General features: G+C 45.6%; 4 protein-coding genes across 5 annotated transcripts in view; 1 reads left to right on the top strand and 3 right to left on the bottom strand.

Annotated features, from left to right (window-relative positions):
• Positions 1–12943: 12943 nt before the first annotated feature.
• PASD1 (PAS domain containing repressor 1) lies at positions 12944–37993 on the top strand (the record flags this gene model as incomplete). Its single annotated transcript, XM_084269016.1, has 20 exons — positions 12944–12975; positions 14120–14274; positions 15041–15132; positions 16948–17037; positions 17959–18079; positions 19060–19173; positions 19831–19949; positions 20752–20834; positions 24524–24630; positions 27432–27579; positions 29563–29644; positions 31482–31605; positions 32345–32454; positions 32878–32964; positions 33254–33412; positions 33922–34125; positions 34927–35126; positions 35872–35964; positions 36435–36642; positions 37823–37993. The coding sequence occupies 20 exons, from the start codon at positions 12944–12946 to the stop codon at positions 37991–37993; spliced, it is 2499 nt and encodes an 832-aa protein (XP_084125142.1).
• Positions 37994–49485: 11492 nt separating this feature from the next.
• Positions 49486–83236, bottom strand: TBC1D8B (TBC1 domain family member 8B; the record flags this gene model as incomplete). 2 transcript variants are annotated; one of them, XM_084269059.1, is made up of 21 exons in its annotated part: positions 49486–49956; positions 50306–50403; positions 50714–50770; positions 51639–51722; positions 52030–52095; positions 52874–53114; positions 53319–53387; positions 54487–54585; positions 56706–56835; positions 58312–58597; positions 59297–59414; positions 59831–60045; positions 61430–61580; positions 63566–63715; positions 65054–65221; positions 66775–66982; positions 68343–68583; positions 69514–69739; positions 70388–70506; positions 74205–74315; positions 83107–83236. In XM_084269059.1, 21 exons carry the CDS (start codon positions 83234–83236, stop codon positions 49546–49548), a joined length of 3378 nt encoding a protein of 1125 aa, XP_084125185.1. In that variant the 3' UTR covers positions 49486–49545. The 2 variants fall into 2 exon arrangements, with proteins under 2 accessions (XP_084125185.1, XP_084125186.1); XM_084269060.1 differs by having other exon boundaries at positions 50306–50406.
• A 6800-nt stretch (positions 83237–90036) lies between these two features.
• On the bottom strand, positions 90037–117426 carry RNF128 (ring finger protein 128; the record flags this gene model as incomplete). The annotated part of the gene is made up of 7 exons (XM_084268997.1): positions 90037–90289; positions 91691–91856; positions 92683–92779; positions 95240–95322; positions 95864–95935; positions 104070–104317; positions 116985–117426. 7 exons carry the CDS (start codon positions 117424–117426, stop codon positions 90171–90173), a joined length of 1227 nt encoding a protein of 408 aa, XP_084125123.1. The 3' UTR covers positions 90037–90170.
• Positions 117427–134634: 17208 nt separating this feature from the next.
• Positions 134635–144179, bottom strand: part of RADX (RPA1 related single stranded DNA binding protein, X-linked) — a gene marked incomplete at both ends in the record, with an annotated part of 24351 nt that continues 14806 nt past the window's right edge. The window contains 4 exons of the mRNA XM_084269333.1: positions 134635–134780; positions 135643–135825; positions 136995–137288; positions 141287–141366. Of these exons, the coding sequence (XP_084125459.1) occupies positions 134635–134780; positions 135643–135825; positions 136995–137288; positions 141287–141366 (703 nt within the window). The remainder of the gene's footprint in view (positions 134781–135642; positions 135826–136994; positions 137289–141286; positions 141367–144179) is intronic.

Consider the following 144179-nt stretch of genomic DNA (forward strand, 5'->3'; position numbering starts at 1 on the left):
GTGCTAACTCAAATCTCTTTTACATGAACGTTATCTGGGAGGGACACGCTGTTTCCAGTCTTAAATAGATAAATGTATCCCCAGATGAATTTTATCTGGGGATTAAGAAAACCCCAAACCAACCTCCAAGAAAAACCCCAGAGCAAAGTGGACATTCAGTCGTGCTGAGTCATATTTTGTTTTTATGGCTGATTATCCAGCCAGTCATGCAAGTAGACTGCAAGGGGGGGCAGTGGAGAAAGATGTGTGTGAATATCTTATCTACGACAGAATGAGGCCTCGGGTCTTTGTGCATAATATGTGTAACAATAATGACCTAGTATGAAAGTGTTCCAGTGACTGACATATTTGCAGTCTAAAAAAGATAACAAAGTAATAAGAGAGAGGAGAGATCTGTGGATGTTTATCTTCTCTTTTCTTCCTTCTGAAGGGAAGTTTTGCTTTCTGATTATATTTCTAGTGTGCATCGGCGGTGCCGCACGGAGTGATGAATGTGATTGCAGTTAATTGTTTAAATATTCTTTTATTCCTGAAGCTTTCAAAACAAATAACCATTTTTGAGGAGCTGGTCGAGACGTGATGTGGGCAAGATAGTGCAAAAGAGAATATTGGATGTGAAGTTAGAAGTGCCTCAGAGGAGAGGAAGAGAAAGAGAAGTGTGGAGGGGAGTTGTTTTAAATAAGGAAAGCAAGCCGGTGACGTTAGTGACCGTACCAGTAATGTAAGTGGCAGCGATTCTTCTTGAAACAAACGTCTGAAAGCTTCAATGGTTCAAGTCCATCCTTAGCATAACCATGATGGAATTACACGTGGAGCAACATCTTTTCTGGTGCGTGTTTTCTAGTGTCCCTTAATACAAATACTACAAATGAGCATGACTTTGTCCACAGTGCATTTCCTGACATTATGTATCATCTGTTGTCATCATAATAAGACATCTGTGGAGAAGGTCTGGTAGCCACAGGAAACATTTTGCATCACAGTGTCTAACTGGTGCCGTTATGAGCTATTCTCACCTCAAAGAGCTGTTCTTCAGGGCAGTGGAAATGCGTATTTGATGTTTGAGACCCTTTGCAACCGTGTTACGTATTTGTAATGCAGGAAGTAAAATACTGGATGGAAAAGTGCCACTTGAAGACAACTGCGAGTGATTTGGGAACCTCTGAGTAACGAGTTGAGTTTTCTCACAGTGGTGCTGAAGCCCAGCCCTTAATCGTACACCCGAGAGAAGTGGGCTCAGACCTTACGAAAGGTGTTTACTTACTCAGCTGTAAGGCCCAGGCCAAGAACTAACTTGATCGGATTAGCCAAGTTTGAATAGGAGCAGCAGCAAATAGAGTCAAAGGAGTGTGAACAATGCTGCTGTGCTCTCTGCTAGAAAAATATCTGCCAGCTGCCGTTGTGGAGTATAATCCTGCGAGATGCTGACGCCTCCGGTTCCTGTTGCCTGAGGGAGCTGGGCCAGGGTGCTTCAGGCATGTGGCTCCCATTACTCACCTCAGTCAAACTACGTGGGGTTGTTTTTTCTCTGAAATCCTTCTTTTCCCTGTTATATAAAGGCTGATTCTTTCCTGCCTCCCCTTTCTTGAAAGGCTCTTGGCGCTTACAGGGACGGGCTGCACTGCTGGTTATTCTCAGCTGCAAGATTACAGAGGTGGCAGCAGTAAGGTCAGTGGGGCATGAACACGGCTCAGCTGGAGAGCAGATGTGAGCAGATCGTTTAAGGAAAGCAGCTGAAATTCCCGGAGCCAAATGAGGATAAGACAAATTTTGAAATGTAAGGGCTTTGTTTAAATTCCTTTTGACTTATGTGCACGTTATACCTGGAATGCTCCAGAATTAAACACACTGAGAGGGCAAAGAAGTTCCTTATGCTTGAACTCGGGCGCGTGAAGCCAGTGATGTAAAATGAGGTCAGTTAGCTCGGCTGCAGTGAGTCCTTTGATATTCATTTAATGGATAAGTAGATAAAACTCTAAGTAAGCTTGCATGGGAGACTTTGAATTTTGACTGCTAAAGCTCTCTACCGTTTTCTCACAGGCCTTTTACATAGACTGGATAGTAGGAAGCATTTCTTTACCTTACAGGGTGGTCAAACACTGGAACAGGCTTCCTAGAGGGGTGGTCAATGCCCCAAGCCTGTCAGCGTTTAGAGGCAGTGGCACAATGCCCTTAACAGCATCTTTTAACTTCTGGTGAGCTGTGAAGTGGTCATGCAATTGGACTAGATGATCATTACAGGTTGCCTCCAACTGAAAGTCTGGTCTGGTCTCTGCTCTCCTCTGTATGTCAGTTTACCTGTTCAGACAGCTGGTGCTGTTCCACTTCTGCAAAACCACTGCAGGTCTCCCCAACCTGTTTTCTCATTTCTTCTGTCTCTGAACCAGAGGAGAGAGGTGGGTCGGCTCTGGGAAGTCCATCATTTTGGCAGTCTTTGGGTTTGAGATTTGGGCTGAAGTCAAGAAGTTGAAGTCTGGATGAGGAGCTGAATTCTCCTCTGGTATAGGCAGGCTTTCAATTTGGCTTGGACCTATCTCTAATCCTTTTGTCGTAGTATTTCCTTTTTTTTTGTGAATAGCTTCCTTATGTATTAAGTTCCAGAAATTCCAGGCTGGTGATACACATGGGAAGCAGATTGCAACAGAGAGCAGATTAAATTACTCAGGTCTAGGATTACTGAGGCAGAATGGTTTTTTCTTCACATTGTTTGAAAAGGGAGAAGAATCTTCTTTATTTTATGTTTATAGGAAGAGGTTTGAGATCAAATGACTCAGAGCTGCCCTTTCGTTGGCCAGTCAGCGATCATTTGAGGACAAAAATAACAAACTTGGGTTTATTTGCCCCTCCTTCATTTGAAAATCAGTTCTTACCAGTGCTGTGTATTTAAGGGAGTTCTAAGACTGTAGTCTTAGATGCTTCAGGAAGCTTATTTTAGGAGGGAAGACTTGACTGAATGCCAATAGACAGAGCTAATCATCAGGACATCTGGATTCACTTCTTAACTCTGCTCCGTGACCTTGGGTCAATGATTTAGGTCGAGCTTTTCCAAAATGTGCATTATTTGTCAGTCCTTATGCTGGGTTTCAGTATTACTGAAAAATCAGGCTGTAACTGCATTTACTGTTTCAAACTCAGCTTCCCAAATCTAGGGCACTTGTAAAAAGAGACCAAAGTAAAATGTGTGTCCCTGTTTCATCCGCTGTACAAGAAAGATGGGTAACTGTGTTTCTGGAGTGTGCTGAGGCTTCCTGATGTAGCAACATTAGAGGAGAAGGAGGATGGCAGAAAGCTGCTTGCAAAGCATCAGAAGAGTAGACATTGTTCAGCAGAAATCAAAGGACGCTGAACAAGAACCAGACTTCCAAGACCTCCCACTTTACCAGTGAAAGGGCTCCCCAGATCGTGCAGAGGACCAAGCAGGCCTAAGGAAGTGCAGAAATGACAGAGCCAAGGCTAGCTGTCTATTGACAGACTGTACAGCATCCAGTCCGTCCTCCTGCCTTCTCCAGTGTTTCCCAGCCAGCAATGGAGCAGCTGAGTTGTCCTTTCTTGGTAGGGGGATCCAGGGATGTAGTGCAGGGCACGGGCAGGGCAGTGCAGGTGTAGGTGTAGCAAGCCTTGTGCTTCCAGGAGGCACTTCTGGTCTGTGTCACACACAGTCTGCACGTGCCAGAGAGGGCAGACCTACTGGGCACGTGTGGATCAACTGCACTAAACAGCTTGCTGTTTTGCAGAGGAGTGCTGGTACTATCAAGCTCCCCTCATTGAACAGGCTGGGGGTCAGCAGGCTCTTCTTGCTTCTGCGGGGGATTGTGCTGTGCGTCGCTTTTGCAGATGCTGACTCCTGACTCCAAGATCAACTGTGGTTGCTATCAGGCTTTGAAGTGAGCTCATATATAGTTGTAGGGCATTGGCCAGGGAGGTACTGTGTGTAGACAGAAGATGTTTAATTTTGAAAGAAAATCCTCCAGTCCACAGATAGCTCCCACCATCTGCTGGTCCAGCCACCTGTGAGCAGATGGACTTTGCAGCCAAGTCATACACAGACAAGTCTTTCTCCTCACTGGGGCAGAGACCCATGTAAAGTTGGCCCTGGAACCACTTAGGACTTCGCCTGACCCAGTTGAAGACCCCTGCTTTTACTGTGCAAGGCAAGCAGCCCTCAGGCCTTATACATTTAGTTTTGCATTGAGTTGGATCTCCAGCACAAGCAAACACAAAACACAAGTGCTCATCTCATCTGTACCGTCCTCAAGCATCCGAAATGCATTTTATATACAAGACTGAGAAATGCAAAGAAGAAACGAAGCAAAAAATGGAGGAGAAAAAGAGAACAGCTAAGGACATGAATGCTGTTATTGCCTCTTTCAGGGAACCGGTAGTTGCTGGGGGTGTTCGCTTGCTGAGACAAGGAGAGGAAAAGGTATTTAGTTTAATGAGGTGATTTTCTTTGTTGTCTAACGATTACATTTATTCCATGCACAGGAAGACCATAATGCATAAAAGTAAGTCGTTTAATGACACACAAACTTTATGTTCCTGTCTGCTTTGGATGAATTTCACTGGTAGTAAATAGAAGAGGAATTACAAGAGGGTTTTCAGGATAGCCCATCCAACAAGACAGTTTGGACCTGTTTGTCCAAGTATCTACATAGTCACCCCCCAAAAAAAAATCCAAAACCAAAAAAGGACCTAATGACCTCAATGCCATAAATACGCCAGCTATGTCCTCTTGGTGAGAGGACAGCACGACACCTCCCAGGGAGAAGCTCCAGTTGATGATCCCTAAAACTGGAGCACATGGCATTAGGGTGCCCAGCACCCACTTTGTGCCAGTTATGCAGTAGGTGCCAGAGCTGATGCTGTCAAGTTAGCAGAGAGAGTTGGTTTCCTTGAAAAATGCTCCTAGCAGTTCTGCTCTGATGTTACTGAAACTATTCTGAATGAAACCCTGAAATTAGCCAGAATTCCAGCAGCATGTTTATGATCAGATGATGTCCATCTCATTTAACCTGCAGAATCAATAGCTTTAGGGGTGTTTTTAGCTTCTTGAGCCACTCTCTTCATTGCTGAAATTTATTAGGTTAACCCTCCTACAGCCCCCCATCCTCATGAGCATGATAGGAGGTGGTCTGAGGCATGAGAGAGGGAGCTCTGCTCACCTTCCCTTTGCACGCACCCAGTAGGAACAGTTCCTGAACTCCCAGCATCAGGAGGTGAGAGGGGCTGGAGCCATCCCGAATGTCGCTGCTGCTTTCCTTGGTAGGAATTGCTCTCAATATGTATTTTTGCAGATTGTTCTGAAGAGAAATGTGTGTTTATATATAAGTGCGTCTGTGCACTCACCCACACATACATGCATTTGCACCATCAGGATCAGCCATAAGCAGCAGCAGAGCTTTAAAAGCATTTGCATTTGCTGGAAATTTTGGAGAACATTCTGTTCAAAAGACTTCTGACTGTTAGGTTGCAATACTGCTGCCTTCTCTTTAGCTTGGGGCGCCTTTCCTGGAGGTAGTGCCCTGAAAACACTCACTTTGCTTCTGCTGTAGGATTAAGTGTGGACAACTGCCTTTGGTCCCATCCTCCCTGAGGGAAAGTTATGGTGCTATTGGAGAATTATTTGGCTCTATGTCTGACTCAGATGCGTTAAAGAATTGTTTATAGGTTAGATATCATCAGTTCATACTACACCAAACATTTATAGGTTAGATATCATCAGTTCATACTACAACAAACATTTACCTTTCCTGTAGTGTCTGAACTGCTACAGATGAACACGGGTATTTATCCAAGACTGCAGAAGTGTTATTTGCCAATGCATTTTTAGCCTACCCTGCTTGTGCCACTTGGAGTATAGTTTTATACTACTTGGGGCTGTGAATCAGCAGTTCTGCTTTTTGCTGTGTCTCAAGAAGGGGCTATTAGACAAATTGATAGAATTAATTACATGGATACCCTTCTTCTTACAGAAACCCTGGGGAGGTTTTAAATAATACTCTACAATGTTGTATCTTTACCCTGCAAGGTTCGGTAATTTGCTGGAACAGAACAAACTTGGCCAGCTATTTTCTCCAGGATCTAACAGAAATCCTAGAGAACAAAATGTTCCAGTAATCATCTTTTCTTTTCAAGTGTCTGTTAGTTTTATTCCTTTTCCACCTCCCTTTTGTCAGAAAACAGCATATCCTGGTTAAAAAAACCACCAAAACCCACAAAACCCCCACCACACCACCATTGTTCCACCCTGTATCTTTCATTTCATTTCTGTGCTGAATCAGAGTGTTCTGATACAGCCTTTTTTATGGTGTAATTGTTTTGTATAATCCATTTTCTTTGGGCACCTCTTAGCTTCTGTCTGAAGCTGTTACTGCTATAATGAATGTAGTCATAAATCTGTCACAGGTAACAAGCTAAATTTAGAGCTCAATAAAGCCAGGGAGAGTACGCTGTAGATAAGTGAACGCATTGAGATGCAGGAGTTACAATGGTGGCACAAAAAGTCCACTTCTGACAGACTGACAAAAGAGGACAGAGTATTTGGATCTCTCACCGCTTCACCACCGTGTTCCAGGAAACAAAGGTGCTGCGTGATAATATAGGTACAGTCCCAGTGTGTCACCCTGCCCTGACACCCCCGAAGAGTGAAGTTGTGCTTTAGATACCAGAGATGAGCTGTACTGGACTGGTTCCATCAGCTGTCCCACGGTGGATATGTAGGGCAGTGTTTTGGTGAAGGATGGAGCCACACAGCCCCACCATTGAACAGAACCAAAGGGGATTCCAGTTCCTCCAGAGAGGGAGAGGGTTCAGAACTGGAATTAGGAGCTATCAGGCTGGACAGGACCCAGTGCTCCTGGACCTGACACTTACCGGATCTCCACCAGCGTGATTCCTAAGGCATTATGTCCCTAAATAGAATCCAGCAGCCATGCTTGCTGCAGCCCTGGGCAAGACAGGGGGTCCCACAGTTAAATGGCTGATTGATTGCCAGTGCTGAGATAGTGATAACTTTTCTGTCTTTGAGAAGAGGAAATTGAAGAAGACAGAGAAGAAAAAGCAATGGGAAGATGAAGCTAAATGACAAAAGACACAACAAGATGGGGACAAACTACATTCAAGAAAGATCCAATTCTCTGCATTGCAAACCAAAGGATGTTGAGTGACGGGAATAAGTGAAGGGAGAGCAGGAAGGAGTGATAAGCAACAGAAAGCAAGGAAAGGAGGGGGTAAAATGGAAGCAGACAAGAGTTAAGCAACCAAGCCAAACGATGCAGAGATGCATCTGCTTTGCCACCTCTGGTTTAGCCTTGGCATTTCCAGGCCGTGCTTTCACACGGAGCCATGGTGCAGCAGCAGCAGCAGGCAGTGCCGTGCGGGGCACTCTGGCAGAGGGTAGTGCCACAGCTGTACCAGAGCACCCACTGTTGCTATTGCAGTCCCAAAGGTGGGTGCGTTTTCACTGAGTCTACAGACCTTCACTGCAGGGTGCTGAGTGAGCCACTGCCATGGCTTTCCTCCATGCTGTGTGACAGGTGAATGCCCAGGTAGCTGGGCAGCGGGTGGCACAGGGCAGGTGTCAGGGCCTCGGTGCTCCGGTGTGGGAACGGAGGTGGTGATGGCTCCCGTGCTAAGCAGCCGTAAAGGCTCAGTGGCACTGTTTGGTTTTTCAAATGCCATTTACCTTTAGCGTCTGATAATTGAATCAGGAGTGCTTTACTGCAAAGGTTAAATTCTGGCTTTTAAAAGCTAAATCAGCTGTTTAGCTGTCAACCACAGTCGTGCCCTCCTGTTGCCTCGAGAAGAATGAAGCATCGGCATATTGACATATGAATCGTATTGCTGGAGGATGCATTAACTCTCTTATTTATGGCTGCGTTGTGCCACAGAGCGCCCCATCTTGTAATTGAGGGCTCTCTGCTGAATTCGTGGGATGTGAAATCGGTGGGAATTATGAGTGCAACCCATTTCCATAATTGAAGTATTTCCTACAGTATAGATTTGAAGACTCCCTAACTGCCGTGCGCTGCTCAAATGCACAGGTTTATGATAAATACAAGCACAACAAAGTTTTCATGCATAGAATATTTTTAATTAGGCCAGCTGATATCGTTGGGAAAGGCAATCAAATTATCTGGGTTCAGGAACCCTTTTTAGGTGACTGATGAAAGCTTTATTTGCTGCTGATCATGAAGAAATCTGCAGCATTATGCTCACAGAGTGATCTTTGCCTTGCCATCAGTGACATAACCAAATAATTAAAATTAAAGCTGTAAGGAAGCACTCACAGGAACTGTTGGCTTCAGGGGAACATTCTTACTAATGTGATGTTCCATTGAGAGTTATCCTAAGGTAATGTTAATATTTTGATTATTTGCAGCCAGCCAATAAATAAAGTTTGTGGTTTTAGATAGCTCCTGAAGTCAGGCAGTGCTGCAAAACAAAGATTTTTTTTTTTTTATTCCCTTTCCCATTCTCTCTTCAGTAACAAATGTGCCAGGATATTGCAGATAGCATGAAATAGTGCTTTAACTATTAGCTCTGTGTCTGAGAAGTCCATTTGTCTTGTTAAGCCTGTCGTACTGCATTACCCTTTCTGTAACCCTGGAAACAACTTCAAATACTGTGATATTTGAAAAGTCTAAAATATAACTTGCCCTTAAAATGCTGAGAGTGTTTTTTAAGACTCCTTGTAGAAGGTAAAAATAATATTTTCCCTTTACAAGGGGCGTGAAGCAATGATGGATGTGCATCTCTGTGAGGAAGCCGATGCTCACCTGTTGTAGGTGGGGTAAAAAAGGCAGCACCGGTAAGCATGCTCTCTCTTCACCTGCCCACAGAGTTCAGGAATCCTCTCCGAGTGTAGCGGGAGAGGATTTTCAGGAGGCAATAAATAAATTTTGATCCCTCTGGTTAATACAGTTAAGGTCAAAGAGATTCTATCTGGAGCTGTTTGAAATACTCTTAACATGCAGACATACTGCTGTCTGTGGTGCTAAGTGCCTTATCTTGCTGAGGACTGTATACAACCCTTATGAAACTATTCTTAAGTATTCTGGTTACTATATTTAGCCCTGGCTCATAACAAGACAAAAAGCACTTAGCTAAATGTAGTGCTGAAGTGCTTAATCCGGTTAAGAATATTTTGTCCTTAGGTGTCTTCTACTAAGACTTTTTGTAGATCAGCATCCTGCTGCATCATGCAAAAAGCTGCTCTGTGTGTTTGGGCCTGTGAATTCCTTCATGGCCGTTTATTCTGTCAGAACCTCAAAGCCTGGTGTTGATTGAGGGATTCAAGCTGTCTGGGAGGGCAACCATGCGTGCAAGACAGAAAGTCCGTCGGGCTTGGCGTTAGACAACCTACGGGCAAGGCAGAGGGAAGGTTTCTGCCTAAAGCTTTGCACTCGAAGCTCGGGCAGAGCCCTTCTCTTTGGCTGAATTTTTGCATGCTTAAAGCCCATATAGATAAAAAGTTTCCTGAGAAATTGGGACAGACATTTGTGTAGTCACAAGCATCTTTATAATTTAACCCGTTGCTTTAAAAAGAGTTTTCATTATACCTGTGTATCTCTGAAATTATTGCAAGTACCTCAGATGCCTCTTCTAGAGGATTCTGGTAAAACAGCACTGACCGGTGAGGAGCACTGTGAGTCTGAGAGCTCAGTGGGGTGAAAGTAAGACCATGGGCTCCTTTCGAACCAGAATAAAAGCTTCTAACTTGACCAGTGTACAATGACGGTGAGAGCAGGAGCACAGCGGATACACTGTGGTGAAACTTGTTGGGCAGGTGTTTTCTTCGGCCACAGCTTCTGTGGAAGTTCATAGAGGCATAGAACGGTCTGGGTTGGAAGGGACCCCAAGGATCACAGAGTTCCAACCCCCTGCTACAGGCAGGGCCACCAACCTCCAGGCCTGGCCTTGAACACCTCCAGGGATGGGGCATCCACCACCTTTCTGGGCAGCTTGTTCCAGCACCTCACCACTCTCTCTGTAAAAAACCTGTCCCTAATATCTAATCTAAACCTTCACTAAGTACATGTTCCAGACTGAAAATAATCTCTTCACCCCAACTGCATCTTGTACCAATTCACTTAATGCTGAAGCACACTTGGTATTTTATATGTTTCTCTTGTGCTGTGTCATTTTCCATGCTACTGTTTACTCAAGCTACTGGACTGACATAGTTTCATTTAGCTGAAGTGAGCAGGTGTGTGGCCCATTGTCTCACATTATTCATGTAAACCTCCTCTCACTGCATCAGTGGTCAGAATCTGCGTTCCTCGTGGTGTTTAGCAGGACCCCCACAGTGTCAGCCCCTACCCCATCCCAACTGTCCTTTCCCGTGTGGGCCCCTGATGTGTGTCTCTTGCAGTGGTCCTTCAGTTCCCTTCTTGTGCTTCCTTCCCTTTGAGGTGTTTTCACTAGTTGAAGAAATTAATCAGCTCTTGTGAGTCTTTAATATGCTCAGAAACATGGGGGCTCACCATGGTTACAGATATGTAATCCCTAGTAGTGGCAGTGAGGCTTTTTTGAGGTGTCTTGAGCTGCTCTTGGAACTAAGGGTGACAGGAGAAACAGGCGTGAACCTGGGCTCAAAGTGGAGAAGCCACTTCAAGGGCAGTAAAAGCCTCTTAAATTTGGAAGCCCGGCACTTGGCTGTTGCTGAAGACGTTGCTGTCAGCCATGGGCAGTCTGGTTGTGCCTGTGTCCTTCCCAAGGATGAGGCTCATCTGAAGTCAAACAAGTTTCAACAGTGGCAGTTTCAGATGGGTGAGCACTGTGGTGTGTGTATAGTCAGGAGTTCAGGGTCTTCTGTGGTAATCATTTAACTCACAAAGAGGAGACACGTGTGTCCCATCAGTAGCAGATCTTAAGGGGGGGCCTTAAATCCATCCACAGGTGGGTGGCTGTGGCTTGCACTGACTTTAGCTGATCATATTCATCCCAAAGGAGGATTTTGACTGCAAGATGGGATAGATGGATCATACTTGCTGGCTTTCACAGCATGTGTGCCAGGCAAACTGTCATACTTTGAAAGGACTCCAACTGATCCTCAGTGACCCCCAGCTAGTAAGGCCATTCCTTCACACTGCTGGGCCACATGGCTTTTTGGACATGAGAGGTCAAGCTGGCCATCCCAGGCTTCTTCTGTGGCAGCAGGTGGTGCACACAGAACCAGGAGCCCCAGAACGTGGTCCGGCTCCCGTTCCTGGAGGCTTTGCTGAGCTTTTCACCAGTTACACTCAAGCACGTTTCTCATTTACAGTGGTAGACTTTTTCAGCTCGAAGTGAGTGCTGCTCTCTAGGCTGTCCTGCCTACTGGCTGTGTTTTAACTGGGTTTGTTTCTCCTTCCAGGATTATTTTTTCTCCGTCTCTATTTACATGGTGATAAGAAGTGCTAATCCCACTCCGTCAGTCTGGACTGATGAATCTGAGGAATAGAACAGGTAATTTCTAATTTGGCTCATAGCTTTCAGTGACTCAGGCAGTGAGAGCCACTCCCTCCCCATGGAATGCATTCTGTTTCCTACATCATACCGATTTTTCTGCCCAGGTCATCTGCAGGGAGGGAGATCCTTGTCCTGGAGCAGGAGAGGAAGGGTAAATTTCTGTAACTTGTACTGGGGACAACATCTTTGACTTCTGTCATCTGGGAGTGGTGTTGTTATGTGTTGCTTTTATAGCCACCAACTTGTTTGAGCTTGGAGTAATCTCAAAGCAGGGGAAAACATTTGGATGTACCCACTGGAAAATGCCCCTTGGGTTCTGGGCAGGGTAGGAGGGTTTTGCCAGTGAAAGTGCTTGCTAGAGACAGAGGAAAATCAGTGCTAATGCTCGGGCTGGGTGGGATTTCCTCTTTGGAGGTGCCTGAGGAGGGGGAAACCCAGCGGACCTGACAGGGGTGACATGGTGTGGTGTGATGGCAGCTGGTTTGCCTGCATCTGCCTAGCTCCCTATGCCTCAGGCTTAGCCCACCCAAGTCACAGGAAGCAAGTCTCCAGTGAAGAAGTTATCCTTGTGTTGAATTTTCCAACATTTCATGGGGCTTGAGAGTACTGTGTCCTTACTGGGAGCTGTGGCCAACTGCAGGAACAGCTAAGATAAAGGCAGCAGCCCACAATGGCTGTTCCAGTGCATGAACATGTAGAACTTTGGGAACCCAGGTCATATCCCCTTCTTCTCACTGCTTAGTGCCAGGGGAGGGAGTTTTAACTTGCAGTCCTGACTGTGAATCTTGGTGGTAGGATACAGCTCAGAGGATGTGGTGGGAGTCCACCAGCTTAAGCAGCAGTCATTGGCTGCAGGATACTTTGGGTGAACCTGTCTATCATATCACCTCTTAGATGTCCTGATAGTACCCTGCTGTTGCCTAACACTAATCCTTTGGGGGATTAGCACAGTTTCCTTCTTCCTCCTATGCCCTTCCACTGGGAAAGAAATCTCAGGTGCTTTTCAAGCGTTGCAGTGCTGTAAATCAACCAGCAGCCTCTTTAATTTCCCAAAACAGGACCAGACCTAGTGCTGCCTGGTGCAGACATCGGAGTCAGATTGTCTCCTGTGCAGATTTGCTGAGGAGATGCTGATTCCCATACAGACTTCAGTGCTTCAGCAGGATTCCCCAGCCCGTGGTAGAGGGGAGTGCAAAGGCAGGCTGGGGGGCTGCTGGCTCTTCGTTCTTTCCCTCCGAAGTCACATTCCTTCTAGCTGTATGTTTGGGTGTATAGCAATGGTTTCACTTCTCAAGCCTCAGTAGCTGACAGAACAAGCAAGAAACTGGATTACAAAAGTGGAGTTTGGGAAAAAGAAGCTTGAAACATCCAGGAGGTCATAAAGGACAAAGCAGTAAGCTCCCTATTCCGATATCCTCCGATATCCAACACCAAGTCTCAGTGAGTCCCTCTGTCTTTTCCTTCTAGGGCCCTGTGTTGTGTAAACGAACTGATGGATGAAGATGAGAAGGACAGGGCAAAGAGGTATGAGGGGATACACAGAGCACAGAGAGTGGAAGCTTTCCAGGGAGCGAATTGTAACTGCTGTGTTGTCCAGTGCTTGAAAAGGTCAGGAGTCCTGGCCTGTGATTTTAGTGGCACTGTGCAGTGCTACCCACCTGGGCCAGAGCTGCCCGTGAAACTGGGCAACTAGTCCTGCTTTAGCATAGCTATGAGAGAGCTTCAGAGAAGCATTTGGCTCAGTTCTAATGAGTCAACACACAAGAGTGCCAAAACAGACATGGCTGCAAATGTAAATGCTGGATCAGAGAACCTCCAAGTGCCAACCTGAATATGAATGGAAATGCTTTCTGCATACCACACTCGGTCTGGATCTCAGGCAGCATGTAGCATCATGAATACCCTTGTAAAGAAAATTAATTACTACTGGAAGAGGTTGTATGAAAATAGGGTTATCTCCGATAGGAGATTGGAAAGAACATTTTGGAAGAAGCTTTCTCCTTAATTGTTTTTAAGAGAAGGGAAATCCCTAATAAAACATTCATAAATTGTATTAATGCATGCTGGGAACCAGTCTGTGGTTTCCACAGTGCTGTGGTTTAACCCAGCAGGCTTCTAAAACAACTACCTGGCCATTCACTCGCTCCCTCCACTACCAGTGGGATGGGGCAAAGAATTGGGCAAAAAGAAGTAAAACTCATGGATTGACATAAGGACAGCTTAATATGGCAGAGAAAGAAGACAACGATGATGATGATGATGATATACAAGTGATATGCAGCACAATTGCTTATACCTGCATGACATCATGCTGTATGGAATATCCCTTTGGTCAGCTGAGGCAGCTGTCCTGGCCATATCCACTCCCAGTTCCTTGTGCACCACCAGCTACTCACTGGTGGAGTGTGGTGAGGAGCTGAAAAGTCCTTGACTTGTTTAAACATTGCTGAGCAGCAACCAAAGCATCTGTGTGCAGTGTTCTGCTGCAAGGCTCCAAGCACCAGCAAGGCACTTACCCGAGCCTAATTATAAACAAATGAGCAGTCCTAGCAGGGTTTAGAAACTTGTATTTAGAAGTGTTCTGCTGGGGTGGGACCATTTACCTCTCCCTGGGTTGAGCTGTAGGTCCTTCATGTTACTTAGTGGCGTTTTTGCTTCTGTCACCCAGGGCATCACGCAACAAATCCGAAAAGAAGAGGAGAGACCAGTTCAATGTCCTCATTAAAGAGCTTTGCACAATGCTGCAGGGCCACGGCTACCCTCTCAAGATGGACAAGTCCACAATACTGCAGAGGACCATCGACTTCTTACAGAAACAGAAAGGTATTGGAGGGTCTGGCCTGCTCCTTTTGAAGGCACTGGCTCTGCGTCTGCCCAGCAGCCAGGTTCTGCTCAGCAGATGAAAACTCTTTTTTTCCCAGGGCATCTAAGCCCTTAGGACATGGACCTAAGTGAGGGGCAGAGTAAGGCACAGCAGCTGGGCTCAAAGAATGGGCTAGGTTTGAATACAGTGCTGAGCAGTTAAACACGGGTGTGCTTGTAGAGGTGACGAGCTGTGTCCTTCTTTGTGTGGTGACATCGCTCTGTTTCACTTGCTGGCCTCTGTGTCCCCTGGCTCACTTTGCATGCCCTCAAACAGAGCAGGAGGGACGAAGAGCTGAAGAGCAGCACGCAGTACGACAGCCAGGAGAAAGGGGTTTCTGTCTCTCCTGTTTTAGGTCTCCTGGGCTGGGAGATGGCTGGGTGCAGCCTGTCCTGCTGCCCTAAGCAGGACCTTCCTGAAACGGTTCCACAGTCACTGATACCCTCTGCTCACAGTGACTCTCAGCTACTCTGAAATTAGCCCATTGACCTTAATTTTTGAAGGATTTCTTCAGACCACCCAAAATGTTTCTCCTTCCTTTTCTTGATTTTGTATCATGATGGCATGGAAAATGACTGTTGCATACAAGAAGTCTTTGTGCAGAGAATGATCTGAGGATGATTTCTCTGAAAGCCTCTTAAAAGGAATCTAGTGTTACTTGAAAATGAAAGAGAAAAAACCCCAGTAGCATGAGTCATGTTGCTTTTTTGATGTTTTCTCTTTAAGAAATCACAGCACAGACAGAAGCCTGTGAGATTAGACAAGACTGGAAGCCTTCATTTCTTAGCAACGAGGAGTTCACCCAGTTGATGTTAGAGGTAAGAAGAAATTAAAGCTGCATAGATTAGTGAGAAGTAATCAGTTCAGCAGAGTAGTTCAGAGAGATAAAGTTCCTTTTCACCTGTAGGTCCCGGTGTTGATGTTAATGATTCCTACGCTGCTGGTAGGCGTAATGCAAACCTGATGGAAACCAAGGTTGTGCTGAATGCTCTGCAGACACAGAATTTAAAATATGATTGCTTCTCTTCAAAGATAAACAGCTTCTCATTTAGGAATGAAGACCAATTCGGCCCAGATTTGGCCTGGCAAGAGAGGAAGAAGAGAATTGCCCTTCTCAGAAGTGCCACTAGAGCTGGCGTTTTCAGCAAAAACTTGAAAGGACTTGAAAAAAGCGTAGCAGCTCTCTTCCTCCCACATCCCATTAGCCAGGCAGCGTTTGCTGTGCTGCCTGTGCTGCTGCAGGCTGTGCGCAGCTGTACGTGCGCTGTGAACGCTCTGGATTGCCTTGACGTGCGTTCAGGAGAGCGGCTGTGGGAGTCTCACCCCTAAAATGCTAAGCTGATCTAGAAACACCCCACGAGCCTACATTTTTCCTTTCTTAAGGATGTGACTTTAGGTTTGTGCTGCGAGGATGTCTCCTACCCTGCGTGGGCAGCTGTTGCTCTTTGCCCCACCAAAATAAGGGTGTATGCTGGGCTGAGCTGGGAGGTGCTGCACTGTCTTAGTTATTCCTTTTCATCAGGATGTCATGACTCACCTCCCTGGAAAAGTCTGTTCATTCTTTCTGGGAATTTCTCTCACCAAACAAGCTGGTTTGTTCCAGCTGAATCAAAACAAAGTCCCCCCCTTAGAGGTGGCCGGGGAGAGAGAGCCCTTTAATAACTTTTGGCTTGCTGGAGTAGGTTAGACTGTTGACCAGGTTACTCCAAATCAGTGGTGTTTTTCCAGAGAGGGCTTATTTTCAGCCAAGGCAGAGAACAACAGTGAGGTTGGGGAGATGGCAAACGCTGCATCTTTGGCTAAAGTGCAGAGCAGACTAACAGTGTCTTTAGAAGAGTTGGGTTTGTGCACGGTGCTGCCCAGAGATTAAACCTCCCAGATCTCGGTAAGCGTTAGAGAAGAGCAGGGACAGACACTGGGTCAACGATAGAAGATGTTGTGAGGAATAGAGAAAACCACAGACAGTGACTTAAAAGGGAGAGAGAACTTGGACTCAGGACAGAAACCACTGTGAATAACAAAGGGGAAACAAACCAAACTTAAAAATTGTTGTGCCATTAGCCTAATGAATGAGTGCTTTAAGCAAAATAAATAAGGCTTTAGATCTTGTCTATATTGTCCATAAACTGCTAAAAATACAGCATTGTGTAATTTTTCTATCTCTGCTCCATCCGTCCATCCATCCATCCATCCATCCATCCATCCATCCATCCATCCATCCATCCATCCGCGGTGCTGGGTTTGCTGTGATGATGATATCTAACATTGCCTTATGCACCAGCTTGGTTAATTATTGTGTAATGCAGAACACATAATGAAGTGACTGAAGTCACTCAGATTGTGTGGGTGTAGAAATTCTAACCATCGCTGTCTTGCTTCATGTTAAATAAATGCTCACTGGGTGAAAAATACAAGTCAATTTAATATTAATGAGCAAATATGAATATAAGAGGAATGTTGAATTAGCATTAGTAATTTTTATTTTTCCACATTAAACTATCATTTCTGTAATTGATTTATGTTAGGTTTAGGCTGTTAGACGGATCCCCAAAGACTAAATTAGCCTATTATATTTTAAATTGTTCCCTGGAATAATTCTTTTTCCCCTCTTTTTCCTTGCCTTCTATCCTTAGGCACTAGATGGCTTTCTCATTGCTCTTACCACTGATGGGATTATAATTTATGTGTCTGATAGTGTTTCGTCTCTGCTCGGACACTTACCGGTAAGTTCTGACAACACAGTGTGGTGAAGAATCATTCTCCTGCCTTCACGCAGCTCTGTCCATCACTGCAGGGCTGGGGGTTGGTTTTGGTCAACCAAAGAGCCAGCTGACTGTGGGTGGGGGGTAAACCAACAAACTCTTAGGGAGTTTCTCAAGCTCCTGTGAATGACAAATTCTCTGTCAGGGTTATCTTAAACCCCCCCCCAAACCTAAGCAGAATGTCCCTGTAGCTCACCACTTGGCCTGGGTGGTGTGTGTTGCACCAGGTATATGGAAAACCGTATGCCTGTGAAACCTCTGTGTGCTTCTCAGGTAATTCAAAGAGTATTTCAGGACTGAATTCGTGCTCTTTTAATGTTAAACCCATGGTCTTTAGTAACAGGTATGTGGCGGCAGAGTTTTCTGAGGCACCAATCGTGCTCTATGAAGGCAAATTTGAGCACACAATTAACCTGGCCAAATGTCCTGATGTGCAAAGAAACAGATATGTGCTGACGTTTTGGTTGAACCCCTTTAGTCAGGATGTGTGGGTTTATCAGCACTGCAACACTTGCAGGTCCAGCTGATTTTACCAGATGTTCAGCCTAGAAGACAAATGGAGGATGTGAGGAGGAGCTCTCCCACTTCTGTCTCGTGCTTCCAAAGGGAAATGGTTCAGATTTTCGTTCTGAGATGATACTTGTTGCCATGTTGAATTCCTGTGGTGTCGGGGTTTCTTCTCCAGAGCAACCTCTGGGAGCCACTCAGCCTTTTGCAAAATAAATAGCAACCCCTGAATAAAATAACCTAAGGGTTATATTCTGCCCTCAATCCATCTGTAGATTGACTGGGCCTCCTTGTCTTAAGCATCCGTGCTAGATGTGGGCGTGTGGTTGTGTCAGGCTATACCACTGAACATGACAAAGCATTCTTTTGTATCAGTCAGATTTGGTGGACCAAAATATATTAAACTTTCTGCCTGAGCGGGAGCAGAGCGAGGTGTACAAGCTGCTTTCTCCACATGTGCTCATGACAGATCCTGTTGCAGCTGATTTTCTAAACGGTAAGCTCTGCTCTTGTGTGTCGGTCAGGGAAGCTTGCCAAAGGCAAACAGCTCCCAGGGGAGCCTGCACAGGGCTCTCCAGCTATTTAATTCTCCTGCCTGCCACTTCTGTTTTGCTGCAGTTAGTATTTCTGGGGTTTAATTCTGTATATTGTCTAACGTTCCTACATGCTCCCTGTCCTTAGGAAGCTTGCATGTCTCAGGGCACATGAGAAACCCTACGTGTGATATAAGCAACAGCCTTCCTGTCTGAACAGTCCATCTGGATATCTATTGCTGTCCCACCCTAAAAACGTCCCTTTCTCCCAGAAAATGTCCCCAGCACCAGAACAGGCAGCAGCATCTTCCTAATGTCCCCCTTTCACTAGCCCTGTGGTGGGAGCCCCCTTTCCCAGTGGGTTGGCTGTGACTGGGCAGTGCTGGCTTCCCCTCTGTCCTGCCCCGCAAGCATCAGTGGGAAGGGGCAGCCCTCATGCTGCTGCTCTGCGCTGGCATTGCTTTCCCTGCAGCTGGAGACCTCATGGTCTAATCCACAGAGTTCAGACCTCGGGCAGAAGACTGAATAAGAGCTTGGCAGGATGCCCTCCACCGTTAATGGAAAGGCTTAGGGTGACTCCAGTGCCCTTTGGATCTGGGTCGTACTGAGCAGTACTGCGATATCACTTGAGAGCTTTGCCTGAAGCCGCACTCGCGTGAAGTCAGAGGAGGATACTCCTGACCGATATTGCTCCGCGGCCAATAGTGGAGTGGCTGTAAAGCCCTGGGGGAAAGGGTGAGGATGCACTTCCTCAACCAGGTGATCGTTGCTCCTAGTAGTTACACATTTACTTATGGGTACCAAGAGCATCGCAGCAGGGTGTGCTCAGATAACACAGCAGCAGGGTTGGGATGAACACCCAGGCAGACTCAATGTGTGGTGCCTGCTGAAGTGCAGAGTTCTGGTAACACTGGTATGTCTCCCTCTCTGTCTTCCATTTCAGCGGAAAAACAAATAGAGTTCTGCTGCCATTTAGCAAGAGGCAGCTTAGATCCAAATGAACCCCTGATGTATGAATATGTGAAATTTGTAGTGGATTTTAAATATTTTACTCATGGTAAGTTGCTGCTCCAGTACTTTACCCCCCTCCCCTCTCTTGTTTAAATTGTGTGTTGATCTGTAGCTTCCTAAAGGCCTTGTTTCAGCTGAAAATGCACCATAATGAGCAGGGATGAAATGACCTTTGGCTACGTTGGAGATAATTTTCATATAAAAGTGGTGAGGAGGCTGTTGGTCAGGAGGGTGCACTCTTCTGCACACTGTGCTTAGAGAAGTGATACCAGACTGATCCTACCTCCGTCTGACCCACTGCCACTTACTTGTAAAGCAGCCTGCTTATTCAAACAGCCAGTAAAATATGCTATTCTGTTTCACTTGGGGCAATCCAATGACACCCTTCAAAGATTCAGTAGTTTGAGAAACCCGTAAAATCTTGAATCTCACGAATGTTGAGCTGGAGAAAGGCTGACACTGAGACCATAGCTGCATGCTTCTTATGAAGCTTCCCTGCAAGCCAGGGGTAGGTGGTTACAGCCGTGTTACTTGGAGCCTGAAGAGTCATGCTTTAAATAACATCAGCGTGTATCAGTGTGGCATCGCCTCCTGGGTAGGAGGAGTTTGTTGCTTGGGTTTCATCAGTCATTGTACCTGTCTTAACATGAAAAGAAAGCTCTCCTTCCTCTTCATCTTAAATAAATTGTCTGGTTGTGTCTAGTGCCTACACCCTCCTGTAATGGCTTTGAGTCAGCTATCGCACGAGCTTTCAGGTCAGCCACAGAGGAGCAGATTTGCCTCGTAGCAACTGTTCGTCTCGTCACACCGCAGTTCTTAAAGGTGAGAGCTCTGTGAGGGCGTCCTCCCTTTCACACAGGGGTGGGCTGGTGCTGAGCAGCTGAGCTGCTGCTGGTACCCGGAGCCGTGCGCTTGGCCGCTGCCAGGGGAGCTGCGTTGCAGGTGTGTTGTGCTGAGGGCTGGCAAATGAGAGAGGCTGTCGCTGTGTTTGTGAGCAGGAGGCAACGTGAAGTATGTGTTTTGGGAGGTCGAGATACAAAGCAGGAGGTGCTTTGGGGGAAGAGGGTGGTCTCTGTTGATGGGGTGTCTGGGAGCGGTTGGCCCACGAAGCACCGAACAAGCCCTAAACTGCTTGGTGCAAGAAGGCCACCCGCATCTTGAAGCGCTGTGAACACCGTGTTTCAGGGGCTCTTCCTGCTGCTCTGTAAGTGTCCTGTGGCGCGGTGCAGTGACGACAGAGATAACGACCTTAAGCACTTCTTGCTCAAGAGAGCATTAGCCAGCCCGGTTCGAGGCTGGGCCTGCTGCTGTCATCCATCTTCAGTTACCAGTATTTACAAAAAGCTGGGGAATTTTGCTTACAGACTGCAAGATGAGGCCCTCGGACTATTTATCTTAGCTCTGAAATTCAGCCCAGGGTACATTACTCAGCCACTTTTCATCAGTTTATGCATCCATAAGACAAGGTTTATACATTCCTTATTGGAAAATAAGTCAAGTGCTTTAAAAGCACTGTGTTTTCCTAGGGTTTGTTAGACTAAGAAGATGCATCCTTGGTCTTGATAGAGGGCTGCTTCTGTCATCTCACGGAATTAAACATCTGAATGTGCCAACTGTTTTGCAGGAGCTCTGCAACGTTGAAGAGCCATGTGAAGAATTTACATCGAGGCATAGTTTGGAATGGAAGTTTTTATTCTTGGACCACAGGTGAGAGATTTGGTTTTAGTCACTGAAGAATAAACTCACCACAGTTTAAAAATAGAAAACTTTGTGTAGCTGTTGCCTGAGATGCAAAGTAGAAGAGCTCTCACGAAATGCGACTGAGTAAGGATAATACTCTGAACTTACTCATTAGGCATCCTTAAATGATGTGGTCTTTTCTTACCTGCCTAAAATATGGTAACCTTATAAAGTGGTGAGAAAATGCCCAGAAAATTGTCAGACTTCACCAAGGTGTTAGGTCGTTAAAACTGAGCAGTGCAGGTCCTGTTCCCTGTCTTGGATTAGCTCCTCTGTTTTCCAGCTACAGCTTCCAGGAATCTTTCTAAATCTCTTTCAGTGTCAATAAACTTTTTTATTTTCACCTTGGGGAATGATGGATTTTATAAAAATAAATAAAAAGCAGTGGATTAGATGATTTAATAGCAGATAAGTTTTTGACAGTACCATATGGTGGGCTAGGATTCAGCTTGGTGAATGCAACAGACTGGAACCACTTTATTAAGCTGATTAATATAGGATACATCTTCTTCAAAAGAAGCTGGGGGGGGATGTTCCCTCTTTTACTGCTTTGTATTTGACGTGTATGCATAAGCACCTTGCAAAATCCTACCCTTTCCATTATCCCTCCCTTTGTAAGCTGTGCAAAGGTAGTCATTACTAGAAATAGTAATAATAAATAGGGCTGCAGGGAAAAAGGGTATCTGGGAGGAAAAGAACCCTAAATATCACCTGCACATTTAGGACAGGAAAGAGAGAGAGTGAATACAAAGGAATAATAACTTGGGTGTTGGAACTAGATGATCTGTAAAGTCCCTTCCAACCCAAACCATGCTGTGATCCAATGATAGGGTAAACAAGGCGTATACCTCACACATTGTACCTTGAAGCATGAAGGAACTGAGCTGGTGACAGCCCTATGGTTAATGCTGTGTGGTTCAGGACAGTCAGCTTATTATTCAGGTTGTCAAGATCTTGCTGGAGTGACTTTGTTAGGCTTTAATTGGCCTGTCCGATAATGCACATTTTCAGAATCAGGTGATTAATGTTAAATTCATAAAAGAGCCCTAAACCCCTTATTTCACTGAGCTGGTTTTCCAAAGGGCTGAGTCCCAGCAGCTCCTGTGAATAAGGCGAGCAGGAGCTGCTTTGAAACCTATCAAAGAGTCTTTTGATGAATCTGGGTTATGACTCAGAGAGGAATCTCTCTGTGCTGGGTGCTCACAGCCACTCTGCTCCCTGATATTCCTGGCGAGCAAACCGTTGTTACTGAGGGTAAATTAAGCTGATGCAGATGCTGAGGCAGAGTTTGTGACAGCTCCAGATGTGAGTGGCGAGCCCAGACCCCAGAAGGAGCAGGGAGATCGTGTAGGCAGTCTCATTAAATCACCAATTCAGACGTCGCCCCAGTGCAGCCCACAGGACTCTGGTCTCTGGTTGCTTCTTGCTTACTTGTGTCAGGTCACAGCACCTGGCGCTGAGGTGTGCCATGGATAGGGGAAGAGGCAGGAGCTGGAGGAAGCACTTCAGAGATCTGGATAAACATTAGAGAGCCAGGAAAAATTTGTATTCTGGGTCTACACATAAATCCGTGTAGAAGCAGCAAGCCTGTCAACTTTGATGATCCTCTATTTCTCTTCTGTGATATGGTCCTCTCCTTATTTTCCCTTCATTTATTAGAAAACTGCTCTCAAAAGGCTCTCTTGCAGACTCTGTTTCCATTTGCACAGCGACTTGCAGGCCTAAAGGCTGGAACTTAAGCTAACGAGACACGTTCATGTTGTTCCACGAGCAAGGCAGCTCCTTGTCAGATGGCAGACGAGGAGCATTTTGTGGTTGCTTTCTCACTTCAAGAATTCTGGTGAAAGTCGGGAAAGCATAATGCTTTCCTGATCAGCTTAAATGTTTATCATCTGATGTGCATCTGAAAGACATTATTGTCTTGAATATAAGCATGTCTTTAACGATAGGAGAGTCACTGGCACGTGCTGCCAAGGACGGACTCTTTAATAAATACTCATATTATCATCATTAGCAGAAATCTGGGTCACACGAGGGAGAGGAACACAGTGCTCTGTGAGAAGTTGTGTGGATAGATAAGGCTGTATTGTGGCAGAGACTGCTGTGTACTAAACGCACTCTGTTTCAAGAGCTTTGCCATCGGAGAGGGTGGACTGGCTCTTCCAGCCAACCGTGTATGCTGGGCCTGGGGAGCTCCTGCTAAGACCTTCCTCTTCTGGAGCTGCTGGAGAGCAGGTCCCTGGCTGTTCTTCGTTTCCCCTCACAGTTGTGGGAAGAGAGAGAGAATAGACCCACCTGGGCTCTCTTTAGTGGGATAGTCCGTGCTTACCATGTCTCTGAAGAGTACAAATGGTGAGCTGGGTCTCTCAGGCAGGACAAAGAACTTCCCATGTTAATATCAAGAAGACTTGGGATCAATCCATGCAAACCTGAGTGTATTTACACTTAAATCATGTTTTACTCATATTCTTAGTCGCTTTATGGCATTTGCCTCCCTTACGAGGGACACCAAGGGAAAGGCAGCAGGAGAAGCACATTGGATAGGCAGTGACACCTTCAGCCTGCCCCTCTTTTGAAAGGTTAACCATTTCACTAACCCACAGCCACCTTGCTCCAGAGGAACGTGCTAAACTTGGCCAGTGAGCCTCACACTGTCAGCAGGACCAGCAGCCAAAACAAATAGGTGGAGCCATGTTAGCCCAAGTCCTGCCTCAGTGGTGCGAGCAGGGGCGGGAGGCAGAGGCCTGTGTGCTGATATGGGGATTAGAGGCAGAAAGGGTGCTTTTCTCCTCACATTTCAGGGTTGTTTCACAGTCACAGGCTCTGCTGAGGCTGCACACAAACTCAGGCTTGTTAGGACACCTGACTAAAAAAAAAATAAATTAAGAAATCTCATATTTTGCCGAGTAAATGGAAAATCTGTGATTGATGGGAGAATGTCAAGTAAGCCGCTGTGGTGTGCCCACCTAAGCACTTCCTTGATTCCTTCTCTACCTGTCACAGAAATAACAGTCATAGCCAGGATGACAGAAATAACCGAATAACAGAAATAACACCAGCCCTGTGCCTATTCTTATCTTTACGACTGGCACAGAAATGTTTCCTTCGGCTTATAATTTCCCAAGCTTTTCCATGGGAACAATTACTTTTCCTTTTACCCAAGCTGGTCCTGACACACATTGCAGCTTCCCACTTAGTCTTTCTTCTACAGTTACTACCCAGATGACATTTACATCCAACCTACTGGATAATTTTACTCGAGCTCCAAGTGATTACGCACACGAACAGCCGTAGCGTTTCTCAAGCTGCGTGTCTCACGAGCGTGCTTAATGAATTGAGTCACTCGCATACGTACATGCCTTTCTCTACACCCACATAATGAATAGGCTAGGAAACAGTAAACACACACCTTTTCATTTTCCCAATTTTTACCTCTCCCTTGCTGTTGTGGTTTGGTGTTTTTTTTTTCTTTTCTTTCTTTTTTTTTCCTCTTTTATATGGAAATACATTGCTGTGCATATGAAAATCCATTCCTGATTTCCCTGCCAAGTGAACATGCGTGATGGTTTTTGTTCCTAGTATTGCAGCAGATCTGCTACCAGGATGTCAAAGTGTCAGGTTCTGTGCTCACTGCCTGCCCTTTGCTTCCCTTCTAGGGCTCCGCCTATTATAGGATATTTACCCTTTGAGGTTCTGGGAACGTCAGGGTATGATTACTACCATGCAGATGACCTGGAGCTTCTTGCTAGGTGCCATGAACACTGTAAGTTTCTCTCCCTCTGCAGCATGCCTGTCTCTGATCTCATTTGTCACTCATGCAAAAACTTTTACTGTTGTTGCAAAAGGTGTCTTTATCTGGGGCACGAGGGAATTCCCTCTTCCCGTGACAGACTGTCGCAGCCAATGCTTACCTGGGAGGCTGAATCCACGCCGAATCCCCTCAGATAAGGAATTCTCTGTGCAGGTTTCCCACACTGGCAGATAATTTGTTTGAGCACAGGTTGTCTGAGAGTGAACTGAGATTAATCGGTGGGAAGGCAGAACTTTGCATCCTCTGTCCCCAGTTTGCGAGGGCAGCCCCAAACCCCAGTAGTTTTGTCAAGTGTGACAGTTCCTGGGATCTTGCTGTTCCCCTGAGCTCCAGAGTCAACTCAGCACACCAGCATGCCTTCTGAAAGCAGCGTTTGGGCTGCCTGCCTGTGCAATTGGATGTTGTGATCATCACTTACTGTTAGTAAAACCCTCCGGGAGATTCAGGGTCTTCTTTTAAATAGAAAAGTACAGATTCCTCATGGGTGAAGACGTCTTGGTTTTGGTTGACCTGGAAGTAAAGCAGCGAAGTCCAGTTTGGGCTGAAGTGTGAACACCAGAGCATGTCCATGAAGTTCATCTTTGCGCAAGGTGAAATGCTGTGTGACCTGCAGGAGCCTGGGAGGAGACAGGGCAGAATGTACACTTCACCCCAGCATTGCAGCAGTGCCCAGACCATGAAGCACCATGTCCTGCTGAAGGCTGGAGCTGACCTGAGGAAGAGCAAAAGGTGGCAGCAGACTCAGACTACTCTGCATTGGGGTGCTTTGCCTGCCAGACGAGCATGTGGGATGTTCTATCCCCAAGACTGTTTCTCCATTTTTGTTACCTGTGCTTCAGACTGAGGTACTGAGCTGGAATTAGGTCTGTCCTCCAGCACTGCCAAGCGCTGTGATGGAGAGTAACGGCACACTTTGTAAGATGCGTCTGGGTAATCAGGTATTTTGCCAAGAAATATTACTTGAGGGTTTCCTGTTGGGCAAACTCTGTTTGTCTCTCTGCTGTCTCCATTTAAAAGGAGAGTGTTTTGTCAAAAGGAAACGAGGACACCCCAGAGAGTGGAGAAAGTGGGATTCTGTAATTACTCTGAGATGCAGAGCAGCGTGATGCAGGGATGCCAAGAAACTCCACAGCCCGCCAGCTCGCTGGAGCTAGACTAGCTGCTGTGTCTCTACATTGCAAAGCACCCCCATCTTCACCACGTACCCTCTGCCACTTACACGTGTAAGATGCTAAAGGAACTCATAGCAAGTTGAGAAAATGACTTCTCTGAACGTCAAGATTTCCTGTTCCACTTTCCTGCCAGCTTTTGTGCCCTGTCGAGGCAAAGTGCTGGTGGGAAACCTGCGGCAGAGGAGGGTGCCCGGCCGAACGCGCAGAGGAAGCTGTGAGGGGGCTGGATGCAAACTGCATCGAGTGCAGCCAGCGTGTAGATGGGAATGTTGAAGGGGTATTTTAATTGCTGTCAGGTACAGAGCTTTTTAGTGTTGTTTGCTTAAAAGGCCATTCAGACAGAAGTGAGCTACTTAACCAGATGATGTCCTTTCTGTAACGTGTGGGTGCAGTTTGACGCAGACGCTCTGTATGTTGAGAGCAGGGTCAAATCATTCAGCAGAGAATCTATTTAGTCATTTATATCCTACACAGAGATGTCCTGTGGGGGACAGGTACTGCGTGATGCTGAGAGCTGCAACCCCCCTGTTGCTAGCCATGGATCTCCTCTTATTCATTATAAGAGTTATTTGCACAACACACCTGAAGGAAAGGATCTTTTAATCTTACCATGCAGGGGACAAAGTAAGATGCTGGTGAAGTGACTTATAGAAGTTGCTTCAGCAAGTCTCTGCCAGGACTAGGAGCTGAGTGATCCCCAGCACAGCATGTTAGCCAGCAGTCCTTCACTAAGTGCTTTGTCTAAAGCCCACCACTGTTAATGGGATTGCTACCATAGTCCTGATATTTAACAAAGTAGAGGTGTGCAGGTGAGTAAAAAAAAATACTTGGGTTAGTGTGGCTTGGTAAGTTCCTCTTCATCTGGCTGACCGCTCTACACAGGCATCTTGTCTCCTGTGAAGTGAAATGGGTTTGCTTAAACCACGCTCATGTTTTACTTATTAATTATGGGTATTTTAAGTGAGCGTGCTTCATTTTTTTATTCTCAGCAGTCTGGGAACAATTAATGTGGTTATTTAATGTAGTTCTCCTCATTATTTTCCAGTTGTATTACATCACTTGAGATTTTTCTGGACATACGGTGATAATATGTACCAGGTCTGGTGTGTCTAGTTGATCTCTCAGAAGAAAACTCTCAGTTAAACTGCTAAAACTCCACTAACACGTTGGTTTGTGCTGTTACTAGGATCTGACTTCAGAACACCCCCAGCCTTTGAAATGCATTGTCCTGTACTGGTGAAAGGCCAATGCTTTGTTTAACTAAAGTTATTTATGCCTATTTCAAAAGAACCCGCAAATGAGTAATCAGAATGTAGCTATCTATATAGTTACACCAATTATTAGTTACAAGAACAATTGCAAAATAGCAAACTGCAGTCTTGAGACTCAGTGGCAGAAAAGAAACTGATAATAAAACATCAGTACATGGTTGTCCATCGTCTGTCGTGTTATAATAAAGCCTGCAGGAGCTGTTTTGGTGCAGCAGCAGAGGCGAGTGGGGCCGAGTGGTTTGTCTCATCGCCTCTGCACCGTGACATTTCTGCTTGAAAGAAATTGTTTCCTTCTTTTATTGTTTAACAGTGATGCAGTTTGGAAAAGGAAAGTCCTGTTACTACCGTTTCCTGACCAAAGGCCAGCAGTGGATATGGCTGCAGACACACTACTACATCACCTACCACCAGTGGAATTCCAAGCCCGAGTTCATCGTTTGCACTCACCTGGTCGTTAGGTAGGAGCAGGCACCCAGCCCTTCACAACCTATGTCCCGTGCCGTCACCCAGTAGTTTTTCCTAGTTCTCTTGTGCGTTAGCCAAATATTTGCTGTGCAGACTGACGCACTCAGATGGTTTGTAATTCCATAAAACGATTATGACAAGGAAGATGGGGAAAAACATAATGTGTTTTCATTACTCTCTGGTTGTTGGGTTGGTTTTTTTCTTGCAACCGGTCCAAAATCCTGGAAACCACCGTTGGCCAAAGTCTGTCGGTGTGTTACGTTCCCCTCGTATCCCTGGCGATGACGCAGCCAGCTGAAGAATCAAAGCCCGTAAGAATCAGAGGGCTTTATGGGCATGAATGGGTTCACACATCTCCTACAAAACCTGTCGATGGGAGCTTTAAATGTTTATGACTTGAAGTTCGTTGCTGTTGTGCTTGCCTGATTCCTCACCCGAAATTCAGCCCAGGATCCCCCTCTAGTGGGAAGCTGCTTGTGATGGGTTGCGAGGCGGTTGTGCCTTGTGATTCACACCTTCTGGAGGCGAATCTGCCCGACTGCCTCCGCTGCCTCCAGAAAGGTGGGGTCAAGGGTGAGAAGATGTTTACCGAAGGGCTTGTAAAAAAAGTGACACACTGGTTTGCTCTGCTGACTTGAGTAAACTTGCTGCTCACTGCGTCTTCGCTGTCAGGAAGCAATTTGTGTGTTGCTCCCCCTTTTCAACACTGGTGAGATGGGTTTCTTCCCTACATTCTGAAGCACAGACTGAGAACACCTTACATTGCTAAACAGGTGTGATTGGAGCTGTGTGTGTGTGTGATACAAACTGCATGTCAGTTGTTGTCATAAGCAAATGTTAGAGAGAGAGCGATTGCTTCTGAGTTGTGCTGCTTCCGCCGTCCTTTAGGGAACTTGGCTTCACTTTAAGCTCTGAATTCATTGAGCTTTGTGAATTTGTTTCTTCTTCATGCTCTTAAGCCTAGTGATGTAGTCCTAAATAGATTCTGAATTTCAGTTCTGTCTCACATAGTGAAATGCACGAGTTAAAATGTGATTTCAGGAAAATTCATTGCTTACAATTACATAAGTTCATTTCAGCAACTTCTCCCGCCTCTCACAAAGGTGATGGCCCATTCATATTTCAGCACCCTAAATTCTGGCACCTTTCAGTGCCCACAATCCACAAGTGCTCAGAGAATCTTTAAAATATCTTCTCCAATTTATCCCAACAGTGAATCGTATGGCAGTGTTAATACTTTAAAAGTAGTAAGGAAAGCAAATAGACACTTTCAGAGGCAGATTCCTGTGGATCCTCACACCTCGTGGTGCACCTGGACAGCTGTCAGTTTGTATTCAGAGCTCCCACAGGAATGAGGGATGCTAATTCCAACGTAGCACGCTGCACAGCACTGTGTGCACCCTCATAAAAATGGGACCTGGCCTCCTCTTCCCCAGGGCACTGGCTTAGGTCTCACTGAGCTACCATACAGCATGCGAAAGATGGATTCTTGAGCATAAGCAGGTTAGAGAGTGAATGTCCATTTGCTGTGGCAGTTTACATGCAGAGAAGCTATAGGATCATTTCTCCTCCTGATTATGAAAAAATGGGAATCTCCTTTATTAGGAAAACTGTACTGAGGACAAAGACACCCATTTTCAGTAACCACATGCACTCTGTTTTTAGATTAGGTTAGCTTGAAGGCATCCAGGCCCAAACTTTGTGCTTGGAATGATTAGTGTAGTTAATCATACAGGGTCTGCAGTCCTGAGAGCAGTGGGACAGGGACACTGCCCTGTTGTTTCTGATCTGCAGACATTCAGGGTGTGTACTCATTCACAGATTGCCAGGCTGCACGGTGGTGTCCCTCTAAGCACCTTGTGTGTGAGAGAGTGCACTGTGCAAAGCCTGTAACTCAGCACGAACACTCTGGACGGCAGGACAGTTCCAGTATCCAGACTGAAAAGCTGGATTTTAATTATTATCATTTTTTTTAGTTATGCAGAAGTTCGAGCTGAAAGAAGGCGAGATCTTGGCCTTGAAGAGTCATCAATTGAACTGGCATCCTCTTCTCTAAAGGTACCATGTCCCTTTACAGTTGAATGAGTAGGTGTTTAAGCCAATTTGAGTAATCTTTTACCAATCTTAGGAAATTCTCTCTTCTTTCTTCCCATCTCCTTCCAAGCCTTTAGTTGGAGTATAGCTCCAGCAGACCCTGAGGAGCTTCCTACTGCATCAAGGGTCAGGCATACGATGGCACACTGAGCAGTTGCACTGCTGCTGTCGTGTTGTTCGTCGTCTTTCTGAGCCCTTTACCCAAATGATAGGTTAAACCCCCTCAGCTCAGAAGCAGAGCTGGAGCTGGAGGCCAGATTGCTGCACCTGTCACCCCTCGAAAGGCTCAGAGCACTGAGCGCAGGGCATTGCCACACCGTGCCTGGTTTGTTAGTGCCAGCTCACCGCTGGCACTCAGATGAAGGTTGGAAGTGAGGGAAAAATACCTATTCCAGATTTCAGCTGTTTACACCGTTGGGCAGGATCACATCAAGTGTAGGACTGTGGCCAGAACAGTAATTTCCCTGGCTTGAATCAGTCTGGCTTCCCAACACATCTGCCCAATTTACAAAGTCATTACTTTTGAGCTCTTCCTCTCAGTAGTTTATAAATAAGACCGGTAATCAACTTCATTTCAGGTGGATTGTTGGGTACTTATCATTCCGTTAGCCCCATTGCTCCTCAGACATTATTTTATAGAAGCTGTTTATGGGATGTAAAGGGGAAGCTATCCCAGGGCCATTTTGCGTTTGAGCAAGGACTATATCGCAACCAGCAGCTCCCCTGTCACCACAGGTACCCTGCTGTGCCTTCCTCCCCTTTCCACATGATAGGTGAGAGATTCTTCTGCAGACTTAAGCTGCATCTGTTGGTGTGAGGTAGCTGGAGGAGAGGCAGAGTGACCACTCTGGTTGTTTGATCCTTCTGGAGGGGAGAGAAGTGGGGAGCTCCCTGGGAGGCAGGGGGAGGATCACAGCCAACGTGGTCACCAAGTCCTGCAGGTGAAGCAGTCTGTTTGCCCTAAACCATCTGCCAGATGGCATCTGTTGCTGTGGTGTAACAGCTCCAAGGCCGTTAATATTCACCAGCTTAGGCTCTGCTGCTGTGCTGCCGGGTCCCTGCCTAGAACAGGCTGCTGAGAGCACCGCTCCCCGGGGACTGACGAGCGGGGTCACAGCTCAGCAGCACCCCATGCCTGTCCCCCACAGGACCCATGTGCTGCAGGTTCTCCTAGGGCTGCAGCCCCTGTCCCTGTGCCACTGCACCGTATCTCTTCCCAGCCCTCTCTCTCCATCTCTGCAATGAGTAAAGCCATTCCCCAGCCAGCCCTGCTGCCACCTTCATTCGTTACCTCTGCCACCGCTCCCCACTCTGCCACGGCCACCAAACTGTGACACCCCTGAAGAAATCAGGCAGAAGGAAGCTAATTATAAAAGCATAATTCCTTTTGCACACAAGTCTGTGGGCGGGAAGGTGCCAGATGCCAGAGCCTGGGCACGGGCAGCAATCCCCATGGCGTTTCCCGATGCGTGCTGCGTGTCCCCCACCGCTGCTCGCTGCCAGCAGAGGGGTGGCCCAGGACAGAAGTGGGTGGCACTGCCTGGGGTGCGGTACTGTCGGTGGTGTCTGCGTAGCGATGCCCGAAGGCTTTAGGGGAGCTGAAGGGGCAAACCCAGTACTGCACCGGGGTGTGGTGGTGCGGGGCCGGCCCTCTCCCCACGCTGCCTGTCACTGTTCCCTGCAACAAGGCGGTCAGGGCGGTGGGTGGGGGTCCTTTCCAGCGTTGGGAGGTGGGTGGGGGCCCCCTCCTGCGCCGTCCTCTCCTGCTGACCATCTCCCCGCCGGTGCTTCGCTCCCGCAGAGCCACAGCAGCTACCTGGATGTGGGGCAGTGCGGCAGCAGCCAGGACGCCAGCCGGGAGGCCCTGTCGCTGTCCTCCCACAGCTCCCGCCGCTCCTCACACACCGCCCTCTCCGACTCCGCCTGTAGGTGCCGGCGAGGACGGGGGGCGGGTAGGGGCGGGCATGGGGGAGCGGGCTGCAGGGGGGAGCGGGCTGCGGGGGGGAGCGGGCTGTAGGGGGGGGAGCGGGCTGCAGGGGGGAGCGGGCTGCAGGGCAGGGCACCCCGAGCACTTGGGCAGTCAGGGCGGGAGGGGGAGCTCACGACCAGGGATGTAGGGCAGCAGCGGAGCCGCACCTCCGGGCCGGCGGCATCCCCGCGGCTTGCCACCGGTAGAGCGCTGTGGTCTTTTCCCGGGGCTCAGGGGACAGCGGCGTGATTCGTTAAGATGAAGTAATTGGATTAAGCCCCGAACCTCGCTGACAAAAGTTCCGGCCCGAGGCAGTTCGGTCCCCGATGCTGACCCCTGCAGAAGTGCAGAAGGAGCTTCATCCCAGCTCCCACGCGTGTCCCATCCCCACCCCGGGGCCAGCAGTGACTTGACCAGAGTGCCTGTACGGGGCTGTGGGTGGGAGCCATCCCTGGGCTTTTCTTGAGGTACTTCCCGGGGTAGAGGGGGAGAGCTCATCTGGAGCTGCCTGTGGAGCGGAGCCTGAGATGGGGCGTTAGCATCAGGAGGGAACCCACGAGTCAGGCTGGGAGGACCACGGATGGACAGTCTGGGAACCCAGTTTGACCACATTTGGGTGGCTGCTCATCTGCATTTGCGGAGTTCAGACCCCAGGCACGGGTCTTCCCTGTCACAGTAAGCCCTCTCCTTTCCAGCCACATCGTCCATGCGGCACACGGACACCAGCACACCCACCCGGCCCTCAGTGCCAGGCGGGCAGGTGGAGAAGGCAGCCCTGCGGCTGGCGTCAGCTGGAAGCACTCAGGTGGGTGGTCCCTTTCTGTTGCCCTAAAGACAGGAGCTTGACAAACCTCAGTACGCCCTCAGAGACCCTGAATCCCCAGCTCTGTGTGCTGGGCCTGAGCACGGGATTTCCCGGGGGTTTGGGGCACTGCTGGTCAGCAGAGCTGGTGGAGAGCTGCCGTCCAGGCCAAACGCCTTCTCACACCATGAGAAGGTTTGTACACACAAAAGAGTCTTTATCCAAAAAAGGATGCTGACAGCAAGGATTTTCAATTAGCAGGGGCCATGCAGGAGTTTAAATTCTCCTTTCAGACCCACCCTTAGATCTCCACATGGCGCTGTCTGATTCCTTGCACTTGTTCATCACTGGTACCAGCTGATACCCACACCAGCTCTGCACTAGAGGTGCTATGGACCTGCAGTAAGACAAAGTTTTCATTTCTAGGCCATAGCAACTCCTCAAGCCCCTGGTGAACACCTCCCTCAGCATCCTGTGGCCCAGCCGGTAGTCCCCTCTCAGCACGCTGTGATGGTATGTGGTTTATTTTTGTTAAATGTACGGGCCAGCCTCGGTGGCTGTTTCATGGCTCTTAACTCCTCACTGGCTGGTCCCTGCATAGGAGGGGGACAAGGTTTCAGTGCCCTTTCTGTTGCTGTTGCTAAGATTTACTTTGTTTAAATACACAATTGCTGGGGTTTGTCAGCATCATACCTCCTCTGGCAAAAACTGAAAAGCAGCCACTTTTCTGAAGCCAATGTCCCTGTGAATGGGGGCAGCAGGATGGGTCCTACCCCCTGATCTTGTTCTTTCTTGTCTGCAGCCAGTGTACCACTTTCCGACCCAGCTGGGGATGATGCATCAGCTGAAAGAGCAGCTGGAGGAGAGGACTCGCATACTGCAAGCTGACATCAAGACTCAGCAAGAAGAGCTCCATGTCATCAAGGAGCAGCTCCAGTTAGTGCAGGACTCTAACCTGCAGGTACACGCTGCCCCCAGGGTTCCCAAACCTTTAAGCACACAGATCAGTAACAAAACTGTCAGTGGCAAAAGCATTTAGAAATGGGTGCTGGATGAATTGGTTGTCCGGTCTCACACACAGGAGTAGTGTCTCCTGGGACGTGAGTGGCATCAGTACCTGCTTAAGTACTGAATCAGTAGTTTTCAAGATTCAGAAACAAGTAATCCCAAGCTAATCCAAAGTCTCCCCTGCACACAGACCTTGGTGGTTCGGTGGCTGGTTAACACTGCTGGGTCCCCAGTGCCACTTCAAAACTCAATGGGCATCATGGGTCTGTCATGGCTCTGAATAAATACCCGGGCACAAGCTAACGTTTGATTTTCCGTTATTCATGGGCCACTTTGCCCTTGGATTTAAAGCCCAGTGTTCTGCATGTTGACAGAGACAGCCTGGCAGCTGGAGGTGGTATCTCCCAGGCAGTACAACCACCACAGGAGCTACGACAACTCATGTGTCTCTCTCATTTCAAGATGCTGATGCAGCAGCCCATCCCCGTCGTCTTTAACAACGTGCAGCATCCGAGCCCCAGGAGGCCACCAGCACCGGGGACACCCAGGCAGACCACAGCCAAGAAGTCACAACAGCAAGGCCTTCTGGGGACGAAGCACTACGGTGGCACCCACCTGCCATCACCGCGCCCATTCCTCAGGGACCCCTGTGGCACAGCTGCCCAGGTCACTGGCTGCTTTGTTGTCCCCATTGCCTCCTTCCTGGCTCTTTCCTGATGCTCTTTCCCCCTGGTCCTGCCATCTCCTCTGTGCTGGTCTTAAACCCTCACTGGCATTACAAAAATTGTGTTGACAGTTGTGAGTGTAGAAATAAAGGTCAGATAGTCTAAAAGCACCAAAATTTGGGGACCTCTGGAGCTGTCCTGGTGACTGGAGAGGAACTGAGTGGGAGGCTTGGGCCCACTTCTGTTTGTGATTACAACATGATGCTCGTTCGTCGTCAGGGAGAGCTGTGACCTTGTAACGTGGGGAAGTAGGCATATTTTTAAAAAATTAGGTTTCTTCTGCCCGAGAAATCTTGGAGGGCAGCTTGGAAAAACAAGTTTGTCATCGCTAGACTGAAATCCACTGTATACATGGTCACATGGGAAAGAATTGAGGTGTCAGAAAGCAAAAAAGACCAAAAGTAACTGCTTTGAAGGAAGGATGAGCTGCTTCCCTTGGGGACTTCAAATTTCCACTCCTTCTCCCCTCTTAAGCTGGTCCGTTCTCCCTCAAGCCTTGCATGCTCTGATTTCTCAAGACACCCTCTGCTCCTGCAGCTGGGATCCCAGCACCTGCCACGCAGGAGTAATAAATGGGAACAGCTTGATGGTCCTGAGCAGATCTACTGCTCCTACAGCTGGGTTTGGGGACAGTGTCCTTCTGTTCCTTCTCCTTGTCCCATCTGCACACTGGAAGCAGTTATTTTCGCCTTCTATCAGGGAGCTTAAAAACCTGACATGGGAATCTCTGTCTTCATTCCAGGTGCAGCAGCAGCAGCATCTAATGCGAGGGAACCAAGCCCAGCAAACATGTCTACCAGGGCAGACGAGCATCTCAGTGCCCCTCTACAACAACCCCATGGTGTTTTCCCAAACACATCCCATCACAGTGGCTGCACAGGTGCCAGCTGACAGCAGTGAAAGGCAACCGCAGTCAGACTACAGCCAGGACAGGAGCCTCAGGTAGGAAGGCAGCGCTGCTGCGACCGCCCCGGTGCCGGGACAGAAAATCGCAGTTCCTGGGCAGCAGGCAGGGCAGGCATGTCTGGGCTTGGGGGAGAGGTGGTGGTCTCTGAGTGCCTAGGGATGTTCCCCCCTGAAGACACCTGGGTTAGTGGTGAGCCCTGTGGGATGCAAGCAGGTACCCTCAGGGGCCTGAAACCTTCTCCGTATTTCCATAAATTGTCCATGTAGCTCAATGATCTTGGGACACCTGTGGCTGTCAGAGGGAATGAACAGGAAGAGGTAGCAGGGACAGCCTTTCCCAAACCTGTGTCTGTTTGCTCTGTAGCTCCAGTGTCTTTTCCTCCAGCCAGGACAAGTGCCACAGCAAAGCTGTTTTTCTTTTATGCTGGAAATGTTGTCTAAAACACACATAAGTGCCCCAAACTATTCAACTGCCTTTCAGGGAGGTATCTGCAGACCTTGCCTCCAGGACCCAGCCATTTCACAGTATTGTGTAAGAAAACAAGACAAACCCCAGAGCTCTCACCAGCTGTAGAACCTATTTCTTATGTGAAAGATTTAGCAAGTTTCAGCTCACCTCTGCAAGCACATTAGACAAAGTGGTGTTAAGCACCCTGCTCCATTAGCTTTCTGGTTTGCATGCTTTTGGGGAGGATTTTCAGGGATTTGTTTCTAGAGACTGACAGTCAGGAACTTGGACCTCTCCCTCCCCTGACCGTCCTCTGTTTTAATCCCACCACAGGATGCTGTTGGATCAGTCAATCCAAGCCATGATGCCTGCAGCCAACGGCAGTAGCCAGTCCACGCAGAGCAGTGCCAGCAGGCAGCAAGGAAAGTGAGTCTCTGCTGGCCCTTGTTTTCATGCAGTGTTTTAGCAGGGCACTTTGTGGCACTGAAAATTACTTTGAAAAACTCATATGTGATCACACAAACGCAAAAAGTCCAGGTCTTAAAAGAAACAAAAGCTCAGCTGGTTAGGAGAAAAAGTAATTAAAATATTATTTAATTACAGAGAACTTTATGATGACTAAAATGCTTTGAAAAAGTATCTTTTAACCATTTTCTGGCTTTTGCAAAGCTTAAGATGCCTTAAGTCATGGAGCAGATGGACAGCCTTAAAAAGCCCCTCAGTTTTCTGCAGTTCCAGTCCATGCTTGATTGGGAAAGGGGAAACTGGGGCCTGTTTTCACCAGTCTGTGTGGTTTGACAAACCCTGCTCCAGTCTGGTTCCTGCAGGTCCCGGGTTCCCCTGGGCTGCTGGTGGCTCTGGGTTTGGGTTCTCACCTTACTTTGCTCCTGTCGCAGGTTCGTTGCAGAGCAGCAGGTCTTGCCTCCCCCAATTCAGATGCAACCAATTACCTGCAGTGCTGTCCGACCTCCAGCCCCGTCGCCTGTTTTCTCCCCGTCGCTGATGATCCCACACACCAGCTTCACATCCCACCAGGCAAACACGCCGGTTCACCTCCACCAGTGGCCACAGCAGCAGGTTCAGCAGCACCGTCTCTACCTTCAGGTAATGGAGCTGGAACAGGTTTGTGACGACGCACAGGGGTGGTGTTGAGGTTGGGTTGGGTTTTGAGACAAAACAGGGTTTACTTGACTAATCAAACCTGGCCAGGTGCATGTAGACATACCCAGGTGCACAGCCTCACCAGGCTGGCTCTGCACCCGGTCAGGGACATATTTTCCAAACAACTCAGTTATCGATGTCTGGGAGAAATACCCAGTCCTTCAAACACTGGAGCTCTGACAGGAATCTCCCTGTCGGTGTGGAACACGGTAAGGGACAAGCCCTTTGGAAAACGTGCCTCCTGCTGTTAGGTCTTGGCATTGCAAGGGCTCCTATCAGCTGCCATCACTGCTTTCTTTTAATAACACGACTCTCTGGAGAAGGTGATCTTGGTTTTTCAAAGCACAGCTTTGTCAGTGCACACCAAACCAATGCTGCTGCTGAGGAGAGGGGTGGTTGCAACTGATAATTAATTAGTAAAACACTCTGCAAGACTTGCCTGGTTACAGTCCTCCAGGCAAAGACCAGGAGGAGGAGTTTCAGCTGAAAGGAGCCATGCAGCAGGACTGGACTTAAGAGTAAGAAATGACAGTGCATTGTCAGCAGGTGTGAATGTGAGCCGTCCAGCTTAGGCACAGGCTGCACTGAGATGCTGAGGACTAGTAATATGGACAGCAGAACGATGATGCTGGGGAGATAAATAGCTCCAAGGCAACAGAAAACCAGGCTTTGGTGCCACGGTACCTTTAATGGCTGGGGGTGTGTGTGTGGGAACTAGCAAGTCCAGGTCTTTGGGGTACAAGTGTTGGGATGGTCCATGGACATGGTTGCTCTACCACCTCCTCATCAGTTTCCTGAAGATCCTTCCCATGGAAGATGGAAGTTGCAGATTTTGCCTTGTTTCCAAGCAGCTTTTGAAGGTCTCCATTGCTGCTGGGCTCTCCGTGGGATTAGTAGGACAGACAGTCCTGCTTCCCCTCCCTATGCTCCAGGCGGTTTCGGTCGTACTGAGAGCACCAGCATCCCAAGCTGCTTGTCCACCACCTGTACCCTCCCTGGATGGGTAGAGCTGCCCCTTAGCACTTGGTACTCCACTCCTGCGTGCAAGCCTCAGCTTCAGCCCTGCAGCAGAGAGGTGGGCGATAGGGCAGGTCTGACTTGTCAGGTTTGTGTCTCCTGACAGATGCAAGGTCCTGAGCCGGTGCCTGGGGGTCCAACGCAGCGCGTTTTCCAGCCACCCCACACCCCACAGCAGAACCCCCTGAGCTACTTCCTCCACCCGCAGCAGCAGAGCCGCCACGCTCAGGGCCAGGCCTGCAACCTGCCGGACCTGCCCGAGATGCAGCTGCCGTGAACGCCGCGTCCGGGAGGCTGGGACCACCTTGGCTGTAGCCGCTCGGCGCCCCGCGCGCGCAGAGGGGAAGACGACGCCGTCAGAGCACGGGGATGGGTGAGGTCAGGCCCGTGGGAAAGGTGGTGACGGAGGGACGGTCCCCGCCGGGGGCAGATGGCTCCGGGGGCACCTCGTCGGTTGGGATTTCCAGGCAGCCGGTCCGTGAGGCTGCTCCGGCAGCTGTTCGCGCCCTTGCCGAGCACCGCGGTACAACTGGGAGGCGCCGGCTTCCCGGCTGCGGGGAGGTTGTTGGTCAGGTCGCCGTGAAGATGGCTTTGCGGCGGAGAAACCCTTTTCCATTCAGGACTTCGATGCTGAAAGTCACTGTGAATTCAAGCCCGGCGCTTGGAGCACACACGCAGACTGTAGGGATCCGCGGGACGCCGCCGGGTCAGCCTGTACATAACTCCTGTCGCTGTCGTAGATCCCTTGTGGATTTATTTTTGGTTTGCCCCTTTTTTCTATACCTCAGCCCTGCAATGTATTTTTGTTCGTTTTCCAGGAGATTGGATAATGCTGCTAATTGACATAACACCACTTTTGCCTGAATTTCTTACTGTCGGTATACCAGCTCACCTCGCAGCTAGTGAGATACTTGTCCTGTTTTAGTTTGGTTAACGAGTGCAGAGAAATTTATATGGTTTTTACTCCCTGTAGCCAAATATTTTTCAGGTTACAGACAGAGAATCCTTACTCCTTCCTTCTTTCTTTTACTTCTGTTGGTTGTTTCGTTTCAAGTGCTGTAGTTGTGTGTGTTTCTGGACATCAGAACAGAGGAGCAAGCTCAGAGCAGCGTTACGACCGCAAACGTTGTGGTTTTGCCAGGTCACGTTTCAGTTTGGCGAACCCGAACCGCGGGCTCCCGGCGGCGCGGGCGCGGTCACGCGCCCGCAGGGTCAGCAATAAAGCGTATTTTTGTAAAGCGTCGCTTTTTACCTACATGTTTATATTTATGAATTGAAAAACAAACAGACAGAAAAGGTTTATTCCTCAGTGGGTGTATAGTTCAGTGTCCCTACTGTTCGTGTCTTTCCAAAGGAAAAATCCAAGTGTCCGGTTGTTGAGGAGTTAGTAGCTGGTTGCTGACTTTGGGCGCTGTTAGAGCCCGATCCGAGGCGGGGGTAAGGCCGGTCCTACAAGCTCTGCAAGAAAGCGGTTAGGCAGCACCAGGTCCAGCACCCAGCAGTTGGAGCTGGTTTAAGGAAGCTGGTTTAACCTTAAGGGGTAAGGAAGGCTTAGTTGGTAACTGCTGTTAAGCCCAAGCAAAGCAAAGGCTCTTTCTTTGCCCTCCCCCCTTTTTTTTTTACTTTTAGCACTTGCTTTTTCTCCTGTGCAAGCTGCTTTTTGGCTCTTCACACGGCTGCTGTGGCTGGATGCTGGTGCTGAGCTGGCAATGCCCAGCTGCCCTGAGTTTGGAGGAAGGGGGGCACCGGGAAAGTCAACGTGCAGAACAGATGGGGATGGCCAAGGGTACTCTCTCTCTAGCTGGAGAGGTTTCATGCCATAGCCACAGCCACAGCTGGAGCTCGCTCAGGTCCCTCAAAGGCCACGCACACGCAGATGGACGTGTTAGCTTTGGGGCCAGACACAGGGCAGAGGATCCTGATGAAAGGGGGTTGGGGCAGCCTCACTTTCTCAGCCAGCTCAGGAAGGAGACAGGAGCATGTCAGCTCTGCCCCAGACATGGTTTTGGGTGCTTCCCAGCAGCTCGTCTGGTGACTCACCACCTGCCCCAGCTGTGCCCCATTGCACAAGGGGCTGTTTCCCAGCCGCTGAGTCGCCCTGGGCAAAGGAGCAGGGTCTGGATGTGCTGCCCGTGGTGGGGCTGGTGCCCAGCACCAGGCTGTTTCAGTGGGGACAGGGGTGGACATGCAGCCAAAAGCAAAGGCCAATGTGGAGACTTTGCAGTAGGAAATAATTCTTAATTTTTATCTTCTTCTTTTTAAAGCACTATTTGTTTTGGGGGACTCCCCTCCCTAGTCCAAGACCAAGGGTTGCTTGTGGGGCTGGGGCAGGAGGGGTTGTATTTTTATAGGGATTGTTTGGGTGGTGCCCTCTCTGCCCCCCCAAGATTTGACACTAGCAGGGATCCAAACACACACTTGAATGTTGGGGTTCCTGGGCTGTACGGAACTGGTGGCCCAGTGCAGCTGGGAGCAGGGAAGGGACGTGCATTTCCCTGTCCTGCCATGAAACCCACATCTCCCCAACACACTGCCATGGCTGTCCTGCAGTGTCCCAGCAAGCCCAGGCGTGGCAGGTGTCAATCAGATGTATCTTGGAGGTGGGGGTTGGGGTCAGGGGCCTGGGAGGGGGGGTCATTGGGAGTTTTTAACAGGACTTGGTAGGGAGTCAGCCAAGGCAGTGTAGGTTCCTGGCATGGCTGTGGCTTTGAAAGCAAGGCCAACACAAGAGGGTTGGGGGGGAGGGTTTTAGGGGGTTATGGGGGCGGTGGGTGTGCCGGATGGGGCTGTACCGTGGGGACAGCCCTTCTGATGGCAGCACTGGGCTGCGCAGACAGTGAGGGCAGGGGACGGACAGACAGACACCGCTACCCCTGCTCGCAGCCTCTCAGCGAGGAGCGCAGGAGGTGTGCGAGGATGTTTACATGTTAGACTGGCCTTGCTAAAACAGAGACCTAAACAGCACTTTATCATGTGCCCCCCTCCCCTTTTATTCCCAGCATCCAGCCCAGGCACCGGCCTGGCTGCTGGGCGGCAGCACGGATCCCAGCGCTGCCCCACAGGCAGAGCCGTGTTTCCCAGACCTGCTCCAAAGGATGAAATCCCACGGTCCCTGCTGGGGCTGGGGCCGGGCTGGGGGAAGGCTGAGCCACGGCCGTGGGATTTTTGCCTTACATTGTCCCTCTCAAAAATAGATATGGATAAATAAATCTCTTTATTCAGGTTGATTTGTATTTGTTTACCTCGGTGTTAGCTACGACCTGTGTTTTTGGGACCCATTTGGAATTGAGAGCTGCTGGTGGGGTTGGGTCACACCAACTTAGGAGAAAACACACGCGTGACTTGGTGGCTTGTTGGTGACAAGCAGAGGGTAGGACCGGGACTGACTGTGCCATGTCAGTGTCAGCCCGTTAGCCGTGAACGTTCTGGGGCTTTCTAGTACACAAGCACCTGTATACCCTCTCTCTCTCTCTCTAGATATACAGAGCTCTGTATTTTTAACATACATCTATGCGTGTGTACTTGTATATCTCTGTATAAATGTGTACCTATAGGCCACACAATTCCAGACCTCTGAAAACACAGGCAGCTTTAATGAATAAAGTCTTGCACTTTTAGCGTGTTTGTACATATAAGCTACAGCCTGGTGGGTGTCATCAGGCTGATCTGACAGACACAGTGAAAAGTTACTGTACATATTGTATATACTCTGTGTAAAAAAAAAAAAAAGGAAAATAAGAAAAAAAAAGAAAAACGCTTAGAATTGAGTATAAATCTTGGTTTATTTTATATGCTGTTGAATATAGAGACATTTATAAATGTTACTATTCTTAAAAGTATTTTGTAATGGGAAAGAGGAAGCGTCTTATGAAGATGAAGTAAAGATATTACTATTCTTGTCCTGAATCTATGTCCCTGCACAGCTCCATTGTGGGGGGGCTGTGCATTTGACAAGCTTTAAACAGAGTGTACATAGTATTTTAAAGAAAAAAAAGAAGAAAAAAGAAAAAAGAATTAAAATACTACTTGTAAGACCTCCCACCGAGTGTGTGCTGGTGTTATTCCCTGGGTGGTGTGGGTACACTGGGGGTCAGACCCTCCTTGCTCCCCAGGAGCTGCAGCCGTCGCGCACACGCGTAGGATGAAGGGGATGGGGGTTGAGACAGAGCGTTACAGATGTTGCCAGGAGCCTCCCCAGCCTCAGCCTGTGCTCCACTACTGCTGCTCCATGTGGGTGCAGATGCGGCCGCAGAGCGCGATGCTGACCCATCAGAAGGCACTCCAGGGTCTTGGGATGGTCTCTGAAGGGGTCAGGACCACAGGTTATCTTTTCCTCCCTCTTTCTGGCTGTGGTCAGTCATGATGAGAGGAACAGGGAGGGGCACAGACCATAAACACCTGGCTATGTGGCTGGTGTCACTGCCCCCACTTTGGGTTCTTTGACACTGCTGCCTACGCAGCGCCGGCTTTACCGGCCACCGATGGGAGACGTCGCGCTCAACGGGGACAAGGGTCTTTGCCCAGGAGCTTGCACAGCTTATTGACAGAGCTTTAACCTAAGCTCAAAAGGGGAGGGGGATGGCATCAACCTTGCCTAGAACAGGCTGTGGGACGTGCCCAGGTTGGAGGGGCCGGGCAGGGTCATCACCCTGGTGCTCAGGGGCATCCTGGGCACACTGCAGCACATTGGAAGTCTAAGGGTGGCCCCCAGGGGCTCCTGAAGCAGAGGGAACCAACAGGGAGCCACTGGGAACATACTTGAAAGGAACTCCAGCTAGTAAGTCAGCCTCACTGGGGGCCGGCTGACGTGCCCCTGGGCAAATACACATCGTGTGGGGAACAGCCAGGAGGAGCTGGGGGTGTGTGGGTGCCTGCAGGGCTATGATCTTAAGGGCATTAGACATGGGGGGCTGAATGGAGTGTCAGGACAGAAGGATACAGGCTCTTTAAGAAGGACAGGCAGGGCAGGCGAGGTGGGGAGTGTTGCCCTCTATGTCAATGACCAGCTGGAGTGTATGGAGCTCCACCTGGGCATGGCTGAGGAGCTGACTGAGAGCCTGAGGTTAGAATCAGAGGGAGTGCCAAGGACATCATGGGGGGGAGGTCTGCTACAGGCCACCTGACCAGGGAGACTGAGACGATGAGGCACCCTATAGACCGATAGGAACAGCCTCATGTTCACAAGCCTTGGTCCTTATGGGGGGCTTCAATCACCCGGATATCTGTTGGAGGGATAACACAGCTGGGCACAAGCAATCCAAGAGGTTCCTGGATGGAATGTGTTAATGATAACAACCTCCTCCAGGCGATAAAAGCTGGGGGGGGGGTGCCATGCTATGCCTTGTTCTCACCAACAAGGAGAGGCTGGTAGGGCACATGAAGCTCAAGGGCAACCTTGGCTGCAGTGACCACAAAATGCTGGAGGGCCAAATCCTCAGGGCAGCAAGGCAGGTGCACAGCAAGCTCACTAGCCTGGACTTCAGGAGAGTGGGCTTTGACCTCTTCAGGAAACTGCAGGGTGGGGTACAATGGGACAAAATCCAAGACAACTGGTTAGTATTCAAGGGTCACCTCCTCCAAGCCCAGAGGTGGGGGGGGATGGGTGACCTGGTTACCTAGGATATGCAGCAGGCTGAGGTACCCAAGAACTAATTTTGCCTCAGTTTTCACTGGCAAGAGCTGTAATCACCAAAGGCACTTGGAGTATGAGGAACTGCCTGTCAGGTCAGGTTCGAGCCCACCTAAGGACCCTCAAGGTGCTCAAGTCCATGGGACCTGATGAGGTGCATCCACGTGCCCCAGAGGAACTGGCAAATGACGTGGCCAAGCTACTCCCCATCATATCTGAGAGGTCTTACCAGTCCAGTGACTGGAAAAGGGGAAACATAACTCCCATTTTTAAAAAGGGAAAAGGAAGACCCAAGGAACTTCAGGCCAGTCATTCTCACCTCTGTGCCTGGCAAGACCATGGAGCAGGTCCTCCTGGAGACGGTGCTTGGGCCCAAGGGGAGTAAGGAGCTGTTTGGTGAAGGCAACATGGTTTCACTAAGGACAATTCAGGCCTGAAAAGTCTGGTGGCCTTCTATGATGGAGTAACAGACCTTGTGGACAAGGGAAGGATGACAGACATCATTTGCCAGGATTTGTGCAAGGCATCTGCCACTGTCCAGCACGTCAGTCTTGCCTCTAAATTGGCAAGACGTGGTTTAGCCAGAGGGACCACTCTGTAGGAACTGGCTGGATGGGCGCACTCAGAGTTGTGGTATATGACTTAATGCCCACGTGGAGGTCTGGAACAAGTGGTGCTCCTCGGGGTTAGTCCTGGGACTGGCCTTGGTCAGCATCTTTCTTTGTCGGTGACTTGGCCAGTGGGACTGAGTGCAGCCTCAGCAGGTTTGCTGAAGGTACCAAGCTGTGTGGGGAGGTTGACACCCTGAAGGGAGAGGATGCCATCCAGAGGGAACTTCAGCTGGATAGATGGATCTATGGGCACTACAGTAAGAAGTTCAACAAGGCCAACTGCAAGGTCCTGCAAATGGATGAGCACAAGCCCAAGCACAGCTACAGGCTGGGCAAAGAATGGATTGAGAGCAGCTCTGAGGGGAATCATACAGTCACAGGGGTTGGAAAGGAGCTCAAGAGATCATCAGGTCCAACCGCCCACCACAACCCCCACCCCCACCACCCTCACCCCCCGCACTACCCCCACCACCCCCACCCCAACCCCCACCAACCCCAACCCCCCACCACCCCCAGCACCTCACCAACCACCACCCCCCCCACCACCCTCCACCCCCCCCCCCACCCCCACCACCCTCACCCCCCCACCCACCCCACCACCCCCACCACAACCCCCACCACCACCCGCACCACTCCCACCACCAAGACCCCCACCACCACCACCACTCTCACAGCCCCCACCACCCACACCACCCCCCCCCACCACCACCCCCACCCCCCCACCACTACCCCACCATCCCACCCCCACCACCCCCACCCCCAGCACCTCACCCACCACCACCACCACCAGCCCCACCCACACCCCCAACCCCCCACCACCCCCACCACCCTCACCCCCCCAACCACTCCCACAACCACCACCCCCCCACCCTGTTCATCAGGAAGTGCAATGACAGGGTAAGGAGCAATGGCTTCGAGCTGAAAGAGGGCAGGGTTAGATTAGACTTTAGGAAGAAATCCTTCCCTGGGAGGGTGGTGAGGCCCTGGCACAGGCTGCCCAGAGAAGCTGTGGCTGCCCTGGGATCTCTGGCAGTGTTCAAGGCCAGGCTGGATGGGGCTTGGGGCACCCTGGGCTAGTGGGGGGTGTCCCTGCCTGTGGCAGGGAGGTGGAATTAGGTGATCTTTGAGGTCCCTTCCAACCCAAACCCATCTATGGTTCTATGACTCTATGATTTCCAGGACCAGAGCCCGAAGCAGTAGGGGCACCGGTTGCATTGGAAAGAAGGCGGCATCAGAGGCAGCGCAGGCACATCCACACACTGCAAATGTTTTATCTGGATGCAAACCCCACGTCCCAGTGCCCTGCCTGGGCTAACTCGCTTCTGGCTCAGCCCTGAAGCAGGCCCAGGCTTCAAATCTGTTTCCTTCATTCCCCCTCCCCGCCCCCCCACTCCAGGGGAGGCTGCCGTCCTAGCCTGGTTTCTGGCTTGGTCCTTGCTTTGGAAAGCCCTGACTAAATGCAGCCTTAAAATGACCAATGTTCTTGAAGGAACTGCTGAAACAGTCCCTCAGGAGAAATAACAGTGCCTCAAACACAGATTGTTTTTTATTTTTTCTTAAATGAAACAAGTTTTTATTTAACACCCTTTGTCTTACAGCACTTGGGCATCCAATACATTGTATAAAAAGCCAACCTGCCAACACACACGTGTTGCCTGCTTGGTAAAGTGACAAAGCTCTAGCAAAACAGAGAGGAGAGTCTATTTTTCTGGAAACAAAGTGGAATATTTCCTTTTGTTTCAGGCCAGATAACTGTAATCGCCCTCAAGAACCTCTCATGTTACAACTGTATGAGAAACTTCCAATAAACTCACCACACAGGTATTGCTTAGTCGTGCTGTAGCAAACTCTTCAGATAGACAGCACATCACTACCCAGCCATTGGAGAGGGGAGCAAGTGGCTTGCTGGAGGAAGGTGCAGAAACACAGGCTGCTTTCCCTGACCACATGGCAGCCACCATTTCCATCTCCTGGGAACGCTGCTGCTTGAATTACCAGCTGCTCTCCCTGTCGGTGGGAACAGCTCCTGGTTTCATCACTGTTACTTGAGCTGTTCCCTCCCCTGGGGCGTTCCAGCCCTGAAATCAGCACACGGAGAGGTCGGACAGCCAGGTCCTTGCGTGTCCTGCTGCCACTGCTCATCTGGAGCAGGGAACAGCCTCCCAGTAGAAGGCAGAGGGGCAGTGGCAGCTGTGCTGGCCAGCCCTGGCTAACGGTGACGCTCCAGAAAAGGCCTCTTACTGCACAGAGCCAGTGAGGACGGTCTGGGCACCGGGAAGGGCTGCACAGCCCATGCTAACAGCACTGGGAATGTTTCAATGTGAACAGGGCAGAGCTGCCAAGCCACACTGGTGACCCCACTGCAGGTGCAGGTCCCTTCCTCTCCTATGGCTGACCCAACAGGAGACCGGTAACTTCATGAAGAAAAGTAACATGGCTCCGTGAAATGACACATCCAAACTCTCTGAACCCCACTGCTTCCCTTTGTGAATGAACAGTTCAAAGTTCAAAAACACTTGTAAAAAATCTTCCAAGTTGCAGTTTGAATGGAAAGTCCCCCCTGGGGAAGTGGCTGAGTAATTCTGGGTCAGCCACCAGCCTCCTTGCTCACACTTCTGCTTAATGTGGCAGCCGAGCTGCGAGGAGCCTGCACGCCTGGCACCGCCTAGCACGGCAGGGTGGCAGCCTGGGTCATCTTTGCATCACCAAGAACTTCAGCTGGCCCAAAAGCTGTATTGCATGGGGATCTGTCCCTGACTGCACAGGGCTTTAGTAGTGAGGCATGGTCCTGTGAGACAGAAGAAGGGAAAGAGATCTCACGCCCTGGTCCCCTCAAAGCCTGAAAGTATTTGTTAGCCAACCTTTCTGCACCCTAAGAAAGGGAAGGGAAGGAACTAGACACTAACTCCAGAGTTACTCCATCATGAGCAAAGAACAAGCGTCTCTGGTACGGCACGTGGTGGAAGCAGCCCAGCAGACACCTCAGGGTGCTCCTTAGAATCAGCCAGCACTTGCTACAGCTCCATCTCCCCAGATCAGCCCGTAACATGCAGGCTCCAGCAGGAAGAACCTGCCAGCTGGGCAGGTGCCTCAGTGCTGCCAGCACGTGGGAGCGACCTCGCTGCCCCCCCTGTGCTGCTGGGGCTGGAGGCATGGCCACGCTGCCCAGTCTGGCTGGGCCTGTGTTATGGGAGCCACTTACAGACCTTACCCCTTCTGGGGCAAAATGTAAACAAACTGAACAGCAAATCCAGGCAGTTAACGAAAGTTAGTGTTCCCCTGCATATCCTAACTGCTCACCTTATTTATTCTTTTTAAATATATATATATATATATATATATGTGCTGGTAATCTCTCTTTATACATAGTTATGACAGCTGAGGTGCTACTACAGAACTGGCGATGGCCCTACAGTCCCTTGGACTGACACTAGTAGAAACCGGTATGTTGGAAGGTGCTGGGTCTGCACAGCTGAACCACTGAGCTGTGTCCCAAGGCTGTTGTATTCTGCACAGGCTTCTGCATTTTGAGCTCAGCAGCTTGGTTCTCAACCAAAACATTTTACTGAGTCTGAAGACTTTCATGCCTCTGCACTACCTTGCTTAGCAAACAGCTCACAGCTTTAACTCCTTCCTGAAACTGGTAATACCCTTCATCAACTTAGAAAGGCTTTTGGATGGGCAGCTGCCTCTATTTCCATGGGAGTCTACTAATTCTGGCATGGCTATTTGCAGAAGAATTACTCACTGAGCAAACCTTATCTGAGTACGTCCTGGACTAGAACAACAATATCATCTACGTTGTATATCTAAAACAACATTAGGAAAACAGTGAGTAAATACATTTTAAAAGCAACAGAGTTTGGCCCTACTTTCCCTCTGAAACATCCATACAAATGGATAAATTACTTTTTATATTCTATGCATAAAAATACAAATCAGTATTATATTGTATCAAGTGAAATCGTTTTGTGAAGGCTCCTGGAAAACAGCTTCCTCATTTCTCACATATATCATGTAGTTTTTGCAGTTACTGTTGATTTTTTTACATTAATACCTGAGACTACGGGGGAGAGCAAAAGAAATAACTCATGTACTCACTGCTCCTGATCAAAACTCTGTTCTTTAGAAGCAGCATGAGCACTTTCACACCAATGGCCACGATGGTGTTTCACAAAGTGTTCACAACGCATCAGAATTCCCTTTATTTTTCATTCACATCACTATTGCAGGAGAAGCCTCAGTGAATGACACCAGCCCCACTCTGTTTCTTTACAAAAACCATGCAAAGTATAAAAATAACGCTGCTCTGCAGAGAAAGATTGTCACACAGGCTTTAGAAACAGCCCCTTTTAACTGGCTTGGCAGAGAGTCCCAGTTTACTATGTTGTTGTTCAGATACAAGCTCCTCCCCTCTTTCTCTGAAGGCATTCTAGCACCAGCTACCAAAGGTTCAAGGCCAACGTTTATCAGCATTAAGGCTGGCAGAGCTTGCCCCTATAGCATCTTTACTGTATAACTTTTTATATATTAAAAATTCCAAGTCAGATTCCAGAGGATTTTCTTGTTTCCATGAATCCTGGCAGACTGAAAATATTACAGCAGCAATAATCCAGAGAGCTACAGAACAGAAAGAAAAATTGCTAGGCTGAGGTATGGACTCAGGGTAGGTAAAGGAGCAGCTGTAGTGGGTCCCTAGCAGTTGGCTAACTGTGATGCAGCTAAGGATGGGCTGTGCTTGGGCTTTCCAAAGATGAGGAAAACTATACAGTCCCTCAGCAGGCTCCTAAGCAGCCAACAGTGGCTCCTCTCACAGGATGAAGGACACTTTTGCATCTGTGTGTAGCCTGGATGAGCAAAGAAGCATCCATCCTTTTCACCTGTACTGGAGGAGGACTGGTATGAAACTGGGAGAGAGAACTCATACACAGGCTGAGCTGGAAAAGCAGGAAACCAGTTGCTTATTGCAAATACTGAGACTGGGGCTTGGAGAATGCACGCTGCAAACTGCTGGTGAGGGGCTGGAATCTGCAAGACTTCAGGACCACTGAAGCAGAGGAATTGAGAGCAGGGCAACTTTCCTCTCTAAACTCAAGCTCCTGTGCCTACCACAGCCTCTATTCCTAAGTCTTCACCCTGCTTTGATCCCAGTCCATGTGCAAATCTGTAAATAACTAATTAATCTAACCTGGAAGACAACCTCTAAGCTGTCAATACTCCTTTTATGTGCAAATGGCTGGAAGTCACTTGTTTTATCACAGTCACAGAACTGAACACTAAGAGCTGTCATTCAGAGAGGTCTGCAGCAGGTGACATCCAGGATTTCCAAGCAATGTTGCATATTTGAATGGTGTGGTAAAGACAGTTTCTTATTCAGTCCTTTTTTTGGAGAGAAGCTTATGAACAATGCAAGAAAGTGATTGTGCTTCAAACTATTTTTAAACTATTTTTATTTACATTACAATCTGATATTTAAAGCTGACTCTTCAAACTCTGTCCCCTATATAAACACCAGACTCAACTTCCCTCCTAACAACCTTCATTTGTAATCGCTTTACGTGGTTAATTCAGAGTCAAAGGTAAAGAAAACTACACTCTGGTTCTTGCTTTAAGTTGTAAGTTTTTAGCACTCTCTATTTTAGCTTTTATGTCATGAGGCTTCTCAAAAAATCTCACAAAGGCTGGCTCATTTAATAAGGATGCAAGGATCTGTTCAAAGGCAAAAGACCATTCGTGGCTCCCTCTCACTCTCTGGGCACTGCTGCCCTCAGTCTGCTCAGAGCTGCTTTCCTCCTGCCCTTTCCTAGGGATTTCAGCAGGCACCTCCATAACAGCAATGGGACAGTTGACTGGTGATGTGGGGCTCTGCAGTCTTCTCCCAACTTCTTCCATCTTCAGCAGGAGGCTGGTGACCACGGCTATAGCCCGATACAGCAGCTCCTCCTCGGGGTCCCCGTGGAACAGATTGTACAGAGTTTTTGAGAACTGGATGAACTGAGACTACAGAGAGACACAGAGGAGGCTGTTCAGAGAGCAGTGACACACCTGTCCTGTTTCACTACACATGGTGATCAAAACCCAGTGCCAGCTGCTGCTAGGCACCTGGTACAGCAACTGCTCCAAGGGCAGCGTGGGCGTGGACCAGCCCTGATAAACCTGAGGTGTGTGTAAGTCCCTCTTTTCACAAGCTTACAAGTGCAGCAGTTAAAAACCCCCCACAGTTTAATGATTAGTGTGAAAGTCTGAAATTTAAGGGTTCCTACAAATCCTTTAGAAAACCATTAATCAGACTTAAAGGATAAACAGCCATCGAAACCAGACTTAAATACGATCCAAACACACAGTTTACCTGATTCATTCTGGGCAAATCCTTGATGTTCTCTTCTTTTTTAAGCAGTTCATCTTGCCATTGCTTCAGGTATGCCTGAATGTCGACTTTCCCCTTCCCTACTTGACAAGAAGAAAAACAGAACAAAACAAAAAAGATGGTGAACAGAGAAGAACTGAGAGCTTCCCATGAGGGATGAGCAAAAGAACTGGCATCTTCAATGCCAATCCTTCTCAACAGAGTGGTGGGGCCAAGGACCAGACAGGATCAGAGTTTATTTTACCCTCTTGCCCCCCAGAACCATACTTAGAAAAGTAGGTACAATGCTAGCACTATGCTAGTTAATCGGTATCTTTTGTCACCACACACTTTCCCAGCTTTACTCTCACAAAAGACATGGTTACCAAATGTGTTTCCAGGATTCTTTACCTTTTTCTGGGCTGCTCCTCAAAGAATAACTTTCAAGACCATCCTCAACAGATGAAACTACAGTTTAGGAGGAGAAAAAAAAAAAAAGAAAAAAAGACAGACTTATTTATTTGAGACAGAAGGACCAATGGTTCACTTCCTTTTATCAAAAATTCCTTCCTTGAGGAGCAAGACCCCCAACTCACCCTTATGTTCTCAACACAAACTGGGTCAAGATGAAACTACATGGTAAGATTTGTATACTGTCTATAAAAATAGAAGCCACCACGAGGCTGGAGATCACAAAGGAATCTGCCATCAGTTACATCAAGCAAATAATCTTCACAATGTCAGGGCCCACGTCTTGAACAGTGGTGAGAACAGTACCTCTGTAAGGCACTTTTGGATAGTTTTTGAAAACCAAAAAGCACCTGTCTTCCAAAGAAGTAAAACCTCACTGCTTACCCAACAGAGTATTTGATCAACTCCATAAACTTAGGCTACACAAAACCTTTTCAGCTTGCTTGGTTTAAAATGTAAGCAAAGGATTTTGAAACACTTGCTTACGTGACTCAAAATAATGATGCATTTGACTTTTACTTCTTGAGGTAGGAGATGTCCTCCCTTCATGCCCTGAATGCAAAAGGGAAGTGGCCATCACTTCAACTACCACTGCCATGGGGTGCTTGCCACGCTGAAAAGCACTGGCCAAATTGGTCCCCTACCTCCATGTAAACACCTCTGAATTCAGTCATGAGACTCAATACCACAAATCCTGCACTACTGTATGAAATGGAACTACCTACAAAAGATCTTTGCAGAGGATTCTTGTTAACAGTGCTATAATTTACTGGATTTGCTATTTTCAGAAGAAAACTCCTCATTTTTCACCATGAACTAATAGATTCTTTCCAATATTCTCCAAGCAAAGCACTCTGGAGCTTACCATTGAGTTGGCTGAAGTGGATCAGTTCTTCTTTTGAAAGATCAGCACCTTTGGAAGGGCTCAGAGATTCTACTTCAGTAAAAGCTGCAATAAATAAATTAATAAAATGGTTTTGGGGCTTCCAAGCATTACCAAAGCAGTGATAAAAAGCAAAAGCTTTGTACAGACAGATGGTCACTATGAAGAGAAATGGTGTTGGAGCAGATGAAGTTGCTCCAGAAGAATGCATGACTCTGGAAGAAATATGCATCTGTATCACAGCTACCAGACTGTACCATAACCAGGACTGGTGACAACAGGAAGAAAAGTAAAGCTAAGGGGCAAAAAAAAAAAAACCCACACAAAGTTGATAAAAGTCAGGAAGAGCCCTCCCCAAATGCCTCTCACCTACCTGGAGGGATATGCAGCTTAAAAAGAAGCTTGAGTTTGTCAGTGAAACTTCCATTATACATGGTATCTGTCAGAGGAAAGAGGCAAGAGAGTCTGTTCAAATAGACCAAGCTTTTAGACACCCTCTTAAACTCAAGAGCGAGATCCCATGGAGATTGAAACTGGACGTGTGTCCTACCTTACATACAGTATAATTAGAGAGGGAGCTTAAGGAACTATCACCCATTTTTCCTCTAAATTTTTGTATTCCTGAACAATACCATTTTGAAAACAAGATGAAAGGAACAGAGTAGTAAGTCAAGAAAACTTTCAGTTCCCCAGAGATATAAGCCATTGGTCATCTTGCACAATCTGTGTGTGAGACAGCTTAGTATGAGGAAGCATTTATCATCAACCAAACAAACCGGGCAATGAGATCACCCCATTGCCTAATGCTCTGATACTTTGATGGTAAAGCCATATTTAAATTTAATCTCAAGTAGGAGAATATTCTCCAGGAGATTAAAATCTTAGGAAAAAATGACTCGTTTGTAAAACCTTGTGTCAGCTATCTCATGGTGAAACACAGGTGAGAAAGTGAGAGCAGAGTTCTGTAACCTGAAGCCTTTGTCATTCACCTAAATAGTGCAGCTCAAAGTCTCAAGCTTAGAAATCTACTTGGAGCTTTTGGCTTGCCATTCAAAGAGTCTCTGCATTTCACGTCACACGATAAAACCCAGACTGCTTGACCCAAAGTCCAGAGGTTAGTCTGCCTGGCTCTTTACAGGGAAGGTGAGACACTCCAGGACCGCTCCTAAGACCGAGTTCCCTCGCGGACGTGTTACGTGTCTGGGGAGGTGTCGTACCGAGAACGCAGGCGAATTGTTTGAAGTTTATGAGGCAGTCAGAGCTCTCATCCATCAGCCTGAACGTCCACAGTGCCAGCGAGTCTCTGTTTGCACAGTGTGTCCAGGGACTCAGGAGATGATAGAGAACCCTGAATTGCTGGCAATCAATCCGATACTGGTCAAGGTAGGGCAGACTGGCATCGTGATGTTGCAAAACAGGACTATTTACATTCCAGTAACAGGACAGGAAGTGCTCCTTCTGAAAAGAGAAGATAAAAACGTTAGATCTCCTGAAACACCACCTCTTTCTCAGGGGACAATATCTATGTAATTCCATTTAAAGCTGATGTGTAAAACGTAGGTTGGATCTAGCTTTTACCTCAATTCATTAGAGCTGCTTCACCCCTTACCACAGCCCACCATTCAGACTGATGTCTGGGGAGAGGGGCAGATGGCACAGTACCTTGAATAATTCATAAAGCTCTTCAAGGTCACTAGGACGGAATTTCACATCCTGGGACACAACACGTAGCTAAAGCAAAATTAAGGGAATATTAATTAATGATTCTTTCCTCTTTGGAATAAGCCTGTAGAATAAAGTTATGGGAGATTTAACAGTACATTAAAACACTGTTTGAATATTCCAATTAGGTGTAAGCACAGAACTTATTTTCCAAAGTAGTCAGAAAATCATAAACTGAAAGAAATTATTTTTCCCCCCAAAAAGGGAACTTAAAGCTAGTCACATTACTTGTATATATTGTGACTACACTATGAAACCCAGGAGATATTTACAACAATATAACATAGAGCTTCCTTTATAATGGGCCAGTGCATGTACAGTTCTCAACAGTGAAGCTGAATCCTCAGCTTTTAAATTAAAAACCAAAAAATTGTTCACAGCTTTTTAGAACAAAGTTAGCTACAGGACCAGGTTCCATCTTCACAACAGATATGTTTTGTAAAATGAAATATAACATTTGTCATCTAGCTAAATGCTCTTTAGTATCAGTTGCTGCAAGCCACATTTACTACAGGAAGTATTATCATCAGCTATTGGAAAGCAGCTACTGGAAAAAAACAGGCAAAGGGAAGCACCTCACAACCTCCACCTTCATCAGGGGGGTGAATTTAAAGGATGATTTTAGCAGCTGAAGAGCTGAAGTTACTGGACACCCACACACACCACAGCCAAAAAACAACCCTTGTTGAATGCAGTACAATCCCCAGTGACATTTGGGATTGCTTCCCAGAGTGAAAATGCAGGTGATAAAGTGTTTACTGTAGCACTGTGGACGTTTTACAGTGTTCTGTGCACCCAAGAGAAATGTATTGACAATTTAACAACAGCAGACAGAAGCTCAGGTCAGCCTGGTCCAATCAGTGCAAAGTGTCAGAGAGATGGCAGCTTTTAGCAGCTGTCTGCAATGGTGTTACAGAAGGTCACATTGTGATTCACAGACCAAAAGCGTCACAGGCCAAACCTCTGTTCACAGACACCCTGCAGACAAGAGGGATTTCAGCATATAAAATTACATAATTGGCCCTGGAAAATGTAGTTCTTCCCAGAATTTTCCACAAGGCAACAGATTTTATCAGAGGGAAGGGTTTAGCTCTCCCTAGTCACTCACCACATTCTGCTTGGTTGTAGCTTCCAATGTCTGGATGACATACAGCCTGTTCCTGCAGCGCATGCTCTCCACATCCTCATATCGAATATCACCGTATCTCTGAGAGGAACAGCATCAGCTCATTAAATCAACTCTTGCTAGACACAACTAAGCAGATATTTTTGTCTTGCATCTAAGTACAGTACAGGTATGGACACAAAGGAAGATCCCAGAAACAAAAATAATTGATGAGAGATGTAACATCCTTTCTAAAATGGCAAGTGTTCCAAGGAGTGATGGAGAAAGAAGGAACTGGAGCACTGTGTGGGAAGACAAAGGGATTCTGCTGCACGTTGGTTCTACGTCCAGCTTTACTACCACATGGTGACTACTACTGCAGGGTAACAAAGTCTAAGAGGTGTGTGTTGTCAGGGCTTGAAGTCCACTCTAGTGAACTTTAGAAATTATCTGAAGTAATTTCTGAACCATTCCTTGCTAACTCAGCAGTTTCTGAAGGACAGGGAAGGTGTCTCTAAATAAAAGAGGAATAGTAGACAAAAACTAGAAACAAATTCTCAGAGAAATCATGGAACAAATTAACAATTTAAACAATTAAAACTGAAATAGAAATAGAGAAGATAAATCAAAATGGGCCAACATTCTTTATCAAGATGATGTCAAATCAATTAAATTTCCTTCTATGAGGAAATTCAGTCTAGTGGGTAGACCTGAAAGTGGATAGACTACTACTTTACTGCTGCAAGGTTTCTGACCCTCTGCAGCAACACACACAACCAGGAAGCCTTGGCCCAACCATGATCACCACACACCATGTGCACGGTGGTTCTAACAAACTCTGAGAGCAACCAGACTAGCAGGACTTGCAGAAGCTTTTTCATGGTGTGTGTTATTCCTATTTTTGGCAATACACTTTAACCAAGATAGGAAAAACTGCAATAATAAAGACTCTGAGCACATAAGCTTTGAGGAAGGGTAAGAGGAACTGGGTGTGTTGAAGCTAGAAAAAGAAAAGATCAGAATAGGAAGGGAAGTGATAACACAAACCATGTTCAAAACCATAACAAATCAGAGGCTATTACTTGAATCCAGTCCCTGCTTGCAAAGGCAGGGGAAGAAGAAAGGGAGTTTCTTTTGCTTTGTCTTTCAGTAATGATTTCATCTCTGTCAAAGCTTCAGCTTACACTTCAAAATACAATATACAGCACACCATTATTTACCACCTCTGTTCTTTATTCTGCAAGTATTCATCCCCTCTATGACATCTCACTGTGACAAGACAGACCCATAGTAGTTTGCAACACTTCTTATAAGAATTGTAAACCATCTTACAAACATGATTCTTCTATTTTACATTCTTCTGAAACAACAGTAGAAGCACAGGTGCTTTGTATTATTAGCCCAGAGCTGTAAAGACACTTCAAGAGAACTTGACTTTCTGATTGTTGTCTTTGTTCATCCTAGTAAAGGCAAAGCCCTCTTAGTAAAAATCAAAAGAGGCAGTTCCTAAATTATATGAAGTACAGCTAGTTCACCTCTTCTGAGTCAGAACCAGGACATTTTTCAGAGAGCTGTACTGTGGATCATCATGTAGATAGAAGTATCATGTAGATAGAAGAAACCAGCTAATAGGAAAACAAGATATGAACAAATCTCTTCTCTCAGCTTCCCTCTCACTTCAGGTGGGCTAAGCAGAAACCTATCTACAAATGGATTAATACCCTGATACAAATCATGCCAAGGAAGGAAACACTTCATGAAAATCTGAGGACAAAAGGAAAAGGAGAAGCTAGACCTATTTCCTCCGCAGTGCAGAGCTGAAAAGCTAGATGCTGCAAAAATCAAACTTGAAAATTGAAATAAAGTGTTAAATGATCATAATTGGTCTTCCTCACCCAACACATCTCTGAGCAGTCATTTAACCCATACAATTAACTACTCAAGTACATGGTTTCCTGCATGGGTTGTCGAGTGTTACCATTACTGCAATGTGCAGTGATCAGTCCCAAATTAATAAACACAAAACCCCAAAACAATACCAAAACAAACCTACCCCATAACCTACAGGGTTTTCAGTGAAGCACAACGAAACACAGAGCCCAATTTCTACCAATCCAGATTTTCTGCTCCAGTTTATACAATGTGGCTGCAGTATTTTTAAGGTAGCCCATGCAATGAAAACACTGCATGGGGTGTGAAAACATACCCACAAGAACACATACTTCATTTGATTCTCGGATCAGGTCGGTAATGTCCACTTTTGGATGGTCACTCTTGGTATCGCTGAGGTTGGAGCCCTGCTGCACAGCTGGAGGCAAAGGACTGTCTTTGTTAGTGACACTCTCAAAAAATCTGCACAAAGCAAACACAGGAGAAGTCAGCAGGAACCAGTTTATCACAACAAAGCAAGAACATCAGCATCTACTGAAGAAAAAGCACACAGAGAATGGGAAACAGCAAAGAATATCAGCACGAGTGGCACAAACATGCTGTAATAGTAACAAAGGTGCACACACATGGGAACCAGCTACTCAGAGAAGGTTGCAGAGCTTCCAGCTGTGGGAGGTTTTAAGAGCCAGCTAGACAATAACATGGCTGATGTGACCTACTGCCAGCAACAATCCTCTTCTGAGTGGGAAATTAGACCAGAGACTTGCCAAGGTCCCTTCCAGTCGGCATTCCCCTGGTTCTCTAATCCACCTAGCAAGGCTGTACTGCATAACTGGGAGAGGGGACAAGAGGCTTGTGACTGAGGCAATCTTTATTCCCTCAGATGCACAAGCCAAGACATGCCTGATCTGCAGCTGTTCATCTCCCCTACATACACAGCCTAAACAGATCCATCACTGAGGCTGGTCAGTTCCTTTGCCAACATCAAGGAACATGTATCCACGGACTGAGAGCTTCATTTTCATGAGGAGAGACAAACTACTGTCATAATGTTTAAAATACAACAGCGTGCTGCAGGCTGGATGAACTGTGCAACACAAGTGGCACAGCCAGTTAGAATATTGAAAGCAAGAGGTCGAAAGGAGTTCATAATAGTCATCAAAAATTTTGGGTGTCAAGTGGAAACAGCAGCTTGTTTGGTTCAAGTGAAAATTAAAATTTCACCAGACTGATTCATTTTAAATTTAAATGTATTTAAACTGGGTGAATGTGCTCTTACTGTTCGGGGTTTTAAGTATTAAATATTTAAATGAGTATAGCTAGTTTTTACAATAAATAGGCTGCATGGTGTCTTAGGTAGGTAGCAGAGCAAAAACTGAGCAAGTTTTGCTTGCAATGCATAACTTAAAATGCATTTCATATTGCATACTTGCATTTATTCTTCAAATACTGATATAGAGCAAACATCTGCTCATGATTGTCCTCATTGTATTTGCTTGTGTCTCATTTCTATTTTAGGCCATTGGCAGCAGAGGACCCAATAGCCTGAATCACAATTGAGCTGCAGAGTATGTTGTCAGTCAGTTAATGCCTAAACCATTGGGAACAGTCTGAGTGTGCTGCAGATAACCTCAGCATTAAGGGAAGCCACCTTCTCTAAGTGATTTGAATTCCAGGCAGAACCCAGGTCGCTTTACTCTAAGATACACAATATGGCAATGGTTTTAGAAGAACTTTAATGGAGGATGGAATTTTCAGAGGATCCAGGCACACTTTCCAGCCAGCCCTTCCAGAATTTTAGCCCAATATAACACCTGATTCCTTTGAAGTCTTTGGAAGTCTTGGCCAAATGTCTTCTCAGCCACCCCAGAACGACTTAGCTATTTGCAATTACAGCAGCAGCTACACAGCCTGTACGAGTAACAGCCATACTGATACCTGTTGAGAACAGTGACTGCTTCTGCATCGTCCTTACAAGTCAGCAATTTCTCCATGTTGTATTCCAGCACTGCAAGACCCAGCTGCAAGATTGCCTTTATTCCATCATAGAAGAAACAGTCCACCACATTGACTGCACTTTCAATAGGCAGCACGCTGATAAAAAGGGTAAGGAACCAGGAGAGAGAGACCGAGGAGAAAAAGGTCATGTCCGTCATGTGGTCTGTCAGCTGAGGCAGATGAACTCTGATGAGCTCCTCAAACACGGCTTGATCTACCAAGGCACCTGCAGGGAAAGGATAACAAAACCACCACCCAGATCTTAATACAGAGAAGCATACTTGTTGCAGAGCACCAGCCAGAAGTAAAGCCCCATCCTAACACAGCTTTGTTGTAAAAGCAAACACTGGCCTAGCTGCGTGCAACCATTGGCTTCGTTCCCCATGCTGGAAGCAGCGTGCTCTATGTGTGGGTCCAGAGCCTTGCTGCACACTGTGAAGTGTGTTAGCACTTTTGTGGGTGCGTGGCTACTGCCAATGAGTCTCCTGACAGCCAATGCACCCCCTCTACCATTAGAGAGAAACTTCACATCGGATTTGCTCCTAGTATACACCACTGCAAGTTGAGATCAAAGACTAAGTTTGGATCTGGACTAACTCTTTCTCCTTTATTTAAGCCAACTAAGCTTCAAAGAAACAGTATGAATTACAGCTATATTTCCAAAAGAACAGTATAATAGTCTAATTGACTACTACCCAAGTAGTTAAGCTTAGAGTAATAAGCAACATCCGAAAATCATCTCCACTCCTGCGTAAAGAGTCATCTTGGGAAGTTCTCTGTAGCCTCCATTTCCTGCTTCACAATACTGAACCAAATGCAACAGTCCCTCTCCACTGCTCCACCCTCAGCTCCTTCCTTACATTTGTTCTTACAAACAATCATTTACACTCGAGTCCAGATGGGTAAAGAGACAGATGGATGTTACCAATGATCCGGCGGTTGAAATAATCGGGTAGCATCCTCTCACACACAGCAACCAACAGCCAGAACGCTTCCTCCTCCTTCGCATAGAGCAGAAGGACTGATGTCAAAATATTCATTGCCTGCAACAGTCCAACAGAAAAGGAAGCATTTATGGGGAAAGATGGTGAAAACGCAACTGTTGTCATTTGTTAGAATCTGTATTTCTGAAAGCACATTACAACTAGGCATCCTACAGCTGTACCCGGTGTCTCTACATCATTAAATACAGAAACTTCAACTACAGAAAAATATTTGTAAGTTCTAAAAGTCTAGAAAGAATCCAAAGGTGTACATCAGGCAGACATAACAGCACTTAGTAACAAATTCAAATACAATATGAAAACTCATGTTACATAGTAGGATGTAATAAGAAAAGTGAACCACTGAGCAAGAAACCACTACACATTCATGTGGTTGATTTTATGAGGTGCCACGCTACTGCCATCATGAGCTAATATTTAGACAACCAACAGTCAAGGCCTCCAAACTTCCATACCTGACAATATCCAATTTGGGGATTCCTGTAGGCATAGGCAGTAAGAACTCTCCTGAGTGCAGAAATTCCTGTGTCACTTTGAAAAGCAGGATGCTCAGGTAGGGAGCGCCGTAGATCTCGTTCAATTTCATCAGTAGCTAAAGTGCAAGTTCCCAAGGACTTTTCCACCAACTGGGTGTAATAACCAGGGTTGGATGCCATGTCATTTACAGCACCTGCCAACACATAGTATTGCACAGTATTACAGGACAACACCAAAGTATCTATGTGACTGTCTGCAGTTTGTGTACGAGTTTTCAGGGACCACTGAGGTACCACATGAATCAGTAGATGTTACTGCAGTAACGTATCAGAGTAATTCTACCAAAATTAATGGAATTATTCTGAAATGAAAACAGAAAAGCAAAATAAAATAAGGCTTGAAGGAAACCTGTCACTTTCTACCATAAAGGTGATTTTTACTTGTTTGTTTCATTGGGGTCTGGATTGAAGGCTTCCTTTCAACTGCACTTTTGACCAAGCTTTCTGACAAACACAATACCTTTCCATTTATAGAGCTGGGAATATATTTGAAAAACTGGACAAAGGACTGATATTTAACTAATTAATCTTGTAACTTTTATGTCAACACCTTCCACAACAGAGATGTGTGACAACGAAACACAAATGCCTATGTAAATGCTCAAAGAACACTAGGAAAGATAATCCATGTTCACATATCCACAGAAGGAACTGCCCTACAGTAGGCTGAGTGAAGAGTGTGAGACGTATTTGTTACAGTAAACAGATCCTCTGGAACAGCAGAAAGCTCTGGCTCAGGGAACACAGTCAGCACAGCCAGCAGGTCCTGGGTGGCTCCTCAAAATCTGCAGCTCATTTTCTGAATCGGACACAAGCTTCTTGTATGACTGATCAAGTTGGTGGCTGCTGCTTTTCTAAGTGTTTCAGTGAACAGAAACATAAATCACACAGAGGTGTTGTAGAGGAGTCATCTTAATTCCCTTGGCCTCCTTACCTCAAGTTAAGCGCTCTGACAAAGGTGTGTTCTACAGAATAAAGCCACAAAAGTACATTCAGAGCTTTGGCATGAGATCCTATATGCATAAGAAAGTCCATGATTCCTGTACATCTCACTCTTTAAAGGAAGTAACAACATATAGGAAAATTGCTGCATATAACTAGAGCCAAATTATCTGCCAGGAAAACATTTTGTGTGTGTGTGTGTGTGTGTGTGGTAACACTATCCTCTCTGAAAGCTTAAACCAAAACAATTGAAACACAATCCCACAATCATGTGCTTTGTTTGAGCAAGTAAAGAGGCTTTGCTGAAACTGACTGTCCCCTGGAAGACCATGCATTCTTATCATTGTTTTTCAATTGAGTTTGTTGTAAGAGAAACAGATGCAGGTTTAGTTTAAATCAATACAAAACAAAATACTAGATAAAATGATACTGTTCAATATTCTGAACTGCCTTTCTTCAGAAAGACTTGGACGAGTTGCCAGAATTAAGACCATTTTTGTCAGACTAGGTTCAGTCAGTAACTAGAATATCCATAGAGTCCACAAAACTGAATCAATTACACTTGCTGTGCAGTACCTGAGAAGAGTAGCCAGAGTTCTCCTCTTAGTGCCTCTGGGATCCCTCTTACAACAAGGTCTCGAGTCTTCTTTGTTCGAAACATACTGACACCGTGTCCCCGTTCAACAAAGAGGATATTCCAGGACTGTTCCTTCATTTTTTCTTTCAACTGTGAAAAGCAGAAGACAACAAGCATTAAGTATGCTGAAAGGTGGCATTCAAAATAATGGATAAGAAAAGTAAACATTTGATAAAATTCCTATAGCAAAAAGCTTCCTCTTGTAAGGTTCTTTTTCAGCTATTCCCAGGGAAATAAATATATGTGTTTTTATGATGCATGCATGCATGCATACAAACAAATCTGCTTATTGTAACTTGGGCCAATTTTAAAACAACCCATATTTTCATTGCTGCTTTGTGATACACAGTGTAACATTCTCTTGGTAAAGGGTAAATGAAGAAAGGAAGAAAAAATATGATATTGAATGAAAGCAGCAGCAAAGGCAACTAGCAAAAATAGGATGATGAGAAGGTTCAGATTGCTTATGTGTGGTGGCAGGTTTCTCCCTGCCAGCTCGAGAGCTCTAATATGAGAAAAAGTATTTGGCCACAGTGGCACAATGAAATCAGCGCAGTGATTATTTGCGAAGCCAACTCACTGCCACAGACAGCTGCTTAATTACTCTGATTAACATATTTTGATTTCAACATGTCTATAAACTGCTCCTTGCTAACAGCAATAAAAACGTACTAACTGTGTTAGAGATTAAATAATATCCCACAGAACTCAACAGGCAAAACAGGTTGCTTCCTTTTTCCCTTTTGATTCATCCCACTTTGTTGCACTCTGTTAGCTGACAGATTTGGAACAGAATGGCTGCAAAGGGCAGAAAGCACACAGAGGGATGGCAGGACATCAGTATCATCATCCTCCCATGGTTTCTCAATCTTTCCTTGGTTTATTTACCTAATCTGCAAATTGCACTAGGAGAGAGTCAATAACCGGGAACACGTGCAGGAGAATGAAGTCTAGTTGGATTTAGGAGGAGAACAGATGAAAACACACACGGCCATACAGGCTTTGCATTTAATCAAATATCAACCAGATAGAATGTTTTTATAACCTAGCAATTATTGTCAACATAAAGGACAACAGTACATGCATCTGAACTTCAGTGGGGCCAGGCACCTAAGTAACACCTGCTTCACAAAATGGAAACGGGCACAAAATACCAACCCAAAGTGGAAGTTACAGGCATTTTACCTGCAGAGTAGAAGGAGATAGAGATAGTAGAAGCAATGAAATAGATCCTTTGTAAAGTTCAAAATTATCAATAAGGTATTGATTATGCACCTAAAGTGCAATTCAATTTCTCTGAAGCAACTGATGTTGAGGTGCTCCGACCCATGTGAGGCTGCAGGGCTGAGACAGCACGAACACTCCCACTACCTTCTCTGTGAGAGCAGCAGTAAGATTTAACACTGTTAAAGCAAGTAAAAGTGCCAAAAGAAGTAGATTCTATCCACTGTTGTTCAGCATAAAAAGCAGAATTTTAAATCTGTATTCCCTTTTCTCCTGCCCAAAGGGTGCTTATTTTCTGCTATTTCTAATACCAAAAATTCCACATCTTAATTTACCCAGTTTCGTGGAAAGACTTGATTTGAAAATAAAACCTTTCTGTCTTCTTCCACACAGTATGTAAAAGCAAAAATAAGTGCCCTACTGAAAAAAAAAAAACAATTAAAGAAACATTCTCTGAAGCATAACTTTGTTAGACAGAAGTGCCAAAGAATGAAGGAAGAAACAAAGTCAATTTTTTCGTAACATTCTCCTTGCTCCCGAAGAGTCTGTAGTGACTTTTTATCTTGTCAATTCAGATTGATATGAAACACGTTCACTATCACAAAACAAACAGCCAACTCTTCCCCGAGGGGTGGAAGAGCAGGAGGAATTAGCTCCATGAAGATAAGGCATATCATTATTAAACAAGATGAGCAGAAAATTGAAAGGAGCCATGAAGAAGCACCCTGTGGACTCCAAATACAGAAAATGCAGATGAAAGTAGATTGGCAACCCCCCAGAGGAAATCAGCAGAATACACTTCAGTCCCTTCCTATTAGTTTCCAAAAACTGCTGGCCATTTTCTCCCTTACCATTTTAGAGTCTAAATTCTCAGCATCCTGAGGATGGTAGACAGTCATTAGGGCCTCAGTACTGACAGTTTTGCTGTTATCTCTCTGACCCATCTTTGATGGTGCCACATCCAAATCCTTTGGACTGTCAGAGGCAGGACCAGCTGAAACCTTGGAAAAAAATAAATTAAGAGTGGTAGTTATAAATGCCAAACAATCCTTCAACCAGCACTGACACCAGAAACCATTTTGCTTCTAGACCATCACTGTTTATTATATTAAGTTACAGGCAGCAGATACACTTGTAAAAGAAATGACAATGAGCAATGCCTGCTCTGCACAGCAGGGCTTTCAGGAGGCTGGGAAAAAGGTCTCCAGTGTCAAAAACTTAAATATGAAAGGACAAATATGCATACTGAGAACTGTACTAGATAGGGAAGTCTGACCATCCATCACCACTGAAGTCAAAAGAAAAACATTAACTTAAATGGAAAAATATACTGAACTATACAGAAATGTGAGAACATTTAGAAAACAAGCATTAAAACCTGGATTGTTTTTCAAAACCTGATGGAAAACAAACTAAATGAACCCAAACCAGAATGCATTCATAGTAGCACTATTGTTTAACATCTCCTCTTTCATACAGGCACAGTTATTTATTTTTCTACACCTTAAAACTAGAGGTGTGGGACTCAGAATGGCAAGTCAAAGTGATGCAGATATAAGCCACAATATGGTAATCTAAAAGGGAATGCTCCCCTGCAGCAGCCCGTACCACTCAGGTCTTCCAGGTGTTCCCCTGCAGCAGCCCGTACCACTCAGGTCTTCCAGGGCTGTGCTGTGCCCTTATCAGCTGAGCATTTCTGCTGATATCAAACTATCTTGCTTTTATTACTCATTTTGGCCTATTAACCTATATGAATCAAAATATCAAGGTAGAGATTTTGCTGTTATGCTGATTATTTTCTACCAAAAGGTATTAATTTGTATGCTTCTCCACTCAACTGTCACTGCAGAGGCTACTCCAGTGGATTCCATTTGGTCTTTTCAGAGTAAAATCTTCAGAGAAGACATTCAGCAACTATTGTTAGGGATGTTTTGTCACTCCTTTCTTATTTCTCATGAAATTACACATACCCATCTCTTCATATCTAGAAAAATCTTTACAATCATTCCATCAAGTTCCCAAACCAAACAGTCACCTAGCAGAAAATGACACTGCTAGGCATAATTTTCCATCAGACTGCTGGACTTTTGTTTGTGAAGGTCTGAAGACAAGAGATGGGAACAGGGTCTTTTAAAGAGAAAAAAATGTAGACAACTTGAAATCTAGCACTACAGCAGACACTCTTACCCATCTTGTGTCTAGATTCAGGCTTAAATATAAGCATGTTGCATTACACAGCAAAATACTGACAATGATAGGGAAACTCTTAGTAATCTAAGACTACACCAGCTTAATCCTAGGAACAGGAACTAAGAAATTATAATCAGCAGAGCAGCTACCTCTGTATTGGTGACGTGCTGTGGACTTGAAGTTGCACTGCATTTCATTCTGAGCTTTGCCACAAGCTGTTCAAAATCTCTAACCTCCGTGAAGCGAAAAGCTGTTTTTCCTTTGGTACTAATGCTGACTCCCCTGTTGGCTGGATCTGCCTTATCCACCCCTATGACCTGCAGAAACAAGGATGCATAAATTAGGCAAGGAATTCTACCTGCTTACTTCTAAAAAAGAAAACCTGTTAAGAATAGATGTGGACATGAAACAGTAGCAGCACCGCACAAGCAGAGTCAGTAAGGCAAGTAACAAAGTCAGTACTTTAAAGCTCAGTGGTCTGGAGCTATGTTAGCAGAAGGCAGTAAGTATTACACCCCAAGTTTTCAACAGAGCACCAAAAATCCTTGATAAGATTTTCCCAGCTGTGAGTGCTGAGCTTATTTGAAAATCTTGCCCACTTCTACCCACTGAAGCTGTTACTTTTCTTCTTGCAATCCAAAAGCAGACAAAACACGGCTTGTGCGAGTAATCCAATGAAGCAAGTTTCAGGAGAACGAATTTCCACTGAGAGAACCCTTTCAAAGACAACTGTCACAACACATGACAGCTGGAGCTGATTTTAATTGCCATGATGGAATGGTTACAGATTAGAGCAGTTAATACATTTTATTAATGCAAGTACAAGTGAGACAGGCATGAATAGCTAGGCTGGCTGCCACTGCTGATGCTTTTACATTGTTATAGGGAAAGAGTGAAAGATCACTGGAAGAAAGTAACTCCACCCTACTGAAGAACAAATAGCAATCCATGAGCTCTTTTAACACATCCTCTTTTTGGTTTTCACACATGAAGGAAGTCCCTATTGTTTGCACAATTATTTATAGATGATCAAATAAATTGCTTTATCTGGCAGGGAACACCAACTGCATTGCTGAAATGAGTTCAGCTCACGTGCCATGGCAGGTGCCTTATGTCAGGCAGTGGGTACACAGAGTGTGTAGAGCAAGTACAGAACCTGGTTAATTTTCAGGATATTGTAAAATATGTCTGGGTACTGATGAAAGGAAGATTGAAATGTGGCAATGCCCCAAATCACATGAACTCAAGACAGGGATAGAGAAGGGTTGTTTTTTTCTTCCAGAAGTTATTCCACAGCCTAGCTATAGTAGTCTGTAGAAATATGAATGCTCTGTCCTTTACAGTATGGTCCATGTTCATCCTGTTAAGACCATCAGCTGTAATGGCACTGATACTTGTTCACTGGCAAATGTCAATGGATTTTCCTACAGACTTCTGAACAGCTCAACTGCTGCAAAAGGAATTGCACTACTGAGCTAAGAAACACAACAGAGTGACTACTTATCTCCAAGATCCTCTACCCTCTCAAATTTATCTTTTTATCTTGACACTCTCTCATTTACTTCAAGAATTAAGCATAACCATAAGGTTCCTAATTTAAAAAATAAAGTATTAAAATTTTTTGTTTCTGTTCCCATCTACAGAGATCAGACTACATATAAAAGGAAAGAGAAGACAAAGAACAAAGCTGAAACGCAAACAGTTCTATACACCTACAAACAGTACTCCTACATGCAGTGTCTACAGTGGGGGGAAATGTGTGACATCATATAAAGTAAGCAGATTCTAATGAAAATCTGCTTAACTGGCATTAAACTACACAAGTGCAAAAATTCTGGTATAACTGGCTCCAACTTGTGGTTTGCATTACCTCTCTTAATGGAATGATTACACTGCACAGGCTGCCGTCCTGGCTAGCAAAGCAGATGTAGTTTTCTGAAATGCACATTTTCCCATGGCTGTTGCAATGACTGAAAGGAACCCATAAGAAGCACTCGTGCACTTCCTGCAAGGTCTCTTCCTTGGGCAGCCTGAAGAATGCACTGAACTGCTCACTGTGGGCTCGGCTCTCTAGGCCTCTAGATTAAAAACAAAATGAAAAACAGGGTAGGAGAGAGAAAAGAAAAATTAAGTTTAAAATATCTCTACAAATACAGAACTTAAAAACACCCTGGGAAAAGACAGTAAAATACTGTGCTCTCCCATAATCCATGGGGTGGATCTGGAGGGTTCAATGTTTTGCTTGAAGAGGGCAGGCCCACACCTATCTATATAGAACTACTTAACAAAACACTTAAATACTTCACTAAACAGGAACAAATTCAGGTGTGTTCTTACACAGTGAAGCACTTTGCTGAAGCAGGGCCTAATCTGCTCTGGTTCCCCATCCATCAAAATAGTCCATTTAAACCTAAACCAAGTTTGGGCTTGACAGAGGTTAATCATCTAGAAAGGTAGCACATTGTAAGCATCTGCCATGGGCTAGTTTTCTTCCCAGATACCTGCAGCCAGAAACAATGCTTTGGTTCTTTGTTGTCCAGAGCTGTTCCCAAACTGAAGTATCCGTTACTCAGGAAACATAACCCCGATCAGGTTTTATTATCAGTGTACCATAAAACTAAACTGATTTCTTTTTCTTAAATCACAGGAGCATGCACCTTTAAGTAGGAACAATTGTTTAAAAAATGGTTTGTCATCATTTTCAATTTGCAGATAGGTAACATTTTCCAAAAAGAAAAGGTTTAGCTTCTTTATGTGAATTTAAATTATCTAGCAGTGAAGTTCCTTTTCCTGCTTACTTTTCAGACTAAATCATTGTAGTTCACTGACCAAAACCTGAACATCTGCTTCAACCGAAATAAGAACTGAAGAGAAACCATAAAATTACTACAAACACCTTCCCTGGGCAGGAAGGGACTCTAACCATCAGGTTACTTACATATGTATGCATCTTTCCCGCTGCCTAAAATACTGTGGTAAATGAGGAAAGCCATCTTCATCTCACTGATTTTATCACCTCTCTTCAGCAGCAGAAAAAAACCAGGCAGTTATTATTTATATATGTTTATTAAATGACTTATTCTCCCCCTTATCGTTCATCATCAGGTCTCTTTGGAGACACTGCAGCTTCACTCTTAATTCTCTAATCCTAAACGCTGCTAGAAAGCCTTTTAAAAAGTCAAAGTACTATAAGCCCTATAGTTGAAGACCAGCTCTGAAGGTCTGATCACTTCCTGCACTCATACAGACTTTTGATATTGCAAAGTAACAATAAATTACAACACCTTACATTGTTTTGATCCCAAATTTTCATGAGGCGTATTAATTAAGAGAATACCACTTTGCTGATGTTTACTTATCTCCTTGAGACAAGGATTCCCTTCCCCTTTCCCTAAAAAAGTACAGGTCCCAGAGCAGACAGACTCTGTTAGGTATTACCTCTTGGTGATCTGCAGAGGGTCATGAAGGACTAGGTCATTTTCAAATGTCTCCTTGTCAAAAAGTCTCCTAACTGCATAGTTGGCCAGCTGCTCCATGAGAAGGAATGTTTCACTAATGTGCAAAAACATGGAAAAATAGTGATCTTCCCCATGGGAGCGCACATGAATGCTCTCTGTCAGAATCACGTTGGAAGTCTTCTCAAGTTTCGATATTTCATCCCACGAGATAGTAAGTTTTACTGAAAATGAAAACATAAGCAGGTGTAACTTCTCATTAGCTACTACTCTTGTATTCAAAAAGAAAGGTACTAGTTAACAGCACTAATAAAATCTAATTAAGCAATACAGTTAAATGATAACCCACTTGTAAAGGGCCACAAATGCAGAGGCACCAAACCCTACTCTCTTTCACAATTCCTCTAAAATAATTCCATTAGAAAGAAATTTACAGGAAGGAAACCATTAAAATATATACCATGTATGAAAACACAAGCTAACATCTCCTTTCTTTCCACTCTCATGTGAAACTCTTATGTGAACTGCAAACTGCAAACAAACACCATGATACAAGCTGCCCCAGTTTACCAATGGGGCTTCTTAGAGCAAATCAACCAGGCATTGGCATTTTGAGGAATTGTGCCCACAAGCTATGACATTTCCCATTACAAATGAAAATCAGCTCAGAAAGGATCCTATCTGCTTTATGCTTTCTTGGTTTCACCTGAATACAGTTATACATCACACTATTAGAGGCATTTGCTTGGGCATCTCAAACTAATGTATGATCCGTGCAATTACCACCAGTGCATTGTGCACCCATGTGAAACACTAAGTCTGTGTGTGAAGACATGACTCTCATCCTCACAGACTGAATTAATATGCAGCATGAATAAAGATGATGGACAACTTTTAGTTAACAATCAACTGCAACAGGTCTGCCTTCTCTCTGAAGCTTATATGGAGGAAGAAAACTAGTGGACATTGCGTAGTAAGTTGCACAAATGTCGTCATTGCCATAAGTATTTTATGTTTGCAGTTCTCTCTATCCTGTGGTGACATCTGCTCACATGGCAAAATAACTCTGTTTGGACATAGGAAGAATTCTTCCAAATCTTAAAGATAAACAGTAAAACGTGAAGGGACTAGGCTTAGTATCAAACCTTACTTACTTTCTGCTCCCAGCAAAAACGAGTAAAAGCTAAGGAAGTTGGTACTAAGATAGAGCCATCCTTGACAGGGCACTCTGCCCTTCCAGTAGCTGCATGAGTAGTAGGTGATCAACTTCTCCTGCTCCGGTAATCCAAAACACTTTTCAAACTTCATAAGACCTTCACGGAACTTCTCAGGATCTTCTTCTTTTACAAAAGAACCTTTTCCCTCTTCAGCAATCAAACCCTAAATGAAAAGGGCCAGTTATTTCATGTATCCAGGTGGATGGGTGCCACATATGCATCTGCATACAGACAGCGCAGCATTCTCTTAACAGGATTCTAAGTTTTAGAACAGGAAGAATCCCAGGATCAAGCAGGCTACTTCAGACTCATGCTCCAAGTTTCCCATACAAGTTAGGCCAGTGTGGTGGTTCAGCCCTAAACAGTGGCTGAGCACCAAACACTGCTTGCTCACTCCTGGGGAGAAACAGATGTATTTTCTTCACTTAACCACAAGAATCTCTGGGCTAAATAAAAAGTGAACTGTTGCACATTCACAAAAAATGTACCATATAATTCTCAGGCATTATTAAAATTATTATGAATTAATTTTTCATTTGAGATAAAACTTATCATTTTAGATCACTATCTAAAGGCATTTGGTGCACCATTTACCAAGAAGAGTTCATGTCAAATAACCTTACTCATCTGTGGGACAGATAAACAGGAACAATGCAGTGTGTTGCAGCTAAGAGTAACATACAACCAAAATCAGAAGTATGTAGCATTCTGGTGCTGCCCTTCAATATTCTGAAGAGGACATATTATTTATGTATGTATAGAGGAAAAAATACTTAGCCTTTCTCAACTACGCCATGTGCCTGTTACTTACTCTTATCTTTCCCTGGACAAAGCTTGTAATATCTTCATTTGAATCAAATACTGATAAAGTCTTCATAACATTGTGTTCTAACCAGTCCCAGTGTTCTGTTATTTCTTCTCTGCTGGATCCTGATTGAAAGAGAAAGTAAGTATTATTTAAAATTAGAACAGACTTTAATTGTTTCACTAAAAACATTAATCAAGTGAATACTTAGGCACATTAGTCCAAATCAAAAGTCTCAAATTTACTGTCCAACTGTCGTATATACTAAAAATGTATTTGGTGTACATGAAAAATGTGCACTTCTGTGGTTTTATCTTTCAAGCACTTTATGCAGCTATATTTCTAGCTGCTACACCCAGAAGCATCTCAGCTTTGTCAGCATTGTGTGTTTCAGTGTGGAAGCCTGACAGTTCCTTCAGTCCAGCAGTACCTCTCCAACACGGACGCAGAGCATCACTACAACACTCCCAGTGCAGAAGGTGAGATCAGATCTATGAGACCAAGTAGTAAATGAAATCTGGGCCTTTGATATCCTCAGCTTTGATCCCTGGCCTACAACATTTTCCAGAGTAGACTTCCAAGACTTAAGAGTAGCTGTGTGAAATCCCTTCTAATGTGTAAGGATGTAAAGAAGACATCACTGTAACCAGGAAGGTAGCCAAGATTTCCCTTTGAATACATGAAACAACCATTTATGCTGCTTGCAGCAATCAATTGCTCCTTCTTTGTGTTCAGTACGTGGCATGGTTTTACCTCATTCTATACCACCACATTTTAACTATATTTCTAACCATGCTAAAGCTTAGGCAACCACTGCTCAGAACAAATGTTATCCTACCTACAATCAAGTTCTGCTGATGATGTCACTCCAAACAACACGTTGTGTTCATGTGGTTGCAGGGTTCTACAGGGCAGGAGCCCAGCTGCACCCCTTATAGAAAACATAGACCAGAACTAACTCCTGGCACAGGAAAAAAGGCTCACTGACTCATACAAGCTGAACAATCTTTGAAACAACATTTGGCACCATCAGAACCAGTATTTTTTTTTCTTCTGGACCCTCTGGGACTCAAACACATGGAAATAAAGACTTCTTTCATTACATATGTACAAGAGGAGTAACTAAAAAAACTGTTATCAATAACCATAAGGAATGTAGAAACCACAGAGCCAAGATAAAATTCAATGTTCCAAAAATATAAATACTGCATTTTCAAACACCATAGACAGAAGCCAACCTTGTTGCTTTATTTACTTTACACTGCTTTTTCATCTAACTTTCAGAGAGCTACCACCTCCTATATGGTGAATGTCACTGCAACCTTACAGCAAAGAAAAACCTATATCTCACCTGAACTTTCCAGAAATACATTTAGTTCACTTTTAATACAAAGCAGGACTATCACCCACTAGCTATTTTAATAACTAAGAGGAATGTGGTGGCCAATTTAAAAATGCTTATGTTAATTCTTCTTCTTCTTTTCACATACTCAATTAGAAATTCTGCAAGTGGTAATAGGTAATAAGCAGAGATAGTACTAGTGAAACAGCAGAGGTCCAGTAAGCTCAACACTGAATCAGTTCTTTAAAGAGAGGTGTCTCCCAATCAGATGGTGGGAGAGAGAGGTGAAGAATTTACATAGGTTTGAACAAAGGGATTCTAGAATATAAATTAATTGGCAGTTTCATCCTCCACAGGAATGTTCACAAGTGCAATCAGTCAGTGTAATCACACACTATCAATTCCCCCTTAGCAAGAACACACCTTTAACAATTTCTTTTTGTCTCATTTTCCTTTGTAAAGACTAATTAAACAGCTTTCAGTGGACTCCACAGAATTAAAGTTGTCTTGGGAATGAAGAGGAATTTCCTAAATACTGTTTAGGCAGACTGTGCTACACAGGGTGGATTTGCAAAACTTAAAAAAAAATACATGAAGAGTAATTAACATAGCAATTAAATCACAAACTAATTATTCTTCTCTGATGTAGACCAACCATTTGAGTCACAGTGTGAATCAGAGGCACAGATGTGACAAAGTAAAGATGAAACTTTTAAATTAATTTTTAAATGATTTAGCAGCACTCTTTCCAACCCTGAATGTGTAACAGCAAGAACAAAATGTAGCCTCTTCAGTTTCTGCACTACACAGAAGGTGCAATCCACTTCCTAACACAGAGTACAACTACATTATGCAGCCTTTTCCCGTAAAGCACACTTGGGCAGCATGGAACTGATATAAATTCAGTCCTGAGGTAAAAACTATCCTTTGTGTTTCCCCAGGGACTGACTTGATAGCATTAGAATGCCCAGAGTATATTTCTAACATATTTATCAAAGTCCCTTTTTGAGAGCCTGTCACCATCAGTTCTGACTTCATCAGTAGATCTAAAAATCTTATTTACTGCCAATTTACAAACTGTTCAAATTGTATCAACTTTCTAAGGCTGCCCTTTTAAAGAGACATGTAAATGGTTATTCAACAGTTCTCTGGCTGACCACGGCCCTTCGCAGACGTCCTTGCAGCATGTGAACAGGAGTAGATTAGCAGTGTGCCATGAGATGTGTACACTGCTAACTGACCATCTAAAAGGGCAGATCTGTGTTTTGAAGGCAGCTAACTGCAAAGAACAGCAGCAAGAGGCACAATTTCTCCTTTAAGGAAAAGCAGTGAGGATTCATAGGAAAGCAGTCACAGCACAAGCCAGTGTAACATCAGCACAGCGCTGACTGCCAGGATTACTCCTGCACCTGAGCGTTTGCAGATCCTGCAAAGCTCAATGTCTGCCACAGGCAGCTAAAAGGAAGGCTTGCAGCCCAGAGAAGTCTAGATAGGGTCTTGTTTCTTTAAAGAACATTATTAATTAAAAAATAAATTAAACATGGGAAAAAAATGGTTCTTTTTCACTGTAATTATAAATGTTTTGAGGGTTTTCAAAAAGCCAAAGAAATGGATTAATTCCACCACAGTGACTCTTGGCATTACACCACATGCCGATATTCATTAATTTCACTATAAAGACAAGACCATGCCTTGGAAGAAAAAACAATGACAAATATAAACAAAAAAGAGTCCTCTCAACTTTTGGAATTGAGGTCTCTTTGAACACTCAGTAGCTAAGCAGCCTGCAGAAAGAAATTAAGATTTTATTTTCAGCAGAAGCTACAAAACTTAAAAACCCCCACAAAACTCAAAAAAAATCCCCACAACAAATTAAACCCATGCAAGCTATCAAAAAACATGCTCTAGGAAAAATCCCAAATATTCCACTACAGAAGTCAATTTTCCTTTCCATTTCCTACTGGTTTATAACACGAGAAAGAACTTCTTACACTAGGAGAGCATTTGGTATGAGGAAGACTTCAGCTCTGACCATGACTGGGAACTTGACTCCTTTTAAAAAGCAGAGATAAAGTAAAAAAGCCATTAGGATAAGCAGCTTATGTTATTCCTACCTACAGAACACTACTCCTAAGAGTGAGGTTACGCTTATTATCCTGAACTGAGCTAAATTACACCTGCATCTTGCAGAAAATAAGTGCTGGTATTATGCTGAGAGCACTAAAGCTGTTCTTCAGTACTTGACAGACTGCTGCAGAGAGCAGCCCATCAAAGCTGTAATATGAAGAGTCTATAGGGATATTCCAAAAAACTGGAACCACAACACTGTCAGTCTCAGGTTTGCAAACGTTTTTAAACTGTTCAGAGGTCACAGGAGTGAATAACGACGCGAGAGAAGATGAAGCCAAAAATAGGTCCCACACTTTGCACCCTCCTTTTTCACTTTATAATGTCTGGTAGCTTCAAAATCACAGTACATACCACATGCAATGGACCAGTAGACTTGAGAGTCTGGTGTCTGATGCAGGATGCGGAACGGGGCAACTTTTGATGTAGAATCCAGCACCGCATCTAGTGTTCCCACGAGAAGACCTGTGGCATTCAAGAAAACACACAGCTTAGTGAAACCAAGGCTTTGAAATGTACGCTCCCTGCTGACTCCTGTCTTGCTTGTCCAGCATTCCTGTTCATTAAGGACCCATAAACTCAGAAAATAAGTACCACAAATCAGTAAAGTGTGGTAAACCAGAGGACAACCTGAAACATAACATGGTAGTGCCCAGCCTCCAACAAGCACAAGCAGTATTTGTGCTTATTGGAGGCTGACTACATCTACATCTTAGTAGACTACATCTTAGTCGTGTACTGTTGTTTTGCTTTCCAGCCACAGGAAACAGCTCTTAGGAAACTGTAATTCCATTATGTCTCACTTTTACAGAAATCCCACCATTTTTACATAAAAATAACATGTTGTACTTTCTGTACATACCAAAGTTTTGCTGCTTATACCACACTACAGCTAGAAAATGCCAGCCATTCTTCATAAACACTCCATCAGATCACTCCTACATAAAGTGGATTATTCCCATATAATTATATGTCAAAGATACAATGGCCAGGTCACCTCCCCAACACTAAATATTGAATTAACTCCTATTGAACAGAACTCAGATCAAAGTATACTCATTTCACTAACAAGGCATACTTAACCTCTCCCTAACTGGGAACAAAAAATTTCCTGGGAAAATGAGTATGTATTTTATCTTTGCTGCCAAAATACGTACCGAAGCCTCAAATAGTTGAAATTAAGACTTTTATCCTTCTGCACAGTAATAAAACCATTAGCACAGATATCTCTAAAGCTCCTTTCAATTCTAAGAATTGGGGAATTCTAAAAGAAGAAAAATCCTTACAGAAAAAATACAGGCTGTTGCATCCTGATGCACAAGTAAAACTTTTTGCTACAACAGGAACAAAAATAGAAGCAATAATATCTTATGTTTCCTTCCTGTATTTCCTGTGCTTGCCGTCCTTCCAGCATGGCCACATAAATGAAGAGTTCAACTAAAGCAAAGCTACTGAAGCAATCACACCCAGCTTGTATGCTCCTACAGAAGAACTACAAAATATGAGATGGGATTACCCAAAAAAAATGAGAGATACAGTTACCCAAAGAGATGCTGTAAAGTCTGTTCCACAAATCTGCTGATATCATGGAAGCAGGGCATTCCCCCAAAAATGCTGTTAGGGTAGAGAGCTTGTATGCAAAGTTAGTACATCCTTTACAGCACTGTAAGCACTCTTCTATGTTTAATGGAAAATGATCTTTTGATTCAGGTTTTCAATATTCCAAAGATGTGTTAGATTCAGATTATGTCAACTGCATCCCTGAAAATTTATTTCAGAACTTCTAGGTACTTCCAGATCCACTTTCTTTCCATCAACCCCTTCTCAGATTCTGAAAAATAACAACTGTGAGAGAACACAAGAAGGCAAAGCAAGACAAACTGAGAGGTCTACACAATCACGCTCAGAACACGGTTTTCCCAAGGGTACGCTTGCAGCACAGAGCCCGTGTGACTACCTTCATGCAGCTATTTGAGTTTCAGAAGGGTTTTGTTTCTCTTCAGAGGGAAGTGAGAAATCATGAAAAACACAAAGAACCCTGAAGACCAGTACATTACCTGAATCAAAAATACTATCTTGTCTTATCTACAATTCATAGATTGCAGGTTGCTGTATGAAAAGTAGAACTTTTTTGTTGTTTCTTATTGAAGTCAGACATTGAATAGATAAAGATATTTCTGTCTGTTCAAAGAGCTTTGGCTTCCTGAATGAGTCACACCACTGAGATGATCTCAAAGTTGGCTTTGCTTCAGCAAATGCTTCATTCTCTCATTCACAATTCTAACAGCATTTTCTGTTATGACATACAGTAGAAGGACATTACTCACCATTTGTAAGATTGATGCAACTGCTCAGCTTGAGAGAATGATTACAACAATCCACTAGAAAGCAGCAAAAAGCCCTAACAGCTGGAAGGTCATTAAATTTTAGACACAATTAACTGCATCTGGTTAGAATCAGTCAATCCAACAGTCCCACTACTCCATACTGCTTTGTCCATGAATGTGATCTAGACTACAGGCTTGCACTTAAGCTGATAAATACTCGTTACATTACAAACTAATTCCATGGCTATGGCCACTGGTATAACTGTGAGGAACCAGCAGTCTCACCTTCTTACCCTAGCCCTGAAAATGCTGTATGAGCTGTGAATTATTTTTAGTGCTGTATGAGAATACAGTCAGGGTTTCCATAACTACATGTTGTTGGGTGCTTTCAGCAAGCACTCCCTTTTATCGCTATTTCCCAAGGGGAAATCAAGACCCATGTTCACCCTGGCAAGGGGGACCACTGCTGAGTGGTTTGCTGGCACTCTGGTAACTCCATGCACATCAGCCTACTGAAGAATGATTCTACTCCAGGGTTGCAGAGGTTTAAAATTCACCTGTATAATGACAAGGATATTAGCTGTAAAACAAGGGAGTAGTTAACAAAAGGGTCAGTAACTGCTCAGCCCAGAGACTATTATTACCATCAAGGAGGCAAGGAGAAAAAGCAGGTCAGGCCACATTTGCCATCCTCTGCTAACAAAGCGTGGTACATGTTGCTCTCAACCAACTTGAGGAACAACCCACAGAAGTTCATCTACCCTCATCTCTGCTCAAAGCCAGACCTCACAGTTTCTACTGGGGATTCCACCCAAGTCATCCTCTCACATCACTTGGGGAACAACTTCAGCTGTAGACAGGGAAGAGCTCTGCTTTCAGAAAACATTTCATAGCTACTTGAGTGACAGTACTGGAAATACCCTAGATACACAAATAAACAGGGTAAAATACCCTAGAAAAAAAGTACAGGATAAGGAATCCAGAAGAGTTTTGAAATAGGGAGGCATTCTTCCCAAAAGTCTGTAAAACACTTGGTTTACAAAATACCAACACTAGCGGCAGAGACACACACCAAAACATATCAGCAAGGAATTCTGCTCTCAGTTTTACCAATTTATGCCTATCAAGCCAACATGTTACAGGAAAATAACTTTTATATTAAAATGTAAATTATTACATTAAAACAATTTCGCTGTTTGAGGGCAACACCACTTTGTTCTTCTATATTTATTTCACCAACTACAGTAAGAGAGTAGGAATATTCACTTTCTGGGGGTCCTTTTAAACCTACAATTTCAAAGATTTATTTTTTTTCCCTGGAATAGCTGTCAGTTACATCTTTTTTACTGGTGACAATCTTCTTTATTTTGAATTTGTATGTGACACTCAGCAATCTGACTTCTTCGTATCCTCTGTGGGACTAGTGTAATGCAAACAGAATAATACAAGTCCCATTTTACCGATGAAGAGCTGGAAGCAAAGAAAACACAGTGCTGTCTTTTTAAAAGGGTTAGCACAAGCCTGTTCTCTAATGATAACAGCACCTTGGAGGCCAATAATGAATTGTATTAAAACTGGAGCACACAGTCTCCTGATTTGTCAGATTAGAAGTGTTCAGTTACATCAAATATTTCTAAGACCTTAAGCATTTTGCAAACAGAAATGTTCTATTAGCCCAACACTGGTCAGCACCATCACACTGAGAATTTTGAAAAGCAGACTCTGTGATATATAACCAAGTTCTCACTCTTAGTTTATTTACATCATGATAAAAAGGAGCTGTTTGAAAATACTGGAAATACTTTCCCCGAGCAGCAGCAACTTCAGCAAGGCAGAAACTGCTCACCTCAACTATCTGACAAATTCAGAGGCCAAGCAGAGCAGAACCAAAGGGGAAAACATGCTATAAAACAAGTCAGTTTGTGACAGATAGCTGTGGTGGACTGCTCCAAAAGCCTAGAGCTGCCTTATGAGAGGTTTTTAAGTTACATCCAGGAAAATAAAATTTCTAACATTACAGAACTATAAATGTGAAGAGCAACAATAAATGAACTTCAATTTTTGTTGTTATTTTTGTGCCATAAAGTCCTCCTGTTAATAAAATCTTAATTAAAAAGAAAAATACATCTTGAAGGCAATATAATACATTAGATGTAACTGTGAGAAATAAAATCATAGAATCATAGGGGTTGGAAAGGACCTGGGGAGATCATCGGGTCCAACCCCAATCAATAGGAATAGTATGTGAAACACACAGATTTGCTACAAAACTGAAACCTGCTACACAAGTAAGCAAGGACGAATTCAAGCACCCCAACTACAATTTAAATGGACTGTATTTTTCAGCAAAACCTTTTTTAACAAGATGAGAAGGTGCAGGTCCTTTGAAACCAAAACTGTAAGAGTAACAGCAGATACCATGTAACTTCCACAAAGGCTTTTCCAGCTCAGGATAGGATAATCTCAGGGGGGAAACACACAGCCAGCGTGAACTGTTGCCAAATTACAAAGCAGGAGACCCAAACTGTAAATCCTTACAACAGTAAATTTTTATGTTTTTTTTTTTTAGAGACAGAATAAAGCTTCATTCCATAACAGCAAATAGGACACCCCAGTTTTCACCATATAAACTAAGATACAAATCCCTACCATATAAACCACGAAAAGCCATCCTCTCTGTGTGTTTGATTTAAAACACATGAATGACAACATGTGAACAAGACCCTCCTTCTATTTCCTCAAATTAAGCACAGGATTTTTTATTTTTTACCCCAAAATTTATTTCCCAAGGGAACTTGGTCTCATGACTTGGAAAACTCAGCTTGATGAAATACTGAGCATGGGCTGAGGTGCAAATGTTCTTAGTCAGATGAGATGTAGAACAGGTTAGTTTCAGCCTTCAGTGAAAAAAAGATTGCCTCTCCATTTACAATAGCCCAACTACATTATGGTCAGCAGTTATGACTCAGGTCAGACAACAGTAACTGATCAAACTAAGGTGTGTATCCAAGCCCTTGGGTGGCAGCCTATGCGTGACAATAAAGATATCCTTGAAAGAAGGGCAAATTAGAGCTATACCTTTGACAGCAGTAAGTAGCAATGTCCTTGGATGGTACAGAGAAAAGCACTGCAAATATCCCAGCTCCTCCTCATTTTTGCTTCTGTACAGCTATAAAGCTGACTAACACAAACTGGGAAGCATGTACTGGCCGTTTCCCTGCCTGTCATCCCCAAAGGTAAATACACTTCTTATTTGTCTAACAAATATATGTGCTACAAAATAATCTTTGCTACTGCTGCTGAAAAAAACCACATGCAGCAACGATCATTTCAGATCTTCATTAACCAGCAAGTTTTCCTTTTGATTCCTACCCCAGCTGAGCACCTGCAGCAAGCAAGCCACACCAAAAGCTTGGGCTAACACACCAGCAGGTATTTTTGCCATGTATTTTACTACTGTATATTTAGTGATGCCACAACACAGACCTTTAAGTTTTGAACAACATCTTTGCTGCAAACCAAGTCTACATACAGCAGAAGTTTCCTCTCCTGTCCTGCAGTTCCTACCAAAATACATTTCTACAGTTGGTACAAAGATTACCAAGTACTTTCTCAACTGGCAGAGACAAGGTCCTTGCCATTGACATCCACTACCCAACAATACTTTAACATCATTCCTTTTGGCAGATAGCAGATAAGGCAAATTTCCTCTGAGCACACATACAAGCCTAGCTCTGACTCCCCTTCTGCCAGCCTCCTGTCGTGGGAAATCCAGAACTTTCCTGTCCAGGAAATCTAGAGTCAGGGTTTTTTCCTACATTCCCAACATATAACAAGCAGGGAAGACTAGCTCCAACCATGTGTTTCATCAATAAGCTTTTCTCCTCTCCAGGTTGCATCTTGGTTAAATTTCTCAAGCAGAAAGAGTCAAATTGAAAGAACAGAAGCAGAAAACAATTTGTTCACGTTTCAGTGAAAGATACAAATGCTGATTTGTATAACTACTCCATGAAAGCCCATCTTCAAATTAAGATCTTATCTAAACTATAACCAAAGCAACATCTTTGTGACTGACATGCTTAATCTCACTAGACCTTGGTTCGCAACACAGGTTTTGTGTCATCACAACTGCACTTCAGCATGTGGGCTGTTTTGCTTAACTATATTCTCATTAATCCACTCTAGAAATCCTGAATAACTGTCCCATATTGGCTCTGCAGAAGATGAAACAACCAGAGGACATGGTCACAGGGTTGCACTGCCAGACAGCAACATGCTTTGGGACAGCCCCCAGCATGCTGAGTTATCAGCTGTAGAACCCGTCGAACAGGCTCCAGTATCTGTATCCTTAGGTGAGGTCTAGGAAAGGGAAGAGAAGCAAATGTAAAGCTAAGCAGGTGCATACCTGCAGGAAGAGAGCCAAGGCCAAGCAAAACCAGCACAAGGTATTTCTGTCCATTTTTATCCACACTAGGCAGCTCAGAACTTTGCTGTGTGTGGACACAAGCTGTAACAGCCAACAGTATCATCCACAGATTACAAATTGGAACAGAAAGGTCAGACAAACAAACCTAACTGCATCCTTCTTCCTGAACCTAGGACAGAACCACAATTCCCAGCCATCCTTCAGGGAAGTGTCTCTGCTCTCATCTATTATTTTCTTCTTGGTCTGTACCTTCTCCAGCTGTTGGTTCAAAACTCACATCTCCCTTTCCTAAGGTCTGTCTTACCAAGTGTACCCCTGTATTTCTAGGAATCCTTCGCTCCTGTCTCCTCAGCCAGTCCCTTTCTTCCCACTCCTGCCTTGAGGCATTGCCCCTCTCTTCCCACAAGACTCAGTCTTGCACTGCTGCCTGCCTCTTTCATGCCTACCTCCCCAGGCCCTCGATGCTGCTAGTCACCTCCAGCCTTGCCTCACTGGCTGAAAAACGCTGCTCAGGAGAACAAGATTTTACTTGGCACGTTTGCAATGACCTCATAAGATAATAGGTGCTCGTTGTTGTTTTCTACAGTAAGCACTAATTTTCGAGTGACACAGAAACTGCAAATTAAAACCAGACACAGCAAATTAAACTAGCTTATACCTCGGAGGTATGAGTGTTTTCAAACCTACAAACACAAGTCTAATGGCATTTTTTTTTCCAGTTTTCTTGCTGATCTTTCTTAGGCACAATTTTAATTCAATAGCATCTCATTCTTTGTTTCTGTCCAGGGAAAAACACAAGAAAACTGGATGAATCTGACGTTACGAGAAAAGCTACAGAAATCCAATGTGCAGTGCCATGTTAAAAAAAATAAAAACTACCCTACAAGAACTATCCCTGTGTGCTCTTCCACACTGCCAAATGCCATCAAGGGCAGAGGATGTGACAGCAGCCTCACCTTCAACAAAACCAGAAGGGCGCTAGAACTCCCCGACTGTGTCCAGCTGTAAGCCCATGAGGATGTTTTTAAATGAATACCTAATTCTAGTTCTCATCTTTTCAGTCTACTCACAATTCTTGAATCAATTTTGTCACACAGAATGACAGCCTTTATACCAACTCAGCTTCCTTGGTTTCTAAAGATAGCAGGGCAGAGAGTGGCTGATCAAGCCTGATGGCAAGACTTCCACGGGTGCAAAATATCCCCCTTGGTTCTAAGATGAAGCCTAACATTACTATGTATCTGTAACATTACGATATGCCTAGAGGAAAATCTGGGATTTTGTGATGCTTTCTTTTTACACTTCCCTTGGGCCCTGCCAATGAAGAATGCCCCGTCTCCAGCTGAGAGGGCTATTTCTGCATTGGAAATTCCTCAGCCAAAAGCTTGCACTTTGAGGTTTTGTCCAGTAGAATAAATAAATGTTAAAACCAGGCAATTACGCCCCATGTTTAATACAGCTTGCTTTATGATGACACCATTAGAGAAAGCCTGGAAAACCCAGAGAGATGGAACTCATGGAAACATAACACCCAAGAACCACAACCCGCCCAGGAACAACTTTACCCTGCTTCCCTGCAGCATGTCTCCTTGACAGTCAGTGACAGACACCACCAGACCAGTTCCAGCCTGAACAGCCACCACCACAGCCGAGGTCTCGGTGGCAGCTGTGGTCCCTGCAGGGTGCAGCGACTTGAACAGACCAGGATTACAAATAGAGACTCAGCTCCATACCTTGGAGTTCTCATGAAATACATTTTATTAGACGGTGGTCAATGCCCTGTCGCTTCCCTGACCCACGCTGCCTGAAAAGCTTTGTCTCAATTCCCATGCTTGTTTTTAAAGCCAGCGGCCAGGAACGCCTCAGCAGGAGCTGGTTTCGAACAGCCTCAGACTCCCGGAAACAGGAGTTGGAAACGAGCATCTTGCCAAAACAGGCCAGGTCCCTCGTTTCATCTGACGTCTCCTCTTCCAACAGACCGCAGATGTAACTCTGCCAGGGTGTCCGTTGGCACGAAGGGCCGGTAAGGTAGCGCGAGCGCCGGGCGAGGCTGCCCTCAGCTCTCCGCACCGGCCCAGGGGTGGCAGCTGGCCCCGGGCAGGCAGCCCGGCCAGGATGCACGTCCCCAGGGGCTCCTCTGCACCTGGGTGCCCTGGCAGGCCCCGTCCCACACGGAGAGGGCCAGGAACTTCACCCAACCTTCCTTTTCCCAATGGGATGTCCTTCGAAATGCCTCCCTCACGCAAGGCAGCGGGGAAGGGGGGTGGCAGAGCGCAAGGAGGCAAAAGAGAAACACCTGAGGAACCCCACGAAGGTCACTCCAACACTCAGGCAGGCCTCCCCTCCCTCCCTGCCCCTCCGGAGCGCGGGGTCCCGGGACCGCCAAACGGCCACCCACCCCCCGCCCCGGCTCCTCCGGGCCCTGAGGGAGAGAGCCCGAGGCAGCCCCGCCCCGCCGCTGAGCTGAGGGGAGACCCTGCCCCGGCCCCTGGGGGGGCAGTACCTGCCAGCCCGCCTCCGCCCTCCTCGCCGTAGCCCCGCCGCCTCTGCAGCACGAAGTACTGGTTGGAGCGCTCCTGCACCCACAGCTTGAGGGCATTTTTCAGCAGCACCTCCTCGGGCTTCAACCACATCGTAGCGGCCCCCTCACTCGCCGCCGCCGCTGCCGCCGCCGCCGCCGCCCATCCCCGCCGCGTCGCCCAGCCTCCCGCTCCCACGCACACAGCCCCGCTGCCAAGCGCCGCCGCCGGAGGGGAGGGAGAGCACGGGGAGCGCCCCTGCCCCGAGGCATGCTGGGAAGCGTAGTCCTCTCGGCGGGCCGGCCGCGCGGCGCCGCGGTCTCCAGACTACAGCTCCCGTCCGGCCTTGCGCGGCCGCCCGCCTCCTGCGCTGTGCGGCAGCCGCCCGCCGCGCCTCGGCGGCAGCTGGAGCGGGGACGCTGTTGACAGCCCCGCTGGGCCCAGAGGCTCCTCCTGCCCCGCAGGCTCGGGGAGAGACTCTTCCTTTGGCCCTGCCCCGTGCCTCTTTGGGAGCTGCGCGGCCCCAGGCTCGCTCCCGACAGGCAGGGCCGCCCCAGGCTCGGGTTCCGCGGCGGGCTCCGGCCTGTCCCCGGAACGCCTCTGTAAGGCAGCTCGGGCGCGTCTGTGTCGTCCCTGCCCCGGGAGACAGCCCGGCCTCAGCTTCGGCCCGTTCTCAGCCCAGAAGACGGACATCTGCAGAGACTCGTTGGCTTTTACAGTTGTTTTCCTGTCAGCACTACGCCTTACGCTGCAGCGGGAGACTGAGGCGCAGAAAAAAACAGCGGGAAGTCCTGGCACACAGGGAAGAAAGCCATGAAGGGAGCCGTGACCTCCAGCAACTCCAGCTCCCCACTCACAGTACCCACCGGCGTCCCCTCCCCAGGCACAGGCCATGCTGTGAGCAGAGGAGCAGCCCCACCAGCTGCAGAAGACATCCCATCATCGGTGTCCCCTCACGTTCCACATCATGAAAAGCTGATCTGCTTCATTGCTTCAGCCACCCATCACATTCAGCGCTAGTTTGGTGTAGGCATTTTGGTTGCCTTTAACAACAACTTGATTCATGGTCTCCAAGACCTTCAGCATTTGTCCTCAATGACAAGCTCTTCAGCTTATATGCACAGACTGACTTTATCAGTCTTTCTGCACTAGAGTTAATCAGTCTATCCCATCGAGGAACAAGCCTGAGCCTTTCGTTCTCATAAGGGCTGCAGTTGAGTATCTGCTGTTCACTACTGTCTTCTGTCACCTCTTGATTTAAAGAGCAGTTCTCTCATAACCAAATTAAAAAAAAAATCAGGTGCTAGAACTAGTCTGCCACATGTAACTGGCAGCCAAGGATTTCCCAGGGCCAATGGAGAACCTCAGGACTTGCTTTCTGTGAGCACTGGCCAGTAAAGCATAATTCCCAGCTCCATGAAGACAAAATCACAGCCACCCAGCTGCTCAGTCTGAGCCTCCTCTCTTGCTGTGTCTTCTCCAGTTTCTTCACTGTGTCTCAGAAGAGCTCTAGATCTCTCCCTGAGGCATTACACTTGATAACACTCTGCTTCCTAAAAGCTATCTTTTGTTGCTGACCAAAAATCACAAACAAAACTCCTCCAGGAGCAGAAGCTGCACTGCCTCCTCCACACCAGGTTGCTGGTGCTGATGACTTCTCAGAGTTACTGTCTTTTCCCTCCTCCATGCAAGATTCACTCCTTGTCCTGACACAATCTGTCATGCAGTACAGATGGAGTGAGCAGGGCATTCTCTACAGTTTGCAGTCCTGTTGGATCCCTTAGCACTCTTTCCAGCATAACTGACCTTCCTAAGATTTTTCAAGAGTAAAGCTTTATTGATTGTGTCATGCAAAATTATCACACAGTGGTGGAAATCAGCCTCTGCTTGGAGCTCTGTCTAAAAAAGACTTATGCACGTCATGCACTAACTATAGGTTGCAAACTTGGCACTTTTTGCTGTATCCTGTTTTCCTTTTCATCCCTTTCAACAGCCCCAGTGTTCTTCACTATCCAAAAATGCTTGTGCCAGCACTGGTCTATTTGTGAGCACAAGCACGAGAATTCTCCAGGTGCCCACAGAAAGATCTTTGGCAATACCCATCCAGTTCCAGCTGCGTAAGGAACCACCTACCCAAAGGCACTGGCATGAAAGCAGAAACACGTGTGCAACCACAGTTAACTCACTGGAAGGCTTCAAAACTGCATAAATTGCACTGGCATGAGACTTTCTTCCAGTCACTCCTTACACCATGGCAAGAGAAGCTGGAGTATTAAAAGGTTTTGCCTTTTGGACTGAATATAGATTCAGCTAACACTATTTTTTAAAATCTGTTTCTATAACAGAGTAGGAAGCAACAAATTTCTGGTGCTTTACCTTTACTAGAAAGGAAAAATTAATTAATAGTCATTAGCCAGCATGTGGTAACTAACACAGATAAAACATTAACGAGACAAGGCAAACAAACAGATACACTAGCACATGGCTCTCCATGAGGCAGCTTCTTCAATTCCCCCATGAGAAGCAACAGAGCAACAGACATCAGTGGGAGATTTACCAGCTGAACTGACAGAGCGATTCCTGAACGGATGCTGCACTTCTAAGAGCATTCCCAGAGAGAGTATTTACCATTAAATTTTCCCCAGTTAGCCAGGCTCTTGGATAGGAAATACCTATTAAAGATCTAACACAGGTCTTTTGATTCCAGTGCTAATTGTAAGGAGAGGTGCCTTGGGCATTTTGGACCCAGAGCTTGGCTTTTGGCATCTCACGTGCTGGACATGTTGGGACATATGTTGCTTTCTTACGTAAGCTTCAAACTTTGATAATTGCATAAAAGCTTAACAGTAAAACCCCCCTGCTTAGAAAATGTCTGGTTTGGTTTCCTCTCCCTTGGTTCAAGGTCTTGAATGTCTGTCTTTTTTCCAGTTCCCTCAGGTACTGGATTCCTAACCTAATACTATCAAGATGCAAAGAGTGCCCATCTCTTGGCTTGGAGGAATGTATTTATAGGCACTTAAATTTGTTCTTAATCAGTGCACAATCATCCCACAGTCTAATCAATGCAATCTGCAGTAGCAGAGATCTATTCAGTGCTGCTGAATTTTTCTTTCAGTGTATTAAAGACCTCCTAGAAATAGTAAATTACTTCCCTCAAGTAACTGTAGCCAGTTTATATGAATAAATAGCTATATAAATAAATTTTGGCTTCACTCTGTATAACCAAGAGTTGAACAACCAGTGCAGAGAATTATAGCTCTTAATTCACAGCGAGTGAACAAAAGCCAAAATTAAATTACCAAAGCCAGTAGATTTTCTTTCATCTGTTCCAAAGTGCCAGCTCATCACCCCCCACCCCACCCTGCAGACATGGAACTCTATTCACATCTGCACAGGAAAAACATCAGGCTAAACCTGGGTGCAGTGGCAGGGCTACCTGCTGAGCTGGTGTATGTTAATCCTGGACTGGAAGTACATTAAATCACACAGCCAGGGCAGATGTCTATATTCTGTCCAACCTGTCATTTGACAAGTGCAGATCTTTCCATCTAAGGGCTGAGATGGTCTAAGTCATTTCAAGTCTCTGACTCAAAGTGTGTTTCAGTTGGAGCTCCTCATTGCAAGTCCTGCTTTTTTCTTAAGCAAAAATCTCAGCTGTAACTATATTTCTGTAGGGACACCTGAGAATTTTCTTCAAGATGAGAAAACAGTATTATTTTGGTTTGGGATTTAAAATAAAATTCCACTGCTGGGAAGCTCACAGGGCAGCACAGTAATGCAGCAGTGGGTGACAAGGCTTCCTCTCCTGCAGGGACAGCGTGTCTAGATCAGAGCTTTCCTGGGGGAGGGACAGATGACAGCCGTGAGTAAACACTCCAAGATGATGCTGGAGCCTGTTCTACTTTCTCTTTGGGGGCAGAATAATTGACACGTCTGTGTGACTCAGGGGGAACATTAACAGAGTCAAGAGGAACACATTCTAGCAACTGTTACCACTCGTGGGCACATAATTTCCAGCACCTTACGTGCAAGCTGTAGCAGATCCATATGTGTATATATAGCAATATCTACATTACACAACAACAGCAAGCTTGCACTGCATTTCAGGAACAGCCCAGGTACATTCCTGTTTGCATCTTGCTTAGAGAAAAGACCCTATCACACCACAGTGCACATATATATGTATCTATGTAACACAGAGCCCTTCGAACCTGAAGCATCAGAAATAAAAAATAAAATAATATTGTAAGTCTGCTCCGAGCAAGTTCAGCTAAAGACAGCTGCTATCCATGGAAACTTGAAAATTCCAAAAGCTAGAGCTCTGAAATGGCTTTAGGTAGAACTGTAGCAACGCTCTCAAAGGAAAACTTCTGCAGAGTTCAGCAAAATAAGAAAGTGCCTGTTTCAGTCCTCAGTTCAGTGCATGCATGAAATCTGCACAACTTCATTTTTAAATAACCCCCCATGCATAGCTAATAGTTACAAATAATTCTGGACACAGGAATATGCCAGACTTGCAGGATAAGCTGCACAACCAGCAAAGCACGACATTCTTCTGCCAAGCAGTAGCTCAAATACTGTCCAGGTACAAACGTTGCATTTATTCCTTCAATTGTACTTCAGGTTTGATAAAGAATCTTAAAAATCTTCCTATAGAAGGGCCTTATGCTCCAAGGAAGCCCACTTCTTGACAGAACACATACACAAGATCTGGTCCCACAGTAGGAGTTGCTCACTGACACAAAGTGGGCATCCCCCAGTGCTCCCCAAGTGAGTTCCTTGAGAAAATACTCCAGGGCACACCCAACCTTGGCCTTAGAAGATCTACTGGGAAAAAAGGCAGGTTTATTGGTCTTGAAAGACAGTAAATAGAAGGGCTTCAATCCTATATTTAAAATAAAAAACCAACCCAAATGTATAGGGGGGAACAAAAATAAAAGCCAAGTTGCCTTTCGATGAATAGATTTGAAATCCACCACCCACCCCCTTTTTCTTAAGGTCAGGTTTGTTCCTATTAAACACAGGAGGCTGGCAGATGCTTTCATGGAAGCAGCCTCATAAAATTCAACTACATTACAGCTCAAACACCACAATCAATTCATAAAAGCTTTTTGAAATGAAGTGTTCAGTAGGTTGTATACTGGCTGTTCCTCTCTTTGTTTTACACCTGAAAGCAGAGCAGAAAGGGGATTACAGCACAATTTGGCTTTGCAGTCAAATCGGATTAGACTCAGCTTTACAATTTGAGTCCATACACAACCAATACTTCCTAGACTAGACCTGCAACTGAGCTAAAAGAAACACAAAACTAACTACTATTAAACTGGCCAGGGAAGTGACAAGTTTTACTACATCTAGTAGCACAGTACAGAACAAAAGGTGTTTAACTGTTTCTAAAATGCTTTGTCTTACACCACAAACAAACTTTTGAGTAAGGGAAGGATGCTGAGCAACCTGACAGAGGGCAGTGAGATGCAAGCTGCCTGAGCTGAAGAGGTCATGTAAGATTCCTTTGTGCTGAACATACCTGGAAATCAGTTCAGAGGTATCTCAAGCTGAGAATGAGCCAAGCTGCTTGGGCTTTCTTCTATATGAAGTACAGCTACTAGGCTAAAACCTCTCAACACAATTTCACCCTGCACATACTTAGCACTCCTTACTCCAGCTAGTTGGAGCAGGTACTACTGCTAATTTGGCCTCCCAAAACTGTGAGTTTGCGGGTTGCAGGACAGGGCAAATTCAGCAACTGTCTCCACAGAAGAGTCTAGTAATCAACATTTAATGTTAGGCAGGGTCATCAAAATATAGCTTTATTTACATTTTCATATTCAAATTCAATACAAATCATGAAATATTTACAACAATTTCAATTGTACTATAGATAAGAAAATGCATTGCTTTGTCCCTCAGATCCAATAGTACTTTATTGCAGGCTTTAAGACACAAGTTCTGCCAACATTAGAAACAAGCCATAGATACAGAGATAAAAAAATAAAGTGCATCTGTAAGATGTCCTTAGTTACCATCACTGGGCAAGGCCCTACACCTACTACCGAGGCACCCATCTCAATTCCCCACGGATGCAGACAGAACGTCAGCTCTCTCTCCAGCACACAGGCAAGACAATGCACAGCAGCAGCCCAGCATTCTTCTGATGCCAAATCATTACCAAAACACAACAGATCCTGTGGGAAGAATCTCTTTTTCATCTTTAGTTCAGTCTTCCTGAAGTCTTCCCAGGCTTCTCACAAAACCTGGACTCTGGGATGTTGCTGGTGCTAGAGGCAGTTCTAACTCCAAAAACCATGGAGGATCTTTCAGACTGTCTGATAATAACACGTTTGAAAAGTTCCTACAATTGTTCCCTTTACAGTATTGTGCAAGTCAGATTTGGCCTGTCAGCTTGAAGCTCTTTTTTCCCCCCCTCCCTTTAGAAATGTATGGTTGGGGGCTTGGAGTTGAGAGGTAGAGAGTCAATTGGTTTACTAGAGAACCAAAGACACTGTGGGCACAGTCCAGTTTGACAGGCATTAGTTTGTACCTTTTCCTATCAAGTTAGTGCACTGAAATATACAATACAGTGTTGCTTTAAACTAAACCATGTCTGGTAAAGAAACATTAAACCAGATCAAAATCGATTTGTTTACAATGAAAATACACTTGAATTAAAACCATAAACAACAAAACACCCACTCAAAGCAATTCCCAGTAGAGACAGCTACAACAAAGAATCTTCTCTCTTTATTTAAGTGACTCAAACACTGAAGAGAAGTTTTGCTGAAGATGGAACTTTTGTTTTAGTGTTAAAATCTGATGGTTTTCTTTACATTTAAGACAGCTTTATCTGAAGAGTGCTAAAACTAAATTCCACATGGGAGAGGCAGTTTAAATAATGACAAACCATATAATTATGATTTGAACAAGTCTATTTGATCTCAGCATCACCAAGGCAATACTTTCCTGCTACAGTCGTACAGTGTTTGGTATACCAGCACTGGCAGTAGGCAGCTCCTTGCAGAAGGCTTGCACCAAGCTACTGGACGTGTTCTTAGGACCTGACTTCACAAACTTGCGTTTCATCCGCCTCAAAACTTGGGTTGTCAACATGTGGAAGGTCAGTCGCAGCAGAGGGTTGGGATTCATTGCTTACCAGATGCATGTTGTCATCTGTCCAGAAGAAAACCAAGACAAGACAAGTTAAGTAGCATCACAGCTGAGCTTTACTACCTCAAGCAAGCCACCTTTACTCTATTTCCTCAAGGCCCCTTCAGTGGTCTTCTCCTAGTGCTTTTACTGCTGAGTGGGAAATCCAAGGCCACGGTCCCACCATCACTCTTCTGCTGCCCCTCCTTAGTTCGAGGGCCCAATCTTGAGACCACCTGTCATTTCTAGAGGTGTCTGCTCATCTCCAGAGTTCAGTTCTCAGTAGTGCTGAGCAGGCCTAGGCTGTGTGCTCAAATGGCAGAAGGCTGTGTGAGGCTACAAAATCCAGCTATGAGGAGACTGGCAATTATCTTGGAATTTCAGGGCTGCTGAAGACAGGCATCAGGAGCAGCTTCTAGGTTCAGGATAAACTGTGGGAAGGAGGCTGACAGATGGGAAGGCCTTCTCCCTAACCTTGTTCAGCTGATGTTACTGTATGTCCTTACCACTCAGTATAAGAATACCTGAGGGCCTGAGCCACATAACTAACCCTGCATCGCTTCAGCTGCTTATAGGGATGCAATTTCAATTTCTGATGTTTAACACGTAAGAAATGCCCTCTGCTCTACTGGGTTACCTGAATGGGGCACTCCTGTTCCTGTGTCTCTTGCTGGAGCAACATGTCCCACCAGAGGCAGGTAGCAAATCCCAGACTTTATCAGCTAGGCTTCCTGCACAGCCAGAGCATCCTTTTTGCCCCTGAAGGCTTCCTCACTCACTCCTCTTTCCAAGGCTATTCCACAATCCAAGGGACAGTTACTTTCATTTCTTTACCCAGAACCTTTCAATTTTTCAAATAAACAGCAAAAGTTAAACACTAAAGAAACATCTTCAGTTAGTTTGCTCTTGTTCAAAAAGATAATGTGCTGAGAGTCTTTACTGATTAAAATTCTCTAGAAGTGTTCAAGGATGACTCAGCCTTGGCAAAACCTTAAATTCAATTGAAGTATTTATCATCTTTCCTTTGGATCACCCCAGCTACAGAAGGATTAGCTCTACAAAAGTGTTCTGTAAGTAATTAACTACTTAGATCTGGTGGCAGAGCAACCCTCACTCAGCCAAATGAATTCTCCAAAGAGACGAGGGACACTTAAAAAAAATAAATTAAAAATTGGCCTTTAAGTAAGTAAGCCTCTGATTTTCAACTACTGCTTTTGTAGACTTCAGGTTTTAATTCACATTTAGGTGGTGTTCCATTTGAAGTATCACAACCAAGTGCTAAAACAAAAGGGAAGATTAAGATCACCCTGAAAACCAAGGTATTCAAGCACTAGGAGATGTTACTACAACAACCCCCCCCCATTTCCCAGCAAACACAATAATGTGCAATGCAATCTGGCAAGAGAGATGAAAAAGTAGACACACTTTCTGATGGTGCATGTTCCTCCAGAACAGATTCATCTGGTCCTTGTACAGAAGCATATCCAGATGATGCAGTTTCACTGCGACTATCTTCATTAGTTATAGAGACATTCGATGTCCCACTGGATACTGTTGCTTGCTCAGCCCCAGCCCCTTCTTCTACATCCACCTTCATGAGAAAGAGAGAAGACAGTTATGTTAAAACCTTGTAGGAGGCTGCATCTTTCCAGGAGACCAATGTCTGTAAGGACTGGAGTCTAGTGAAGTTTTATCCAGAAAAAAAAAAATTAAAACTGAAAACCAGCTCTGCTGTTACCATCCAGCATCACAAGTGAAAACCAGTTACTGCTTAATTGAGCAGGAAGTTCAGATGCAGCTTCTCTATTTTTCAGCCAGCTTTTCACTTTTACTGCCCAGTAAAATACTCTTCCTTTCTCAGTTCTCCCTCCCCAAAAGAAACTCTGGCACACATTTTAGCTGGTCCAGGCAGCGTCAGGCATTGGCAACATCTTCCACTGGCATGTGCAGCAATGAGTGGACATCAGAAATTCCATATGTATCCGTGGAAGTCACACAATTCCAGGATAGCCATACATGCCAACACATTCACTTTTCAAGGACTCTGGGCACTTAGTATCTGAACAGAGGCCAGTTTCAGGGTCAGTGCAAGTTGCCTGCTGAAAGCTTTGAGAAACACCCTTAGTCGCAAGCGCAAGAGCTAAGAGCAATGCTTCAGTCATGCATTACAACAGATTTTGGTTGACATTCTGCCCAAAGCTGTAAATGATACATGCTCAGACCAAGCCAGCTGCAGTCTTTGCTAAAGGGGGACACAGCAGTTAGTCCAGTAGCATCTTGGCACTGACATAGCAACGCCCATGCTTATCATCTGCAATCTAGATGCGGCACAAAATCGCTCAGCACATGGTTCCTACACTAGAGTAATCCTGATAATAGCATCTGCTGCTAACAAAAATAAAAGACCACTGGCTTACCTCAACACCCAAAACTTTGAGTATGTCACATTTGCACATCGGGCAGGTCCTGTGCTCCAGAAGCCAGGGATCAATGCAGTTCTTGTGGAACAAGTGGCTGGTGGAAGAAGGTAACCAGTGGATTAGGTTTCACACCAGGAAAACTGTCTACATGGCAGCTATGAAAGCCAGTTTAGAAACACCAAGAGTTTATTATTTCTAGAACAAATGGCCTTATTTTGCCACAACTTTCAGCTGAAAGTTATGGATAGTTGATCTCTCAACCTGTAGCTGGCTTATGCTTATCAGTATCTATACAACTCACTAGAATTCAGCATTATCATCTTTGCTACATCAGTCTTAAGCATTTTTTTCTTTCTTTTTGAATCTGTGTACAATACATCCCCAGCTGGTAATTTAATTGACATCTCAGCCTTAGTTTTAAGGTTAACATCTCTCATGAAGATGACTAAAGAGCACTTGTTTCTGCTAGAACTACAAAGAAAAATAATCTCAGAGTTATGCCCTCGAGATAAACTCTACTCCCACACATTTGCTTCGTCTGTGCAGTCACTGGGTACTCCAAGCAGATACTTGGCAGGCTGTGTACTCAAGAAAATAAATATAGTTCAGCCACTGCAGATGCAAATGCACGCTTCTGTGAAGACAATTCCACAATGGATCTGAATTAGGCCACAGATTTAGGAGGATGAACTGAAATCCTGTAATCTGCCTGTTCCCTCAGCCTGAATAGAAACAGCAAAGCACTGCTCGACATTAATCAGTACTCTGAGACAAGCGCCAAGATCACCACATCCTATGTCCCAGTGTGATATCAGGATTCTCCAGTTCAGCCCACATAGACAGCACCTCCTTCCAGCTGCACCAACATAATGTCTGGAGTACAACCTGAAACTTCCCTGATGCATGGCTACTCTAAGTACCTGGACTTAATACTGGTGCTGTATACGTCTGCTATTATAAATGCCTTCAGTTTGACTATCTAGACAAGAATGCCTTCTGCAAATACACACGCCCCAGACACTTAGATACCACTGGTGTGACTCACAGGAGATCCATGAAAGAAACAAACAATCAAATGCTACTTAAATGCTTTCAAACAAGTAGGGTCTCAGTGTCAAGGTCGGCCACCAACATCAAGTATGTTCTTGCAGTAAATACCAGTTTAAGACTCATGTGAGAGAGAATTTAATATGGTTGATACTGGCAGAGATCATCACTGGGGAAGATTATCAAGTAAATGCAGTCATCTTAAGCTTGGAGATACCTTTGGGCCAAAGAGGAATCACAAAATTATGTAAAAGCACTCTCAGGGCAAAGCATAACACAGCGAATTTGTGCACAAATAGTGCTTTTAACCCAGAAGTCATGCTTTGTTCTGGGTTCCTGTCAAGATTAGCAGGGTCTATAGGAAAATGGAGAAGTCAAGTTCCCTGGAGCCTAAATGCTTCTGTACTCATGGGACTGACTTTGTTACTAAACAGGACTACCCACTAGCAGGAACCTGACAAGACAACCGAATAATCATTAATACGCATGCCTGAGAACTTACTCACTTTTGGGTTTTCCCAACTATTAAGCATTAGATCAAATAAGTTTGTTGGTAACAACTTAACAGGCCAACTTCTTGATTCCAAAACAGCTTAGAAGTCCCTCCTTGTGAGCAGATAAAGTTTGTGCAGAACTGGAACCTTGTGCAAAAGTAAGCCCAGCTCAGACTCGATAGTGTTTGACAAATAACACTGCTCAGCACACAACAGCAGTGACAGATTTTCCCATTCTTCAGAACCTGATTTTCCTACATCAAAATTTCTGCCTAGGGTTACAAAGCTTCTTACTAAGCAAAATTCGTGCAGTTCACACTGCAGCCCTCCGATTTTAGAGGCTTGGCCAGAATAGGGCCATTTGGCAGGCACAGGGGGAAGTCCCACAGAACAAGATTCGTTAAGCCCTGAAAAAGCTTCATTGCTCATCTTACATTCAATCAAGTTAGAAGTCTTAGTGTTCCAATAACAGGCTTCTATAGAAGCACACCAATGAGATACAGCCTTGGAGAATACCAGGAAAAATGTAGCTCTATTTTAGTCTCTATTTCAGGTGATGCTTACAAAATAGAACTGCTTTCTTCTAAAACTACCAAAGTTGGCATAACTTTAGCAGGTTCAGGGGAACAGAACCTTCTCAGTAAACCAAGTGACAAGAAATGGGTATAGTTTTACCAGTTATCTGCAATTTACAGGTAACATTTTTATGCACCAGCAAAGGAAGCAATCTTTAAGAAGGCCTGGCATCCCCTGGAGAGGCACTGTGGCCTGCCAAGTTATACTTGTCAATGCACTCACAGGGGAAGTTATGAACACAGGCCACTGGGGCACACTACGGCGTGTATTTACACAGCTCCTGTTGTTCAAACACTGTTTGACCAAGACTGGAGAATTCTTGCTGTGCAACAGCTTGATTAAAGTTTGATCAGCTCTGTTCACTGAGCAGAAGGAACAACCAGTAAGAGGCACGCTTCCAGATTTTGGGTTAAGGGGCAGTTGGAAAGACAACTTACTTGCAAGTCAGAATACGCACTACTTCGTTCGGCTTGTACAGCTCGATGCACACAACACAGCTATCTCCATCGGGACCCGTTTCCTAGAGCAGTGAAATGAATTAGCAGAGTTTGAAAACTTCCTTCAAACTACAGTCAGATTGACTGCAGCCAGAAGAGTCTAGCTAGAGTAATCTAAGATAGCTTCCGTGTATAATCTCATATAGACGCATTGTGTGGATTACTCATAGTCAAGCTGACAATTTAGCAGAGACGTTGGAAGTTTAATCTCATGGTTTAGAAGTCAAGCTGCAAACTATCATTGGATTACTTGAGGCACTTTTGTAGAGGTTTAGATGCTACCACCTCCAGCTTTAGTTGCTAAAAGAAGCACCAGGGTTCTAAAGCTAACCTATTAAAGGTTATCTGTAAGTATCTATGACAGCCAATTATGACCTCTCACTACAAGCAAGCAGCTAAAATACCACCTGATTTATAAGAATGCACAAACTGGAAAGTCGGGCCCTGGAAATGGACCTGGTCTGAAAGAGGAACAGACAGTTACAGGCTCAGGGAGACTTGTGCAGTACTGAGGGCCACTCTCTGGGTGTCACAATGCTTGGGAAATTGTAGGGTCAGCCATACCTTGTCTCCTTGCTTCAGGGTGCGCAGCTGTAACTGTTCAATGGCCTTCTTAGCTCTGGCCTTTAGTTGTCTCTGTAACAGAAAGCAGTCCTGTTAAACACAGTCATTTTTCTCAGGCTGTCAATATGTACCAAGGTGCCTACCTCAAGCAAACATCAGTTTTATAACCCAGATGTAATCAGAACAAGACAAGTAAGCATGACTGCGTTATTTAAAGACAACATGAAACAGGACATACTAATGTGGTTATTGACTCTGGATGACACACCAACAAGGCATTTGCATACGCATTGGTTTCACCTAACCTCTTCACAAAGCACAGGCATTTCAAGGGTTTCTTCTTTGAGAAGATGTAGGACAATACCTTGATCAGATTAGACCTAGTCAAAACAAAGAGAAGCTTTCAAACTGACTTTGGACCAGAAGACTCAACATCGAGTCTGATGATCGATAACTAACTGCTTGTTTTATGGCAACTTCCTGCCATAAACTGACATCCTGGTGGAAGATGGGATTCTTTACCAATCAGCTCAGCTACCAACACACCCTAGAACAAGTCCTCTGCTGCACTGAACACACAAAAGGCTCAGGAGCCTCCTGGCACCAACGTCCCCTATCTAGTGGGAGAACACAGTTTTACCTCAATAGTGGTTCAAAGTAACATGCACAAAGGGGAGGGGATTAAAAAAGAAAAAGGGCTCAGAGCTATTTTTCCCCCTCCCCATGCCAGAAGGTGTAAGACAAACCCAATGACTAGCCCAGGAGGATTACAGGGCAGCTTTGACAGCAGCAGAGGAGGGAGTGCTGCCCTTCCTGCAGTCAAGTGCTGTTAGGATAGCAGGTCAAGAAGAGCAGACAGCAGAAGCCCAGCTTGCCTGGCAACTGTTGCTGTCCAGCTGTCACCACAAAGTGTTTAACTAGCACAGGAGCTCACATAGCTGTTTAAAGGTCACAGGTCAGTGCTGCTCCACCAGCGCAAAGAATAGGACTGTCCTCTCCCTCCCTGGTGCGCTTACTGCCTCAGGACATGAAGGCCTACCTGGCAGCTCTGGCAGTGCCAGCCCAACACAGCACTTATCTTAGGGATGGACAGGACTCGGGTTTTGGAGCTAATAAAAAAATCTTCTGCTCAATTCAGCTTCTTAGTGCAGGAACCCCATCTGGTCAGCTTTCCAGCATCACTTCCCCTTACACATTTTAGTTCAGGGGCTGGTTACAGGGCCAGGAGTGACAGGACAAGGGGCAACGGCCTTAAGGTGAAGGAGGGGAGATTTAGATTAGACATTAAGAAGAAATCCTTCCCTGTGAGGGGGGTGAGGCCTTGGCACAGTGTGAGCAGAGAAGCTGTGGCTGCCCCGGATCCCTGGCAGTGTTCAAGGCCAGGTTGGATGGGGCTTTGGGCCCCCTGGGCTAGTGGGGGATGTCCCTTTGGGTTGGTACTAGGTGGGCTTTGAGGCCCCTCCCACCACAAACCATTCTATAATTTTTTCTGCAAAAAAGTCTTTTCTGTGAGGAATGTGAGGTGCTGGTGGGACAAGTACAGAAGAATCAAGCAAGCAGAGGGCTGCTGCTGGGACCTAGCAAACTCAGTGAGAATTAGCAAGTCATGTCTGTGCAAGATTCCCTGTGCAGAAATAGTTAATGGCACACAGGTTGATTTATATGGTCAAACTGGGACACTGTCAAACAGGTTTGGTGAAAAATGACCTATTTGTGCTTTGGCATCGTTCTGGGGTCCTAAGAGATAGCATTAATGGGCATGCTTTTTAGGAGTTAAACAGTTGATACCAACTATAAAGGAAGAGATGCATGCAATCCAAACTTGAAGGATACAAGCAAGTTTTCAGGTCTATTTTTTTAGGAACAAATACTAGCCAAGTTTTCTTTGAAGCCTGTAAAGTTCTTCTGCTGAAAACTTCAATGTATGTTTACAGATGCCACTTAAGGTTAACTTTAGAATGATGCCACATGCTCATCTCAGTAAACACTGAGACCCCCAAAAGTTTCAGCAGCAAACGTGGCAACATCAGCAGAGCAGGAATGCAGAAATATCACTACTTCTCAAATGCAGCCAGAACTATCTGTCACCACGACTTGTTATTAATTGAAAACTAAACTTTCTAGGAATGTACTCCCTCATACAGTATCTAATCTACACATCTAATGTCCAGCCAAGCATATTGACAGGACCCAACTAGTTCTATTGTTAATAATTTACTGAAACAATATTTTAAGTTTTGCCTGGGCACAAGTTTAATTGCAAACGTGGCAACATCAGCAGAGCAGGAATGCAGAAATATCACTACTTCTCAAATGCAGCCAGAACTATCTGTCACCACGACTTGTTATTAATTGAAAACTAAACTTTCTAGGAATGTACTCCCTCATACAGTATCTAATCTACACATCTAATGTCCAGCCAAGCATATTGACAGGACCCAACTAGTTCTATTGTTAATAATTTACTGAAACAATATTTTAAGTTTTGCCTGGGCACAAGTTTAATTGCTCTTCATGAAATGCAGCAATGGCAAGGTCACATTTAACATTGATTTTTGGGAAGTGCGGCAGGACACTCCTCAGAGGAGAGGTGGAGAGAGGTCGCAAGAAGCAGCTTTGTACTGAATAGCCTACCAGGAGATCCAGGATACTAAAGCTTGGAACATCAAAGCATTTTGTGAAGCCAAGTTTTTCAAGAACACATTAAATGTTAATGATGTTAAGAGTCTGAAAGTTCTAACCCAGCAATGTAAGAAGAAAAAAGCTGACTTAATTGAGGCAGGGAAAAAAAAATATATTACAAAACTGGTCAGGTCCCAGGCTCCAGCATGCTGAACCAGAGGGAAAATACCTAATACTTAACAGGGAAAGTTAGGTTTGCTGTTTAGACCTCATGTCTTCCCTAGTCCAATGTTGCCAATTTTCTCATCAACCCTGTCTGCACAAGGCTGCCATCCTAGCACCCTGCGAGCATGGTCATGGCAATGCAGACAGGCAAGCCCTAAGTCAGTCAAGAATTGCTGCTTTTGTCCTGTAAGCTAAGGCAGTTCTTCCCCACAGGCAGCTACTGCCATGAAAACAGTTTTGAGTTGTGGAAAGTTGAGCAACTCACCTTAAAAGCCATTAATTGGGTCATTTCTCTGCTGCAACATCTAATCTTTATGAAATCAATAGAACTGAAGACTTGAGCTTAAATTAGAAACCAGGCTACAGATAACATCACTGGCCATTTTGTGTTATTAAGAAAGGTTAACATATTAAGGAACAGAATTTGCTTGTACTCTGCTGACTAGAAAGGTAGCAAGCCATCTACCACACTTGCCTTGTTTTTCCACCTTCCTTCTCATAGACCTCAGGACCCACTGAGTGATCGCAGAGGTGGGAACTTGAATTTCAAGAACAGTAAGAATAGCAGGTTGTAAGCAGTTTAGTTAGTTGACTAAATAGCTAATCTATTTTAACTCAGTTAGGACAGATGTGCCACTAAACCTTCTCACTTGGACCACAAGACATCACATCTGGCTGTTCTCAACAGTCCCTCAACTTTTTAAAGTAACCCTTTTACAGACATCTACATTACTGACTTGTATGCAGTTCCTGCTCAAGCTGAGTGAGGGACAGCTGCTGCCTTCAAGAAAAGTCTGAGAGGAGAACACGTTTGAAACCTGGGTTCTACATGATGAAGCCATCCAGAAGAGCCTTCAGTGGAAAAAGCAAGTAGTCATACAAAAAGTACAGAAACAGTATTGGCCAACGGCAAAGTTTAAGGGTACCCAGCAGCCTGACTGGCTACAAAACAAGAGATTGCTTCAAAAACCACTGAAGTCTGAAGATGTTTATCAAGCCAAAAGAAAAGGAAAAATATATTGGGAATACATAATACCTGTGTGGTGGTTTAGCCCTGACTGGAGGCCAGACACCCAAAGTCAGTCTATTACTCTGCTTCTTAGTTGGACAGGGGAGAAAATACATATTGAGAGGCTCAGGAGCCAAGATAAGGACAGGGAGAGATCATTCTGTTATCAACGACATGGGCAAAAGAGACTCAACACAGAGTGAAGGAAAGAAAACGATCTAATTTGTTACACTGCACACACAGTGAAACTGGAGTCGGGAGCATGACCACATCTTCAAACAATGTGACCAGACCTTAAAACACTTTCCCCCCACCACTCCCTCCTTAGCAGACTTTAGTCAGGATTATGCTCCCTTCTTTCCTCCCGTCATGGCACAGGGAGGGGCAGGGACTGAGGAAAATGGGGTTCTTGGTAGCACCTTCCCCCTCACCCCTCCATTCTAAGCAGACTTCCCTTTAGCCATGATTTCACTCCCTTCTCCCCCCCCCCGATCCGTGGCACGGGGTGGGCAGGGACTGGGAAAAATGGGGGCTTGCAAGTTGGTTTCCTTCTCAGCTGGGGAGGGGACATTCATTCCATACCCTCCTCCTGCTGCAGCGTGGGGTCCCACCCACGGGAGACAGTCCCCCACGAACTTCTCCAGTGTGAGTCCTTTCCCCACAAGCCTTTATCTCTTCACCTGCCCTGCCGTGGGTCACTGCTGTGGTGGGCAGCAATAAATGCCAATGTCTCTCCAGTCCTCTGTGGGGTCACCAGCCTCCCCCCAGCAAACCTGTGCCAGAGCAAATCTCTCTCTCAGCTCATCTCTGTGTCCCTGATTCTCCTCACGGCTGCAGGTGCTGTCAGAGGCTTGTTCCAATGTAGGGTCACAGCATCTCCTCTGTGTCTCCACCTGCTCCATCCAGGGTGGAGCCCCTCCATGGGCTACAGGTGGGGTCTCAGCCTTTTCCATGGACTGTGGGGGGACTCCTGCTCTACCATGGGTTTCTCCACAGGCTGCAGGGGCATTTTTCTCTCAGGCACCTGGGGCACCTCCTCCCCCGCCCTTTCCCAGCCCTGCTGTCTGCACAGCTCATTACATCTTCTCACTCCCTTCTCCAGTGGCAAAACGCATCTGCCAGCAGTTTTTTTCTCCTATATGCGATTCACAGAGGCGTTATGACCAGCTCTGATTGGTCAGAAGCACCTTTGGCCTTGAATTGGCCATTCTTTACAGTTTTAAAGCTGGCAGAAAACTGTAACTGCTGCTTGTAAAAACCGTCTCAGCAGCAAAGCTACACAAAGCTGCAACAACCTGGAAGCCATTCAAGTCAAGCAGGGGTTACAGCTAGTCCAGTGCACGAACAACACTCTTATCTAGCCAGGCTCTTGCTTTCAAGAAGCCTTAGAAGAGACAAAGCATCTAAAACAAACAACAACAACAAAAAAAATCATCTCCCCTCTTTTCTGTTCTACCCCTTCGTAAGCAAACAGGACTCCAGATACACTGCCCTTTTCATACTAGGGCAAGAGCTCTCCTGGGGCTGCCATCTACCCACCAGAACAAGCCAAACATTCAGCACCCTGAACAGACAGGAGACAGGCTGCAGAGCATCATTATCACTTATCACAATTAGCTCATCTCTGCAGAGCAACTGAAAAGTGTTCATTCTGGCTCAAGCGGTAGACTGACACCTTCAAAAGCTCCTCACACAACAGCCATGTAATCCCACAGGGAAGGTCAAAAAAGCAGACAGACACTTTGAAGAATAGTAGCCCTGGGTGAAGGGATGCATTTGGAGCAGCAGTTCCAAAGGAAAAGTTGTATTTCTTAACTATCACCACACTGGACTGCTTCTTAAAGGCAGCTCCCAAAAGAACATATGGCCCTTAGACAGCTGTAAAGATGGCAAAACACATTCCTTTCTTCTACCAGAAACCAGACCAAGGTCCAGGCAATTGGAGTTTCCAAAGGGCTGAATGGTTCCAGGAAAGCTCCCATGTAGCGTGCAAGCTGATCAGTGTTTGACTAGTACTCAGAATTTCATGGAGCCAAAGCTGGTAGAAGTCTCAAACTTTGGATATACACAGAAAATCCAGGCAGCTGGGTAACAGAGCACTGCAGCATCACCTTTTATTAGTTCACCTTCACCAACAAGAACTTTCTTGTTATTCTTTGCTTATCTAATCATTGTGAGGTCAGTTTTTAGATGCCATGGGATAAAAACAATTAAAACAATTCTAGATTGTCTTGAGTTTCATTTTTACAAAACAGTACATTTTTACCCCCTGATGGCAGGGAAGCTTTCTTCTATTCTTACCCTTTATAAAGCACTTAAGGCTCCTTAATTTCAGTTCAAGCTGAAATCATGCAGAACTGACATGTCATTTATCAATGTTATTTTTCAATCTACAGTAAACTCCTTGTGCACACCCAGCCCAAGAGAGAAACAGTTTAGAAGGCGCTAGCCAAACGGACTGGATTTTCCCAGTACCATCTACTACCAAGGCACTAATAACATCTGTAGCTTGGTGAAAGCCCAACAGCTCGGGCTTTCTATGGAGTTTAGCTGTGGAGCCAGACTTCCAAAACTGCTCTGTTAAATACCTTCAAAGGAGGAAACGAAATTCATGTGATTCGATAAAAAGTGTCTTTTGCAGACAAGCTTCTAGGGCACCCAGTTTCTCCTGCCCAGGTTTGTTTAGCATTAAACAGTTCTCTCACTAGGGTATGAGAACTTGGGAATGAAAGAGGGAGTTCATCAGCAGGAGACTGTGCATCTCTGTCCTCAGACATCAGCAAGCAGACAAGTTACAGAGCTCCACACCATCCTTGTGAAAGACACTACAGACCCAACTCCATATGACATTCAGAGTGGCAAGGCTACATCTGACAGGCAGATGGAAACTTCCAATACTGTTCTTTCAGCTATTCCCTTACTATGTCCTTGTTCCCTTATTGTATCCTCACACTGCTTCCAGGGGTGGCATAACATCAGTACAAGCAAACAGACTAAAACAGAGCACCTGGAGGAACCCGAGCTCAGAAGTCGAGGCAGAGACAGCTCAGACACACTACAAATACAGTTTCAGCTCACTGTTTTCTCATTACACTTAAGACAAAGATTTCAGAACACAAATTGGACAGAGTTAGGTTCTGCAATTACCAGCATCCAACTCCAGCCACTACCTGAACCCAACATTCAACTCTGGGGATACTGTCACTCACCCTAGCTAGTGTCTCCACAGGCCAAGAGCAACAATAGCATCTATAAAACGTTACAGAACCTGAAACTGGCCTGAATTTCAGCATCTGTGACCAACTTCTAGCTTCATCACCTTACTTTAGAATAATAATAATAAACCCATAATCTCCAGGACAGCAGAGAAGCTCAGTAGAGCAGGTCTTGTGCAGTGGCAGAGCTGTCTGTCACTATCTAACCGCTGATCCAGAGATAATTCATATACTGAGCCCAGCTAGAGCAATGTGCTTATGCCATTGCTCTTGGTAGGAGAGGACTCTTAACTCTTCTTGCAGGAGCTACTTGAGCTCTGAAAGAAGCACTGTAAACACCAATGTCTCCTTTGCACCACAGCTCCAAGGGCAAGGCTGAAGTATGCCCTCGCATCCAAGCCATTCAGATCCTGTGCCTGCTGCTGCCCATCATGTTTGACAGATGTCATACCAGGACTTTCTCCTTGCTTTTAAGGCTTTTGCTTAAGCCCTGAAGTGGTAGGTGTGAGGCAGGTCAGATCGGACTGAAGACAAAGCTGTAAGCATTAGTCCTATCAGCTGATCAGATTATTGCACGGAAGAGAGTCGGAAAATTAACTCATTAGCAACTCCCTGCCCAGGGTTTAGAAAGGACACAGCAGTGCTGGTTTTCAGCTCCAAGTTGAGGCTGTGCTGTGAGTCTCCAAAAGCTTTTTGGGCAGAAAGCAGCTTGCAGCAACCAGCAGTTTCCCAACACGAAAGGCGGCCAAAGTCAGGCACGGTTTGGCAGGCACGTCGGCATGGTGTCTCACAGTAGAGCTAGCACACAGGCAGTGCTACATGGGAAGCACCAGGGGCAGCTAACAGCACTCTCACTGCCTCCAGCACATTAGCATTATGGCAGCACTGCAGTTTAGGGAGTTACAATTCACAGAAGACAGATAGCTAAACCTGATCAGATGCTTTCTCCAGTTTATTTTTTGCTGCTCCTTTGGCAAGTTGTAAAATACATGTCTTCTCCTTTTAAATCTCACACTCCTTCCTGGTGAATGAACAAATTCAGTCATTTAGGTGCTTGTTCAACTGGTATTTTGCCCTCAAGACCTACAGCATGGAGGCTCAGGGTATGCAAGAGCAACAGCACACACATCCTTACCTGATTCCTGGACTGGGCCCTTGCGATCCTGAGTCTCCGAGCAGAATAAAAAATAAAGTAGCCCATGGTTGCTGCAGTGACAATGAAAAACGACACTGAGATGAAGAAGATGGAGTACTGATTCATCCAAGGACCATGCTTCTTCCCCACTTCAATAACCATGGTCACTTTCATGCCGCTCTCCATCCGGTGCAAGATCTCCATGCCCTTCAGGTTCCCAATCATAATCGCAACGATGCTTTCGGCACCTGCAAAGGAGAAGGGGAATCTGTGCTCAGTGCCCAGGCAGCATATAAAAGTCATTGCCTTCCACGTTCCAGTTCCAGTGCTAAAGAACAGGCTGGAAAGTTTCTAACTAGTACATGCAGATCCCACACCAGCTGATGGAGTAAGTTTCATCTCAGTTGAAAGGACCGTTCTGTCACCCAGGAGCTGCACCAGTGACACAGTTCGAATTCCTTCCTCTCCACACCACCCCTCCCTCCCACACAGGACACGCATTGTCATTACTTTATACTCAACACTTTGGCAATTTACATTTTCACAGCCTTTTAGACTACATGAGGTTAAAAATAAATCCTGTACAGATCGAGGTCACTCAGGATTGTGGCATCTCCAGTGACAGCAGGTACACACCTTAGGGACCCTTCCTGTCTGACTCCCTCCTGCTCTGCTGTTACATGTTAACGCCTCCATTCTAAATCTGACAGCACTGTTCAGTGCTTCCCCAGACACAGAGCCATCAAAGCCATAGACCACCAGCCTTTGCTTCTCTATCTTGAGAAGCAACTGAGAAATGCTTGAGTGATGTTTGCTTGTGAGCTATAAATGTTGTGGTGGGTTTTTAATGCAGATCCAGAAGGAAGCAAACGTGGAGGTGTGCTCAGCTTTTAAGCAGTTGGTGGCAGATGGCAGATCCCATCCAGATTTTAACAGTGTATTTCATTTAGTCAGTTCACCATGGTGGCAAGCCATCAGAGGAACCAAGGGGTTTAGGGAAGGACGAAATTTCAAGCAACTCTGGCCAAACACAAGCCAGAACAAAGCTGCTTTCATTTCAGTGACAAGCACTTGAGGACACTTGATACTTTTTGCAGGAACTTTGGGAGGTCCCAGTATAACAGAGACTCTTAAGAGAAAAAACTGGAGAAAGGGGGGATGAGTAGATTGTCACTGGCTGCTCTCTAAACTAAGTGCAAGGAAGATACATCCAAAGATTAGCCAGTCAGGAGCCTCTCGCTGCATTGAGCCATGAGCTGCACAACGTTCATAATAGAAATTACATGGTGAAGGAATAAAGGATGTTACAGATGGGCTATTTTTAGCTGACCTCTCAACAAAACACATTTTTATGGGGAGACCAGTCATTTTCCCTCCATTAAGAGGAACCTCATCCAACTTTCAGCTATCAAAAAAACCCCTAGAATTGGCGTTAAACCACAAAGGCTCATTTAAGAAAGCACTTAATAGCTTTGCCTACCAAGATGACATTCTATGATGCCCTATTAGCCTGAAGTGAAGACTGACGCCCAGGGTCCATGTTTAGGACTATTGCTGCCTTCAGCTAGAATCACCTCCACCTACCACTTCTGAACTGCTAGACAGGTCCCACCCTGACAGGTACCAAAACATGTCCCTGTGGCTCACAAACCACTAACCTAGACAGAGGCTCCTGACAGTGCTTGGGCATCATAATGAAATGAGCTATTTGAGGGGACACCTGCCCAGGGGTCTCAAGCACATCAGCTGCCCTAAGCTTCCATCTTCCCACACACACACACTCCAGCAAAGCCAGAGGCAAGTCATGGTGAAAGTCTCACAGAAACCCAAGTTCCCCACCTAAGCTCAGCTTTTGTGAGTCAGGTGAAGCTTTCTGTAACAGCTTTTCCAGGGACATTAGAAGGTGAGATCAAACTGCTGCCTGTTCAGCTAATAACGGGCTCACGACTAAACAGAAGCAAGACCTGTTTAGTTAAACATTTCCCAGCTTCTCCCCTTTCATCTCTGGTGAAACTGGAAAGCCATTCAAGTCTCTAGACAAATACAATGTGCCCCTGTAGATGTGGGGTTTGCAGGAGGTACCTCCCAAGTCATAAGGCAGCACGCTGGTCAAAACCTGAAGGATGCTGCTCTGCAGACAGGAGCTGGTACAGGCAAAGCATGAGGACTTAAAGAGTTTGTTGGGGTGGGGGAAGAGCCAAGACACACACACATTCTGCACACAAGGAGATGGAAGTTTTACCTTCTGTATCAGGTTTACTTCAGTGCAGAGTGGAGTTGCATCTATTTATACCAACGTAACACCTGCATCCAACTCTGTCCTGCAGAGACTTCCCTTGCCCTGTCTGCCACTGCCCTCCTGCTTCCTGTAAACTCAAAGCCACAGGTTTGGTAATTCAGCAGAGAAACACAGTGTGAGATGTGCAGAATGGGAGTGTTCCCTTTGCACAGAAAACACCTGCTTTGCACATTCATTAAGGGACCAGTAACCCAGTGCTGCTCTCACATGTGCTGCAGGTACATCTGCTTTGAACCAAGCCAGCTGTAGGTCCTGTCAGTCCACAATAAGCCAATCAATGTCTTAACACCAGTCTTTTAGCTAGAAATCATGACCTGTTTGTGCATTAAACACACAGAGGCAAAAATTAGGTCTTGGGGCCAACAAATCCCCTCTTCAAAACAAGGTATGGCAAAGCATCGCTTATTGATACAGGCCAGGCACACGCTGTGTACAGGATAACCAGAGCTTTGGCTCTTTGAGCCACTGCATATGACCCAGCTGCAGACAAGTAGGCCATTGCTAAGCATGGTGGGACTCCATGGTGTACCTTCCCAGGCACATTACCACTACCACTTCCAGAAACACTATGAGCAGGTTTCTCTGGCTGTTGCAGGATTTTTTTTATTAATTTCTGAATGAGAAGGGAACCAGTTCTCAATAAACAATAGTTACTAATGTTCGGTAATTAGCAGTTCTTTCTCACTTCTGTTGGGACCTAATGAAGTTGTCCACCCTTTCAGGTAGCTAAAGTAAAGCTTCCAGGTGGTCTGGAGTTCACAAAGTGTCAAGGAGATTCAGAGATTAAGGAATGCACTGGTTTTGCAGTAATCAGAGGCTGCATGATTGAAAACTCTCCTCAGCCCACACCTGCTACTGTTAAAGCTTTTCTAGGATACAGAAGGGGAAAAACAAAACTTCAGAAGGGGAAAAACAAAACTTCAGAAGGGGAAAAACAAAACTTCAGAAGGGGAAAAACAAAACTTCAGAAGGGGAAAAACAAAACTTCAGAAGGGGAAAAACAAAACTTCAGAAGGGAGCTGCACCAGTGCTGCAGGTATCACAGAATCACAGAACATTAGGAGTTGGAAGGGACCTTCAAAGATCATCTAGTCCAACCCCACCCCACCCACTGCCAGAGCAGGATCACCTAGACTAAATCACACAGGAACACATCCAGGTAGGTTTTGAATGTGTCCAGAGAAGGAGACCTCTCTGGGCAGTCTATTCCAGCTCCATCACCCTCACAGTGAAAAAGTTCCTCCTTAGCATACCAGGATAACACTTTAAAGCCCAGATACAACAGCCATGGCATGCAGGCTTCAAGGAACCTTCTACCCACAGAAGTATCCGCAACAGCAACACTGACCTTGCTCAGCACTGCCCAAGTTTCACCCATTGCCACTTTCAGGGCACCCCTTCCAAGCCAGCTTTGGTAAGCAAGCCTTCCCTTAAGGAAAGCAGGGTGTAGCTACAGCAGTCTGATCCCTGGGGTCAAATCCTACCTCTCAATGCCATGGTGGAGGCTCCTACGAGTTGACACCACTCCATGTGTGGAGACGGCTCAAGAGGAGGAAACAGGCTGCTTGGTGCTCGTGCTCCTCAGAGCTGCTGCTGCTCTGAAGTTAAAGTTTGCTGTCACACTTTCAGATCTTTGCCTTTTCTTCCAGATGTTAGAAGAAAAGGAAAACTTTGCCCTGTGTCCACCTTGGTGCAGCTTGTTAATTGTGCGATTAATAAACCGAGTGGCAACCTGGAAACAAGTTACCAAAACCCCCTCAAAGTTAAAGGCCACGTTTAAGTCCCCTAGCTGGTTAACTGCCAGAAAACAAGTTTAAAGGGCACAACATCAGCGTTTGAATTTGAGGAATCCTTACTGTGATACTACACTGCTTATTCACTGCTTGAGCTTCACAACCAAGACACACACTGGCTCAGACTAACCACACCATCAGCTTCACACCCGAATGCTATTTGGAGGTCTAATATACTAGTACTCAACTGCAATCACCACATGCCCTCAATGCTCCAGCAATAACACTCAGTCACGAGGTTTGCTATCTCTGCACACTTTTCCATCCTCTGCCACTGGAGAACGTTAATGCCACCAGAGAAACATTTAATGTTTTCTCTGTACCACACTCTGAGGTGACACTGCCAAGCACTGTGTATGTTTTTCCAACTCTTGTGAGGCCCTGGCAAAGCTTCTTGCAGTGAATAATTAACTCCCAGCTGTTTGACAGCTTCACGTGTCATGGAAGCAGCTCAAGACCTCCAGCTCAAAGTCAGCTCCTCTAACCTTGCTCAAAATCTGTTTCTCAGCTCACACTGCCATTGGAAGCACTTCCAATTGTTTAAGCTTTCTTTACACCAACCAAATTCAGCTTCAGTTCAATCATGGGAGGCCCTTTCATTTCTGTTTAAAGACACATGGGGCAAATTCTACCGATCTTTATTTTACTCAGGTAGCAAAAGCCAAACCCCTCTGATGGCTCCATCCCTGTTTATCAAGAGGCAGCTGTAGACCAGCATGATGGGACCCTTTCCCCTTGGGAAGCTACAACATAGCTTGTTGAACAACTATGGCAGTAGTTTTGTAGGCATTGATAGGATGGTACAAAACATGATGTGCAGGCACGTTATTTCAGAAGGAAATCACGAGCTCCAACAGATCAGATTCCATAACTTTCAGAAGATGGGGGCTGGAAGTCCAAGGTTCTACATCTTTTAGCAAACTGAAGCACACAGTTTTGCCACAAACATTTCACTTTGTCCTGAGAATGCCTTGTGCAACCAACACATCTGCTGTGACTCAGCTGTGGCTTCCTCTCCCCAGGAACTGGCACAGCTTGCCTAATGCTTCCCGTGGGTATACCCACCAACAGTCCTTGGCAGTACCAGCAACCCATTTCCACAGTATTTTAACCCAATATCCAGCCAACATTGAGTTTTCCTTAGGATTCAACTGGGGGTTTAATACTGAAGAGAAACAGTTTCACAGAAGGTGTTGGAAGGGGAAGAGGAGGAAAAGGTACAGTTAATTCTAACGGAAAGTTGAGCGTTATCTTCCCCTGGGTAGAAGGGGGTTTCTGACAGGCTAGCTGACCGCAGGTTGTTTAATACCACAGTTTATCTGGGTTCCCTCTGCCACCAAAATGTTTTCTTGTTAAAAAAAATTTAAAAAGATCACCTTCTTTTGTTTTACAAACCATTCAGTGGACAACCAATGAACTGTTTCCTCTGAATGCTTTAGGGGGATGGAGAAGTGAAGGGTGCAGCTATTAACAGATTAAAGGCTGCAGGCATCCTGCTACAGCTGAGCAAGTTATGCCAGAGAACTACTACAGGATGAAGGATTTTTACTTTCAAAGCACCCCCATGATCTTGCTGAGAAGTCTTCAGAGAACAGTCACACAAGAACTGTTGGAGTACCACAGCAATAACCCTTCACCCCCGCTTCTGCCTCCCTACAAAGCCCTGGCTGACCACCACGTTAGCCACATGCTCAGAGAAAGTAGAATGGAAGAAGTTACAGTTGATTGCTTCACATACAAAGAGAAGGATTCTCAAGGAAAGGCTAGACCGTCCTTAATGACAGCAGAATCACTATCTGTAGATTCTTTAGGGAGATGAAATAAAAACCTTGGCCTTGGTCAGAGAGTGACTGGATCTTTGCTGTCATCTGTATGATATGATGCTTTGCAGCACGGAAAATGAGCACCAGCTGTGCCTTCAGCCTCAGTCAAAGGAGGCAGCAGCATTCCCCCAGCACACCTTCTGCCCCCAACGCCAGCAGAAAGGCATCGGATCAAGCCAGCTCCTGTAGTTTAACATGAAAGACACTGTCAGGTGGCTCTCCAACCAGATCAGCACACCTGACCCGTCGGGCATGTAAGAAGAATATTTGATCTGCTGTCTTTAAGGCTTAAAAAAAAAAAAAAGGAAGCCATGACATTTTGAATATTGCTTATCTCACTGCACTGAAATAGTAAGGAGCAGGGGATTTCTGGTGGTCATAACAGGTTTAGTGCTTTCTGTTAACAGCCTCAGAGACAGACTATGAAACCAGATGCCTGCACACTCGCTGCTCTCAGCAATGGTACTATGTCGATCAAAAAGAAAAGCAATGATCACTCTCATCCACATGCACAAGGCCAAGTCTAATCAGGAATGCAGATCTGGCTGAGCACCACCCATCCCACCAACCCATCCTCCATCACAGACACTGTCAGAGGACCCTCACACCTTTATTGCCCTGAGATAAGCTCTCCCCTTCACAGCAGAACAGGGTGACTGAACTCAGTTCCAGGAGCAATTTAAGCCTGGATAAGCTGCCATGTAGGTAGGCTTGTCCCTCCCCCTCCTGCTCAGCATGCTCTCCACCCCAAACACTACCTGGCACCTAGATAAAAGCATTGCTCACTTCCAGGCTACTCTGTGGTTATTTAAAGTAACAGCCCTTTATGACCTCAGGTTCTTTTGACTGCACTGTCTCCTTGCTCACACTATCACCTGAGCCAAATGAAACCTACTTGCAGCTTGCTTTACTGGGCAGCTGGCACTAAGCTGGTTCCTCAGCACACAGGTCCTTCCAAATAGAGGGGTAAATACTCAGCAGCAAGACACTTGAAAGTTGCAAAAATTGGCAGGAATACTCAGGAGTAGGAAGCAATAGCCAGAACTTTAAAGAGAAAAGGTTTTGGGTTGGAGTTTTTCTTGTTTGTTTTTAAAAAGGGGTGGAAAGGAGCATTGCAGGGGAATTTAGAGATGAAAGATCCTCAGCACAGTGAGGACAGGAGAGAGGAAAAAGCCCCTGCTCACCAGTGGTTGGGCTGTGCAAAAGAAACCCTATTTTGGGGAATTCATGCCCACAGCAGCCTCTGCCTGGAAACACCACAGCTCCTCACCAATGCTGCATTTATTAATGGGACTGCACTGCTTGGGAGCTGCCACCCGTGTTGGTCTCCTGAGACCCTCTGGTGATGTTGGCCTCCACACTCAGTCACCCAGCAGTTACTGTGGGTAAGGAAGATCCCCACACTAGAAAGCATGGGGAAGCTTTTACCAAACAGGTTGGGTGCCCGAAGGGGCCCATCAAGGCCAAACAGAGCTTTACATGATGTGAGTTTATTTGCCAAGTGGATCCAACAATTACCAGCCTTTTTTTCCTTACTCCCCATCCCCTTCTGAGCCTTTCAACCTCATGTAAGTGCTGCCAGGTCTTAAATCTTAGAGCATGAAAACACCCTTTAAACCAGCAGCTAACACTTGGTAAGGGCACAGAGCTAAACGAGATCTGTAGGACAGCACTCTTCCCATGCCCTTTGGTCAGGGGTGCTCACAGGAGTAAAGCTTCAATCTAGCAAGCAGCACCTAAAGCCCTCCAGAGGAAAAGCAATCAGCATTCCCTAAAGACAGTTCTTTGGTGAATTTCCTCAATGGTTTTCAGCAGTTTTGGTTGAGTAAATACATTGCTCACCTTCTTCAAATGAGGTTGAGCTTGCAGCTCATGTTGAGAGCAAGGGTTATTAGCGATGTGCTCACTGGAAACAAGTAAGTTTGAGAAAGCTAATGAGAAAATAATGTAAGTGAGCACGTTGTAAGCCAGAAGGCATCTGTCTGCAGAGAGATGACAGGCCACGTTTGATCCAGTGGGGAACAATGACTGCTGTTTGCTCACTGGCACATTCAAGACCAGAGGCAAACAAGCACTGTCATTGTTTCAGGGCCACGTGTCCCACACAACGAAGCCTCTGCTACCACAGCTGTCACTGAGGATTGTAATTCACCCTGTCACATTTCAGCAGCTTGGTAAACCCAACGAGCAAGGGCACCTCGCAGACCTGTTCTGGGTCACCTCAGGGCTGCTGCCCGCCCTGTGGCTGTTCTATGGCACAGGGGCATCTAAATTAAACCAGAAAGTGCAAGGGCAGGGATCAGAAGCTGCCAGTAGCACCAGTCAGTGTATCCTGCTTCTCACGCTCGCTCAGACCTCTGTGCTACCCCAAACTCACTACCTCACCCCCATACCCTGCAGGGGGGAGATCGGGGGCAGCAGCCCCACTCCCTGTACCACAGTCAGTGACCCGAACACCGTGCCGTCAGCCTACTCAAACCAGACAGCCAGGGGAACCAGATGGTGCACGTAAAGACAAAGTCACTGCACAGAGGCTCCATGTGAGCATGAGGAAAAGCTTTTTCACTGTGAGGGTGATGGACCACTGGGACAGGCTGTCCACAGGGGTTGGGGCTTCTCCTTCACTGGAGACATTCAAAACCTGCCTCCTGTGTGGCATACACCAGGTGATCCCACTCTGGCAGGGGGGGTTGGACTAGATGATCTTTCAAGGTCCCTTCCAACCCCTAACATTCTGTGATACACATCAAATAGCTTCCTCAGATTCAAAGAGCCACCAGCTCTAGGCACTACAGACCACAAATATGATGCAAGCACCATAGATCTGTTCAAGTTCCCTCTCAATGAGGAGCTGCTGATAGGAAGGGCCAAATGATCAGCAGAGGCTCACCGGGCTGTGGCCAGGGAACCTGGGAGAGCAAGGGTCACTGGTTAGACCTTGTGTCCCCATCCCTCACCCTGGCTGTGCTCTATGCAAGCCTTCCCTGGCTACAAGGGAAAGGTGGGTTAGTGGCTTGCACAATGCTCGCAGAGGTCAGTGCAGCCAGCCTGGGGCTGCTCACCTGCCCCAGTCGAACAGGAATGGTTCCTCTGGCCACAATGGACCTTCAACAGCACTGCAAAGTTCTACCTTGTTTCTGAAGCCCAGACTGTGCCTCAGAAAGCTGGAGTGGAGCACACTCACAGCTTTTGCCATAGGCTAGTTCCTCTAAGCATATGGAGATTAGTCCTCACCTCAGTGAAATTCCTGCAGAACAAGTTAAGTGGCAGAGCTGCATGTTTAACCTTTCCTTCCCCTTTCACCCACTGATGCAAGTTTACACTTGAACCAGATCTTGTTAGCCCGAGACACACACTGGTGTTTTAGCTGGAATTATTTAGCTGCGCTCCCCCAGACTAAGCCCTCCTCAGATCAGGTGATGTGCTTCCCAAGGCTAGAGTTACACCTCTGGAGAGAAACCAAAGTTATCACAAGAGCTTTCAGGCTTGCACAGAATCCTCCTTTACCAGCTACAGCTAAATACATCGCACCAAAGAGGCCTTTCTGTGGCTACCCCCATAGCCTGACACCGCAGCCAAACAGCCTGGGTCTATCTTAAGTCAAGGTTCACCTTTAAACCAGACCAGCTCATGTTGTGCTCTTCTTTTTCCCCATACGCGGCTGTTTTTCCTCCAATCAAATGCCTTTCTCAGAAGGTCAATATAGATTAAAAGAGGTGCAATTACAAGCACACAGAGCTGTACTTTGAAACCTTGCTCAGCCTGCCACAGAGCGGTACCATCTTCTCAAAATGAGCACAATTAAAACTCAAGTTTGCCAATTGATATGGTTTTGTGCTTATAAAAGTACAAAGTAAATATTACTTTGGACTCCATTAGATCCTTGACATTCTGCGTGTGAGAGAGATTAGGCAGGGTTTGATCAGAGCCAAATCTGGTATTAATTGTGTTCTGCTGTTCCTATCACTGGGGTGGTTTGGGTTTTTTTTTTAAAGTTGCCATTCCAAAGTGTTTCCACAGAGCACTGATACAAGCAACGAGGAATTCGTCAGACTAAACATGATGGTTATAAGAGAAGTCGTCTCTGGAAGCAGGATGATCAGCACAAACACTGCTGTCAAGTCCAGGCACATTTAAGTCTCTAAACAAGAAAGCTGCTTCAAAAGCCAAGCCTGACAGCTGCGGGAAAGGGCACGCTGTACTTCTAGATAAGCTTCTGCTAATAATGTTGTGTTCTGCACTGCAAAGAAAAGCATGTTTGTGCCATACAGCGTCTCAGAGCCCACTCCCAGGAACCTTCCTCTCTGCCAGGCAGATGACAGCTCCCGTGCCCAGCTGCAGAGAGGAGAGCCCTGGGCTGCAGCTCCCCGGGCAGGTCGGGACATGCATGGCAAAGCCCTGAGGCTCAGCAGCCCCTGAGCCTGGCAAAGCCACCTCCCGCTACTTCCCACTGCCTCAGCTTGGAGGAACTGCTTGGCTTCCTTTGGTTTTGCCTGACAGCATATGATGGCCCAGTTAAAGCAGAAATGAAGCCAATTAGGAAACCCAGATTGTGAAGTCACCGTTAGCACAGCTACAGACATTACAGCAGCAGCAGGATTGTAGTTGATAAGCCCTGTTCCTTAATGAGCAGGGCTACTCTCACTGCACCCTCAGGGAGAGACACAGCATCCAGCAAGGGCCAGAATCAGAGCATGAATCACAGAACAGTCTGGGCTGGAAGGGACCCCAAGGGTCACAGAGCTCCAACCCCCTGCCACAGGCAGGGACACCAACCTCCAGGCATGATCTAGACAAAGTTGCCCAGGGCCCCACCCAAAGCCATCCCAAAGCACAGTTCAGCAAAGGGCAACATGACCAGCTCTTACCTCTAATGTTTGAGCTCAGCCTACAGCACTACACCCCATTAGCATTACACAAGGAATGACCTGCGCTTGGCAAAACCAGTGAAGCAGATTGCTTGCAGCTTGCTTCCTCCTGGCTGTGCTGTATTCAAAGCCTGCAAAGTATGTCAAGTTTGACTGGAGAGCACTGGCTCCCAGCAGGGATGCACAGCACCGGTGGCCCAAGCACAGCAGAAGGAAGAGCATCGCTGGAGGAAGATGAGAGCAGGGACTCGCAGGCAACCTCAACAGAGAGGGAAAAATGGGAGGGTGGAATGGGAAAGTGAGGGACTAAAGCAAGGACCAAGCACAAAAGCACCAAAAGCAACAAGTTTATCCCAGTAAGCGTGCTAGGACACGGCAAGGAGGAGTCACCCAGATGCAATGAGCGGTTTGGCAGAAGCTGCCTCCTCCAAGAAGTCCCTGTCCTGCTTGTCTGCAGTTCAGCTGGGAAGTTTCAACATGCCCTTGAGCCTGTAACCCATCACGTAATCAGGACAGCTAGAGCCACTCTGACAGAAATCCCTTCACAGAAAGCTTAGGTAGCACGGGAAAGGAGGGAGCTCCTCTCAGAGCAGACCCCACAGACAGCAGGTCACCCATTTCATGAGGCAGCTCTGAGCAATATTGAGATGCTGGAGGTCTCTCAGCAGCCAGGATGGACCAGGGGGCAGAAGCACATTTACCTTCCATCAGAACAGGTTCTGCAGTGACTTGCCCAGGCCAGCCATGCCAAAGGAACTCCTCAGAGAGCAGCAGGATTAGGCAGACACATGGCAAACAGGGCTCAGAGCGGGATGCTACTCTCAGCTCAGCAGGAGGAACTTGCCCCACGATAGCCAGTCTCAGTAGCATTGTCAGCAGATGATTCAACTACCTAAGAAAGCTCTGCCTCAGACAGAGCCCATCTAGACGGTATGTTTTAAATTCTTTAAGCAGAACACAGCCATGCAGCTCACCCAGATTGTCTACAACGAAACTCCAGAGACAGATGCTGTTTCCCTGTCTCACCAGAGCTCTTCCCTCCGCTGCTGGCAGGCAGAAACCCTCTCCACCCCTTCTGAGAGGTCTCTAGCAGGGATGTAATTACTTTTTGCAAACCAGTCAGGGCTTTAAGACTCACTGTTCATTTCTACTGCTGTGCTCCTCTCCCAAAGATGTGGCTCCCAAAAGCAATGCTGCTTAGCAGAATGCCATCACACCCACAAGGTGTGCGTGCTCCAGTCCACCGGCCAAGGGCTCGGACAGGGCCACCACAGCCAGCTTGCCCTGCCCCACCACAGCCAGCTCCTGCTGCCACCAGAGGACTGTCACAGAGCTGTCAGCCCAGGGCTGCTTCCCGGGAGCGCTACCCTGAAACACCACCAGATCTCATGCTCCATCCGAAAGGTGGGCAGCTCAGAGAACGAGAACACTGCCGGCAGGCGGAGGATTTTGGAGAGGAGAGGTGCTGTCATCATTCCCTACCCAACGGAAACACTCTTTAAAGGGCTTTAGCCACCTGCATCAGACGCGGCCTTGTGCCGGGGAAGAGTTACCGGCGGGAGGCTCCCATGCCCGACTGACACCTGAGCCGGTTGGTGTGCAGGACACGGGGAACAACGACGGCCGGGGGCGGAAACCCAGCCTATCTCAGGGCACAAACCTACTCCGCGGACCTTGCAGCTTTAAGAGACCCAGCATCCATCAATTCCGGGCAGCTGCCCGGCCGTGCCCGAAGGGCCTGCAGACACCATCGCCACCGCCCCCCCCGCCACACCTGCGGCCAGTGCCCAGCCACCCCGGCCAGAGAAGTCAGGCAGCCGCCGCTCGCCCCACAGCAGCGGCCCCGGCTATCAGACATCGTTACTCATTAATCAGAGAAAGCGCAGCAACAGCAGCGCCTCGCACAGCCCCGGCCAGCCCGGGCGGAAACCCCTCTGGCGCCGGGAAGAAACTCCAGCCTCCTCCCGAGCATCAAAGCCGGGCACGGCCAGCGAGGGGGGGCTCTGCTGGGGTCACCCCAAGTCGTGCCCTGTTCCCACACCCTACGGAGGCGGAGGGAGGCGCAAGGAACCCCCGCCCCCCCTCCCCCCATCCCCCAGGCTCCCCCTCCAGGCCGCTCCGCGGGGACTCACCGTGGTGGGACATGGGCAGCACCTCGTTGCCGGTGCCGCGGTAGTTGTAGATGACGGCGGCGGTAGCGCCGCGGTCCGAGGCCAGCCGGATCTTGTCGGCGAAGGAGCAGCCGCCGCCGCGCTGGATGAGGGCGAACCAGCCCGGGGAACCGGGGCCGGGCGCGGGGGCCCTGCTGAAGTTGGTGCTGGAGCTGCAGGCGTTGAAGGAGTCGCGGCCGTCGGGCAGCACCAGCACCCCCGCGGCCCCCTGCAGCGGCGAGTCCTGCCCGTACAGGCCGCTCTCGCTCGCCTCCCAGCCGCTCCGGTTGTGGTTCCCGCCGTCCTCCCACGACACGTTCAGCCAGGCGGTCCACACCACCACCGCCTCCACGCCGCGGGGACCCGGCAGCGGCCCAGCGCTGAGCAGCGCGGCCAGCGCCAGCAGCGCGGCCCCCAACGACATCCCGTCACGCCTCAGCCCGGCCCCGCCGCCGCCGCCGCCTAAAATCGCCGCGGCCCCGCCACCGCCCACGGGGGGAGGAGCGGGGCCGCCCCCGCCGTGGCACGGCCTCCCCCAGCCCCCGCCCGCCGCGGGAACCCCTCCGGGCATCCCCGGGCCCGCCGCACCCCCCGCAGCCGGAGGAGTAGTGGGGAGGGTGCCGAGCGCTGCAACCGCGGGCACCCCGACAGTGATGGGGGAAGTACTAGAAGGGAAGCCCCCGCAGGATCCCCTCCCTGGGCAGCGGGTCACCATCCCGTGTTGCTTCCCGCAGGGGACGATGAGGTGAGTTGCCCACCCGCATCACCTCGTGCTCCTCCTGAACATCCCCTCTCAGGGGCGGTGGGTGACCCCCCCGCATCGCTCCCAGGAAGGGTGAATCGCCCCCCTCCACCACCTCCCAACGCAGTGGGTGACCCTCCTCCCCACAGCCTGCCCCAGCACTCGGGGTCTCAGCCACGAAAGGCCAACCCCACAGCAGAGTCACACAGCACCCAGTGCCTGGCCGGGACCCAGCCCACCTCCTACCACTGAGTTAATATTTGCCGAACGCTCAGCAACACACACTAACAGTCCTGCCTGACACCAGCTTGTAGGCTCCAAGGTTAGCTCGGTTCACTCACTGCCATTGTGCTCCCTGGCATTAGACAAGTGCTATAAACCCACTACAAACCAAGCTCCTTTTTCTATGTTTGTGTTAGTTGCGCTTGCAGGGTTGGGGGGGGGGGGGGGTTGGACTTGATGATCTCCAGAGGTCCCTTCCAACCCCTACAATTCTGTGAATTCTGCCATCTATGTAACTCACAATGAAAATTCATGTTTCTCCAGAGCTCTGCAGTTAAGTTTTGGGCAGCCTGTTCGTATCTAGAAGTCCCTGGCATACATCATTGCTACGTTGTCCCACATCAGGCCTCATAGTCAGAGTGCTCGGAGACACGCTACAAGCATTGGTGTGACAGGCTGTAGAGCCACACCAGGGATTTGGAGGCAAGCAAGGAAGTCAGCAGGAGAAACACGATCATTTTGAGCTCCTCTTCTCCACAGAGCTGGTCTCCTGAGTGAGAGGCCCTGCTCCTAGGCTGCTCTGTGGGAATCGCCCCCAGATACAGGAGCTGCTCAGACACATCCCCCAATGCCCACACGTCACCAGCACGCAGGCCAAGCCTCCAGACAGGAGCCCATCATTTAGAGAGGATTATTCCTGCACAGTGATTACATGGCACAAGATCAGCTGCCGCCTCTGTAATCACCAACAAAGTTAGTGCCAACACAAAGCCAAACACTTCCCGATACAAGCCGGTGCTCCGGAGGTTTTCACGCAGGCTTTCAGCTGGGTCTGAATCCACGTGCCTGATACAGCAACTCAGCCTCCATCCCTGGCACGTGTTTTCCTTCCCTTGTGCTGTGCTGAGTGCAGGACGAGGAGTGTTATGCAGTAAAACCCCACTCGGGGGTAGGGGATCAGAAACCAACCCACCCCGCCAGCATCCACCGCTGCCTGTACATCCTCTGCCAGCTTTTGTAACTCACTAGTGCGGGGAGATGGGCGCTTGGTTTTGCCACTGAAGCAGCAGCGTGCAGAGCGGGCAATGAGGAGCCAGTGAAGCAGCAGCGTGCAGAGCTGGCAATAAGGAGCCAGTGAAGCAGTAGCATGCAGAGCGGGCAATGAGGAGCCACCGAAGCAGCAGCGTGCAGAGCTGGCAATGAGGAGCCAGTGAAGCAGCAGCGTGCAGAGCGGGCAATGAGGAGCCACCGAAGCAGCAGCATGCAGAGCTGGCAATGAGGAGCCAGTGAAGCAGTAGCATGCAGAGCGGGCAATGAGGAGCCACCGAAGCAGCAGCATGCAGAGCTGGCAATGAGGAGCCAGTGAAGCAGCAGCGTGCAGAGCGGGCAATGAGGAGCCAGTGAAGCAGCAGCGTGCAGAGCTGGCAATGAGGAGCCAGTGAAGCAGCAGCGTGCAGAGCAGGCAATGAGGAGCCAGTGAAGCAGCAGCGTGCAGAGCGGGCAATGAGGAGCCAGTGAAGCAGCAGCGTGCAGAGCTGGCAATGAGGAGCCAGTGAAGCAGCAGCGTGCAGAGCAGGCAATGAGGAGCCAGTGAAGCAATTTGCTAAAGATCAATATTGCTAAACATGCAGAGCTTACCAAGCACTCTTTCATCCTAACCTTAGCAAACCTCTCATTCTCTCGTTCCACATCCAGGGAGACAATGTATTTCAGCAGTGACACCTCTTAGAGGTACATGTGTAAGCAATCAGCGGCACGTGGTTTTGTTTTGAAGCCTGCTCCATGTAGGTGCAGGGAACACCACCACTGACAGCACAGCTGAGCTCTGTGCGGTGGGCAGCAGCCAAACTGCTCAGCTTCAAATGCCTCCAGAGCTTTAGGGGTGTTTAGCTCTGGCGTTTTCATCAAGATGAAGTTGGCCCAAAGACAAAGGCTGGAACTTCCCCTGGCTACAAAGCTTCCTACAGATCTGGGGATTTAGGGTGCAAGGCTTAGCCACAGCCTCGTGCACTTCCAAACATTAGGGGTTGATGAAGGTCATGAGGAAGGTTACGCTGAAGGGATAAAGCCTGGGTGCAGACGTGGCAGCTGAAGGCATCTCTGTGGGGGAGCAGACCTGCAGGGTACCGCGGCGGCTCTGTGCTGGTCCACAGCTGCTCAGCAGCTCCAGCCTGGCCGTGTGGCGCTGACCAACTTCACCGTTCTTCGGCCTCGGCTGGGAAACGTGTGTGTTGCCCTGGCTGCTGCTGGGTGGCAAAATCATATGATCACAGAACATGTTGGGTTGGAAGGGACCTTTAGAGGTCATCTAGTCCAACCCCTGCAGTGACCAGGGACATCTTCACTAAAGCAGGTCGCTCAGAGCCCCTCAAACCTGACCTTGAATGCCTCCAGGGATGGGGCCACCACCACCTCTCTGGACAACCTGTTCCAGTGATCTACCACCCTTGTGCTGAAGAAATTTTCCAGTTTCCAGACTGGGCTCCTTGCTCAGGTAATGTCTCCACTCACTGGACAATAACTGAGCGAGCAGACGGCAGGCAGGACAGAAAGCTTGCTCATCGTGGCCAAGGGATTCCTCACGTTAACAAAGGAAGTTGAGTGTTTGTACTGGGGGGGAAGGTGGCTGCTTGTGTTGACCTTCCTGCCAGTCCTTCCCCTCAGGCTGGGAGACACCAGACTTGCTTGGCTTGGCAGGGAGGCCAGCTATAGAGGCCCTGTGCACCCCATCTCCTTGGGGCCAGCATGGTGAGAGGGGCTGGGTGAGGTGGCTGGGGCAGGAGCAGAGGGGACACCCTGGCAGGGTACAACGGTAAGTTTTAAAAACCAGCATGTCAGTTATACTGATTTTAAGCTGCAGATCTCATTTTCTGAGCTCTTATTCATTAAATCTTCCAGAATGATAATTAACAAACAAAATGTGGCTTTACTGAGGTGTGTCCTTTAACTTGTGTGTGAAAACCACAGTTTGCCCGATGGCTTTTTCTTCTTATTATTTTCTTTTTAATTCTTCCTTTACATAAAAAGTTAAGATTTTATAGTTTGCAGAGAGCACATTTTGATCTGCTACATTAGTTTACGAGAGCTTTCTAGAAGTTTCAGAAATTAAAAGCCTGGTAGCCAGTGAGGACTCTAGATGTGAGAATGATGGGGAAGCAGCGTGAGTGGGCTCACATGAAATCAGAAGCAGAATCACATTGAAAATAGGCAGAGCATCAAGGCATTTCCAGCACAGATCTGGCTTATTTTAACCTTAAAAGATTTTTTTTTTTATTTACAAACTTGTGCTGGAGAATTTTTGCTTTTCATTTTTTCCTCCATGGCCACTGGTGGAGGCTCAGAGAACTTCACAAAGTAGGGCATGACTTTCAGATAGAGTGAAAATCCTGGCTGCTGCAGGGATGGACCTGATCATTACCTGGAGCTTTCTCTCATCTGAGTAAACATCTTTTTTTCAAGATTAAGAAAAATATGCATGCTAAATATTGCTTTTTAATGTCAAGCCAGATCACTTGGGGCATCTTGCTGATGAAAGACCTGCACATTCCTGTCCTTCAAAACTGCTTTTCTCTCTTATTCAAGTACCCAGCTCTGGATCTCTGTCTTCACAAGGACACAGGAGATCTCTGTTAGGGCAAAGCATGACAGGGACCAGCACTGAGCCCTCCAAGCACTGTGTGTGGAGCTGAACCGTGTCTCTGGGCCATCTCTACTGAACAATGAAGTGGAAAGGAGAAGCACTCACAAAAAAATGGAAAAAGCCATCAAAAGGAGTGCCCTAAAATGAAACCCAGGGCTGAATGTCATGGGACAACAATGAACAAACATTACCCTGAATCACAAGTTAAAACCAACAGATGTGTGTTTCCTTATCCAAAACCAGCTCATGTGCCTGACCAGCAACAGTGGGGACTTGGGTAGGTGACTTACTCCAGAGCAGACTTTGGTGTGGGCTAAAGCATCCCAAGTTTTTAAGCTATCTGAAAAAGAAATTAAGGGATGAGAGTGGAGCTCATAGCCCTTTGCAGCTTTCCAAAGAGGACAGGCTCAGGCCAGAGGAGGTGTAGATGCTGGAAACCTCCTGACCTTCTGCCCACAGGGCATAGGAGTTTCCTGGAGGAGCTGAGGTGATCCTTGTGACTAGACGCAGAAGACACACAGAGGCTGCCAGGTCTAGCTAAGTTTTGCTGTGAATCAGGGACCTTGTTTGGCCCTAATGCAACTTGGTAACTCCAGCCTACAGCTCTCTGGTCACTAGACATGGCAGAAAAAAGTGCATCAGATCACCCTGGGCGCTGCCAGCAAACATGTCCCCTCAGCCAGCCAGATGCACACAGAGTCCCTGCGCCAGGGACACAAACATTGTTTCTCTGCATTTCTGGCACAGAGGGACTAATTGTTGTGACAGAGCTTCATGTGCCCTCTACTACCCCAGGGAATAGGAGTAAAACACCGTCAGCAGAGGCTGATGGTTCGGATGGGATGGGTGCTCACACACTGACTGAAGTTCACACACACTCTTCTGCCCAACAGAGACACTCACAATTTCATGGAATGGTGTTTGACATCTTTCATGTCAAAGGAACCTGGTTGATAAATAGAAATAAGCAATGTCTGGGAGGTGCAAGCAAACAAAAGTGAAGATAAAGGCATTCCCCACAGGTGACTACAAGGGGCCTTGAGCAAAAAAAATCATCTACAATTCCTCTGAAAAACTAACCAAGAACAAAAGAAGACATACAAGAAAGGCCAGAACTTGCCAGACCACACGTACTTCTGGTCTGTTTTGGTTTCACATGGAACTGAAGCATGATGCTGCTCAGACCTGTTGATTCAGTGGTGGTCTTTATTCAGTGACAGTGGAGTTTCCAAGCAGGGGACTGAATCAGTGTTTTCCTTCCCCTGCAGTGCATTGGGCAATCTCCATCCAGCCCAGGGACAGAGATTTTCCATATAGTGCATGTAATTCAGTTGACCAACTGAGGAGCATCAGGTGACTGGAAGCCTGAACACATTCTCAAGAGCAGAACGCCTTGGCACTCAGCCCTTTGAGGAAGAAATGAGTGCACCTCAAAATGTTTGCCCTTTCTGGGTTTGTTTGTGTGTTGGCACAAACTACGGGGCCGCAGATCATAGCTACTGGCAGAAATCCATAGCACATACCCAAGGAGCTCTCTCATGTAAGGTACAGTTTGCCCAGTCTTGGTTCTGACATTTCCATCCAGTCTGCAGAGACCTTGCAGAAAAGCCCTCACTACCTCCATCACTGACTCCAGCTGTAAGCATGGTTTGCATGACCACGAGCTCATGGCAGGAATGGTCTGACTGCAACTGTAAAAGATCTTGCAGCATAATTAGGGCCTAAGTTGTGACAAACTTCAGTGGCCCCAGTAACCTTGGTGACTTAGCCAATGGCCTCAAGAAGCCAAAGACTTGCCAGGCTCTTTCCTTCCTTTCAACCTCCATCTTTTCCTTCTTTTCTTGTTGTGGTTTAGCCCAGGCGGCAGCTACACCCCCCGCAGCCACTTGCTCACTCCCCTGAGGCAGAGTGGGGGAATCAGAAGGGTGAAAGCAAGAAGCCTTTGGGGCTGAGCTAAAGGCAGCTCGATCGGTGACGCAAAGGGCACACACAAGCAAAGCAAGACAAGGGATTCCTTCCCCGCTGCCCCTGGGCAGGCAGGTGTTCAGCCATCCCCAGGGCAGCAGGGCTCCAGCACACGTCACGGGCACTTGGGAAGGCACCATCGCTCTGAGCGTGTCCCCCCTTCCTTCCCCTTCCCCACCTGTCCATGCTGAGCATGACGTCACACGGCACGGGATGTCCCTCTGGGCAGCTGGGCTCAGCTGTCCCGGCTGCGTCCCCTCCCGACTCCTCGCGCACCCCCAGCTACTCGCTGGTGGGGTGGGGTGAGGAGCAGAAGAGGCCTCGGCTCTGTGTGAGCACTGTTCAACACCACCACCACCTCCATAGAACAAAAACATCTCTGTTATCAACACTGTTTCAAACAAATCCAAATACAGCCCCAAACTAGCTACCAGGTAGGAAATTAACTGTCCCAGACGAAGCCAGGGCCTGTTCCTTTCCTTTTTCCCTTCCCTTCCTCTGACAAGCTGCAGAAGCACCTGCCACCCCAGCAGAGACTGTCCCCAGAAAGGGAAGAAGGAACAAGTGTTAGAGCAAAGCAAACAAAGGAAAGAAAGACGAGGAAGGAGAAAACCCTCTCAGGGAAGGTGTGTGAGATTCGGGGTTTCATTGGTGGCTGGGGGGGAGGTTACAGGACCAGCCAAGCTCCCTGAGAGCCACCCAGCACCAGACAGCCACCACGGCCTGCAGCCAGGAGCGGCCTGCACTCGCTGCCTTTCTGAGCGGCCTGCAGAGCTGTCTGAACCCAAGATCAGCTCCAGACCGAACGATTTGTTTCAGGACATACTTTTGTCTGGAGATTTCTTTTTGGCACACGACTTCAAAGTGTGATGGGCCTGGACTGCAAAGTCTGCAGCTAGAGGTGCCGCTCCTCCCCGGCTGAGAGGACAGAGACCTCACATACTGGTTTGGGCTCAGCAACATCTTCCAGTGGATGCTTCCTTCAACATCTCCTCCTTCTGGAGGTGGAGGGAATTGTAACCCACAGATGGATTTTCCTCTGTGCCCTTTGCATCTTTGCTCAACTGATGCCAAGGTACTCATGGCCACAGCTCAGGACAGCACTGCAGAGAGGGCAGTCCACTGCCTGCCAGGACTTACCCAAGCCTCATCCTTTCATGGCTCCACCAACCCATCTGGCAAGCTGCGTAGAAAGCTGTGGATTCTAACTGGAAACGCTGACTGCTAAAAGCAAATTGATGACTCACATTCAAATACCTTCTGAATAACTTCTAAAATAACTGCTTTACAATATTCAGGATTCATTTCTAAGTGAGAAAGCTATATAATAAAATGGTGGTGTGCTTGTTGCACACTTGCTGACTCAACATTTCCATGTGTTAATGGCACTGGTTTTGTAAGGGTTGCGATTTTTTTTCCCCTCTAAAACCCCTGTATAAATCCTGAGGTAGAAATCCAGCTGGCCTAGGATGTAAGGAGACAGGACAGTAAATTGCAGTAGGAATTTTCAAAGAAACAGAAGGCTGATCCAGAAAGAGATAGTGCAATTTGGGTCCAGAATGTATCCGGTATCTTCTGATGGGTTGCTGCTTAGATGATCTCAAAAATCTGAAGTTGGCTCATATTTGGTTTGGTTTTCAAAGGAAACAAAGTGTGCAATCACATACTTCTTTGGTTGTTCGGTTCCAGCAGGATAAACAGAGGATGTCACCTTTTCCTTTTCAGGGGAGCTGGGTCACCGGCAGGTTGGCTGCTGTTTCTGGTTCTAGCACAGAAGAAGCTCATGAGACAGTGTGCTGGGTTGGGCTGGGCTGGAGTTAATTGTCTGCACAGGGGCTGGTACAGGCTGGGGTTGGACTTGTGCCGAAAGCTGTGCTGATCCCCCAGGGATGTGTCGCCCCTGCTGAGCGGTGCTCACACAGAGCCGAGGCCTCTTCTGCTCCTCACCCCACCCCACCAGCGAGTAGCTGGGGGTGCGCGAGGAGTCGGGAGGGGACACAGCCGGGACAGCTGAGCCCAGCTGCCCAGAGGGACATCCCGTGCCGTGTGACGTCATGCTCAGCATGGACAGGTGGGGAAGGGGAAGGAAGGGGGGACACGCTCAGAGCGATGGTGCCTTCCCAAGTGTCCGTGACGTGTGCTGGAGCCCTGCTGCCCTGGGGATGGCTGAACACCTGCCTGCCCCGGGAAGTGGGGAAGGAATCCCTTGTCTTGCTTTGCTTGTGTGCGCCCTTTGCGTCACCGATCGAGCTGCCTTTAGCTCAGCTCAGATGTTCTCTCACTGTCACCCTTCTGATTCCCCTACCTTGCAGTGGGGGTAAGTGGCATGTGGGTCGTAGCTGCCGCCAGGGTTAAACCACAGCAGAGCCATGCTGTAGTCTCAGGACAAACCTTTTGCTGGTTTTCCACAGTAGCAGAATCTGGGCTCCCTGTAGATGTTTGCCACTGAGTTTACAGATGAAAAGTGGGTCACTGTGTTGTCACCTGAAATAAACTCAGTTCTCATCACACTGATTACCTTGGAAGCTAAAGGAACAGGACTGTATGCCAGCGTGGTGACGTCCTGGGCTGTGTTGTCTCCCTGTTCTGGGGGATATGGAAAATCTCAGACCTGAAGGCAATTCTTTGGTATCAAGGTGAGCACAGCCCAGAGGGATTTTTACGGCTTCTCAGGAGCCTTTCCCTAAGGAAAAGGCTGTCTGCTCTGGAGAGCAGACAGTCCAACCTGTTTCTGAGCACAGAGCTCTGAAGACAGCTGTGTGCTGTCTCCAGGGCTGTGTGCAGTTGGGGTTTGAAGATCTCCAAGGATGGATCCTGCACAACCTCTCTGGGCAACCTGCCACACTGTTCAACCACCCTCACAGCAAAGTTTTTTCTTCTGTAATTTCTTGTTTGTACCCATTGCCTCTATTTCATTCACTGGGCAGCACTGAGAGGAGTCTGTCTCCATCATATTTACCCTCCCTGCCCCATCAGGAATGTGTACACATGGGTGAGAACCCCTTGTGCCTTCTCCAGACGCACTCGCCCCTGCTCTCTCAGCCTCTCCTTGCAGTGATGGCTCCCACTGGTGAAGGGCTGTGTGCCTCACCCTTCCCACTGCTGCCTTCCCTGCAGCGCAGACATGAAGCCACTTGGACAATTTCCTTGGACAGTAAAGGAGAATTTAGCCTGTGAGAAGACTGACTTCCTGGAGGCACAGGGATCGCTGTTAGCAGAGCTGTTACTTCCCAAGGAATAAATGAAAAGGGAAGTTCATGGCATCTGCTTTGCATGGATGTTCTTGGAAGTTCGTTTGTTTCCACATGCAGGCCCCATGGGCTGTTCAAAGCCAGGACAGGAAGCCCAGCTTTTTTCTTTAGTAAACAGGAGATGCCTGAGAAGGTGGTGTAAACCACAAATGACTCTGAAGAAAAAATAAGCAACAATACTTCAGAGAGCAACGATGGGGATCCTGACCTGGGTTTGTAACAGCTTTCAAAACTAAAGATAAAACTAAACTCCACTGTCAGGCATTTAGCCCACAAGTTTATAGCAGATACTGCACCAACATCTAATACGATCTCAAAATACTTCTGAGATAACACAAGTTAGACTTTGAGGCTATAGAATAACCTGGAAACAAGCAGGAAGCAAACACTCATCCACAACAACTTTTTTCAGCTGCTGTCAGGATTGCCAACTGTTTCTGTTGCACAGACAAGCAGAGATGCCCGACACCTGCCCTTGCTCCTGCTGCACAATAGTTTGCCAGAGTACTGCTCTCTGTGAGTCTCGGGGGCTTCAAGGAGTAAGAGAGTTCCCTTTCACTGGGTCATGGCAAATCCCTTGGAAGAAACCTTGCAGAACACATGCAATACTTTAGTTTAGCTGCTGTGTTGGACTGCTATCCAAATGGCAGCAATAATGGTGTTCTAATTTAATATTTCTTTTATATTGTCTCCAGTCTCCAGCTTTTCCTTGCAAAGGAATGGGAAAAAAGGGAAACAATTTGTAGGGACAAGAGGATACAGCCCTGTACCAGCCCTGCTCATGCAGCACTGTCCCAAACCAGCTGCTGCGTGACTCTGCAGAGCACCATCTTCTGCTGCTGCCCATGGTCTGGTATTTGCTACTAAAAAAAGGAGCCCCAAAACACCTGATTAAATTTGGCTACCTTTCCAAAAACTCGATAATTCCTGGAATTTCTATCTAAGTTTCAAGGAGAGGTGCTGAAATAATGTTGCTACAGATGCAGGTTCCAGAGAAAATCGACTTAGTGCTGGAACTACTAAAAAGGGTCATTTTTCTTCTGGGATAACTCAGTCCCTATACCATTGGATCAATCCAAGTTAACACAAATAAGTCACAAACACCTACAGAAAATCTTTCAGATTAAAGTAGTGCATTTTCCCAGCAGTGGCTTGTGTAATCAGAGAGGAATGGGAAAGTGGTTACAAATACCCTGACCTCAAAAATTTTCCATAGCAAAAGTTATTAATGTATTAGTTTTATCTTACATGTGTGTAACAACAGACAAATGGCTGGTAGCAGGTAAAACTGATGACAGGTAGAAGGAACTGCGATAGAGGATGAGGAAGGAGTCACCAAGAGGGAAGTGTTTTCACTTGGTTCCTTCCCAGCAACTTAAGATTACCAATGTTTCCTACACAACTGGACTTTGCCCAGAACAAACTATTTTGCTGCTGTAAGACCGAGCAGGTGTTTTACAACGTGAAATACACACATCTTTGTGGTAACAGAAAGTCAGGCTGGCTAGAAAGCTCCGTTGATTTTAGGTTAAAGTCAGCAGGAAGAGAGGACGGTGGGAAACTGCAGCCAAGGCTCCAAGGCCTGATAAACACCCAAGGTGATGGGATTCCTACAGCCCTGCACAGCAGCAGAGCAATCCAGGTGGATGCCTGAAGGTGTCAGGGCCAGTCCCAACCAAAAGCTGGGTGATGAACCATCTCACACAGCTCTAAGCGCTCAGCTGCAATGACAACCCCTCTCCCAGGCATCTCAGTTCTACTCAAAGACCATACGGATCCGCTCTTACACCAACGGAAATAAACACAGGGAGAAGATGCTTCTCCTCTGCTGATTACACAAAGAGTTCATCTCATTGAAGTATTTTGCCCTCACCATGCTCAACACATGACAATGGCACTGATTTGTAAACCCTCTTTGCCACCAAACAGACGGTAACACCCACTTTGGTCCCACAGGCTGACTCTAGGAAATAGTCTTCGAAAAATCACAGTTCATCTTTGGGAAAACTAAATGCATTAAGAAATGTGGGACTTCATGTCCATGAAATAGACTCAGGTGATATATCTGCTGCTTTTGAAACTTAAAAAAAAATGGTTTTAGTTAAAAAAAAAAACAACCCTAAAATAATTAGGGTGTGCTTGCAGAGCTCATCCTAATTAATTATTTGAATTCTGGAGTCTGGTCGTCAGGTCTGTGACAGCCCAGTTACCCAGCATGTCTAAATGCGGTTCCACCCTGCTCCTCCACTGACCGCGGGGCATTGGGCTGCCCTGCTCCCCCCCTGGCCCAGCTCGGGCCACCACCACTGGCAAGAAGTGTAGCTGGCACTGTTTTGGCAGCTCCATAAAGCCAGTACAATGCTTTCTTTATTCATTGGTGTTAGTACAAGCTGGCATGCTCCAAAACCAAGTTTAAAAAAGCAAGTTAATCTGAATCTTGACATGCCACCCACTCAAGGCTAAATCGCTTTCTCCAGAGGTAGAACAAAAGCTTTGGTTTATTGGCCACACGTTTCCAGTAAAACATCAAAACCCCATTTGCAAACGTGAGCTCTACTGTGCTATCAGGAGAGCCAAAGCCATCTGTGTAGCACAACAAGCCACTGCACTTCCAGTGCTGTATGGCACATTTCTTGTGTGCTGTGTAGTACCTTGTTTAGGATGCTGGCATGATGGTTGGGTGGTGAAATACCTTACATAGCTGAGCCTGTGCTGCTCGACAGCTGAGAGCTGCCCAGGTATGGGTGCCACAGCTACAAACCTCCTGAAGGAAACCAAACCAGCACGGGGTGTGCTTGGTAAAACACTGGCGCATCGACACTACGAATCGCTCAGACACTCACAAAATCAGCCAAGACAGACTAAAGGGAAAGGATTCCTAGTGCAGCTCCACCAAAGTGTGTTTCACAGACTTGGCTTCATGTGTGGGTGCTTCGTGCTAAAAAGCTTATTACACAGGTTGACCCAGAGGAACACGCACAGAAATAAAAGCCAAGCACCAAGGTTGTCACAATTAGCTTCTCAGTTCTTCCCTTACGACAGATTCATGGCTAACAGGGCCGGCACGGGCGATCACAGTCATTTTCTAACCTTTTGTTCAGGAATTAGGGAACCCCAGAGGAGGCTGGGATCAGCTGCTCTTCAGAAAGGGGTAGAACAATTTAGGAGGCGGGGGGGGAAAAAAAGGGAAGATCTGGCTTGCAATCTGCAAGGCACATACTTGTGCTGCATACTCTTACAGGTTCATTGGTGTCCTCTAACCTCAAAAAAATAAACCAGTGCCTTCAAAGGAGACACTGTGAGACTAAAATAATCTGCACACTGTCCAAGATGGTCCTAACTTCAGAGACGCACCCGTTCGGCTACGCTGTACCACGCTCGGAACACACCAGCAGAGTATTTCTTACCAAGCACTGAAGACTCAAATTACATATTTTTTCCTCCTCCCATTAAATTTCTCTATTAATGCAGCAATGACCCATACCCCATCTGCTTCCTTATAACCCAGCCGTGTCGCCCCAACCAAGCCTTAGAGAAACGATCACGTTTCAGCACTTGGCGCTGTGGTACTCACCGAGATGCGACATCAGGACGGTGGTGTTGCCTTTGCCGGGCCCGTTGTAGATCACAGCTGCTGTCGCTCCCCTTCTGGCTGCCACTTGGATTTTTTCAGCAAAACTGCAATTGCCTCTCTCCATCAAGGCTATCCACGGTGGCTTTGCGATGGTGAACTGAGTATTCGGGTCACAGGCCTGGAGATTCGCAGATTTAGGGATGGCCACGAGCCCCCGAGCGCCAAGCAGAGGAGAGTTTAATCCATACTGGCCACAGTTGCACTGGTCGGACACAGACCTGTTGCTAGTGCCATTGAAATAAACTAAACTTACAGAGGCACTCACAGAAAACGCCTCTGCAGTGTTGAAGAAAATACTAACAACAACCAGGAGGCAGAAAAAGCTGAACTTAGTCACCTGCGTCATCGCTTATTCATTCTAAGCACAAAACGCAGATGGCTCGAGGTATTTTCGGCTGCTGGCTGTGGTTGTTAGCTCACAGCCTGCTGAGGAGTTTGAAATTTCAGTTCCAACAAGAACTTGACACCACCACGGTAGGTCCTCGAGGTGTCAGAGCGCTGATCAGGAGTGGGGGCGGGGACGGGACACAGGCGACACAGGGTCAGCCCTAGCGTCCTGCTCTTGTGTCAGAAAGCACTGTCACCCTGCCCTTCCTCTCCTATTCCTGCACAAATACCAGCTCTGAGGATGCTTCCTAAGAGCTAGCTCAAGCCTCTGCTCCTCTTCCAACCTGAATGCCAGAGGATGGGCCAGGTAACCTTTCAAGTTATGCAAGCTCTCGCTTCACAATGCCATCTGTGATGTAACGACCTTGTTAAGGAGCTCGAAAGCCGAGGGAGGGAATTGGTTAAAAAAATGTTCCCATCTTATGGACTCAGATAACCATTTCTCCTTTTGGATTCCTTCTGTTACCTGCTCTGCCAGGCTCAGCTTGTTCTGGTGATTATAACGAACCAGCTTCAGCATTTATCTACACCAACACAGGAGATGTAGAATCACCTAAACTGATCGCAGAAGCAAACTACCTCTTTGTGCATCTTCACACTCCGTCTCACTTCCAACATTTACACTGAGATGTTCGAATGATTATCACACAACTCTCAGATGTGGGCTCTGTAGATTCTTTCTCTGAATTCTGTCAGTGTTGTATTCCATAACAATTCCTACCATCAACTCTCATCTTCTTGTATTAGACCAGAAAAAGGAAAACCTCTCGTCAGAACTCTGCACTCTATAATGAAAATAAAGGACAGGTTGTAATGTCATTAAGATCTTTTTCCCATTTTGTCTGCAGCAGTTGTGCTGCACAGTGTTCAAAGCCATGGGAAGCTCTGACTGGCAACATACATTTTGATGGAAGCTCTAGCTAGTTCTTTACAGATTCTTTAAAAGAGGAAACATGACTATGGAGAAGATTCTTGGCAAAGTGAAACAGCTTTCAGAGTGGAAAGAAACGGAAAGAAACAATCCAAGACGTTTACATATATTAATCCATTTATTTATATTCTCAAGTTCGCAGTGTTGTGCTAGTTCTGTATCACATTAATTCAAATCTGATCTCTAAGATCTATGACTTCGCAAGTTTTATACTCTGATAGTATTTTACCTTCAGCAGTAGCAATACAAAGCAGCAAGAAAGGTGATTCCTATGACATTTTGCAGGAGTAAAGATACTATATCTTGGTTTAACATGGCAAAATAAGCTTTCACAGACTCAGGATCAAAGATACTTTGGTTTTATACTTGTATCAATAAACATCAAGTGAAATAATACAGCAAGTAGTTTCCCCGCAGAGCGAACCTTCCCCCACTCCTACAGTTTGTCAGGGGGGAGGGAGACAGAGTTGGGGCAACCACATGTTAACACTGTGACACTCCAGAAACTGAAGTGGGCATATGAAGTTCAGTGTAACTTAGAGGAATGGAATAAGCACTTCTACAGAAAGACTCAGAGTACAGAAATTCCAAGTCTACCTCCAGCATTGAATATTCTCTAGCTGCACACACAGAGCCTGTGCTTCTAACATTGGCACTTCATGCCACAAGAGTAAATATCTCTCCTTCCCAGCTTTTGTCATGAAAATTTTCAATCAACACTTCTGTAAAATAAAAATCACGTACTTTAAAGTCTCAAGTGCATATCGTACATATTCTACGTCATTCTGACATTTCTTTTAGAGTTAGGAAGTCCAGACCTGGAGGATGAAATGATTAATGCTATATGTTTAAAGCGTAGTAAGACGTGCAATGTGGCAAACAGCCTTCGCTGCTTTGGACAGATGGAGTGGCTACAACCACTGAACAGAGTGGCTCTGTCTCAGTGTTAGCCATCTCAGTCCTTTTGTACAAAGGTAATTAATTTAAAAATTGCTCCTAGAAATATTGGTTTCATTAAAATTGGACTTGGTCCTGAAGCGTGTCTGAATAAAAAAGTACCGTCTGACACAGTCAGCATGGTTCAGTCTGGTACACGAAGTGCTGGTGCTTCTCTCACTCTAAAGCAACGGCCTCTAATATTCACATACCCGTAAACCACAAAGCTACACAGACAGCATTGCAAGCAACACTGCTCCTCCTGGGCTGGTATGTTTTCTTATTGCCTTCTGTGGCAAAGTTACAAGGTGCTGTGAGAGGCATGAGTTGACAAACATTGCTCTAGAATTAATACTATGTGATCCATACAAAATATAAACATATAATACAGTCACATTTAATTAACTTTTAGTCCTTGTGCATTTTAAGTTAAGACTTCTTATTAATACATTTTTAAACTGTAAACCACACTAGAGAGACAAAAAAAACTTATTAATTTTTTAGAATCTTAAAGTTTTTACTTTTTATCTGTGTTGCCTCTGAACTTGTACTATAACCAATCCAGTTACACAGGGTACCGAATGGAAGTACCTGAAGACAAAGTGCACTGTCCCCAGGGCAGGAGTGAGCTACTAGTTGAAAGTGATACTCCCCAATTACCAACAGGCTTCTAAAACATGCCTAGAAGTTTTCTACAAAAGAGTAAATCTCTTCCAATAAATTAACTCTGGGGACTTTGGTCAACAATGACCCAATTAAGTTGGTGACCTTCGATAATGTAATCATTTCTTCTCAGAGGGCTGAGGACAGGTTGTGTAACAGCAATGTGTTTTAGCTCCTGCTTGAGAATAATTCCCTAAGGGTCCAGTTGAAGAAATGGTCTGAGGAAAAAGCAGGACTTGGTTCTGAACTCAGCAGGAGCCAGGTGCTACTAAGCACAGAGGCAGGAAGCTGGCAGAATTTTAGAGTCTCTTGCTCCTGTGGTAGTAGCAGCTTCTTGCAGCTGCTGAGCTCCTTCATGTACTCAGAGGATCACTATTACTACAAAGAAAGGGGACAGCAGTGATCAACAGGAAAAACCCTAATGGTGTGGCAAACTGTATCCTGCCATGCTAAGCGCTCCTCAAGACAGTTTTTCTCTTGCAAAGCTAGAAGCAAGTTCCACTAACAACATTTCTTTTAAAAGCTTTTTTTTTAAATAATAAATATGTTAAAATCCTTAGGTTGCCACACTCACTACCCAATACTGTACATACAAAAGCAGACATATAAAAAACAAAGCAGTTACCTTGCTCAGGTAAAAAGAACTGATAGTGGCTTCTTGGACCACCAAGTGCAGTCCCCGGTACCAAAGGCACATGGTATTTAATCCCTTTCACAAACACAGCAAGCTTCAAGCCTAAACAGCAGTTAGGCTGCCCCTAAAAGATCCTCCCACTAAAATATCCCTAAAGAACATAACAGATCTAATCTTAGAAATTATTCTAATTTCTACCTTAAGTTTATATCACAGCCAGTTAATGGTTTTGCAAACACTGCCTTTGATATTGGGAAAGCCCACCCCTATTCTCAGTTCCCACCCTAATACATGCATTTCCCATGCATGTATGTGCACAGGCAGAGAAAGAGAGATGACAACCATACTTAAACTCCTTGGTGTCAAAAGAAAAGCTCACTGTATTGCCTGTTCATCCTTCTTGAACATCAGTCACCAAGACACTGCCTAATCTGTTTCAAGATTGTAAAAAAATAACCAGTCATCCTTCTCAGTTACATGGATGGTACCATTACAGTTCCTCTAACAATCACCAATTTATGTTTAGAAAAAGTTCTAGAAAAGTGCAATGTTTAGAGGGTGTATTCAACTTAGAGCAATTTTATTCCCCTCCTTTTGAGCAATATAAATTTGAAATAAGTTATTAAATTACACGGGATCCAGCACACCAGGTTCCACTGTCTTGTAGATCTTGCTCAGAAAGACTTCTACGTTACTGTCACCCAAGTGACAGACGTCCAAGATGCAGATAACGTGCTTCCCATCTAGATCCATCGCTGCTTTTACAACTTCATCTAGAAGTTAAGAAAAGGTGCTTGAATGTACATACAGTAAAAAGATATACTGAATCAACATTGTTTTCTGTTTTCCATGCAGTGATGTCCATATATGTTCAACCTCCTTTCAGTGAAAAACCTCACTCTATAAAATGCTGGCCTGCTGGGATTTGTATTTTTTTAGCCTAATTTTATTAGTAAATCCAATCACTACAAATGACAGCACCAGAATTTAGATATGGAAAAGCTGAAATGTGCATCACTTAAGCATCAGTGATGCTAAATTTCATCAGAAATGAAAACAAGGAAAGAAACAGGAAGAGACCTGTCCATATAACCATACAGGAAAACACGATGCTGATAGATCACTTTACAGGAGGATACACGAGTAGCATTCTTATACTTGTTGTGAGGTGCCAGTAATTAAAAGGGTAATTTGAAGGAAAATAATTCAATAGTAGGCAAATACTTCAGTTTATAAGCACTGTAGGTTGCGTTAGAGCAGCTGTTCAAAGTGACATCAGTGAAACAGACTGAGTGACAGTTACTCCACTCCATCTCAAAGCAGATCAAGGCTTAGCCCTGCCAACTGAATTTATGTTGGTTTAATTTTGCACCTACAAATAACTGTAAATGCCCACTTCAGAGTTTGTGGTTTGGATATTAAAATGCTATCTTCAGAGTATGAGAACAGTTCCAGTACTGCCTTGGAAGTTCAGTACCACATCTATTTATTGAATGTCATCACACAATTCACGTGTCTCTCACTGGTGAGGTGAACATCTGACCTACAACAGAGACTTCTACAAAGAATTAACTCTTGCATTGACAGATAAACCAAGAAACAATAACTAAGTGACATCAGTGAAAGATGTCTCACTTGAAAGTGGCAACATGTCATGAAGCCTTTCGTTGCTTGTGGCCTTCTGCTGACATGCAGAGATGCAACTCATAGAAGACAATAATGTATCATTTTCAGGGTCTTCTGGTTGAAATAATTGGGGATCTTCAGGACAAAACAGTGGGAGAAATGCAACATCTATTGCTACATCATGGTTTATACCTGTTGAAATAAAACAATTAAGTTAGCAGAAAACTTAATTTTCAGCCCATTAGCAAGTTAATTTCTTCTTTTTAAAAAGCCCATTAACATTAATTAACAATGCCTATAATGCATTTCAATATATATGTATATATATTTATACATAAGTACATCCAAATTGATAGGATGTTTTAACATACTGTGATTTAGGGCTAACAATGCTGTTAGCTCAGAAAATACTAAACCAACACTGGAAGCCATTTCACACTCCTTGTTACCTTTATCACTGTTACAAGGGCATAAAAATGAGTGTACACAGTATGCAGTGTACGTGCCAGGATTCTAATGACTGTAAATATTCAACCACCTTCTCTGCAAATCTCCCTCAGCATGTAACAAACTTGTAAATTATAGGAACTTAACATGAGCATCGTTCAGATAGGCCACTTCCTTTTCCTTTTAATGGGGAAACAAAATCAGATTAGTGTCCCACAGCAATGCTAACAAACAGATCACATCAACTTGTGTAATCATATTTTATCAAATAAAGATCAACCAACTGACACTTTGTGCTAACCAGAAGCAGCACTGAGCAGTTGATGAGTATGGCTAAAATAAAGCCCTTAATTTTCTAGCATGGAGAAAAGGCACTTTAGGAGCAACAGTACTCAGAAAGCTACTCCAAGAGAATAAAGGATTTATAGTTGTCCTTTTCCCTTTCAGAAGTTCTGATGAACACCTCTCCAGCAGGAAAGTCAGCTGACAGTCAAGTTCAATTGAAAGATTTCTCTGATTATGTCAGACTGGTTGAACTAGTGAACAGGACCTACCTCTAACTGTGATAATCAACAGCTGAAAGACTACACACATTCTTCAAATGATATACATAAACCTATACACAGAACTGTAATTACATGAATAGTGATACTAGATGCACAATTATTTCATTTAAAGGTATTTGGAATGACAATTGCAGCTCTCTGGTAAGAAAGTTACCCTAGGACATGACACTAACAAAACCATAAATTGTCAATCATTTTTTTAAAGTTACAATCAATGGACTAATTTAGAGAAATCTATCCAGTTTCTGATGAACCTTCAAGTCATTCTTATGTTAATGCTGCAAAGAGCAAAGATCCTATACTGCTCTTGCTTAACCACCTGTAGAAGCTGAGCTACCAAATACTTACCTAGAACTGTCACTTCATAATACCCAAGGCCACTAGTACTTTTAAACTCAGTGATATTTTTTTCTGTTCTGGTTTCTTTTTGCTGGTACACTGATGCATAAAGGTTGTACTGTTGCATAAGTAAGTCTTTGTGCTCTAAATCAAATTTACGTGGCATGCTTTCTGGGAAAATTGTGCTGTGATGCAAATGTTTCATTAATGTGTCCTTCACTTGTGCCCACAGGTCACTCTGCCATGAATCACAAGTTATTCCAGTCTCTTCGGCTTCAGGTATATCACTCATTCCTTCTTGGTCTGTTATAAACACAGAGAATGTTTAGTTGCTCACATGCCCATAGGATCATCACTTCTCTGCTAAATGAGGAATATTTTCAGGAGAACATCTCAGCAATCATGGCATATGTTCAAAACATATAACACAATGAACTTGGGTTGGAATGTGAGCGAAGGGGTAACTCAGGAGGCTAGACTTGTATTGGGAAGATTTGTTTTACCACAAGAAGAGCAGCACCATGCCTTCTTTTTGGAGAGCATGTAACTTGATTAATGAACAGCCAGAAAACATCAAAACAACTTTAAAATGGGTCCAAGTAAAGGTAAACTTTTTCATCCCTTGCACAGTAACTATATGGTTACATTGAACACTATGCTACATTTAAAATTTCTTGCTACACAGTCCATGAGAGCTCAATTCTTCTCCTATTACATGTAACTAGAGGACTGTTAATGGCTTATATAACCATCACTTCTGATTCTGAAGGCAAGTGTATAACCCAACCTTTTGAACTTAACTGAAAGCTCATTTCAAAATATTCCCAGTATCCCCTTGTATCTTCTCCATCTCCTGTGGAACAACTTCTCATCAAGCAGCCTTTTACATTATGCACCACAACATTTCTCTATGGACATGTGTTTTTTACTGCAGTCCATCATAGCAATTAAAACACTAAAGAGTATCAGGGTGTTAAAATGAACAAACCAGAATGTGAACAGACAGACTTGATACAACACCTGCAAGAACAGTCAACAAAGGAACCAAGAGTCTTGCTGCGTCAAGTTAGACAACCAAGAACAGTGAATTTGAAGTAAATTGACATTAATACTGAAACTGAGGAGTGTGTCTGGCTTGCACAAAGCAGTCTGCTGTGTTTTTCTCCCAGAACTGGAATCATCACACAAGGTAAAAGGGCAAAGGTAAAAAAAGCTGTTACATGAAGAAACATTTTTTTCTCACCATGTTACTTGGAGGATTACAGTATTCTTTACAAGCACAAGACAACACTGAGCATTAGGCAAACAAAATGCAAAAGGTTCAGAATATAAGTAGTTGGATTAAAATAAATCTTTCTCTTTCTAAGATTTAACAATCTGACCAGGCTTAAGAAGAAAAATAAAGCAAATGTCTGAACTCATCTAGCTCCAGAGAGCCTCTTGACAGCAAAAACTACTCTTTATCATAGAATCACAGAATAGCATGGGTTGGAAGGGACCTCAAGGATCACAGAGCTCCAACCTCCTGCCACAGGCAGGGACACCAACCTGATCTACACAAAGTTGCCCAGGGCCCCATCCAACCTGGCCCTGAACACCCCCAGGGATGGGGCATCCACCACATCTCTGGGCAGCCTGTTCCAGCACCTCACCACTCTCCCTGTAAAAAACTTACCTTTAATATCTAATCTAAACCTTCCTTCCTTTAGTTTTAATCCATTCCAATCAAAAATATATAAACATGGTGATGGTGGACATTTGGGCATATGATTTCCTACAAAAAACAACTGAGCTGAACCCTATTTTGAACTCAGTTAGCAGAAGGGTTTTTTTTTAATTACAGTGTACAACAGATAGTTTTTCTTGTAAAAAATTAGAAATTAATTTGGTCAGCAGCCTACACTGTTACTATGAAGTTTCTCACTAACACTTTTGTTAGTAAATCCGAGTCAGTGCATGTCTGCTGTACTGTTCTGTTGCATGTTATCTTACAGCACAGACTGAAATCTTTTCCTTTATACCTCTTGCAAAAAATAGTATCTGGAGTAAATGAAATTACAGTGAGTGAAGCTTATCCTAACACGGCTCCCCTGCCAAGATATTTCAACATTTAAAAATACCCTTTAATAATTTATTTTGGATATCTCTCTGGACTCATTTTTGTACATGTACCAAATGACTATTCAAAAAGTCTTACTTTGCTTCAGGCTGTTATGATGTGGAACTGCCAAGAGACTGAAGTGTCAGCACCGCTAATACCTAGTTGTAAGTGGTGGGGGGAGTGTTTTCAAAATTTCAAGTTCCCATAAACAGCTTCTAACAGCAGCTGAGGGCAGTTTCTCTTGCTGGTATTTAAAAAACAAAACAAACAAAAAACCCCCATAAAAACTAAAAAAGCTCTACCTGGGATCACAGTAACAACACTATAAAGCTTAGAGTAACACTTTGCCATTTTAGATGGTACCTGTGTATCAGTAAATGGAAAAGTAAGTACGTGACATGTAAGTACTTGACAGACTATCCCAGGATACTGCAGAAAAGGAATCTTCAAAATCTGAAGAAACACAGCCTAGAAAAGTGTTCACTTTGGTAAATACACCATAATTAGTACACTTGTTAAGCAAAATAGAAACATGTTATTTAGATAAAGCTATCACCAGCTAAACAATTAGCATTTCAGAAGACTAATAATATTTCCAGTAGGACTGACGCTATGAGAGAAAAATATGTGCATGTTTAGTGGCTACACTGACTAACAAATTCATAGAATTACTGCATACTTACATTAGATGAGAAACTGATTCATTTGTTTTGGACTACACTCAAAATATCAGCCAGTGGAAGTTAAATAGGGTTTCACATGCAGTGAGGAAATAGTAGTGTCAATGACATTTTAAGTTAAGAATAAAAGTATCTAAGTATTATTTGTATTTTAGATACAAATAACTAAATAAAAGTATCTGATGCATGATTTCTTTCACTGTACATCTTCAAATCCTTTTTTCTTTCTGAAAATTGACCTTTTAAACCAGCTCACTGAGACGCATACATGCACTCATCATGTGGGATCTGCCCGATAGCCCAACGACTCCAGAGCTACAGGGCAGTGCAATGAACACAACAGCTAGCAGCAACTCCTGTCAAAATAATTTAATTTGAGACCACTCAATCTGATTTCTCATTTATAATAGCACCAAGAAATTTCATTGAAGACTAACAACTAATAAAGAAATGAATTATTAAACTTGCTTACAGATGTGTGTTCTAACTTTGGAAGAAGAGATGTTTACACAGTACCTGAGGCTACTCTTCCTCTGGAATAGATCTTCACTTTAAGCAGTTACCTGCACAGTTTTTTCTCTGATTTGAAATTTCCTTCATCATTTCAGTTTCTTAAAATATTATACATTTTGGGAAAATAGTTGTCATTTCTGTTGCTTCCAAGCAGCACAAGAACATCATCAACAGGCTACAAAGACAACCTGCCTTGGTCATTAATAAACTGAGATAACTGCTGCCTTGCAAAAATAAAAGGATGGACCACATTGCATATAACGTAGCCACAGATAGAAGTAAACTGGCAGAACTTTTAGATAAAATTACATGACTCAGAGTACATTCAGTATATTCAGCTTTGAAAGGAAGTAAACACATGAAAATCTTTGCATGAAATACAAAACAAGATGCACATAATGACAACCAACAGATTAGACTTTCTTCATCCAAAAATAAACTAACTGCATGGAACAAGAGTTTATTTTTCAATTGCAGAGGAAGAAAAAAAAAATTAACTTAGAAAATCCCTAAACCAAACACCATTTTTATTACTGCTTTGTATGCTTCATCCACTTCCTCCTCACATCTTGTATTTTTCTTTTTATTCAGATACTCACACAGCTCTGGAGCTACCTTCCCAGAGAGGGAGAACTTTATCACATGCAGGTCACTACAGCAAGAAAGCTGCCACTAGGAAAATGTGAGGTCTTATGCTCCTAAGTGCTTCCAAGGTACAAAGCTAACTTAAAACTTGGACAAAGCAGCACTTAGAATTTATTCCCCATACCAGGAAACAGTCCATCATGGTCCTCCCAGCCATCCTTTAGAGCACATAAGGGCCATGACTGAGCAAAACACCACTAACAATACGCTGCTACACTGGCTCCCAAGAGGCTGATGCAGCCAGATGTACAGAAGTGCTGTTTTGACAAACAAAGGATTATAAGGGTTGTTGCCTGTTTTGTACCTGAAGAGTAGTAGGCTTAAACCTCCTAAGGTTACTGTAACAACTATTTGCAACATACCTGTGCAGTACTGTGAACTGTCTGATACAGCCTGTCCAGTTTTATCTTGCGCAAATTCTTCATGTTGAAAGTCACACAAGCTATAAAAAGAAAGTTATAGTTTATATATATTCAAACCTGTTTAACCTCAAACACGATGTAGCAAAAGTTTAAACCTTGACAGATTTCTAGTGATGATACAAACTTGAACGAGCAGGCACCAGTACCTGCTTTCATTTTATGAGACTTGTAATAATACAGCAGCTGGACATTAACGAGCATACTACGCTCAGTAAATCTGTTGGAAGAGCTTCGGAGAACTGCTGTGTTTCTTTGCTTTATGAGGTAGATAGGAAAGTATTTTACACTCAAAAACCAGCGTTTGTTGCCCTCTACTGGGTACCAACTGGAAATAGCACGTGTGCTACAAAGCTGAGCACCACAGATGGACAACAGGTCCATGACTTAGTTCTGAAAAGAGTTGCAGAGCACTTTGGTATCACCATCACTCAGCTGTCAAAATCAATGCATGAATGGAGCCACATCATCTCTTGAGAATCCAAAACTATAAATTCCAAATATACTTTTTCCTTTGGGCATACTACCCTGTTTCAGCAAATCAAGCAAACTACATTTTTGTTATGCTTTCATTCTTAACCATGAAATTTGGAATCAACATGAAGCAACTACTTTCTAACAACCTCTAACAAATTAGCTAGGCTCTCATGCAGGAGAAAAACATAACAGATACACTGCAGCACAACATGGTAACATGAGACTTAGGCACATTTATTCCTTTCTTCTTTGCTTCATTCCCCTTATTAAAAACACACCATGATGTCTGAGTAAATGCAGGAAAAAGACTATCTCAGTTATCCTGCATCATAACCGAGGTGTAGGCAAGACTTGCTTAAGGTACCATTGAAATTCCAGACCACCAAAGCAGCTGCTAATGAAATATTGTAACTGCAGAACACAGGGACAAAATACAGACAGTGAAAAAGGAATCAGTCTAACATGTAGTTCAGTCATAAGCATTTACAGTTGGGGTTTTTTTCCCCAATTTTTCCTGTTTCATACTAGTAAATGTTGTGAAAATATCTTGGCAATGTTTCGCATGAAATGGAAAATACCTAAAAATCTAAAGATGAAAGTAAATATGTTGTGGTTTTTCAGTATGAAAGTACATTTTATGAAATGCACTATCATCGTGGTTGGGGCTAAGTACTGCAGTGACCTTCTGGTGATCTCCAGCTCCAAGCACAAGAGTCCTCACTTAAGCAGCACAAGCTCTGCAATTGAGGTTTCAGCCACTTAATTTTGTCCACAAAAAAAAGCTTTAAACCAGCATGACCCTACTTGCTTCCCACTACACAACACAGCTTTTGAGAAGAACTGTGCTGAAAATGCTGGTAAATTAAAATTTGTTATGTGCTTGTATGTGGCTTTGTAAGCCAAAATATTTTTCAAATTTTGAAGTCCAGGGCAACCTCAGCAAGATACATGCAAGATATCAGATCTAAGTTTATGCAGAGGTCTTTTTCTATTTTCTGATGTAAAGTAGAGGGAAATTTTGTCTCTTTCTAAAAAGACAATTCAGTAATTACACTGTGCTTCCTATGGCATTATTTCTAGATAAAAGAATGTTTCTATGAAAACAGTATCTTATGAAGAATTCATTCCTTTTACAAGAACCATCATAGAAAATAATGACTGTGTATGCATAACAATAAATTAAACACATACTAGTCTTAGTAATCCATTTTCAAGCTGTTAGAAGACATTTTCCAGAGTATGAACAAAAATAGTCTAATTAAAAATTAATGACCATAAAACTAAGTCTCACTTTTGAGACTTGGACTTCTCAACAAGAGACCTGAAAATCTAGCACAATGTTAGGAAAGGCTTGCTCAGAATTGGATATGTGCTAACTTCCCTATTCATTGAAGCGGAGGATTAAAACAAATCATACTGCTGACAAGTTGTTATTATGAAACAGTTAATTTTTCTTTTAGAATTACCCACTTTTGGAGGTGAACAGGCTCTGACTCAGAGCTAGTAGATGCTCTGAAAAATATGAAAATAATTTGTCACAATTTTTCCCAGTTTCTTTCACAGATCTGTAGCTGGGATGCTATTCCTGTAAGACTGCACTATGCTGGGTGTGCATACAGCATAATCTGACCTAGGTTTGTAAGGGAAAATCATGTACACAGTTCTGTGCTGCTCACCAGTCAGCATGTCTGCAAGCCACCTGATATAACCCAAATCCTTCTATCTGCTGCAATATGCTGTGGGTGCTGTACACCAAAACACCTACATTCCTATTTTGTTCATGCCAGCTTTATGAGAACTTGTGCCATGCCAAATTTGCTATTCCCAGCCTGCATTCTGCAAAGTCCCCTTTTCACAGATGCCCACTTGCAGAAAAGCCTTTATTCAGCATTTACAGATGCACTGGTATTCACCTTTCCAGTCATTTTACTGTAAAGCATCACCAATGAAAACAACATTAATAAAAAATAGATGGCACATGAATACTTTTAGAAAATATTGGGAAAATAAGCATGTCATGTGCTTCACACCCATTTCCTAAGCACTGGGATCAAATGGGAGAGAATTCATTCAGAAAGGAAAGAGGTACAACTTGTAGCTATGCCCAAATGATCATCAAGTGCCTCAGAACAGCAAAACAGAGTACTCCACTCACCGATATAACTGGTAAAAGCCTTATTTTATAGACCGGTTTGAAATCAACTCAGCTGTCATTATACCATCATTATGGAATACACTGTCATGGCAAATAACAGAGAAACACAAAGAGTCTTCTACAATAATTTGACAAGTCTACAGAAATTGATTGTTGATATCTTCCAACTAATCCCAGAAAAATTGATTTATGTGAAAAAGGGGT

The sequence above is a fragment of the Gallinula chloropus genome, assembly GCF_964237585.1.
Source record: "Gallinula chloropus genome assembly, chromosome: 11".
Taxonomy (NCBI): domain Eukaryota; kingdom Metazoa; phylum Chordata; class Aves; order Gruiformes; family Rallidae; genus Gallinula; species Gallinula chloropus.